Source organism: Zeus faber (genome assembly GCF_960531495.2).
Source record: "Zeus faber genome assembly, chromosome: 7".
Classification (NCBI taxonomy): domain Eukaryota; kingdom Metazoa; phylum Chordata; class Actinopteri; order Zeiformes; family Zeidae; genus Zeus; species Zeus faber.
This window is the reverse complement of record NC_137203.1, coordinates 9,928,463-10,069,815: the sequence shown is the minus strand read 5'-3', so window position 1 is coordinate 10,069,815 and position 141,353 is coordinate 9,928,463. Positions and strand designations below refer to the sequence as shown.

The 141,353-nt window shown below is 43.1% G+C and overlaps 10 protein-coding genes and 1 long non-coding RNA gene across 14 annotated transcripts in view; 8 read left to right on the top strand and 3 right to left on the bottom strand.

Annotated features, from left to right (window-relative positions):
• The window catches only part of LOC307232962 (calsenilin-like), a gene marked incomplete at its 5' end in the record, with an annotated part of 9,282 nt that extends 5,387 nt beyond the window's left edge, over positions 1-3,895 (top strand). The window contains 3 exons of the mRNA XM_080004176.1: positions 2,350-2,454; positions 2,816-2,878; positions 3,419-3,895. Of these exons, the coding sequence (XP_079860302.1) occupies positions 2,350-2,454; positions 2,816-2,878; positions 3,419-3,466 (216 nt within the window). The 3' untranslated portion in view covers positions 3,467-3,895. The remainder of the gene's footprint in view (positions 1-2,349; positions 2,455-2,815; positions 2,879-3,418) is intronic.
• Positions 3,896-20,566: 16,671 nt separating this feature from the next.
• slc23a2 (solute carrier family 23 member 2) lies at positions 20,567-43,694 on the top strand. The gene is made up of 14 exons (XM_080003339.1): positions 20,567-20,697; positions 24,858-24,956; positions 26,604-26,720; positions 27,359-27,516; positions 33,690-33,778; positions 36,001-36,068; positions 38,176-38,357; positions 39,726-39,846; positions 40,830-40,986; positions 41,348-41,495; positions 41,625-41,730; positions 41,842-42,109; positions 42,193-42,288; positions 42,481-43,694. The coding sequence occupies exons 1-14, from the start codon at positions 20,593-20,595 to the stop codon at positions 42,741-42,743; spliced, it is 1,977 nt and encodes a 658-aa protein (XP_079859465.1). The 5' UTR covers positions 20,567-20,592; the 3' UTR covers positions 42,744-43,694.
• Positions 43,695-50,126: 6,432 nt separating this feature from the next.
• Positions 50,127-65,256, top strand: LOC307232364 (ras association domain-containing protein 2-like). The gene is made up of 10 exons (XM_080003352.1): positions 50,127-50,335; positions 55,362-55,435; positions 56,259-56,334; positions 56,951-57,102; positions 59,684-59,802; positions 60,735-60,877; positions 61,485-61,638; positions 62,541-62,662; positions 63,149-63,246; positions 63,490-65,256. The coding sequence occupies exons 2-10, from the start codon at positions 55,383-55,385 to the stop codon at positions 63,554-63,556; spliced, it is 984 nt and encodes a 327-aa protein (XP_079859478.1). The 5' UTR covers positions 50,127-50,335; positions 55,362-55,382; the 3' UTR covers positions 63,557-65,256.
• A 272-nt stretch (positions 65,257-65,528) lies between these two features.
• On the top strand, positions 65,529-67,337 carry prnpa (prion protein a (Kanno blood group)). The gene has a single exon (XM_080003888.1). The coding sequence runs from the start codon at positions 66,805-66,807 to the stop codon at positions 67,327-67,329; it is 525 nt and encodes a 174-aa protein (XP_079860014.1). The 5' UTR covers positions 65,529-66,804; the 3' UTR covers positions 67,330-67,337.
• Positions 67,338-69,509: 2,172 nt separating this feature from the next.
• prnpb (prion protein b) lies at positions 69,510-75,233 on the bottom strand. 2 transcript variants are annotated; one of them, XM_080003886.1, is made up of 2 exons: positions 75,146-75,233; positions 69,510-74,063 (listed from the first exon to the last, which is right to left on the bottom strand). In XM_080003886.1, exon 2 carries the CDS (start codon positions 74,044-74,046, stop codon positions 72,454-72,456), a length of 1,593 nt encoding a protein of 530 aa, XP_079860012.1. In that variant the 5' UTR covers positions 74,047-74,063; positions 75,146-75,233; the 3' UTR covers positions 69,510-72,453. The 2 variants fall into 2 exon arrangements, with proteins under 2 accessions (XP_079860012.1, XP_079860013.1); XM_080003887.1 differs by having other exon boundaries at positions 69,510-74,059; positions 75,146-75,226.
• On the top strand, positions 74,957-76,507 carry LOC307232746. Its single transcript, XR_013844247.1, has 3 exons — positions 74,957-75,042; positions 75,159-75,348; positions 75,926-76,507. It is a non-coding gene; the product is annotated as an uncharacterized lncRNA (long non-coding RNA).
• Positions 76,508-80,280: 3,773 nt separating this feature from the next.
• On the bottom strand, positions 80,281-90,849 carry letm2 (leucine zipper-EF-hand containing transmembrane protein 2). Its single transcript, XM_080003151.1, is given in 11 exon segments — positions 80,281-82,275; positions 83,352-83,420; positions 83,537-83,626; positions 84,010-84,129; positions 84,279-84,398; positions 84,711-84,914; positions 85,212-85,349; positions 86,745-86,891; positions 88,355-88,916; positions 89,828-89,897; positions 90,728-90,849. Coding segments are annotated over 10 exon segments (1,554 nt in total). The 5' UTR covers positions 89,875-89,897; positions 90,728-90,849; the 3' UTR covers positions 80,281-82,218.
• A 3,110-nt stretch (positions 90,850-93,959) lies between these two features.
• Positions 93,960-109,714, top strand: nsd3 (nuclear receptor binding SET domain protein 3; the record flags this gene model as incomplete). The annotated part of the gene is given in 25 exon segments (XM_080004175.1): positions 93,960-94,766; positions 94,880-95,128; positions 95,720-95,882; positions 96,116-96,270; positions 96,367-96,987; positions 97,074-97,239; positions 97,358-97,458; positions 97,587-97,632; positions 97,747-97,877; positions 97,973-98,098; positions 98,293-98,419; positions 98,577-98,595; positions 98,597-98,766; positions 99,358-99,537; positions 102,065-102,211; positions 103,798-103,954; positions 104,364-104,566; positions 106,040-106,152; positions 106,319-106,465; positions 106,614-106,736; positions 106,945-107,061; positions 107,172-107,313; positions 107,635-107,741; positions 108,607-108,811; positions 109,449-109,714. Coding segments are annotated over 25 exon segments (4,788 nt in total).
• Positions 109,715-114,909: 5,195 nt separating this feature from the next.
• On the top strand, positions 114,910-121,290 carry plpp5 (phospholipid phosphatase 5). Of its 3 annotated transcripts, none has more exons than XM_080004590.1 (8): positions 114,910-114,929; positions 115,578-115,703; positions 115,829-115,937; positions 116,165-116,255; positions 116,431-116,494; positions 116,596-116,720; positions 116,959-117,129; positions 119,457-121,290. In XM_080004590.1, exons 2-8 carry the CDS (start codon positions 115,633-115,635, stop codon positions 119,624-119,626), a joined length of 801 nt encoding a protein of 266 aa, XP_079860716.1. In that variant the 5' UTR covers positions 114,910-114,929; positions 115,578-115,632; the 3' UTR covers positions 119,627-121,290. The 3 variants fall into 3 exon arrangements, with proteins under 3 accessions (XP_079860716.1, XP_079860717.1, XP_079860715.1); XM_080004591.1 differs by lacking the exon at positions 114,910-114,929 and adding an exon at positions 114,959-115,185 and having other exon boundaries at positions 116,165-116,231; XM_080004589.1 differs by lacking the exon at positions 114,910-114,929 and adding an exon at positions 114,959-115,185.
• Positions 121,291-121,859: 569 nt separating this feature from the next.
• cdc45 (CDC45 cell division cycle 45 homolog) lies at positions 121,860-127,374 on the top strand. Its single transcript, XM_080003564.1, has 18 exons — positions 121,860-122,006; positions 122,165-122,224; positions 122,441-122,533; positions 122,653-122,790; positions 123,088-123,246; positions 123,498-123,556; positions 123,649-123,697; positions 123,798-123,859; positions 124,000-124,050; positions 124,265-124,384; positions 124,578-124,709; positions 124,850-124,948; positions 125,027-125,194; positions 125,319-125,457; positions 125,543-125,626; positions 125,914-126,032; positions 126,274-126,350; positions 126,944-127,374. Exons 1-18 carry the CDS (start codon positions 121,956-121,958, stop codon positions 127,006-127,008), a joined length of 1,725 nt encoding a protein of 574 aa, XP_079859690.1. The 5' UTR covers positions 121,860-121,955; the 3' UTR covers positions 127,009-127,374.
• A 9,426-nt stretch (positions 127,375-136,800) lies between these two features.
• cldn5a (claudin 5a) lies at positions 136,801-138,430 on the bottom strand. The gene has a single exon (XM_080004064.1). It carries the CDS (start codon positions 138,176-138,178, stop codon positions 137,528-137,530), a length of 651 nt encoding a protein of 216 aa, XP_079860190.1. The 5' UTR covers positions 138,179-138,430; the 3' UTR covers positions 136,801-137,527.
• Positions 138,431-141,353: the final 2,923 nt, after the last annotated feature.

Below are 141,353 nucleotides of genomic sequence, written 5' to 3'. Positions count from 1 at the left end.
ATAGTTATCGAACCACTGTCAGCGGCCATAGGGTCCAGGAAGGAAATATGAGGAATAACCACAGGGCAGGGATGGACCGCTTTGATGATAGAGAGGGCCGCAAAAATGTCGTCCTCACTACCGGAGGGCCAGATTGTGAGCGTGCAGTTCCACCATACTCTCAATGAACCAATTATAGCTACTAATTTACAAAAAGAAGAAAATAAATATTGTTAATCAAGAGATTCAAGATTCAAGAGGTTTATTCGTCATTTCATACATATATGCAGTGAAATATCCTTGCGTCGCACCCGGAGATGATGCACAATAGTTACTAAACCGAACATAATAGCTAACCTAATTCCTACCTAGCAACTAACTGAAACTAACTGATTCCTAAAACGTTAAGTAGTTAGTGAATATAATTATATAAATAAAATAATATTAAAATAAAAGAATGCTCTAAAAGATAATACAAGTGGGGGTACCAAATAGAAGGGATGGAATATATGTAATATATTCCACCCATTCCATTTTCCATTGTGATTTATGTAATCAAAGTATATTATACCAACATTTCTATTTTTGATATTCAAGTTATTTGAATATTCAACGTTCAACCATCCCCTCTGGCACGTGGACTTTATACTTCTGTACCTGTCCAAACCAGACTCCTCAATAAGTGCGGCACTGAACGTCTCGTCAGAGTTTGGCAAACTGTCAGGATATGAGATCAATCTAGGAAAATCAGTGGCCCCGCCTCTAAACGTCCCTAATGAAAGCGATTTGGACTCGACCCTCTTCCTTTCGGATGAAAAAGACGAGCTTTAAATACTTGGGGATAACCTCATCTGAAAGACTTGATTTTCCTCTCATTATGTTGCCCCCTGGAGGATCTGGAGCTCTTCCAGACTCCTTTGTATGAATATTCTTCCTCGGTTCAATTACTTTTTTCAAAAGTGGTATGTCTAATTATATATCACGATATCTAAGAATGTTTGGAAAAAACAAAAAAAGAAATTAAAAAAACACGGTGAAGTCTTCCACATTGATGAAGCCCAAAGACAGCTATATTGCTGGTCTGCACAGATAAAGCAAATGATAAGTTGGCGTTCGAATGGACAAAATTCATTGTGGGTTGAGGCCTTGTTGTGCCACCCGAGAATGTTCAACCACTTTTTGTTTGTTCACAATATCGAAAATGTTCAGGGACTTTCTAAATATTATGTTCCTTATCATACACTCACGGTTTGGTGAAGATGTGAAAAAATACTTGGAGATTCCTAAACCCAGGTAAGTGTGTTCTCCCACTGTGCACCACCCAGATTTCGGATATTAGTAAATATAGGACTTTGTGACTGGAAATTGAAGGGAATTGTTCCTTTGACGTATCTCTACACCCGGGACATTTTAAAATAATTTAAACAATTAAAAGATGAATTTAATATCTCTTATAAGGATTTCCTCAAGTATCTTCAACTCCGACATTTTTAGAGCGTCAGAAAAAAGAATGGAAAATTGCGCTTTAAAATCACAGAAGTGGAAAAGTTATTTATTAGTCCAGGAAGGGTCTTATGATGAATGTGTTTCTTCTTGTGACTCGTTGAGGGGGAATGGACTTCTATTTGTAATAATATTCATCTTATCACAAATATAATAGCCATGTATTATATATAATATTTATTCATATAATAGCCACAAACTTCACACCCCCCTTCATCTTTATGGAATGCCCCCATATTCCTCAAAATTTTATTTCGAGTGGCATTTCAAGGAAATAGGTATTATTATGCATGTCTCCTGGCAATGTGAGCGAATTCAATCATTCTGGGATACGGTCCACTTTCACAATCAGAAAGTATTGGGGAGGGATTTGCACCTAGGTTATATTTACTGTTCCATGATACCAATGTTGTTCTTGACTCTGACTCTGCTCGCCTGTTGGACACTAAGAGGAACTTTTTACACAAGTTATATATATATATATATATATATATATATGTGTGTGTGTGTGTGTGTGTGTGTGTGTGTATCACCGGACTTGTATTCCTATGTAGACATGTCTTTTCTGATGTGTTGTTTATGTCTAAGTGCTTAGTGTTTTTTCATTGCTATGCTTTTATGATGGCCATAGGAACACAATTCCTCTATTGAGGACAATAAAATCGGAATCTGAACTGTCACTATAGCATAATATATAGTCCTTTATCGTAGTAGTGATATCAAAAGGGCGTGTTTACAAGGCAATTGGACGTTTCCCCCCGAGCTCTATGGTATCGGGTCGTTTTATGTGGCCTCAGCATCTTTGTACCCACGGTATTTCTCAATGTATTTGTTTTGCTAAATCAAACAAACCCTCCTCTCTCCCAGGAGATGCTGGCCATCATGAAGTCCATCTACGACATGATGGGGAGGTACACGTACCCCTGCGTGCGCGATGAGGCTCCTTCCGAGCACGTCGACAAGTTCTTCCAGGTTTGTCCATCCCCGCAAACAGAAGCACGCACAAATGCACTTACGTCCTTTTTCGGAATTTTATTTTACACATGCGAGGAATTTGACCCTATGGATTGTTGCCGCAGGTAGTTGTACATACTCAGAGAAATTCTGCATCGGAGGAGGTATTCAACTTTTGCACCCTATTGGAAAAGCATAAAGAGAAGCGTACATACATTTGCCATAAAGCATATTCCACACCATTCTCCACTACTTTCTATTGAATTCACCTTTAATTCATGTCACCCTTTGGAAAAGCTGCCATTATGTGTTTGGGCACACGGAGGAGCCCTGAAGGTGTCCGTCCTCATGCACGCCGCTTCTTTTTCATTCCCCACAGAAGATGGACAGAAACAGAGACGGTGTGGTGACGATTGAAGAGTTTATCGAGACCTGCCAGAAGGTAATATTTCTGCACGCTACAGTACACGTGGCCTCAGAGAATTACAATAACACATGGGCATTCAGAAGCCATTGTTGGGACAAGCGCCTCCCTCACTGTATTGTCACATAAAAAAACATCTCGGGGCGAAATTACAACTCTAAAACGGGATTCTGTGACCTTCGGCACCACTCCCTTAATAAGATGTTAAGTAATAACAATAAGGGAGTAGTCTCACTTCCTTAATAATAATATAATAATTATTATTATTATAATAAACGGTTCTCTCCGGCTCACAGGTAGGAATTGAGAACTGCATTATTGGAGTTTATTCATTGGTCATATAATGTCACAGTAACTGTCATAGAAACACAAGGATATTAAAATACTGACGACATGCGGCCATTTTAAAACACAACTCACACATTTTCAACATTATTAGAATTATGGCCATCTAATGAAGATATTGCGTTCCCCCATTATCGTCATACAGTAAAATGTTCAAATAGTTTTCTTTTTAATTGTGGTTCAGAATCTCTGTATTTGACTCTATTTTTTCAGGACGAGAACATCATGAACTCCATGCAGCTGTTCGAGAACGTCATCTAGAATAATTCTCAGCGACCCTCCGAGCATAATCGACACAGTCTAGTAGGTTAGCCGACGCTAGGATGAAGGGACGGGAGGCGAACACTCGAGGGACTCCCCCACTGCCCTCCTGTAGCTTTATCCTGCCGCCACTGGACCAGAAAAAAAAATAAAAATAAAAAAAAGGATTTCTACTCCACAGACAAAAGAAAATCTTCTTGGATCCTCGAATTCCTTGGCTTAACCTCCAATCTTTTACAGCTGAGAAAAATGAGAAAAACACGGAAGCCAGTGTATTTCGCTAGTGTTATCGAGTGTTGTTATCATTCGTCTAAAAAGGCAGAAATTACTAATGGGAAAGTGGGTGGGGTTGTGATGTTCATCATAATCCACATACCTGAGCACAATACTAGCTTTAACACACCCCCACACTGATATCCTCCACCACACCACACTTTATTTTATTTCTGTATTTTTTTTATTCTATTCTTTATTCTTATTTTTAATTTAAATTTAAAAAAAAACATTTTTTTTTTAAATTTTTAGATTGTTTTAAATTAAAAATGTTCTTATGCCCCACTCTCTGGTTTACATTTTGTTCAATTGTGGTTTTTTTTATGGTACCTGTAGCATACCTGTAAAGCACTTTGTAACAGTATGTTTTAAAAAGTGCTATACAAATAAATTTACTTTACACACACACACACACACACACACACACACACACACACACACACACACACACACACACACACACACACACACACTCAAACACACACACACGTAAATGACACAAAGAAAGGACAAAGAACAAGTTAACTCCTCTCGGAACAGGAAATGCATTCCTCTTACAAAGCATTTTTAAAGCACTTGGCAGCGCGATCCAACCAACAGTGAAGTGTGTCGGTACCAAAAGAAATCACACAGCACAAAAAAAAAAAAAAGAAAAATTTAACTGAAGCATGTTTGTCGGTATTGATGTGAATTAGCTTGCACTGAAATTTGACTATAAAGTATAATATGCAACTGAAATAAAGGCACTGTAGATACCTTGAGCCGATCCGCCACCGAGGAAAGCCAGTGTGTTATGTATATATGTATAGATAATTATACATTTCCTAAGTTGTAACGGTTTCATTTGTACTGCGCTGAGTTGTGGTGCACGACTGGAAATGTTCAGCTGAATATTTTTTATTGCACACTATGTGTTTATCACCTAAACCGCTTTCATGTCAGTATTTCAAGAGATTTTAAATGGGTTCTACAATTACTGTTTTCGTAATTGTTTTTGGTTTTTCTGTAGACTTTCTGAGAATCTTTCCAAATTGAGACGCGTCGGGTGTCAATATGGTACGGTTAGAGAACAACAGTGGACTTTACTAAGTGTGTTCATTGGCTAAATTTAGTCATCGCATTGATTGTCGGTATCAATGAGCATGCTGACTGTCGACGTTACAGTATAATATACAGTAAAATAGGACCTTTGTGATCTGGGATAATAAAGATAATGTCTACCGCTTAAGTATCTCCTTCATCTGTGTGACGTGCAGCCCCAACTGTGGTTATAGGTCGAATGTTAAAGGGTAGGTTCGCCATTTCTCAACCCAGGCCTCATTCAGTTGTCGCTTCCCATCATTTTCTAACAGTTCATAGCACAACCTCGCTCAACGCTTCGCTGTCGAGCAACTTGCCGCTTTGCCGCGGCTTCTCGCCTGGTTTGAACGCCGTCCAGTAAGCTCCGTAAGCTCTAAAAATACTAAAAATACCAAAATGTGCGTAATCGACACGAGGCGCTCGCACGGGCGGCCGCAAGGGGCGGCGCCACAATCAATTCACGACGGTGGTAGGATGGAGTTAACCTTTAAATGTCGCCCTTTTTTAATAGTTGATCCAGCTTTTCTTCATTATTTAAGATTCCCCTGCGGATCAGATTCCACCCAACTTTCCTAATATTTCTATTATGAGGTTATTGAGTGAGTCATAAAGCTTTTTTTTTTTTTTATGCGTTTCTTTTATTTTTACATTCCACGTCTACCATTAGGCTTATTTAGTTCAGTGTACTTCTGCGCTATCTTACTTTTCCCGAGGACCCCCTGCGACGCCTTCGGACCCCAATTTGCTAACCCCCCCCCCCCCCCCCCCCCCCCCCTCGTTCTGCCACGCGCATGCGCAGCAGTGAAATCGGGTCATTAAGTAACCGCTGTACCGCCGAGTCACCTGCGGAGGGCAGTGCGTCCGGGTCGGGCGCGGGGTGTTGCGGGGGGGAGGGGGGGACACACACGCTCTGTTCGATTTTGTTTTTGTCTGCTCTTGTGCGGCGAGAGAAAAGACGAAGTGAAACGAGGCCGACGCTCATGTGACCGACGGACACGTTCCCAAAACCTCCCTGTCAGGTCGTCCAAGCTCGGCTCGCGAGGCAACGGAGCGACGTCACGCCGCGCGACGCCTCTGGTTGGTCGAGACGCGGGTCCAGGGGGCGGGGGCAGGGTAGACGTCTGACGTCAAAGGAGTGTTTGCGCATGCGTGGTGGTCGCCCCGTGCCTTTATGAAAGGCGTCCAGCATCCATGTAATCATCCGTTTCGTCGAGAGGAAAGAGCCGACGCACGGTTGTTCAGACGTCCTCGCACCTCGGGCTGTCGTGGTCGCTTCGCCGGTCGAGCCGGTGCCTCTCACCGCCCCCACCCCCCCCCCCCCCCCCCGCACTCCCCTCCACCAGCTTACGAAGCTCAGGCAGCCAAGCACCGGGACGCTTCGACGTAACGAGGGGAAGCGGCTGCCGTCTACTCTCACACACTCGGGCAGGTGAGTTCGGAATGGCGTAGTTAAAGAGCACATCATTACATGTTCCCGAACATAGCATCGTGCGACGCGTTTACCCTGCCACCCCTCCCCCCCGGAGATAGTTTCCGAAAAGTCGGAAGACTTAGGAGGCGTAAAGCTGTCCGGTAGCACTAAAGGAATTAGTGGGTGATGCGCTGTGAAACGGGGCCAGACCGGAAATGTGTGTGTGTGTGTGTGTGTGTGTGTGTGTGTGTGTGTGTGTGTGTGTGTGTGTGTGTGTGTGTGTGTGTGTGTGTGTGTGTGTGTGTGTGTGTGTGTGTGTGTGTGTGTGTGTGTGTGTGTGTGTTCAATTACTGATAATATCGATAAGTGTTAAATACAGATGGCATCTGGTTATACCTTCAAGAGAGCCTGGTTTCAGACTGGGCGCTCAATTTATATTATTTATTATTATGGTTATTATGGCCTCTATTTATACAGGTAAAGTCCCATTGAGATCAGGATTTGTTTTGTAGTGGAGACATGTTCACAGTACATACATACATGCGTACAGTACTTACTTACATGCATACCACACATACAGTACATACATACAAAGAAGACAATGTCAACTTTATTATGAAAGAAAGGCATGATCCAAAGACTTTCCCCGCATATTTGCTAATAGGGCCCGAATTGCTTAGATGTAACCGTTCAGATAACATAAGATGGTGAGACTTTAGAATTTAGCTTTAGAATTGCCCTCTCCTGGGGGCCCTATCGTTTAATTTGTAAATTGGTTGTTGAGCAGAGCTCGCCTTAAGTATTCCTTAAGTATTGAAGAGTATGTGACACATACAGTTACAACAGCCAAGACGTATGTATAGATTAGATCTCTATGTAAGTACCTGCTTGTTCCTTTAATGGTATGTCATTGCTGCTGGGATCCGCAAAAAGACGCTTTTGAGCAAAAATACCTTGTCTCCGATTCATTTTGCACCTACATGCATGTTACAGTCGAACAGGTGCAACGGCCTGGAAGCACAGTTTGCCGGTCAGCAGAAGGGCATCGCAAAATGCCCTTCTGCTGACCTTCTTTTTGCATATCCATTTTAAGGCAAGGTTAGGAGATGTGGTTGATGATGCAATAGGTTGGATTAACTAATGTGGTAATTTCTTTGAAAAGCAGGTGCAAATCAGTGCAGGCATATTTAAAGACGGCTGTGGTTTGGAGGAGTTTCTTTGACAATTGCAACCGAAATTGGAGCCACCCTCAATGCCATGCTTCCACATCTGCTCTCAGTCTGTGTCAGATTCCTCTCCTGTAGGGGCCCGGCACTTGATAGGGTGGCTTGTATTTTCTTAAAACATTTACTTTTTTACATCTCGTCTTTTCTTTTTAAATTATGAGGAGTTCACTTTGAGTCCTAATGCTTTTATTTTATGAGCAATATCAAAACAATAGTCTCTCAGTTGAATTTGCACGACATGTCTCCAAAATGCTGTGTTGTTCCGTTCATTAATCAATATTTTTTTCCGCATCACTGAATTAGCCTTTCTTTTAATTCCCAAGCTGGTTCAGGGCTCCACGATGCACAATTTCCACCCCATTTAACTGCACCTTTTCAGCTCTGCTTTACACAAAATAATGTGGCTAGAAAGCCATCCCATTTCCTGATTGCATGATCAGCATGTACAGTGGAAAGTCTTTATGATGCATGTATTTGAAATACATATTTGAAATACAAAATATAATGTTGGGATTTGCATTTGATCAGTGGCAGTAGGCTGAAGTTATTATTTCAATACTGGATCAATTAAAATAATTCTGATGCAAATCACTTGTATGGAAGCCTATCCCCTATAGGCTTCAATACACTGCCCCACCATACACTATATTAAAATGTAATTCCACAATAGCATTATTATTTTCCACATATGTATGTGTAAAAATGAAAATGCAAAAATCCAATTAGCATTTTCACATTTAATTTTTTAAACGGAAAAGCTGTTTGACATTAAGTTTTTTCTTAAAGCCGTACCCTGCTGTACAGTGGACAGTAATGTTTTCAAATTGGAAAATTAAAATGCAATATAAACAATCCAACCATATTTTCAATTTATGTAAGCAATATTTAGGTCAGAATTAAAATGTACTTTCCTTACAATTTGAAAATGGCATTTGACATTTCATTTTCAGAGACTTTATCTGCTGTGCAAAAGACAACATTCAAATGCAATAAGCGAAACAGCTCCCCCAGTGTATTGCATTTGCACTCACATGTGACAACGTTCTTTTACGTACAAAATTAGGGTGAACATGCAATCTGTCAGTCCTCTCATCAAGGCGGGTCGTCAGTCATTCTCTGTAGGGCTATGGGCTACCTAGCGAACTAGACTCGACCCCGTGCTTTCGGGTGGGACCCTTTTTATTTACAGAGACATAATAATAAAAAAAAAATATGCATGGAAGAAGATTTTGGATGGTAGTTGGAATCCCTGGTGAGGTTTATTGGATGGTAGTTGGAATCCCTGGTGAGGTTTATAATATGATGCATTGAAGTGAAAATGTGAAAGTCCAAGTTCGATCCCTGTTGAAGTTAAGTTCTCGTGGAGACTGTCCCTTTACTTCCATAGTTTAATTCAAAACATTTTCCATGTACATTATGATGTCGTAAAGCACAAATCACATGGTCAGAAAGCTTGGGAATATTTTTGAGAATTTAATCTGGCAGATAAAAATATAAATATAACATAATACATATAATAAATATATTATTTATAACATATACAGTATATGATACATATATAATGTGTATAATACATATATTTTAGACTACGGTATGTTTATTTACACACTCGCATACATTCTCAAAGTGAGAAACAGAAGTTTGCAATGTTTTGTTATTGTATTTTTTATCATTAGTCGAAGAGTTGTGCGAGGTCACTGTGTGGTGAAGCGTCCCAGACCCGTCATAGAGAGAGGAGGAATATTGGAAACAACGATTTAAATTTTACCACACAGTCTGATAAGTAATTTCCCCCTGGGATTATTAAAGTATTTCTGATTCTGATAATACTGTGAAGCATGGCGGGGTTGACCAGACAGACATACATCTGTAGAGCTGAAGCCGCATTTATTGCCTGCTGCGGGGCTTACAACTACCCCAGAGTTGAGGTGTCCAAACGGAAAAGAACAACCTGGGATGACCGTGTCCCTTTTTATAACAGAACCTTCTTCAGACACTCTCTCGCTCTCCTTCCACCCGCACCCAGAGCTCTCCTATCTGCCCTCTCGCCTTTCCTTCAACACTCCTCTCCTTCCACACTATCCTGCTCGCCTCCCCTCCAATCAGATGAACTTATGCACATTATAACAACCCACAATGACCTTGAATCCCCCCACAGTCATGCACACACAGTCACAGCTTGTTTGTTCTTTGCCTTGATCATTACGCAAATCTGACAGCAGCTCTTAGGTCTCTGGTACAATGTAGACTCATATAAAACACATTTAATTTGATTTCACTCTTTATAAAAACATTTCAGCTTAGTTTTATCCCCTGTTTTTTATTGAAAATGCTTGCATAGCAACATGCAGTTGAAAAGAAGAATTGAGTAATGGGTGGCCGGTGGATGCCAGCAGTGCTTTAACATGGATTTAATAGGAACTTGCAGGAACTGCACTTACAGAATGCTGCCCCGTGCCTGTACCAACGTGCCTTTGTGTCCGGTGGACTTTCTACCGCTAGGGACACCTACATTAGGGAGAGGAAGGAACAGGAGTGGTGGGTAATGTTACATATGTTAATATATGTTAGATTTTTTTATCGACAAATATAAATCAATATAAAAAACAACCTTGTCACTTAGCGACAGCTCTTTTGAGCATACAGAAATGATAAAATTGCTTCTGGTGTGAGCGTACGGTAAATGTTGAAGGGGACCTACTATGCTTTTCCTTATTTTGTGTCATATATATATATATTATGTTACAATATCGGATGTTCATATTAGACATGGCCAAAGTGTCAAATAATAATAATAACAATAGTCCCTAGAAAAATTAATGATAATTTCATGTGATGTTTGCCCACTGTGTTTTGATGCACTAATGATTTCAGATGAACTGACAACCAGCCTTTCCCCCACGCGTAGAGCAGTGACAAAACAATGAATACTTACTAACTAAACCATGGTAATATCCTGATCTGTTGGCATGTTTTGTGGCCTTACTTTGTCTGCCATACTGGTTTTGTGTGTCTGGCAGTTGGCAGGGCGTTGTCAATAGAATAATAAAAGCTTGGTGCCTTCCTCAAAGTCCTGAGCGCTGTTTTCACAGAAAAGAGATTTGACTGACAGGAGTTGTAAAGAAGTTAGTTGGACGTGATTCTAATTCATGGTTAAATGTATTGAGGCCTTCATGCAATGCAAATTTGGATTCAACACAGTATAACCATTTCACCTGCTGACGGGGGAATTGTCCAATAGTAAAATTATCTAAATATTGCCTCATAAGACCTAATCATTAAAGTGAGGAAAGTTCAACTAATCTACCAAGGCTTCACCCACAGGCAGTCAGTACTGATCCATGAAGGTGTTCAGCAGTTGGTTTTGCAGCTAGGGAAACCTGTCAGAGGGCTCAGGTCAGACTGAGCTCAGTCCGAACAGAGGCGCACCGAACTGGGTCATAAAAATGGAATCCTGGCCCCCTTTGTCAAAGGCAGCATGTGACTAAGATTACAATACACAGTTAGGTCAAAATGTGCTGTATTGTAGTGCGTGAGAGCATGTACCTGTTTGGCTTTCCCAGCAAAACCTTAAAGTGTGAAAAGTGATTACAGGCTACAATTGAGGCTAGAAATGAGCAATTTGCTCGAGCACTGTCATAAATGTGTAATTTTAGTTGACAGTTAATTGTCATTCAAATGATTGCGATTATATATTGAATTATCTTTCTTGTTAAATTTATGCCATATCATACTATGAGCTTATAATAGTTTTCATAATACCTGCCTATTGCAGAAGATATATCTATTGACATTCAACATTTGAACTTAAACATTTGGGTAGACACTCAATTTACCTTAACCCAACTGATAGAAGTGCACCAAATTCACATTTTATTCGGTCCAATATTCTCACATTCGCTTGAGAATACTTTGACATTTGGATGAATACATATAATTGTGGACTGATTTAGCAATGAATTAATCAGCTCTAATAATTGTGACAGCCCTACACCAAGCAGATGTCAGTCTATAGCCCCTTTCCCACATGGAATCCCTAACATTGCTGGATAAGAAATATCTGGAAAAGGCAGTAGGTAGTCATTCTCACATTGGCCTCCTTTTACGGCAAAGTTCCGTATGTAGTCTGTTCCTACATAGATGACTGTTATGGATAAATTACGTAATGCTCATGTGAGAGGTGTCTAATACCCCTTTCCCACTGTACCAAAAACCCGGTAACACCCGCTAACATCCGGCATTTGTCACCAGTGGGAAAGGAAAAACCCGGTTCAAATGACCTAGCAATAGACCCCGGATTCCATCATTTCATATCCCATTAAGAATCAAAATCAGAAGTTATTGACTTTTTTCCACATGGGGGACTGGGAAATGTTGTGAGTGTGGGGATTGCACCATGGGAACCACAGTGGAAAACCTCCATGCTCCCCGCCGCCGAAGGAACGGTGCGGCAGCATGGAGTATCCCTTCTTGTTTCTTGCTCCTTGCTGCTTCTACTCTAGTGTTGGGTCATTCATAAACGAATTGATTCTTGTGAACATCTCAAAATACCTTTTTTTTAAAATTCATCATCATTTGTTGTCTCCTCTACTGATTTGTTCCCAATCATACTGGAACCATGAAACGGCGTATTCGTCACATCAAACGTGACACACCAGAAAAAATATGCCTTTCTACCGGCAATGGGAAAAGGCGTCAATTGCCTATTTTTAGCGGGTTGAACCGGGTTTTTTCAAATGGAAAAAAAGAAAAAGAAAATGGTATATCAGGTGAGACCAGGATGGACTCCCGGATGGACTCCTGTTCCCTCCACTGACCAAGCAACCGTCCCCAGACGCAATAACCCTAACCCAAAGTTATTAAATCAGTGTGATCATTTTCAAGCTGTCCTATACTCTCTGCCGCGGGAGAAGGAACTTTCTCCTCCCCTTCTACCTCTTCCCGTTCCCTCGCTCCCTCCAACTCCGCTCCACTCTGCGCTGCGGTGCGGCCGGCGTGCAAGCGTTTGTGCCCGATACACCCCCAACTCCAAAAAGAACGTCTAGTGTCTGAGAGGCATTTTTAAGAAGATAAATTATCAAATTTAAGTATATCTACCTATCTCTGTAGAGACTGGACATGTTTCAGTTTCTTGTCTTTGCAGCCGAGCTCCATGGTTTGGATTGCACCTTTTAACATGCCTGCTGGGCTTGATGGAAAATGCCCGAAGTAGTAGGTGGTGGATCGCATTCACTATTTTTCTTGATGTTTTTATTTTTATTTTTTCTCTCTTCCCGAAAACAAACAACTTTTGAAATATTTGCACGAAATAAGTATTATATTTTTATATATTTATATGATATACTTTTATCTATTAAAACCCACTATTTGTGCTTTATTTGAATTTGGCTGCAACCATATCTATATAGGCGTACAAGGTCTTTGTCCGTGAGGCCATTTTTGACTACATCGAACCACAATGGTTAACCCAGCCTTTAATATACCTGCTGGGCTTGATGGAAAATGCCTGAAGCAGTAGGTGGTGGATCTGCCAAGCGCCCTGTATCACTTTCATGTTCATTTTCTTAGAACAAGAGCAGTGTTTTATGTTTCTAACCTTTGCTGCCCATTCGTTGCTGTTGGTTGCATGCTGTGTGGGTGTAGGTGTTGCTTTGGGAAAGAGGAATAATGCTATAATTACAGTGGAAGGCTCATCCTCTCTGTTGCCTGGATCTAAGTGAACTGTGGAGATGAAAGTCCTGCTAAATATCCTGTTCCACGGTCTCCTGGCGTCTGATAAACCATACTGTATTAAAGAAAGCAGGAGGGCATGGCTGTGGACCAGCTACACTATTATTAAAAAAAAAAAAAGATGTTCACAATGCCCGTACTATATCCAACTTAAAGTTCATGAATTTGGCCACGCTGTGATAAAAACATTTATCGTGTCTATAAAACCTAGCCATTTGCTTGCATATATGACTTTATTTCCATTTCATTATGCACATTAGTCATTCTCAGACTCATCTCCCAAAAGGTGTTTGGCTGCATAACCAACCATCTAATTTTAGACTTTTATTTTTACTTTTTGTACCATTGGTGACCCTGATTGACATACAGTAGGTTGTAACTAAGGATATGAGGATTTTTAGGTACTTGCTCCAAGTGCCTCAGAGTTTCAGCTAAAACAAATTGGTGTCCTGGCAGATTTCCCGGTCAAATGGGAGAGATTCCGGTCAAATATAACTTGTGTTTATTGAGCTTAAAAACAATTGATAGGCATTCTTAATAAAGAATGAAACTCAAGCCTGGCGGGCAATACACTTGGCAAAACCCTGACATAATGCATTTCATAAACATTGAAGACTCAAGGTATGTTCCATAAAATATAAATAAATGAATGCAATTAAGAGTCAAAATGCATGTTAAGATAAGCAGCACACACAGATGTTCGATAAATCCCAGACAGAAGGGAAATACTTTGTCTACTTTTTAGAAGAGATGACAGTCCCCATACATTCCAAGTGGTCAAGAGGTTTATTCCACCAGCAGGAGTTGTTGTAAAAGCAACTTCACCAAAAATTGGGGATGATTCTTTTTTATGCTATAGGCCAGCATCAGGTATCAAATGAGGCTGGTATCTTTCACTCTTTGTTCCTGGAACCCAGCAGGCAGGTGTAGGAGAAATTAATAATGAACTGTGTTTTTCATAGCACCACATGGGATGGCCCTGGGTGGGCAAAAGGCCACTACACTAGTGAAAACTTGAGCTATACAGTTCACACAAGAATGTTCTGGTTGGCAGGTGAACGGTTGTTTTATGAATCAACAAGTACATTTAGTTTCTATCTCACTGGGAGGGGGGGGTGTTCTTGTGCATAGCTCTTTTGGAAGCTCAAAGCTTTGCTGCTCAGAAAACTGTGAAGTTACAAAATACCACATAGCACAGCTGCCACCCCTCCACCCACGACCTTGCTTGATGTTCTCCTCCCTAGCTGTGCCCTCTACTGCCAAAGCCGCTGACCTCTTGACACTTGCCCTTCATTGTTTTCTAGAAAATGGAAAGCGCAGGGAGTAAGCCTGTCACGATAATTACTATATCAACTTATTGTACCATATAGGGACATGACCCTGATAATTTTTCTGACCTCAATAATTGCCCGTTGTATTTACATGCGTGTTTGTTGACAAAAGAATGTCATCGCACATTGGGAACATGGTGTCTGACTTATCTTTTTTTGTGTTTGTACTCCATGTATTTGGATGTATCTGTATTATTAACAAAAGAGTGGAAAGGAATATAAAGGAAACTGGAAAGGAGTACCAAGCAGCATGCGCTCCGTGCACAAAGATCCGCATGGAGGTAAATGACTGACACATGAAAGACGTCATCAACACACGACACACCCACTCGCTTACTGTGAAATGCTCCGGACAATCACCTACTTTGTTCACACATACCACTCAATCGGACATTACACAGTCCGGCTAATGTCCGGTCCAACTGATTCAGACATTTTTCGTTCATACAGCAAAGTCAGTCACATACAGCTCTCCCTCGGGTTATGTCCAGATAATTTCAGGGTAGCAGTGCATGTCTGAAACAGTAAAAAAAACCACACTGTTTTTAGTTTTTTTTTTTTCTTTGGAGGAACGGGGCAGTGCTCTCCGTGTGCCACGTTTCACACATATAAAAATATATTCAGGATTCCCCTTATTTATAATTCCTCATAATGAAATGTTATGTCATTTTTGTATTCTTCTATTTGTTTTATCCTGTTATTGTAATGCACACTGACTGATAGGAAAAAAAATAAAAATGGGGACAGCCCTAATTTTATTTTATTTTTTGACGTTAACATGAAACGTTGTCTCCTACAAGCTTGGAGAACAGCAATGAAAGTCAGAACAACCTAGAACAAACCTGCACAGGTCTTTTAAAAGAAAGTAATACCAACTGACTGCGTCAAAACTACAGATGAGGGAAATGTAAGTATTTGCTGTGCGTGTCCACGTTAGGTTACTGTAGGCTGTGGCACGAGATCCACTCCGTGTTTCTCCAAACAAAACCGTAGATGTATTTATTTTACGACATTTCCGTAATTGAATGAAACTCTGTCTGTCTGACACAAAAGGGGTTGGATATACTGTATTAGGCAGCAAGTGAACAGTCAGTTCTTGAAGTTGACGTGTTGGAAGCAGGAAAGAAGGGCAAGCGTAAGACTGAGAGACTTTGACAAGGGCCAAATTGTGATGGTTAGACAACAGGGTCAGCATCTCCAAAACATCTACAAACCCCTTCTGGTAGGTACTAACCAGGTCGTGTGGGGTGGGAACACCCCACAAGACCTGGTTAAGTGGTCAAAGTAAGGACAACCGGTGAACCGGCGACAGGGTCATGGGCGCCCATAGGCTGGTCCGATCCCACAGAAGACTGTAGCACAATAGCTGAAAAAGTTAGTAGAGGGGGATAAAGATGGAGAGGAGGCTCTCCCCCTCTCCGCACAGAGCTGTTGAGTAACCACTGGTGATACAATCTCACTTCCCCACTCTACAGTACCGTGCAGAGACTTTAAGAGGGGGAAGTGCTCAAAAAAAATCTCTCTCTCCTGGATTTGGACCGGGAAAATCTGTCCAACATATGTAAATCTCCCTGGTCATAATGTCAGGTGAAAATAATTCCCTCTAAGCACAATTTGAATTATTGCTAGGCAATAATATAATAACGAAAATTATCGTAATATTATTTTTTCTCAATGTCGAAATAAAATACACTATAAGAACAATCAATTTCCGCGTTTGGCAAGTTGCAGCAGAAAGCCAATTAGTTTGAACAATCTAAAGGAGATGTTTCACCTCTAACCTTTCACATTTGTAGATATAGAAATAAGCCCGCCTGCAGCCCCGCCCACGGGTTGCCCTGCCCACAGTACACACGGAGTGGCGACAGAGCGGCAGCGTACAGAACTATGAGGGGAAGCATAAAGATGATGTATCGTTGACAGCAGGGACACATACATCCATAGTTTGGCTTTTAAAAAAAAAAAATATATATATATATATATTTTTTTTTTATATTAAAGTTCCGACCCAAAGCAGACGGTAAATATCTATTATGTTGTAAATTATGTCAACGGGACATTCCAACGAAGATGGGCAGCACCACAACTATTATTTAGACCTACTTGCCATATTTATTTTGGTCTTGATTTTATTGAAGTGAAATGTTAATTAAAGAAGCTGCACTTTTTACTTATTCATGAACGGAAATTATCTGATTTCAAGTAATATTTATGATATTTATTTTTAAAATATCTTAACTGATGGGACTTTTATTTGGAATACTCAATTAAAAATATTATAAATCTACATGCCTTTATGATTTGATTTCATTCTTTATATGTTGGGCAATGCCTTAAAAAGCTTAATGTGAAGCCCTAAGTAATGTAGGAGCCCTGCCCAACTCTATACAGTATATCACTGTATAAACCTGTTTATTAACATCCTCTTGCAGCTGATCACGAAATAAGCTAGGAGCAAACCATGGATTCTGAACTGAAATGACCTCCAATGTCCTTTTAACTGTGAAAGTACAGACGAGACAAATCTTAACATCGCGGTTACCTTAAGTCTATCTTACGCAATAACCTCAATGACTTCATCTCTGACTGACAATAAAAGAAATACAACTCTGATGTACAGTGCTGCAAAATCCTTTCCCCTTCTTGGTTTCTTTTCACGACACAGGTCGAGACCTGCTTTTTTCCACGTATGTACTTGCACATTTCTTTATTAACAACAGAAAGGTGAGCTGACAGTGGACCATGTAGTCTGTGATATAGGCCAGGTAGTTCCCAGGGTGTAATCTTTTCCAGTCTTTTTCTGACTGAGATGCAAAGCAACATCTGGAGAGGGGATGAGGACGTGCACACACTTTGGCACTGGTGCCAGGGCCACACACACACACATTTGTCGCAAGAACCACTTCCTCAAGTGGAATCACACACAGTGCCAAGATCTGTAGATCGGGTTTCCATAGTTATTATCAGATGGGTTAAAATGTTCTTTGGGTCTGTCTTGAACTTTTATTTTTTTCCTGTCACCTATTTCCTCTTCCTTATTTTTTTTACTCTCACATTGATTTAGCATACTGGACGTTCTCTTGCTTGCATGAGGTTTCTCTCCTTTATGAAACTGCAGAATCCCACAGGTTACATAATAATAGATAACATATACACACACATGAACAACACATTCTCTTATCTTTCTCAACCAATCTCTCCACTGACCTCAACAGATCTGTGGTGTCTTCCAAGTTCACCCACATCAACAGGAAGTGGATAATAGATTTGCCAAGGCAGCATTCCTCTGGCTCTGGGGCTGCTTGCAGGAGTGGCTCCAGCAACCGTCACGCTGTGGATCTGAGGGTGTTAGCACTTACCTCAGCAGCACCACATCCCCCAAGGGCTGATGAGATGCGCTTTGTCATACTCCACAGCTGATTCACTCGCCGCTACCGGCTGAGAAGGCCCAGGTGCAAAATGGCTGGTTGGTTTTCAGTCTCAACTGCCCTGCCTAGCCCAGGTCACAGCATTCACACAGCAGAAAGTCAACTATAAATTTGTGGATTGAGATTGGCACCAACATGCACAAAAGGCATTACTGTCAGATTGGTTCTTTGTCAATTGTCATTGGATTGGTGAATACAAGCAGAATAAAATGTTTGGCTGCATTGATCGGTGATCTGTTCAACTGATTAATAATTTAGTAATTTAGAGTAAAGGTGTTCCATGGCATCGGATAAAATGCATTTATAAAATTTACTTCCGGTGCTGACTCGCTGGCTGCCTGTCCCAACAGCTCCGTACTTCTTTTGTGCTTTTTCTTGTGGTGATGTGATCTGCTGGGACATTAAGATTTCCCTTTGGGATGAATATAGTATTTCCCAATGTCGGTCTCCATCTATCTCATTACAAAATGACATGATATCATGATCCCTACGGCAAAACAATGTGGCAAACTTAAGAATTTATTTCAATAACTGAAATAATTGCCCAAGTTCACAAAACTTATTTTCACTTATTCCATTACATTTAGCAGACGCTTTTATCCAAAGCGATTTACAATTATTCATCAGGAGCAATTTGGGGTTAAGTGTCTTGCTCAAGGACACTACAGCATGCTAGCAGGAGGAGCCTGGGATCGAACCAGCAACCTTAAGAATACTAGATGACCAGCTCTACCTCCTGAGCTACCATTCCCTATATTTTTCCAACAACAGCTTGAAATCAACAAACAAAAATAAAACTTGACTTTTATTTGTGTGCTGGGGAGCTTACTTTCTGCTACGTCAGCAATGTATTTTTATGGATTCATATGGTGCATCACCCAAGACAACTAAAATAAGTATATTTTTTATCCTTGCAGCACACCTAATAATTTTAAAATATTATTTTAAATTGTTAGACTAGATCTGCGTAATTGAACACTGTAGAATTGAATGCAGGCTTTCATGAAAGTGAAAATGCGTCATAATGAGGTTGGGCAGTGAATGATGCATAATTGCTTTTAATGGATCAGTCACGTTGCAAATCAGCCATGTTTCTGATGTACTCATGACTAAATGCTAACTGTCGAAATAACTCTTGTCTCACCCTCCTCCCTACCCTTACCTCTAACCCTACTGCCTTCCCTCTTTTCCCCTCCCAACCCCTTATTCTCCTTTCTTTCTTTATTTCTCTTTCGCTGTCCCTTCTTTCTCTATCTTTTTTTTTTTGTTTTCTCTGTCATTTTCTTTTCTTTCCCTCCTCTCTCTCTCTCCCTCTCTCTCTGTCGCACCTTCTGTGTTATCCTCTTCCCTCTGTTGCCCCTCCCACACAGATGCTCCCAGCCGCCCACCTCGAGAGGAGCGATGGGATGTATCAACTAGGTATTGCACCTATCCAACACCTAACACTGTAGCAGGCAGCAGGGACTGGCGTAGGGCTTAGTGCAGAAGTGGCACCTCTTCAGTTTATTATGTGATGAACTAAAGATGCGAGGTGGCACGACGGAGAACTCCTAGCCAGTTTTTTGTTTTTTTTTTGTTTTTTTTTCTTTTGTTCTTGTCATCCTATCCGAGTTACTTAAGAATTACTTGTTTACTTAAAGGTTTGATTTTATCATTGTACGAAGACAACAATGATGAGGCTTACAAGAAAAATCCATGGCAGACAGTAGTCAAGGCAGTATCCATAGTTATTCACAACACAGAAACCAACGTTTGTAAATGCCTCTTTGTCCCTGCCTAATATGTGGAATCTTTTTCGAGGAATGTTTTCAAGAGGACAATAACTCGTCGTACTCGGCATGTAGAGTTCTGTACGCGGGTCAAGACGTGGCATTTTAATAAGAACTGCTGCCAGTGAGCAGCTCTCAATAAGAAATGGAATTCAAAATCCCTTCTGATTGACGGTCAAACACACTGGACAAACTTTCCTTCTGTCTTACCCCTCTCCTCCATCACACTCCCCCCCCCCCCCCCCCCCTTATTTTAGCTGACTCCTTCCATACTGTCTCTCTTTACGTTCGGCCTTTTCCCTCTCACCTCCTCCTCGTTCTCACTCCCAGCATCCCTCTTCTGCGTAGTTGGATGTAAAGTAAATGCTCTCGAATTTCAGATGATGGACAAAAAAGACGATAAATGTAATTATTTGTATGACAATCGTCAACTAAAATGTTGTGATCGTGAAAGCCCTAACCACACCGCCTTTTCTCCCTCCTAATACACCCTCAATTGATTCCCCTTTCTTCTGGTCAAAATGGTGCCTGTTAAATTGGCCTGGTGAAGTGTTCAGTAGGTTGCCTTACATGGTACATGCCATTGGGGAGAGTCTCCGGCTGCTAAACCCAGGGCCTGGTCAGGTCCAATCCATCACAGTGAAGTTGAGATGTTCAAGTTATTCATTTATTTATTTATTTGCCTCCAGACGGTAATCTCTCCGCCCTATTTCTCCCCGTCCTTGTTTGTTCCCCTCCCAGTAGACGACACGTCCTTGGACGGTGTAATTGGGGTGAAGGAGACGCCGGCCACGGTCATAGACAAAGACGTGACGCCGAGAGGCGGCAGCGGAGAGCAGAGCGGAGCGGAAGAAGAGGACTACAAAGGACGCAGGAGGATGGGCGTAGGCAAGAACACAACCTCCAAGTCGACAGAGGGAACGGGAGACGGAAGCAAATATGAAGAGGAGAGCAAACACGGCGCTGATTTCTACCCCATTCCCGTAGGAGTCTAGTATTTGTCTAATGTTCCTATCGGTTTATTCCTCCTTCCATTTTCTTTCCCTGGGTAGGTTCAGGCACATCCTAAAAACAAACACATACAAACACATTGGAGTGGATTGCAATGCCCGGTCTTAGACTCTTTTGAATTTTAAATCCGTTAAGGTTTGAGTAAGATACGATCGTCCAGATTAGTTTGTTTTTCTCTTTTCTCTTAATCCAGTGTTTATGTTAGAAAAAAATTGGTGCCGGTCCACGTGGCCTGGAAGATTTCAGTGTCCCGGCCAAATTCCGGTCAAATCCGGGGAGATTCCGGTCAAATATTATCTGTGTTTATTGAGCTTAAAAACAATTGATAGGCATGCTATATAAAGAATGAGATAATGAAGGCATGTAGATTCATAATTTTTCTTTTATTGAATATTCAAAATAAAATAAGTCCCGTCAGTTAACGGCGCATAAATATTACGAATATTAATACTTAATAACAATCAAAGAATTTCCACCAAGACGAACAAGAAGTAACAATCGAGCTGCTTTAATTAACATTTCACTCAAATAAAATTTTGGTCAAAATAAAAAAACAAAATAAATCTGGCAAGAAGGTCTCAATAAATAATAGTTTGTGGTGCTGTCCGTCTTCATCGTCGCATCGACATATTTTACAATTCAATTAACATCTTTTTTACGATACATCATCTTTCTGCTCCTCAGAGGTTTTGATGCTGCCGCTCTGTCTCCGCTCCGTGTCTACTGTGCTCACAACATAACCTGCGGGCAGACATGTTTCCATATCGACGAATGTGATTGGTTAGAGGTGAAAGGTCAGCTTTAGATCGATCCAAACTGATTGGCTTTCCGTTGCCACTTGCCGAACGCGGAAATGAACAGATCTGCAGATTTTTTAATTTTTTTATTTAGACATCGAGGAAAAAAATATGCTGATAATGATCGTTTTCTCGCACAGCGCTAATTCAAATTGTGCTTGGAGGGAATCATTTTCACCGGACAGACTTAAATATGTCGGACTTAGACGGATTTTCCCAGTCAAAAACCGGCAATTACCGGGTAGCGGAAACACTGTTTCAATCACAGTCTGTCTTTGACGTTCCCAGGCTATGGTTTCTCGCTGGCTCAGGGACAGAACAGTACACTGCACCAAATCTATTCTGGACGTTTTGGCATTTATACCAATTATTATATAATGAAGAACACGCACCAAAAGTTCTATCATTCTCTCCGAAGATTCTTTTCCCCCAGTTATTCAATTTCAAACCCGCTGCAGATTCACTCTTTGAAGCTGGTGCACAAGCACATGTAAGGAGAAACCACACACGAACTCTATCCAGTGACATTTAATAGAACGTCATTTGAGGATGATTGGTTTTGCAAGCTTCCATCCATCTCTGCATCTTGTCCTGGAGGCACCAAAAAAAACTAACAAATGGCTCTTCGTGATCATTGGCATTTAATGTTTCCGCCATTTGGACTGCCCTTCTAAACTGTATACAAACCTTTCGGGAGGAATTGATAAATAGGAGAAAAATGACCACCAAGAAAACAAACGCTAAGACATCACATCACACACACACACATGAGTTTTTACATAACAAAACACACACTTCTTGGGGACAAGCACGGGAAAGAGTTATGTTTGACAAGTATCGACTAGTTCTTTCTACTTCCCTCTATCTCACCAATAATGAACAGAACAAGGTCATTTTAACAACCGCCCAAGGTTATGAGTAAATCTCACCTTTCTGCCACACTGCCAAAAACAAAAAATTATTATTGATTTAACTGATCTGAGCCACAGAAGAGAATTCTGCCTTCTGCTTTGCTTCTGACAACAGCACGGAAATGGATATATGCTTTTCTTTATCGCAATTAATTGCAAAGTGGCGGTAATTAATCGTGATTAATCTCACATTCAATAGCAGCGGTCACATGAAAAAAAAAAAAATGGAATTAAAGTTTGTGTGTTAATGCTACAGAACACAAGAGTAAACGTTGCCATGGGGATTGGGAGGGTGGCTAGCTGCCAGCTCCCGACAATGACTACGTCAGCTATGCTACAAATATACTTTGTGGGGGGGGGGGGAAATCACTTGTCTGGTACATTGAGTTTGGCAGCAATCCTTCCTTGTGGCCAGGCTTCTTTTGGTCAAGAGTCTTTAAGTCGTTCAGATATTTCTTATACTGCACTGTGTTCGACCCTGTTTAAATGAGTAGACACTCGCAGTCCATTCCTCGGCGATTACTCTTTAAATGAATGCATGTGTCAACCCTAGCAGTCCTTTTTTTTTTTTCCCCCTAATATATAAAACTTCTGTGACTGCTATCCCATTTCCAGCACAATGTCGTACGTCCAAATAAGAGATTAAAAGCCACTAAGCAGGCCTGCGATAGCTGAATGGATGGAGAGATAAAAGTCAAGACACGTGTGGTAGCCAGTCCTTCAGTTTGAAGCAAATGTTTTAGGGTTGCTTGTATATTCTGAAAGGTTTATAGGCAAGGCTTGCAGCACCTGATCTTTTGTAAACAAATCTATTGGTTTATAGTGGACATTTTTTAAATCATTAACAGCGGTGCTATTTGCTTTAGGCTAAAGCCTAGTTAACCTAGTCAAACCTGGTGTAATCCAAACATGACTAAAAATAATTTCAAGCGTTGGGATAGAGTCTTGCATATCACATAGCACATTAAGAGCTAATGATACTGAGCCTCCCACAACAAATGTCATGTTGCCTTTGGAGAAAAAGCTTATACGTTTTCCCTTCTTTTATTTGTTCTTCACTTATACACATGTATGTTTTCTAAAGGAAAATGGTTGATGCACTAAACTCCATATCAGCCACCAATTTGGTTGAAGCGGCGTGCATGTTCGAGGACGACTCTGTTTTTGCATTCTATACTCAACTTATGACCCAGCTGTGCCATCCAATCCTATACGGGGAATCAACAAATAAGGCTACAGTACATAACAAAATTAAATTAACAATTGAAAATAAACATAGATTGATATCTGGCCAAATGATGAGTAGACCTCCTCTTGGTCCCATGCTGATAATTAAAAAAATAATAATACATACATACATACATACATACATACATACATACATACATACATACATACTCCTCACTTAACAACCTACCTATTTAACGGCCGTTAGGACTTACGACCAGCTCTCTGACAAGTCTTTGGTGTGCGCGCTACATGTGCGGCGTATCATCGTTCTCAGTCTCGTTCCCGCAGTCTGTCAGTATTCACTACACTAGCGTTCCCGATGGCCACGCCCCCTTACCATGAAATAACACGGGTCCTCGCGTATCGACCAATTCGCTTAACGACCTGGTCCTAGGAACGGAACTCAGTCATACACTCACACTCAAACACACACATTAAAAACTACTAATATTGTGACGTAGGCTTGGGCGATCATTCAAAATTCCAATCGGCGATCGCTGGGTGGGAAACATTCTATACGTGCGCGCATAGAATGTAATGTAATGTGGCAAATGCGCTCTCCCCTTTCCAGAAGTAGCATTACAGTAAGTAAGTATTTACACAAAATCTTTGGAATGGAAAGACACACAGGTTTAGACTGAACCTAATAGTCCCTTAACTCAGTTGTGTTTAAAGATTTTTGTGTCATACATGTAGGAAAATAAATAAATAGATCTAAAATAAAAAGAACAGGCACGGTATGCCGCTCCAGTGCTCTTAAGTTAAGTTCACGGTTTTCATTTTCTTTACAAGTAAGGTGTGTGTGTGTGTGTGTGTGTGTGTGTGTGTGTGTGTGTGTGTGTGTGTGTGTGTGTGTGTGTGTGTGTGTGTGTGTGTGTGTGTGTGTGTGTGTGTGTGTGTGTGTGTGTGTGTGTGTGTGTGTGTGTGTGTGTGTGTCCCACACAAACCTATATTTTTTAAGACTTTCAGAAATCAGTTGTTATACCTGTTAGAGGAAAAAGCAAATTACGTTTTTCACATATCATAGGCAGGTAATTTGACCATCTGGATATATAGATGTATAACCCATGCTCTTATCTCACCCCAATCCCCCTTCACAGTACACCCCCAGCCTCTTCCACACCGGGAGGTATGGCGTCTTCTCCATGATGTATACATAACAAATGTATACACACTCTGTGGTTGTGTGTGCAGGTGGTGGTAAACGGAGTGGGTCAGGCCACTGTAGACCAGGACGCAGAGGACACAGAGCTGATGGCCATCTACACTAAAGATAATCAAGGAGTCGAGAAGGTAGGTTGACAGGGCAACGAAGCAGCAAAGTACAATCCTCCTTGCTTTTTTCTTTTGTTTGTTTGTTTGTTTGTTTGTTTTCTTCCCTTCTCTTCATTCAGGCCAGTGTGCAAGCCGGTCTATGACTAGGCCAATAATCAAAGTTCCCACAAGGACTGGTTCTTTGTTAGTCTTTCTTTGACATGTTTACTAATCCAGTCATTCAGTTTGGTCCGTTATCACACAGCCATTTTGGAACGCATGCATTTTAATGGGAACGTGGAGACAAAAAAACTGTTATACTAACGCATGCAACAGAGAGGACACTCATTGGATGTAATTTAATCTATCTTTGGATCTGAAGCTAGTCCCACACCCTAAAGCCTGGTTCTGTCTCATTCCCTCATACTTACTGGTATCCCCCCCCCCCCCCCCCTCTCTCATCGTCACAGTGACTCAGCAATCTCTCTTTCCACACATTGGGGGTGTGGGTGTGGGCTGGCTTTTTTATCTTGATGTTGTTTTATTTCTCTTAATTTCTTTTCTTCCTCGACGACACAATGAAATCCTCTGTCAACAGGTCAGTGACAATTTTGGAGCTGGAACGGCACTTACAAGCCTACTGTGTCAACTAAGGCTGCCAATATTCCTCTATAGTCCCATTCTAATATGTATGCTTTGCTTATGTGCTTATTTTTTATACAAGAATGTATTCAAAATTGTAATGCTCAAATTAAGTATGGGGGGGGGGGTGAAAACTAGTTCTATTTAGTTTACTCCGTTTCCTGCTGCTGCAGAGCAGATCGCTTGTGGAAAATAAAAAATCCTGCCCGCATTATCACGGTCCAGTGTTAAATTCCCCGCAAGCCAGCGGTTGGGAACTTCTGCACCAGAGGACATTCTGTCTGTGATGGGAGGGTTTTTTTCCCACCTTCAACCTCATATCTGTGGAATTACTGGATATTGTGGTCAAAGGCACGTTTCCTTGTACACACAGTGAAACGCCAGAGCAGAGGGAGACAAGCCGGTGCGCTTGCGCTTGTGCGTCTCCGCCGACGCAGACTTCGCACATGGTTACAAGGAATATTTCTCCCTAACGTGCATTCACTGTGCAACAAACAAACTGGATTAAGTTGTATTTAACTTTATTGCTCATCACATTTCAAGTGATTCCATGACATTAGCTAAAACATTTATAATAAATTCTTTATTTATAAAAATGACTACACGATCGAAATTGCAATTACAGCGTTCAAATGAGAGTTGGATATTTTTTTAAAATTCAAATTTTATTCGAATTTCAAATTGTTCCTGCAGCCCAGGTGTCAACACTGCACTGACAGAGAAGTTTGTGAAAGGTGTGGCGTTCATTATGTACTAGAAAGCTTCCATATACTTAACTCTCTCTCTCTCTCTCTCTCTCTCTCTCTCTCTCTCTCCTCTCTCTCTCTCTCTCTCTCTCTCTCCTCTCTCTCTCTCTCTCTCTCTCTCTCTCTCTCTCTCTCTCTCTCTCTCTCTCTCTCTCTCTCTCTCTCTCTCTCTCCTCTCTCTCTCTCTCTCTCTCTCTCTCTCTCTCTCTCTCTCTCTCTCTCTCTCTCTCTCTCTCTCTCTCTCTCTCTCTCTCTCTCTCTCTCTCTCTTTGTTTGTCCTGTGTGGGCATGTATGCAGAGTTCGATGTCTGAAACTTTGGACAGCATGGAGAGTGTTGATGCCAGGAGGATGGACATGATCTACACCATCGAAGACACCCCACCCTGGTATCTGTGCGTGTTCTTAGGCTTACAGGTACATCTAACCACATTTAAATACAGCTTCCCAAAGCTTTGCCTTCTGGGGAAAAAACCTCCATGAGCCTCATGTGTCACTGAGAGCTATAAATTTAAACCATTACTGATTATAGACTTCGAGGTTTAGTTTAGGGTCATGAGAACATATTGACGGATAAAGTATATGCAATATTTTTTTCAAGAGAAACGTACTGTATTTCCACTGCGTGGATCGAAAAGGCAGAAAGTCATGTTTGTTGTCTTTTGTATTCTATCTTTTTATTGGGGGTTATTTCTCTGATACAGGATCTTATCTTAGCCTGGTAATAGTCTCTCATCATATAAATGAATTAATGTTTTAATTATAGTGGCCATTCCCAAACATAAGAATGCCGCGGCCCAATTTGAAATCTGAAAATGTTCTGCGGCCCACCCAAATCCTCAATGACAAGATATACGATCTGGATCAAAATTAGGTCTGATAAATGAAGAGTAACATGTAATTTAAATCCCATGGCCTTGTTTTATTAGTTGTGATTACTTTTTAAAATGTACATATTAAATCATAAATATTTAACGGTAATTTTGAATGAAAATGAAAAACCCTAACCCACTTTGGGAAACACTAGTAATAACGCTTTTCTTGTGTCTCTCCAGCACTACCTGACATGTTTCAGCGGCACCATCGCCGTCCCCTTCCTCCTCGCTGAGGCCATGTGTGTGGGCTTTGACCAGTGGGCCACCAGCCAGCTCATAGGGACCATCTTCTTCTGTGTGGGGATCACCACCCTGCTCCAGACTACAATAGGCTGCAGGTACTTGCTCGCTGCGACGTGCACATCTTACTTGTGCCTATACCGCTGCTTATATCCAAATACACACACGTGGTATCCACACAGCGATATGGGGAGGAAAAAAGCTTTTTTTTACATTGATTAAACGCGCTTAGGCTGATACATGCATGCATACATACAGTATGTGACCCACCGCAGAAAAACCCGCATTGTCGCACATTTCTAAAATCGCCACGAGCCACCAAATAAGTTGAAAAAACCTTTCTCGAAGGAAAATTCGATTTTTATTTTAATTTTATTTTTTTCCAGATTTGTGTTCCTTCGTGATTTTTTTTTTTTTTTTTTTTTTTTTTTTTTTTAAATCTCTATACGTATTTTCAAAGCCAAGTTTGATTTATAAATATTAGATAAATGTTAAACGGTGGAGTTAAATGTTCCCGTGAGATGACATGGGGAACAGTTCACTTACCGAGATGCTGAACAGCGCTGAACAATGCCGATTGATGGTTTCCTTTAAAGCGACCGTCCAGGTGACGATAATTCCTCCATATTCAATTGGGTGTGAAGTCACAATGTGAAACCATTTTGATAGAGTTCAACCTTTAAATCGTATGTGTTTTATACACACACCTGGATTCATTGTTGTGCAGGCGGCATGACTCGCAAAGAAGAAAAGCTGACATCACTTCCGTAAACAAGCCGCGGAGCCTTCGGAAAACTTTAAGGGTGATTATCTCAGAAACACAGTTTTCCGCACCCTCGTCATTAACAAGTCATAGCTTGACAAACATTTGCTTGATTCGCACAAGTGACACCTTGTTTTGAAGCTCTGATTCTCCACTATCAAATTACGTGGGGAAAAAAAAGTGAAATGGCACCAAAAGTACCTAAAGTCTGCGGTGGGTCACATATCCAAAACGGCACACTCGGCCTAAACGATAACTGAAAAAAATATTTAATATGTCAAATTATGTCATTTTTATTACATAATTAAGATATACTTTGTACATACAGTATATTAAAGTATTATGTTATGCTATCTTATCTAAATATTGTGCTTTTGTTGGACGCTTTGAACAGTATTTTATTGATTTCCTTCTTTGTGCTTCCAGTCTTTTTATAGGTTGTACATTTTCTTCAGTCAGGCCTTCGCCTCCCCCTCTCCTCTACCTCCCTCTCACCTCCCTCCTCTCTTTCTCTCCTTCTCTCTTTCTCTTTGTTTTTCTCAGTGGTGTTGTGGAAGATCCTCTTCCCCATTCTCTTGGTTGAATGAGTGTGTGCACATAGGGGTAGCGGTTTCAGAGTTTTTTTATTAACAGAAGAATATCTTATAAGTCAGTAAAAAGCACATGCTGACTATTAATCTCAATATTTATTAAGCATATTCATAAACTAATTCTTATTACCCGCAACACTTTTCGATTGCCTGAAGGGGCCGTTTCTATTTTCTTCCGAAATGACTTTTTTTGTTTTTTTCCTGTAGCATAGTCAGTTTTAAACACCAGTTCTTTGTTCCCTTTTTTCAAGATGTGCAGAATGTCCACTTCCCAGATATTGTTATTGTGTTGCTGTTGGGCTCGGACATAGCTTTAGCATAGACCCAGAAAAGAGCAGCTTGGGATTTGTGGCGTAAGCCCGCAGGGGTAGACGGCATTAGGGAGCAGGATCAGAATAACCATTGCATCACTTCTGGAGTGCTTGTTAAAGCCACAATCAGTGAGACCACAGTTTCATCATTGTCAGTCAAATGACAGATTGAAGAACTTTTGAAACGATTTTTTTTGGGGACCAGGAAATATCCAAATGGAACCAATTTCACAAATACCTTCCTCCTGTGGAGAAGGTCTTGGAGTTCCTTATAACCGTGAACAAAGTTCTTGTTTCCTGCAGTGCAAGAGCCCCTTATTATTCACACACAAGTGTTCCTAGTCGTTCTCTTGATCCTAGTCATTCTCCTCTCTCCTGTCTAGTGACCTTATTGACCCATCCTGGATGATACACTTAACTGTGTGTTGACGTTGCATCATGGGTGACTGACCTGATTTAGCCGAGATAACACATTGATCCCGCCATGCTTAGAAGAGATAGCCACAGCTGTGGGTATTGTCGTGCATATTCGATCCCCCACCTCCACTACCCAACATTCTGTGTCATGATCAATAAAAGGACAACCAGATGGTATGTTCTTCGCTTTTATTTGCCATCTTTCTCCATTCCCTTTCTATATTTCATCATTCTGCACAAGGCTCCGTTACTGTGAGTAAAGGGCAGTTACAGTGCTGGCCACGAAGAGTGACACACACACACACACACACACACACACTCTCAGTGATGCAAGCCCCATAGCCTTGACTTATGTCTCAGTAAATATAGTGAACATACTGTATGCTACCTTATCTGGTGCCTGGTTCCAACATTCGGCATGCAAACTTGAGAAACTATTCTCCAAAGAGACCAGAGCCCCCACACACACAAAAGCCTAGAAGTGAGTTATCCATGCGGACTTGACGTTTACGCTGACTCTCTTTCTCTCTCGCACAAAGTGAGCGAGAGAGTCTGTTCTTCAGGCTCCATCTTTATTGCGTCTCTGGGTAGTAATGTTTGAATGCGCCTCCTATATGTTTGAATGTGGAGTATTCCCACTTGCATATTTAGATGGAGCACTGAATTGTAAACAACACAGGGTACTACATTTTGTTCCTAAGGATGCAGTTGTTACAGGGGAAAAAAAAAATGCTTATACGAATGAGTTGTGAAGCGTTCTGAAAAATCATTTTGACATTCAAGACAAACAAGCGTGAGTGGTGGGTTGTTTTTGTGTGATTTGAACACAAAGGCGTGAGGATTGGCCATTGTGCGCTCTGGTGTTTCCAATTTAAAGCCAATATCTCTGCACACACACCTTAACACTGGAGGGAGAGAATGCTTGCCTTGGGACATGTGACTTGTGCGGTAAATGGGGCAATTTCTATTGAGCCATTTTCAGTGTCTCAGCCTCATTACCAACATAGTTCTAGTAGGTTTACATCTTAAACCGCTTCCTTCCTCCTTCCTAATTATGTTTTGTACCTTTTCGGAAAACTTTAGGACAAGGCAAATGGAAGCAAATCGCAGGCGCTGAAACTTGCACAAGACACGGCATGGCTCTCTGTCCAGCCCCAGCCCCCCCCCCCCCCCCCCCCCTCTGTCTGCTCATGCAGTGTCATATGTAAAGACACAGCACGTGCAGGTCGTCTGGCGTCAATCGTGACGCGCGGCCTCTCACTAATGACTGTCCTTCCTGTTACACCAGCCAGCCCGAGATGCGGGGTCCAGAGGGCCTGGTGGAAAATTAGAAATTGATGGATGGTGTGTGTGTGTGTGTGTGTGTGTGTGTGTGTGTGTGTGTGTGTGTGTGTGTGGTTTGAATAAATGGCAAGGAAGAGGGTCATATGTATCACTGTCTCCTAGGAGACAGAGGATGGGGGAAAATAGTGGATAAGGGAGAGAGACGCACAGGATGACAAGCAGATTCTGTCGCCTGGGCAACCCGTGGAATGACAGCCTATTGATTTGTTAAACAAAAGTGGAGTGGTGGTGGGGGGGTATGAAAGATGTTTAAAAAATCTAACCGATGGAGAACATTGATTGTAACAAATGGTATTTGAGAAAAGGGTAGGATGACAATGGTGAACAAGAGGATGGAGAGACAGATCGAGAGAGTGAGAAAACAGAATTGAGAGTGAAAATGGGAGGTAAGATTTGATGAGTCAAAGTGGCAAATGAGGTCAGAGCATAGTTATTATTTCCAGGAAGGTGTGTGGGTGTGTGTGTGGGTGTTATTGTGCGTTCCTGTTTGGGTTCTCAGTGTGTACACAGCTGTGGCTGCAGTCATGGCAGAACACCCTTGAAACCACCTGAAAACGGTTACTTAGTTAAAATGGTGCATGCAATCTAATAATCACTCATTCAACCAGTGTGAATGGAGCAAAGTTCTCATTCTGCTGTCTTTCGTCTCTGCTAGTGGGGAAAAGAACGAAAGTAGGGAATTGTCTGAGGAGGTTAGGCAGAAGATGTTAGCAAGCAAAGCATAGACATCTCAAGTCCATCCAGAGACTTTGATGTTCCTGTGTGCACAGTGTCACTGAAGATTAAAGTGGACCTATCGTGCTCCTTTCCAACAAGTTAATAAAAGTTAATAAGTCTCTGAGGTCCCAAAACAGTTTGTTTATTTATTTATTTATGCTAATAATACCACTCAGATTATCCATTCTAGCCCTTCTAACATGCCTCTAAACCATCGCGCTCCAGGACACTCTGTTTTTGTGGGTGGCGCTTCCCTCCTGAGGGCCCCTAGTCCTGTATGCCAATGGGGTTTGTTGCCGACACACTGCACCGGGACACGCCGCATGCCAGGATTTTTTGTTTCATGTAAATGTCGGAAAATAAATGCATCTGCAATTAAAACACATTGTTTTATTGGTTTTGTTTGGAGAAAAGCACAGCGGATTGTGCACCGCAGCCTGCAGTTTATCTAGAATTTTTTTTTTTAAATACTTACATTTCCACCGTGCTGGTCTGTGAAACGAACAGAGCGGTTCCCACCGCCACTTGTTATTCTCCAGCCATGGGTGGAGTTACTCAGGTAGTGGGGGGCGGTTCTAATTTAATGTATAATCTGACATATGAAGGGGTTGCACATCTGAATGGGTTGTTTCACCACATGTTATCAGAAATAGACAGATCTCGAAAAACTGACTGGGTTGTCTTATTTCACAGTGTGTGTGTTAGTAGGCCCATCAGAGACCCAATTGTATGTGCATAAGCACTGAAAAAGTGAGTTTTTCATAATAGGTCCCCTTTAAGGCCCATGGCAGTGTAGCCAACCTCCCTGGGTGTGGCCGGGACTAAATTACAGCTTTTTGTTAAATCACATCAAGTGTGTTTCTTTTGTGGGGGGGGGTGTTGCTTTGCTGCCTCTGGTACTGGGTGACTTCATTCTGTACATGGTGTCATGAAATTAGGAGATTACCAAGGTATTGGAGCACTACTATCTATTATAGCCAGTGTCAGATTGGCTGAACTGCCAGTAAAGAGGTGTGGGAATCTCATTAATGTCGATAGGAATTGCTTGATTGTAGTCATTTTTCACATAGGCTGTGCTACCAAATATTAAATCTAGTGTGTCAATGCTATTTATTTTAACATTTAATGTTAAGTTTACTGTTAATCTTATGTATATGTTAAGTTTTGTACTTATCAGTGAAAGATAATACTTGTGGAGACCATTACCTTGATCAATTTCCACTTCATTTTTTTTGTCAAGCTGCACATATGTTTTAGTTTACTTTTTAGGCACAATTTCTTTCTTGTCTAGCCGATAGATATTTAACCTGCTCAAAGTCATGTATGTTGTAAGCCCCAGCTTAAATGTGGTCTTCAAATTGGCGTGTGGCTTGCAATGTGGTCATTATTTCTTGGGAGAAGACAAAGGTTTTTTGCAAGACAAAGTATTTCTTTTTTTTCTCGATTTGTCCACCCCGTGTCCCCTTAGGACTCAGTATGTAATGTGTGTAGATAATCCACGTCGCCCATGCCAAAGGTTTTTTGTTTTTGTGTTTTTTAATTATTTTTTTCTTAACTGTGCCAGAAATATGTATAATTAATACAACACAAACAATTAATTATAGAACCCAGAATTGCGATTGTCGCGCCACCCCTTATGGCCCCCTGCGCAAGCACCTCGTGCCGACTAGCACATTTTAGTATTTTTAGAGCTTAAAGAGCTTATTGTGCGTAATCACCGGGTGTCATGACATTTCACTGCATATATGTAAGACTATATGTATATGTTTGTGACAAATAATCTCTTGAACTTGAATATTTACATAAATATACAAAAAACACAATGAAATTGATAAAGGAGACCTATCACCATGCTGCTTATCTATACAGTCGGATGTTTATCACTGGGCCTCTTTTCCAGCTCAGATAGCATCTGGTTCTTTGGTTGCAGGTGCGCAAAATATTTTATTTTTTATTTTGGTTGGCAGTATTTTCATTATTGTCTATTCCTCATTCTACAAAGAATGGGTTTCTTTGCAGTATGACTTTTATATAACGTCATTGCTGTCCGTAGATGTAGAGTTATCCGTTAAGTCCTTTTTAAGAACAACACTTTAAAATATCTCCTTTCTGCTTTGGTCTATGTCCAGGCTGCCTCTGTTCCAGGCCAGCGCCTTTGCTTTCCTCGCCCCAGCACGGGCCATCCTGTCCCTGGACAAATGGAAGTGTAACAATACAGGTAATATACACTCACGGAGCACTTTATTAGGAAGACTTGTACACCTACTTATTCATGCAATTATCTATTCAGCCAATCAGTGTGGCAGCAGTGCAATGGTTAGAAAATCATGCGGATACGGGTCAGCAGCTTCAGTTAATGTTCACATCAATCATCAGAATGGGAAACAAAAATGTGATCTCAGTATTTTCAACTCAGCATGATTGTTGGTGCCAGACGGGCTGGTTTGAGTATTTCTGTAACTGCTGATCTCCTGGGATTTTGACGCACAACAGTCTCTAGTTTACTCAGAATGGTGCGAAGAACAAAAAACATCCAGTGAGCGGCAATTCTGCAGATGGGAACGCGTTGTTAATGAGACAGATCAACAGAAAATGGCCAGACTGGTTCGAGCTGACAGAAAGGCTACGGTAATTCAGATAACCACTCTGTACAACTGTGGTGAGCAGGGGAAAAAAAAATCTTGGACCGGTCAGATCTTGAGGCGGGCAACTACAGCAGAGGACCACATTGTCTTCCGCTTCTGTCCGCCAAGAAGAGAAAGCTGAGGCTGCAGTGGGCACAGGCTTACCAAAACTGGACTGTTGAAGACTGGAAAAACGTAGCCTGGCCTGATGAATCTTGATTTCTGCCGAGGCACACGGATGGTAGGGTCAGAATTTGGCACCAACAGCATGAATCCCTGGACCCAACCTGCCTTGTGTCAACAGTCCAGGCTGGTGGCGATGGTGTAATGGTGTGGGAAATATTTTTTTCTTGGCACACTTTGAGCCTGTTAATACCAACCAATCATGGCTTGAATGCCACAGCCTGTTTGAGTGTTGTTGCTGACTATGTGCATCCCTTCATGGCCACAATTGACCATCTTCTAACGGCTACTTCCAGCATGATAATGCACCATGTCACAAAGCAAAAGTCAAACTTTTTTCATGAACATGACTGAGTTCAATGTTTTCCGGTGGCCTTCCAGTCACCAGATCTGAATTCAATAGAACACCTTTAGGATGTGATAGAACGGGAGATTCGTAGCATGACTGTGCCGCTGACAAGGAATTGAGTGACGCAATCATGTCAACATGGACCAAAGGAACGTTTCCAACATTCCATGCCAAAAAGAACTGAGGCTGTTTTGAGAGCAAAGAAAGGCCTTACGCAGTATTAGTATAGTGTTCCTAGTAGGGATGTTAAAATGTGTCGACTAATTGACCAACTGTCGAAGGCTTCTTTTTATTTTTTCAAAACGTTCTAAAACTTTATAAAACGTTCAAAACAAAAAAAAACAAAAAAAAAAAACAATGATAATGTTTTCCAAACGTGAGAGGGAGCAGAGTGTGCAACTGTACATGGGAGGGCCGGGAGTAGAATTTGAGAGTGCATGTGGCAGTGAGCGCGGCAGGAGTATTGCTTTCTCACTTTGGGTGCTTGAAAATGGCAACTTTGCATAAGAGTGTGGTGTGGGACAATTTTTGTCCCACAAAACATTTTTTGTGGGACAAAAAGTGTGGGTCAAACTAGGTGGGGGAAAAAACAGTCCAGTGCAAAATATGCGGCGTAAGAGTAAGCTCCGCAGTTGTGGTGCTGAAAGGACAGCGCAGACACGGTGCTGCGGTGATTAAGTGTGGCAAAAGGAAATCCATATCTGATGGAATGGTTTGAATTACAGGGGGGATTGGGGCGGTTTGATCCCCTAGTTAAGACCCCCCCCCAAAGAGGGGAAAACATGCAGGTTGGGGGGGGGTCTGAACATTGATATATCCTTCTTACTTGTAATAGTAAAAATTAAAATTTTTCCCATATTCATGCCTCGAAGAATCTTGTCATACGATTTCAGACACCCCTAAAATGGACCATACCATTAAACTGAGCATCGTGCTCCGCGTTGGACCCAGGCCAGCTGGAGCAGCTCCACAGTGAAGTGCGCGATCAACAGCTTGTTTTCCAACAAAGCAAATAAAAAGTGTGCTTTTTGTTGTAGATTTATTTATTTTACTTTCTAATTGAATAAAACACCCACCCCCACGACTAATTGTTAAATGCCTCGCAAAAAACTGTCATTAACATACCTAGTTCCTTATAAAGTTCTGAGTGAGTGTCTATTCTTTGAAGCCATGCTCTGCACTCTTTTTGTGAGGTGTGTTTATTTCAAAATGAACTTCTCTGTTATCTTTATCTCTAAATATCTTTTTTCATTGATCTCTCATCCTACCTTCTCCTGTGAACAGTGGTTCCTGTGATGAACGGCACAGAGCTCCTCCACACAGAGCACATCTGGCATCCCAGGATACGAGAGGTGAGCACACGGATACAGGAGAAGAAAAACTGTAGATCACGGAGAGACATTTTGTGTTGAATAGGATCCAAAAGAGTAAAATGATCCCACTTCACAAGATTGAACCAGAAATCTAAAGTGTGTGTGTGTGTGTGTGTGTGTGTGTGTGTGTGTGTGTGTGTGTGTGTGTGTGTGTGTGTGTGTGTGTGTGTGTGTGTGTGTGTGTGTGTGTGTGTGTGTGTGTGTGTGTGTGTGAACTCAGAAGGCAGTAAAACAGTGAGGCTTGATAGCAAAATGCCAAACGTGTGTGTGCCAGTAGAGCTCAGCAGTGGCTTTCAGGAAGTGGAAATTCCATTCATATTTTGATTACTAGCCATAATGTCGTAACCATCCAAGGTAGACCTACCCCGAGGTATGACATTGTGAAACGATGGTGCGTGCTCCTCTTGAAGCCCCAATGCCATATGACATCAACCTTGTTTTAAGAAAAACATGTTTTATGCGTGATGTCATGGAGTGCTACGCTACCCACAGTCCTGGCGGTGACGTTTTGCAACAGCATTACGTCACTGTCGTCTGGTACGTTTTCCGCGACCACTGAACTCTACGGTCGTTTACGTTACGTTTACCACTGAATAACCATGATTTCAACACACTTATTAACAATATAAGCACTATGATAATGACAAAGGCTGGATTCAAGAAGAAGCGCCTCTAAACTATTGTGAGGGTGGAAGTCGTTGCAAAGGTATCATTTGCAATGGTTAATGGGATGAAGTAGTTCCTTCACTCCTAAAATAATTACGTACACAGTCTTGTACCTGCGTTTTTTTCCGTTTTCCAATTTTATTTTAGTTTTTTTGCTTGGAATGAAACTTTTGTTTTATGGTCGCAATCTTGTAGTTGGTTGGCTTGGTTCCAGGCTTAAAACAATTTATACAAGTGTTCTCTGAAACGTCAATGCAGTGAAGGAATGGGGAAATTCACTTCCGCAAACGGAGGCGTTCTAAAAGTGGACCATCGCTGTTGAGCTCTGATGCAACCATTTGAATTGTCTCTTGTAGGCCCATGTTGCCTGGACACCTGATGAGCACATCAGTCAATCAATAAATCATTCAATCAATCAATGAAAGAGCCACGTACAAACCATGTTTCCACTGAGTGGATTTAGGCAGAGTCTACAAGGTTTCTCTATAGCTGCAGGGGATGTTTCCAAAGGGTAATTGCTAATTCAAATTAACCTTTACCCTGGGAAAGGATGTTGGAAGGAATTAACTCTTTTATAATCCTTAAAGTGAGACTAACCCGATCGGACCGAACCCTGCCAAAAACTCAATGTATGACAAAGCCCGGCTACTCCAACCCCCAAGCCTGTGTGTTAACCTGGGAAAAACTCCACATGTATAATATAATCACTAGAGAAAATGTTCTGATATACAAAATAGATTTTAATCTCTTTGGGTGAAATCCATCTGCCTTTTGGGGCAAGTCAATAGTTGATGCTCACATAGCATGTATCCATAACAACAATGGACTTCAGAGCAGCTTTGAATAATCCTGTATCCTTCGCTTGGTTTTCGAGCTACAAGTTTAACTGTTTTAAAGCAACATTTAACCGCGGGGAGGAAGAGAAGGCTCCTTGCTCCTTGTAATCACGCTATTCGCTAACCTTTCAACGGGGAATTTATCGCTTCTCTCCATCTTTGTTTTTGTGATTACCTCAGCTTATAAAAAAATAAAAAAATAAAAAAATAAAAATTAAGAAAAGACGGTTGACACAATGATTTTCCGAAAAGGTTGAGCTGTTTGGAAGCACTCTGCTCTACCAAAAAAGCCGCCAGCAGTACTTTTCAAGGGCTGATACAAGACGTGTGGAAAGCAGCCACTTCCCATAGGCAGGAAGGGGAAAAAAACAAAACAAATAAAAACCGCTAATAGTGAAAGTAGTATGGCTTTGAATATCTCTACGGATATTTTATCAACCAGAGCCGTTATGCACTGTGAAAATGAACATGGCGCTCTCATAGCAGTGAGGTGGGTCAGAAGAACAGGACGGAAGTCGAAGCGTCTTTGTTGAGTGTTGTTGTTGATGCATGTGTGTGATGCTGTGTCGTCTTTGTTTCCTCAGATCCAGGGGGCGATCATCGTGTCATCTATGATCGAGGTGTGTATCGGTGCGCTGGGTCTGCCTGGCGTGCTGCTGAAGTACATCGGACCTCTGACCATCACCCCCACCGTGGCCCTCATCGGCCTGTCCGGCTTTCAAGCGGCGGGCGAAAGAGCTGGAAAACACTGGGGCATCGCTATGTTGTAAGCACCATGTGGGAAAACACACTAGAATTATTATTATAATTATTATTATTAGTAGTAGTAGTATTCGGGTCCATCCCCTATTGTTAGTGTTCAGATTAGTATTATAATTATTCTCCTTGGCACTTTTCGGGCTCGAAGTGTCTGGAATAGGACAACCCCTGCAGCTACAGACACGGTTAGAACCGGGACGTCGCAGACATCTCATGGTTCAAGTTTCATCCAAATCCATCCACATACGGGGCAGGAATGAGTTTAAAACCAATGAAATTTGACCGGAAGTAACCGAACGTTCGTACATCGGTGAACCACCAACGTTTCGAAAACTTCCAGTCGGGTGGTGGAGCGAGACGTGTTTGTGAAGTGAGACGCTTTGTGACATTACTTCCAATTTGCTAAATATGTGCAGGTTGTGGCTACGAGCGTCAATTTGCACCGCGCGAGCTGCGTGGCGTGGGCTCCATCGCGCCGTAGTGGTTCCAAACTGAGCGTGTGTGTATCGTCTTACCTGCTTGACGTCAGCGGGGCGTTTTGTTTGATACTTTATTCTTTTGCCCTTTTTGTAAAAATAAATGCGGTCCGTTCCATCCAACCCGGCCTAACACACCCCGTCCTAACACACAAACTGTAGAAGTCTCTGAGGGACGTGCAGTGTTTCATCCGTTTGAATGGGGCCGCGTGGTTGGGAACTTCCACACGAGTGTTTTCCTTCCGCAGAGACACCGTGAGGCAAGACTCCGTGCACTACAGGTAGTAGGTCCCTACTTAAATGTGTAGGGACCATGTCTTTAAACATTCAGTGACCATCTCGTTTAGCGACTTGGGAGTGCATTTTCTGAAAATGTCCCTTAAAAGTATATTAATAAAGGACTGGGTTCGGAATCGGTTCTTGATAGACACACTCGTCAAGGTTTGCCCTTGAGACCGTAAACAAATGAATTTGGCTCGTTAGAAGCTACTTGTTGTTGAAAGAGGTGAAGAGCAGTTGATGTGTCAGCCAAGCCAAATGGCCTTCCAGGCTGGCGTCCGAAAGGTGATTTGAGCGAGGTCTGATGACTGACTGCTCACACCCTGCCTGCAGGGCGCTCGTCTCTCCCCGCTCTGCCCTCCCCCCGGGGGATGGAGAATATCTGGTGTTAATGACCTCCCATTAGCTCACGCCGCTGCAGTTAAGATAATTGATTGGCGGAGACGCACCTGTGGTCTCTGCTCAATAGGCAAAGAACATAAAGAACCCAGTGGTGTGTAGGGGATGGTAGGGCCTGGTTCCTCTGTGTTCTATTGTTCTACATTGTCTTTTATCCTTTGTTTTGATTTCATCCGCGTTGTGTCTGTCCACTCGACTGATTTGGAGTCTTGTGTTTGTAGGACTATCTTCCTAGTGCTGCTCTTCTCCCAGTACGCCAGAAACGTCCAGTTCCCGCTTCCCATCTACAAAGCCAAGAAGGGCTGGACCTCGTACAGGCTGCAGGTCTTCAAGATGTTTCCTGTAAGTGCGATTTCTCATTAACATGGCTGGACCTCAACTCTCTCTCTCTCTCTTTCTCTCTTTCTCGCTCTCTCTCTCTCTCTCTCTCTCCAATATGTTTACAGTTACGGCTGTCACAACATTTTGGTTGACTATTAATTATCATACAGATAATTATTTTTTTGTTTGTTTTGTGCTCATAGTATAAAACTCTTAGATAAAGAGCCCTTTATTGACATTGAACATTACGACAAATTAGGTCAGGTAAATTAAGTCTCATGATTGCAGTCGGACCATTATGTAATCTCTTTGTCCACAGAGCAACCCACACCCTCCCATAATGAAGCCATAACCTCCCTTCTCAACACCTCATTCAACCCCCCCTAATAATTCAGCTCCTACCGTTCTCCCAACTTTCTTCAACCGTCCAAGGAGCTCTCCCACACGCACCACATCCTTCAGTGTTTAAAGCTGTCTGTTTATGACCCCTGCTGGTGGTGGATGGAATTCCACTGCTCGTCATTTGGAAAGAGGCCAATATCACATTCACCCATTATTCAAAAATGCCATAAATAGCCTTTATTGACATTAGCTTAACAATTAATCGGAGTCTGTGATGACCTCTACCCTTTGCATAATTAAATTCCTGGTATTTGTTAAGATGAACAGTTGCATATGACATCATCTTAACCAGTATCCTGATGATTGTGCATCTTTTGAAACCATCAGATTATGGTTTCATGTCATCGTGAAAAAGGATCACGTGTCTTTTTGAAATTATTATATCATATGATCCTGAATTCAGTAGTTACAGTGGTTGATCGACTTGAAAGTAATTTCCCCTTTCTGGCAGCAAGAGTGTGAGTGTGTGTGTGTGATTTTATTTTTTCTTCAATTTATTGCAGTACTTAAATATGAAGACGTGTGAATCGTTTATCATTTCAAAAGATGTATTCCATTCATCCCAGGTGTGCCTCTAACAAACCGCCCTGTCTCGTTCCCAGATCATCATGGCCATTCTCGTGTCATGGCTGTTGTGTTTCATTTTCACTGTGACGGACGTTTTCCCGCCAGAGAAGGGGAAGTACGGTTATTATGCACGCACTGACGCACGTCAAGGGATCTTAGCGGCTGCACCTTGGTTCAAGGTCCCTTATCCATGTAAGTGTGTCTGGTATTTGTGTCAATTAGATCCACTTTTGTTGTGTACATTTTTATTTTCGTGATTGAAATACTATTTCAACAAAAAAAGTGTTTTCTTTTTAGATTTGTAAGCCGCTTATTTTCTATGACATTTTGATTCATTTTGTTCTAAATTGGTGATTGGTCTTGTTCGGTATAATTAGAATGCCTCTTTTCGCTGTCCGTGATAAAAAAGGAAATGAGGCGTTGCGCTGGTAGAACTGGACCAGGGATAAAGTCTTTGTCATCACGTTTAATTTTGCTCATTATTTTTTTTTTTTAATTGTTTGTTTGTGTTCATTTCTGCTGTGCTGACTAGTGTTGTCTTTGCTCACAACAGTTCAATGGGGCATTCCTACGGTAACCACCGCGGGGGTCATAGGCATGATGAGTGCCGTGGTGGCCAGCATCATCGAGTCCATCGGGGATTACTACGCCTGCGCCCGTCTCTCCTGTGCCCCGCCGCCCCCGATCCATGCAATCAACAGGTAACGCCACCATTTGGACGCTCTGTGCCATGCTTTATTGTCTTTGGATCTTCTTGAAATTCTATTTCCAATAATTAAAAAAAATAAAAAACATCTTCTCCCGTTGTCTCCCATTCCGTGTTTGTTCAGGGGTATATTTGTCGAGGGCATTTCGTGCGTGTTGGACGGCCTGTTTGGGACGGGCAATGGATCCACCTCTTCCAGTCCAAATATCGGCGTGCTTGGAATCACTAAGGTAAAAAAAAACGCAGGTCCACACAAACCATACTCCATCGATCTCAAAGCTGTAAATCAAATCCAGACTCCCTGACACTAATGGTCCGATGGCGTCTGCTCGGTCCTTCAGGTGGGCAGCCGACGCGTGATCCAGTACGGCGCCGCCATGATGCTGCTGCTGGGGCTTGTGGGTAAATTCAGCGCGTTGTTCGCCTCGCTGCCCGACCCCGTGCTGGGCGCGCTGTTCTGCACCTTGTTTGGGATGATCACCGCGGTGGGGCTCTCCAACCTGCAGTTCGTGGACCTCAATTCCTCCAGGAACCTCTTCGTTCTGGGCTTCTCCATCTTCTTCGGCCTGGTGCTGCCCAGCTATCTCAAGCAGAACCCGCTCGTCACCGGTGAGAGTGGTTTTAAAAGACAGACGCTGCCATCTTCATGTGTCGGTGTCAGGCCTTTCCTAACCCGTCTCCTCCTTCCCTAGGCATAGTTGAGGTTGACCAGGTCTTGAACGTGCTTCTGACCACCGCCATGTTCGTGGGAGGCTCAGTCGCTTTTGTTCTGGACAACACTATCCCCGGTAAGGCTTTCGCTGACATCATCATCATCCTTTATCAATGGCTTCAAAATAATCAACGTAGATGTCGTGCAAGTTATTTTCTGCATTTTTTTTTTTTTTTTATCAAGTTTGTAGTTGTATGTCTATGAAAATCAGCTTGTTCCGGGTTCTTCAGAAGCTTTTGTTAAAGTCTGTTTATCTTACTCTCCCCAGGAACCCTTGAGGAGCGAGGCATCAAGAAGCTGAAGCGCGGCAGTGGACCCAGTGCCTCCGAGCTGGAGGGCATGAGATCATACGACTTGCCGTTTGGAATGGACTTCATCCGCAGACACTCCGTCTTCCAGCACATCCCCATCAGTCCCACCTTCGCCGGCTACCCATGGGGCCCGGTGCGGGGCGCCTGCCGGAGCAGGACGGTCTGCGTGGACTCTGGGAAGGGTGATGGTGGCTCGGCTCCGGGAGAGAGCAGGGTATAGCGAACGGCCCGAGTCGGGAATCCACGGCGTGATTAAATGGATGACGGTGTAGAGGACTGGTGAAAAAGAAAGCGGAGGGCCGTGCCGGAGCAATGTGCGTGAACCCCGTCGTGTGACGGTTTTTCTTTTTGTTTGTTTGTTTTTCTTAAGGATGAAGTTCCCCCTAGACTGCGTATGTCTGCCTCAAGTGTCCCGGTGTCATTCTGAGCATTCTTAAGCAAGTCCCAGCATGCTGTGAGGGCATCGGCATTAACACAGACGGTTGGTGCATGTGTGCATGCGGTGCCACGTTGCTGGGTTCTGCATTCCGTCTTGCTTGCACTTTCCAAACCCAAATATAGACGGAACAGTGAGAGAGATGTTGCCTAACACACACACTGCAGAAGTTTAAAAGCAGAAATCAAGTTTTCGGCATGGCCAGTTAATAAGCCCCTTTTTGCAAAGCTGTACTGCTCAAGAAAGCGTAGTATCCCTTTTAAGGGGAGGATTTCCTTATGCAAATTAGAGAATTATAGGCTCACTATGTAGCCACACGTTAATTCCACATAGACACAGATGGATATGCACACGTGTTAAACTAGTGCTACCGTGCACGTAGGGTGTAATGGTAACGCACTGGGTGAGCGTAGCTGGGTAGTGATGGTTGACCAGACGAGGTGTTGTGGTGTTTATTTCGCTCCAGCTGTAGCTCACTCCACCTTTTGGCCTCGGCCACTTGCAAATGCACCAGACTGATCTGAGGCAGAACGCCCTGAGGTGAAGTCCCACTGAAATAGGTTTAAATTTGCCAAATGATCCCACGGCCTCAATATTTATCTTATGCATCATTTACTGACCATCACCAATACCCTTATTCCCCATACCTGCTCCTCATTGGCTCTTTGCTGTGGCACTTAAAAGGCGACAATTTGAATCTATCTTGAATCTATTTTGCTTCGGCGTGGAGCGCGGTGGCAATACGGTTGCTGTACATGTCCAGGCGATTCTAAATTTAGAATCGTAGAGCTTAGAATTACTTTCTACTTCACTGAGGACCTTAATTCTGTGTGTGTGTGTGTGTGTGTGTGTGTGTGTGTGTGTGTGTGTGTGTGTGTGTGTGTGTGTGTGTGTGTGTGTGTGTGTGTGTGTGTGTGTGTGTGTGTGTGTGTGTGTGTGTGTGTGTGTGTGTGTGTGTGTGTTAGTTATAGTGATTTACAATTGTAGTAAGTTACACTTGGAGAAGGTTTGCAAGGGAAAGGCCCCGCAAGAGCGTTTTTGACAACTTTTATAATGGAGCACAGATACAGATGTTTCCGCCCTCTGATGACCGAGGTGAAACAGGGATTCTCATCCGCTCGCTGCCCTGACCATTACAAATGGCCGGTTACCTACCGTCTGTTTTTGTCTTTTTTCCACACATCAAGTGACCATTCTTGATTTAAAGACCTCGTTGGAAGCACTGTAGACAATGAACCGTTAGGGTTTACCGCAACCATTTCAGTGCTCTGGTCAGTTATATTGGGCGGCGTGGATTCAGTGCAGGTCGTCAGGTTAAACGGTAAGGGAAGCAGGATTATGTCATGTTATATCTTTTTTTCTGTGAGGCGTCTTTGGAGATGAGGGGAGCGATGGTAGCGTTGGAGTTTAAAAAAAATAAAATAAATAAAAATCATTTTCATTATTAAATCCCCATGACTTAAAGGCTACAACATCCTGATCATCTGTTCATTGATCTGTGGATCCTTGTGATTGTTCCTCATTTGTTTTGGTTATTTTGGAGCTATTCTACCTAACGCCCAGCCTCTCGTGATCTCCTTTTGCCAGCTTAATCGGCAACCCACTTCATATATAACTTTTTTTTTTTTTCTCTTTTGCATCTGCCCCACATTTTTCAAGTACGTTTTTGATACTTGTGACTCCTCTTGCCCTTTATGTTGTTTTGTGTACATGCAGAAAATGAAAGCTCTATTCACAACTGCACTAAGACATACCATTGCTCTTCGTCATGTCAGTTCTTCGCACAGGAGACTTTGCCGAATTAGCATTTGCACGATCTAGTGGCGATCCTTTGGCTGCGACTGCACAGTGCGACGGCCACACAGTCCAGTTATTGTTGAACAGTATTTTCTATTAAAGCTCATTTAACTTTTAACAGTAGTTCCAAAATTAGGAGATAGAGGATTTTTTCCAAAAAATTAGTGAAACAAAACTGTAAAAAAAGAATTGTAAATACCTAAATGCGAGGTATTTTGTTTACCAAAATTCGACATTATGATGTTTTTATTTTGGCCAGAGTCATACCAAAACCATTTAGCCATTGGCGAGGATGTCATCGGCAGACGAGAAATCCATTTTAAATGGTATCCCTCATTCTCCTTCTACCTGTTTGCTCAACGTATTTATTTATTTATAAGAAAGTTGATGCATCATGAAGACTTTTGCACAATGTTCTAAAATAATATTTATCAAAAGTTCATAGGTTTACTAGTTGAAGCTTTGTAAATCAGGGAGCACTGAGTTCCCCCTGCAGGCGGCGCTGCGGGAGGCTCACCCTCCTCCGGGTCCGGCCAACACCAGGGGAAGCACTTCCTTAAATATCATTTCAAATGACGACAGCGTCTTTAAACATTTATTGTACTTGGGGTTGTATGGGGGGGAAATCTGAAGCATCGGCCTTTTTTAATACAAGTACTGTTTGTAAAAAAATAATAATAAAATAAAATAAAAAAAACCCAGTGTGATCGTTTTTGGTGCCAAGAGCATCAAGGCTCATAGGGAATAATTACTATAGTTTGTTTCACTTGGGCCTAAAGATCGCTGAGAAATCCTACTAGTGTTCAGTGTACAGTCGCCTACCTCTCCTGTCCTCTCAGATAAACTTTTAAAAGGGTTTGCTCTAATGATGTGGCACTTCCTGTGTGGGATGGGGTTCTTCGTAGACATACATGTACAAATCACACATTTATATTATGTTATCATTATTCTTACAACCTCATCCCATGATAATCACTCCCCATCCACCACATCGCCCTCTCCACCTTCCCGCTCTCCCAACCCCTCGTGCAGGTATCAGTGGCGTCTCCTCTTGAGTGAGCCTGTTGCAAGCCAATTTCGAGGTGACCATGTGGGAGTAATCACTTGTCGGCCACCTTATTAAGAGCTACTCCGTCTCTGGCAGACTAAATTAAGTTGCTCATTTAAGGGCAACTCCAGTTTTGTTTTATTTATTTATTTATTTTTTGTGGAAATTCACTTTTTTGTCTTTCTTACCCAAATCAGGATGAGAAGGTCAAGACAAGTTCCATCCTTGTGTGTCCTATATTGAGATTATAACCGGGCTGCATGCTAACTGTGTTAGCTCAATGCATAGCTGCAGAGGGGATCAGCTAGCCTAGCTTCTGTGAAATTCAGGAAACACACCTTCCAGCATCTCAAAGGCTGAGTTACTGAAGCAAACACACACACACTGCGTCGTTATGAGAAGAGAAAATAGATTAAAAAAAAAACAAAAACAGAAAAATCAAACGATACTGAGCCATGAACCATGCATAGACATTCATCCATCCGGGTGCAGTGATCGTTAACTGTCAAGCACTGCTTCAAGCGAGCTGGGGGTTGCTAGGTACGAACCGCAAATGCTTCGCGCCAGAACATTACCGGCGACAAAAGTCAACCGGCTGAACTGGCAACCCTACAGCACCAACGCATGAGTTTCACAAGTGGTGACTCGACGGTTATGTGTAAAAAAATATATATATATATCGATATATTTCAAAACGTAGGTATTAAACAGGTAAGTTGTCTTTCTTATTTTTACTCGCATAGAATAAAGATGTTTCGCTAAAATTAACTCAGTTTTGTTTTTTTTTTCCTTCATTATTTCGGACAATTGGACACGCGGGTATGAAATTGGTATCGACCTCCTCGTCCGAACGGGGGGAAAAAAAACAACAACTGGAGTATCCCTTTAAGATGTTGCTCATGGTTGGTTGGCCACGTTTCTGGTCTGTTACCTTGTGTGGTCTTGCCGGGCGCCTCACGGCCGCTGCTCCTCCGCTTTGCTCTGAAAACCCCTCTTGTGTTGTCGTGTATTCTCTTGGAGAGAGAAAAAAGCAAACTAAAAAAAACACTGTATATCCACAACCCAGCCGCTCCACAACGTGATTGTTACACAGTTAAATCTCCAGAACGTTGCCTTGGCTTTGTAAAACCTTGGATTTTTTTTCCACTTAAAAAAAAAAAAAAAAAAAAAGTATTTTAATTTTTTTAACTCGTCTTGTAAGGAGTAAACGAGCTTGATTGTCAAAGATGGGTCTTAAAAAGGTGGCCATTTGTCATTTAACACAAAGAAATCAAACCCTTTCAGTTATTTTGAAGGGGGCACTATCTGAAGAATATGCTTTTGTCCATCGGAGTGTTTTACCTTTTTAATTGTTATTTCTTTTTTTTTTTTTTTTTTTATACATAATTTTTATGTGTTTACAGACGAATGTTTGTAAGAAATAAATCATACCTTATAATCTAAAAACCATGCTGGAAAACGCACCATTTTATTGCATTTTATTTAAGCAAGTTTTAAAACCCTTTGTTTCCATTTTCAATCTGTGGTTTGATAGAGTACTTTTATTTGCGAGAGCATTTTCATATTAATTTTTCTAACATTACTTTCTCTTCATGTTAACAGTGTCAGTACCAATAAAGAAACAGTTAAATAGTTAAAAATACATGTATATTGAATTGAGCACGATGTGCTTCAATTCTGGACCAGACATTGTGTATATTGGTGGTAGCAACAAAGTGTTATAGTCTTTGTTCTGAAAACTATTTAATAAGATCATGCAAATGAATTCAGTCTGTTGTCTTAATTGTGTGTGTGTGTGTTATTTACATTTTCATTACATCAAAGTTAGATTTTTTTTTTTTTTATTACCGTTCAGAGTTGGCAACTTTTAAAATGAATAGGCATTAATACATCAGCCATTTATTTTTATTTTTATTTATATATATATATATATATATATATATATATATATATATATATATATATATACACACACACACACACACACACAGTGGGGCAAAAAAGTATTTAGTCAGCCACCAATTGTGCAAGTTCTCCCACTTAAAAAAATGAGAGAGGCCTGTAATTTTCATCATAGGTACACTTCGACTATGAGAGACAGAATGGGAGGAAAGAATCCAGGAAGTCACATTGTAGGATTTTTAATGAATTAATTGGTAAATTCCTCTGTAAAATAAATATTTGGTCACCTACAAACAAGCAAGATTTCTGGCTTTCACAGACCTGGAACTTTTTCTTTAAGAGGCTCCTCTGTCCTCCACTCCTTACCTGTATTAATGGCACCTGTTTGAACTCGTTTTCAGTATAAAAGACACCTGTCCACAACCTCAAACAGTCACACTCCAAACTTCACTATGGCCAAGACCAAAGAGCTGTCAAAGGACACCAGAAACGAAATTGTAGACCTGCACCAGGCTGGGAAGACCGACTCTGCAATAGGTAAGCAGCTTGTTGTGAAGAAATCAACTGTGGGGGCAATTATTAGAAAATGGAAGACATACCAGACCACTGATAATCTCCCTCGATCTGGGGCTCCACGCAAGATCTCACCCCGTGGGGTCAAAATGATCACAAGAACGGTGAACAAACATCCCAGAACCACACGGGGAGACCTAGTGAATGACCTGTAGAGAGCTGGGACCAAAGTAACAAAGGCTACCATCAGTAACACACCACGCCGCCAGGGACTCAAATCCTGCAGTGCCAGACGTGTCCCCCTGCTTAAGCCAGTACATGTCCAGGCCCGTCTGAAGTTTGCTAGAGAGCATTTGGATGATCCAGAAGAGGATTGGGAGAATGTCATATGGTCAGATGAAACCAAAATAGAACTTTTTGGTAAAAACCCAACTTGTCGTGTTTGGAGGAGAAAGAAAGCTGAGTTGCATCCAAAGAACACCATACCTACTGTGAAGCATGGGGGTGGAAACATCATGTTTTGGGGCTGTTTTTCTACAAAGGGACCAGGACGACTGATCTGTGTAAAGGAAAGAATGAATGGAGCCATCTATCGTGAGATTTTGAGTGAAAACCTCCTTCCATCAGCAAGGGCATTGAAGATGAAACGTGGCTGGGTCTTTCAGCATGACAATGATCCCAAACACACCGCCCGGGCAACGAAGGAGTGGCTTCGTAAGAAGCATTTCAAGGTCCTGGAGTGGCCTAGCCAGTCTCCAGATCTCAACCCCATAGAAAATCTTTGGAGGGAGTTGAAAGTCTGTGTTGCCCAGCGACAGCCCCAAAACAACACTGCTCTAGAGGAGATCTGCATGGAGGAACGGGACAAAATACCAGCAACAGTGTGTGAAAACCTTGTGAAGACTTACAGAAAACGTTTGACCTCTGTCATTGCAAACAAAGGGTATATAACAAAGTATTGAGATGAACTTTTGTTATTGACCAAATACTTATTTTCCACCATAATTTGCAAATAAATTCTTTAAAAATCAGACAATGTGATTTTCTGGATTTTTTTTTCTCATTTTGTCTCTCATAGTTGAGGTATACCTATGATGAAAATAACAGGCCTCTCTCATCTTTTTAAGTGGGAGAACTTGCACAATTGGTGGCTGACTAAATACTTTTTTGCCCCACTGTGTGTGTGTGTATGTATGTATGTATGTATGTATATATATATGTATGTGTATATATATATATATATATATATATATATATATATATATATATATATATATATATATATATATATATATATATATATATATATATATATATATATATAGAGATAGATAGATAGATAGATAGATATCTCCTTACACTTAGGTTTATTCATTTGGCAGACACTTTTGCTCAAAGCGACTAAATGGCTTTGAACAAAGACTCGGATGAGGGCCTATAGATTACATTGCAGCCCCTCATTTAAGGGCCCGAGCACCCTGTTTCCACACTCCAAAGTCCAAGATAGCGACGAGGCATCCGACATGTTTTTTTTTTTTTCAGGTTCAAACGTGAGACTTACTGACCAAAAAAAAAAACAACAAAAAAAACATGGATTTTTTTTTTTTCTTATTTGATTTGAATCCCATTGTAAACTCACCTGATTACATTTCCGTGTGTGTGTGTGTGTGTGTGTGTGTGTGTGTGTGTGTGTGTGTGTGTGTGTGTGTGTGTGTGTGCTCATTGTCAGCGGGAACAAAAGGGGACCAACCCCGCTCTGATTGGCTCCCCCCGCCGCCCCGCTCTGATTGGCCGCCGCCCCGCTCTGATTGGCTCCCTCGCGGCGCCTCTCCAGCTGGCTCCTCCCCCAACGCCCCCCCTCCTCCTCCGCGCTCCGGTCCTGGCGCCCGCGGTCCCGCACGGTCCCGCGGAGCCGCCGTGATTGTTGTTCGGCGCGGGGAAGCGAGTCGGGGAGGACCCCGAGCAGCCCAACGACGGACGGCGCGACGATACGAGAACTGAATAGAATAAAATACACATTGTGCCCGCCGGGAGGGAAGGACGGAACCCCTAACAACCGCCCCAAAAAAAAAAAAAAAAAAAGAGACGAGGACGAGGAGGAGGAGGAGGAGGAACCGTGAGTCGCTCGTTTGTTTGGATGTGACTTGATGTGCGATCCCACCATCCATGTCTGAGAGAAAAGACTTTTCTAGATGCACAGATGGATGGATTGATAGAGGGATAGATAGAGGGATGGATGGGATAGAGATATATAGAGTGATGGGATAGATAGATAGAGGGATAGATAGATAGAGGGATAGATAGATAGAGGGATAGATAGATAGAGGGATAGATAGATAGAGGGATGGAGAAGTAGAGAGGTGGATAGATAGGCCGATACAAGGACATATACTATAGAGAGTTGTATACATTAATATATTCAAGTATATACTATAGATATGTAGTTATATGGATCGATAGATATAAATGGAGAGATGATATAGATACATAACGATTGATGGACGGGTCAACTGGCAGTAATACGGACAATATTTGGAGCTTGTTTGGAACCGGATCAAACAGCAGTGACGGTCGGCGCAGCGCGCGCGCGCGCGTACCTCGTGGCCGTTCAGCGTGATCGTTGTGCGTCTGGAGCAGCGGTTCCCAACCGGGGGTCCGCGGACCCACCCAGGGGTCCTTCGAGAGCCCTCAGCGGGACCCCCACCCACCCCACTTCAGCAACACGACTAATAGTCATAGAAGTTAATCGTTATTTCAGTCAGCAGACTATAAGACTATTTATACTATTATATATCATTATTCATACTACTAAACTGCTTTCCCACATGAACTCTGGACAATATCCAGATAAGCGGGTCTGGAAATTGTCCCGAGTTGCCCTTTCACACATGTAGAACACAACAGGAGATTGTCCGTCTCAGACGTTTACATCTACTGGAAATACTCAGTTTGGTTTAGACGAGGTGCAGAGCCTGGGACGAGCGTGACGCTGTAGAGTTATCTTTTTTTGCGCTGATACTCCATGTATTTGGACGTACCCACAATATAAACAAAAGCGAGGAAAGGAATACAAAGGGAACCGGAGAGGAGTACGAAGCAGCTACACTCCGTGCCAGAAGATCCGCACGAAGGTAAATGACCCTTCTTCGCCCTCAGCAAGTGGGCGTGTTGATCACCAGTCACATGATAGAGCCGTCATCAACACACGACACGCCGACTCACTGTGAATGCTCTGGACAATTACCTACTCCGTTCACACATAAGCCTCAATCAGACATTACGCAGACCTTGTACTAGGGTGCTGGCCGGGTAAAATCCAGTTTGTGTCCGGTCCAACTAATTCGGACGTTTGCATTCACACAAACAGCACCTCCGGGTAATGTCTGGGTAATATCAGGGTTGCAGCGCCTGTGTGAAAGCGCCTTTAGAGAATGTACAACCAGGACTGTTTGGATTCCAGTTTCACTGTTGCCTCCATAGCTATAGTATTGAGACACTAAATCAGATCTAACAATACAGACCTTCTCAGATCGGGGTCCCAACAGACTTCCCAACAGACTACGTCTTATCAAAAGGGGTCTGTAGCCTCTTGCAATTCCAATTGAGGGTCCTCGATGTGATTAAAGGCTCCAGATCACATGCATAACATATGGAGACGTGTCAAGCGAAGCCCAGTGCTGTTTGCATCCATCTCCAAATGACAAAGCTGAACGGATGCATGCCAGGCATCAGATAGTTAGAATTCCTCCACACCATCACCGTCTGGCTGCTTGTGGACTGTCCCTCCTCCTCCCTCGTCGGCTGCCAAGCGCAGGATCATACTTTCCACTCCGAGGACGCGAAAGAATCCATAATGTATTTGCCTTTTTCTTTTAAATCTTTAATAAGTTATAAAGCCAGCTCCCAGCTCAGGTGCGGTTTCAGCATGACGTCGAGGAAAACAAGATTAAAGGGGTCGAGGTCAAGACGGCCAGGCAAGTCCTTTAAACAAACCCAGCCTCGATTCGGGACCAGAAAGACACACAAACACTTTGTCACCGCCATCCTGGAGCGAGCGGCTGGACCTCAGATGTTTCTACGGTTGCCATGACAATGGATACAATAGCGAGGCTCTAGTACCTTTGAGGGCGATGGTGTGGCCGGCTTGGAAGGAGTCAATGTTTAAACCCATTCATCAGCCAAAGTAGTTGACATGCAACGGGGAGCACAGGGCGGCAATGGGAGAAAACAAGAGTTAATGTGTGAAAGTGAAAGGAGGACTGGAGAGAGTGGTGGCGTGAGTTTTATTAATGTGGAATTATGGGCTACGACAGTCTTTTTCAAACAAGTGGGAGATAGCGACAACATGTCACAGTGAAAACAATAGATTGTGCAGTAGAAACAGTGACGGAGACGGATGAGCAAGAAGGGGCAGAAACTAGTGGGAAAAACAAAGGCTTGGGAATGGGCTGATGGACGGCTCTTTTCCAAGGAGCCTTTTGGGAAGACAGGGCTGTCCCTGGATCGGTTTGGACCATCTATGAGTCATGCTCTCATTTGGGTCAGTCGTGGGTCAGGCCGTCCGTCTTTGCATGCTGTAGTTCTCTTTGGACTCAGCAGACGAACAGATTGCTTCCAAAAACCTTTGGCACCGTTACGCCGTTTCATACAACGCCGCAGCCCAGACCAAATTTGGACTCGTCTGGTTTCAGAGCAAGTTGGTTTATTTATTTATTTTTATATTTTCTGCAACCCTCGCCATGTGCAATCCGTCAATTTCATCGCTTTGATCGTTGCTTTTTTGGGGCAACCACACTTTAAGAGACGTACATTTTCCAATGTATGAATCAGTGACACAGAATTTGAGCCAACCCTGCTACATGTGAGGTCATCACTACACTGTCTGCACGCTGGTCTCCAACCAGGAGTGGAACTCATTAACACAACTTTGAGCACCACTGCCGTTGACCGAGACCCACAGTATTAAAGACTAATGATCCCCATTATGTGTAGGTCAATGGTGAGTGTTTTGGGGTGGGTGGGGAGGGGTTGTGATATAGGTGCTGAAATATTGATAGAGCTCCACCGCATGCCACGCTGATTGGTGATTAATATTTAATTTGCTCACAATAACGTAACACATTTCTGTCAGAGGTCGACGGGGCTGATGTTATCGGATCTGCTCCTTCAAGGATAAGATAAGATAACGCAACACTGTATTTGTCCTTCGGAGGGAAATTCAGATTCAAGTTTTCACTGCACGTTTGATGTTTATTACGGATTCATGCGACCTTGGATGTTTTTTTTGGGGCAGGAATCAAGAATGGATGTGGGGGGTGGAGAGTGTCCACGTCTGGGTCCATCTGTGTGTCTCCCTGTGTTGGCGTGGCGGCTTGTTTGGGGGTCATGCTGCTAATTTGTTTGAATTGAGGAAGTATCAGAGGGTTGCGGAGCGGGGCCTCAGCTTCCTGTGATAATGACTCTGTGAAGGAGGAAGCGACTAGCGGAAGGGTAGCACATCCTGTTTAGCATCTCAGCTCGCTATTTACCAACTAAGACGGGGAAAGACATTCGGGCTGTATCGGGATTCGAGACGGGCGGCTTCAGAATCAGTTTGGAAACCCGTCGCCACCGGGAACGGAGGCTGGAAACTTAAGAGAAGTCTCAGTCTCTCCCTTTCTGTCTTTTTTTTGTCCTTTGTAACCGCTACTGCTTCTCTGTGGTGGTGGCCTCCCGGGATCACAGTCTTCAGCACGGTCAGCCTTTTTATAGTCATATAACACACACACACAAACACACACACACACACACACACACACACACACACACACACACACACACACACATATATTCTTGTACTGGTATTAAAGTGGGGACTGAGAAAATACATTTAGTAAGTGAGGATCCATGTTTCTGGTGCACTTCTACACCAAGGATTAGTCAATTCGGAGACCAGTACTCACAAGTACAGTCAAACATACACACTCCTACACCGAGATTATTCAGAATATCTGTACGGCTCTTAATAGGGAAGGACTTGGGCCACTTTTTCGTGACCGATTACTATTCAGAATCCAAAATATATGTATTGGCTGATAGAGGGTACAGATCTTATCTATTACTTTTACAAAACAGTATAGAACTAGGCTGTAAGTTTGTCGTACATAAATATTTTACCAAAACATTTTTATTCAAATTTTATTTTTTTATGGACCTTTCTGTATTTTTCAAAATAGAGATGAAATCAAGTCTCTTTTGGTTGGGTTGTGACAAGTTATCTGATACCAGTCAGTCTCCTTTGAGTTTGGGAATATCTTTCACATTGTTTTACTGTTATAAGCAATGAGTTTTTTCCCCCGAGTGAGTTTTTCCACCAGTACTATTTAAAGGAGTGTTAAAGCAGTCCAAGATTCTAGTGTGCGCGTGCGTGTGCGCGCGTGGGCGTGTGCACGTGGGCGTGTGTGTGTGTGTGTGTGTGTGTGTGTTATGGAGAAAATGTTTAAGTAGCAGAACTAACTGGGCCCAGTGGGTGGCCCATGTGTCCTGCACCTGTTCTTCTCCTTCTGGAAGCGTCTTTTCCTCCCGCCTCGCTACACACACACACTTCTTTAAAATCGGAAGGAAGTAAAACAGTTAGGCTTGATGGCAAAATGCCATTTTAAACATCTGTGTGTGTGTGTGTGTGTGTGTGTGTGTGTGTGTGTGTGTGTGTGTGTGTGTGTGGAGGAAGTGTAGAAGAAGAGGTGGAGGGCAGCTCTCCTGCTCCATCACACTTTATGTTGAATAGAGGGAGAAAGCAGCGGAGGAAGGAACTGGAGGGATGGACGGATGCCACATTCTCACGGCCAACACTGATAGGGAATCCAAAAACTGTGAGAAGTGACTGATGTTGAGTGTTGATTCAATTAATTACTTTTAAAACATAATTCTTGACGTAAAATCAAATTTTCTCCAGAGACGTGAAACATGCTCCTATAAATAAAACACTATATTCCCTCCTCTCCCAGTCTCTTTCTTCTCCCTCCGCCTGTCCGCTCGGTTTCCATGGTGATGCTCTGGGTTGTATACACACTGGTCATGAGGAGTCATGGGATTTCTTTAGTGGAAAAAAAAAACAAAAAAAAACCCTTTCTCACTTTCTCTGTCACTTCTTTGTTTCTCAGCCCATCCCATGCTGACAGAAAATGGAAGATATACAGGAAGGAGTTCAGATCGGAGAAAACAAGTTTATAAGCAAGTATGGAATATGCACCTGGTTCTTATTTTACTCAGAAATACACATGCAGTAAATACATACACAGACTCTGGTCTTGTCCTTGTGGCTTTGGCCCTGTGTGCCCCATTTGGGCGTTTTCTAACATTTCTTACACTGACGATGACTCACCGTGGCCTGTAGGGGGCAGTAGAGAGTATAGTGACTTAAATTATGTACAAGCAGGTTTCAAGGGTTCAAGCCCTCATATTTGGGTGTTTTAACCCAAGTGAATATTAATTCAGAGCAGCTTCAGATCACAAGTGCAATAGTATTGCATAATTGATATGCACATACACACTCGTATTTATACCCAGTCAATACTATCCTTACTAACTTATATTTTTGTAAGTTGTCTTTATCTGGTGGATAGAACACATTTTGTGCATTCTGTATATATTATATTTCTTGGGGGTTTTTTTAGACCGTAAAGCATTATTTTTCTATGCTTACTGTTTGTCTGCACTACAATGCAGCAACCATACCACGGCAAATTCCTTGAACATGAAGATGTACTGACAAACTGTACAAATTGTGATTCAGACTGTGATATACACACTTTTCAGATCCTCTTATGTGTTTATGTGCAAAAACCTACTCTATGTACGTGCATGGATGTACATACAGTCAACGTGATTCTATATGTTTTCCTTTTTTAAACCACAAATTCTACACAAAAAAGATTGAATGTAATGACCTTGGTAAACCCACTGAAAAGCCAAAGCCAGTGAGAAGCAGAGAAAAGAGCAAGGCAAGAAGCTTCTGCTCGTGTTTGATCTGCTCAGTAACTCAACATCTGTCTCTCCAGGGCAGCGGTGCTTTCACATTTAAAGACGTACAACCTCTACTACGAAGGACAGAATCTGCAGCTCAGACACAGAGAAGTATGTGTGGGTGTGTGGGTGTGTAGATGTGGGTGTGTGTGTGGGGCCGGGTAAAGTGTGTGTGGAAAGTGCTGGGTGTGAACGCTAGTGTTAAAACGTTAGGCCATTGTTCTTTTTTAACTAAAAGCTCTATTCTCTCACATCCTTTCTTCTGCATTTCCTTAAAATCTCACTCAGCTTTGGTTGAATCATTCTGCGCTGTCTCCTCCATAATTCCTTTAAACTTTCAAAGACTTAATAACAGCCCATTGTGTGTGTGCACGCATGACACTCACATAATTGTCTGATCTCTCTCTCTCTCTCTCTCTCTCTCTCTCTAGGAGAATTTTCAACTATTAAATGGAAATTTTATTTGCTTTATTTAATGCTGAAAATTATGTATCCTTCTGCAGTTGTGTTTTGTGTCGTCCATAGCTTCGCTGTACGTCTGAAAGATGCTTTTCTAGCAAAAATCTTAAAATCTTAAAAAGAAAATTCCTCATCTGACTGAGATTCTCTGGTCCAATACAGTTTTGAACGAAAGCAAATATGGATGATTCTATATATCCCAGATGCCGATTCAAAATAATCCTCCGCTGTGCCTCGTATTGATCTCGGGACGTTTTCCCCCGAACAGGAAGAGGGGGAGCTGATCATGGAGGGCTTGCTGAACATCTCGTGGGGCTTGCGGCGGCCAATCAGGCTCCAGATGCAGGACGACCACGAGAGGATCCGACCGCCTCCGTCCTCCACGTCCTGGCACTCGGGCTGCGCACTGGACAGTCAGGGGTAAGACGGAGGGCGGCTCGGGTTACGCCACAGCGACCGGAAACATCCCGGAGATTGACGGAAAGTGTACGGACGGTCGATAGGTTGGATGGGAACTCGGGAACGACAAGAAGGTTTGATAAAGCCGAGGCAGGACTGTTAGGGTTCACCGGGTGTTGCTTTTTGTTTCCACATGTTACCATCTAAGCAGGGTTCCTATGCCTTCCCATCTGCACATCACCAGAACTGTCGATGGGCGTTTCGCTTTTGTCAATAGTCCGTAGTTAAAGGGACGCAATCTTTATCTTTTTAAATCTGCTCTTGTGGCTCAAATTTGGGACTCCCCCTCCCCGAGGCGTCATTGATCCCTCCCCGTCAATAGGCGCGAAGCCCCACTTTCGGCTCCACGAATCCATTAAATATCTGAAGCTATTTGGGGTTCTCATCCGAACCTGATGGACACTGTTTTACTGTTTTGTGTCTTTGAACTCAATATCAGAATCTGTTTATTTGGCCAGTCACATTTGCATATGTGTGACCCACCGCGGCAAAACCCGCATTGTCGTGCATTTCTAAAACCGCCACGAGCCGCCGAATAAGTTGAAAAAAAAACTTTCTGGAGGGAAATTGCGATTTTTCCAGATTCGTCTTCCTTTGTGTTTTGTTTTTTTTGTCTCTCAACATATATTCAAAGCCGCGTTGGATTCATGAATATTAGATAAATGTTAAACCGTGGAGTTAAATGTTCACGTTAGATGACATGGGGAAACACCGTTGACTTACCGAGACGCTGAACAACGCCAATCGATGGTTTCCTTTAAAGCGACCGTCCAGGTGAAGATCATTCCTCCATATTCCATGTGATGTGAAGTCACAATGTGAAATCGTTTTGATAAAGTTCAACCTTTAAATCTAAAGTGTTTTACACACACATCTGGATTTATTGTTGTGTAGACGCCGTAACACGCGAAGAACAAAAACTGACGTCACCTCCGTAAACAAGACGCAAAGCCATCGGAAAACTTTGAGGGTCACAATCTGCCGAGGCCGGCGCTCACGAGGCCGATGAACAAAAAATGTCTGCCGACCAGTGTTGTCAAAAATATCGATTTATGTCCATTCAGAATATTTTAAACTGTTTCAATACACATTTTCCGCACTATGTATTTACAGGTAGCAGCTGCGTTCTCGCTCTCTCATCTCTCGGACTGTCTCCACTAGTCTCATTCGCTCTGGTTTGTTATGGTTTCGGCTCATTAAAGATGGCAAGTGCAGAGCCTCCGCGACTGGTTTTGAAAGAAAACGGCCGGAGAGCTGTTTGGAAACACTTCTTATTGAGGCAACACGTAAACCTGACTCCTAGAATTGGGGCGGATTTTGTTGTTTTTTCTCCTCCAGAGAAGTGTGTGTGTGTTGTTTTTGTCTCCTCCAGACAGCGTTGCACCGTGCGAGCGTTCCCGTTTTCCTGTCTTTCCATTTTTAGATCTATTTATTTTTGTGTGTTTGCTAACTTGTATGAAACCAAATTTTAAACACAACACGGTTCTTTTTAGTTTAGGTTCAATAAGGGAATGATAGCAAGGGGCCACACAGCAGAGCTCAGATCACGGGCTCCCCGATGTGTCCCGGTCGCGGAAGTCCGTCACCTCGACACCCATTCACATCTAAAAAAAAAAAAAGAAAGAAAAACCCCGGTACATTAAAACAGCAGCATGGACATCAAGGGGCAAGTGCACGGGCACCCTCAACGTGCACGGGCACCCTCAACGTGCACGGGCACCCTCAACGTGCACGGGCATCCTCAACCGTGTGTCCCCATTGTCCCGAGCCACATCACACCGTCTCCCCGTTGCTTTCCGTTGCTATGGGACTTAAAACTGGATGTTTTTGTGTAAATGCTTTATTTGTAAATAATAAATCCTGCACTTCTGTAATGGGGGGAGACCCTCTATTTCCCGACCAGACTTTAATAGGACGTTTTTTATTTATTTTTTATTTTTTATAATTATTTTTTTCATTGATAAGTTTTTTTAAATTTTTTTTTTACAAAGTTTCGTTTTTTGATTACCTGTGGACATTTATGTAGTTGATGCATTTTTATCTTATTTTAAATAGGTGCACTGCAGAGACAATACTGACAGTAACCTAAGTGTTAAATGAACGTTAATTTAAGTTCAGCAATTTTGTGTCTCATTTATTATTGTTATTAAATTGTTGCATTTTACCAGATACAAAAACATCGATTGAGAACAGTCTCGACAGCAGTGTCCATCTCGTCGTCATTGTTATTACTCCTCCTCGGTTGCGGGCGGCGCCCAGCTTGACGACAGCATGAGTCCCGCCTGATGCGCTGATTGGCTAATCGTTTGTCGCCCCCCCGATTCGGGGGAGTGGGCCGAGTCAAAGCTCTGGACCCGTGCAAGTGCATTGCTGTACAGACAATTAGCATAAAAAACGTAATAGTATGAAAAAAAAATAATGATAAAAGTACCGCAAAAAATAAAGAACAGAAATAGCCAAATATATAAAATATACAGCCTTGTATTATTCTGTGCACAGCAACCTCAACCCTGACTCCTCTTCCCTGTCGCCTCTTTCCCAGTTCCCAAAATAACAGCGACGCTCAGCCCTCCACGCAACACGCCGCCCCGCCCACAGTGGAAGTCACGGCACCTGAAAACCCCCCGGCGGAAAACACCGAAGAGGAAGACAAGACGGACGGTGGGTTTCATGCTGACGACAAGGTGTCTGTCAGTTCCAAGGCTTAGCGACGGTTTGTTGGCCGAAGTGAGACAAAGAGGCCAACTCTGGGTGGCAAATCCACAAACAACGGACCGGGATGGCTGACGGAACCGTGAATTGTGCATCGGTTGCGCCCGCTGTCTGCGCCGTCTCAGCGTCCCATTCACGAAAGATATGGCGCCGATGCAAACACACCCCTGAAGTTTTGCGTCTGATCGCACTTATCCGTGTGGCAAAGTAAATAATGTGTGTGTCAGCGGGGAAGGGGATCGGGGAACCCCGGGTTTTACTTAGTATTTTTAGGTTTATGTGCAGTGAATATAAAACATCTAAATAGTACGAATAAATACATCATAAATATACGTTACACTTTACTCGTCTTGCTGCTATTACAGGCTATGAGAGAGTTAAAGGTAGATGGGAGAAGCTCCAAAATGATCTCTGGAAATGTTCTACAGAGTGGTTATGCTCTGTCGCTTCACATAGATAAACAGATAGATAGATGGATGGATATTCTGAAAAATTCTATCATGAACTTATAAAAATAGAGAAATATATAATATACACAATATACAATAAATCTCTAAATTATCAATAAACCTCTGTATCAAAAATTCACATTCTGATTAAAGTATGTCTGTAGGATAAAGTATGCAACGTGAATAACTTTAATATTAAATGTAGTGTTGACATGGGGTCTGCTCAGCTTCTTTTGCTTGTTTCATAGCAGCAGTTAAGCCACCTGGACGTTTTAAATACCCAGGTTATTATTTCTGTTGATATTTTTACGACGATAAAGGTTTAAAAAAAAAAAAAAAAACGTTATTTTGTTGGGGGGGGTTTGTGTTATGACCCTGGCCGCGGAGCAACGGGTAGTAAACAACGTGAAACCCTGTGTCCCCATCGCACAGAGGAGTGCGACGGCTCAGCTCAGTTGCTGAGGACCAAGAGCGACGCCGGCGTTCTGCGACGTGGCCAGAGGCGCTCCCCCAGCGACCAGAGGAGGATACGACGACACCGCTTCTCCATCAACGGACACTTCTACAACCACAAGGTCCATTCCACACTCCGAATTGGGAATTTGTGGCGCATTAATTCGTCTCGTTTGTCCGTTCCGAACAGAGCACTCGTCACTCTGAAAGTGACGACCATCAGGAGTGATGGAAGGTTCGACTGATTTTTTGGTATTTGCTCCTTGACGTGTCACTCTGTAAAAAGAGTCATTACATTTTCCGATCTTGGTTCGGTTGGTGTAACTGAGGAAAGAATCATTTAATTCTGTCAAAGCTATTATTTCAGTACGATTCAAAGAGTAAATCTGACACCTTCAGTGTGAATCGTCTCAAATACGGAGACCTTTTTCTGTCTTGGGCCTAGTTTAGTCCTCATCTTGTGAGTCGAAGATTCACTCTTTTGACGCAGTGACTCCAGAATTGTGAGTCATTTAAAACGATGCGTTCGCTGCGGACAAATCATGAGCGAGTCTTGCATCACTATTAGCCGGCCATAATAACAATTAGCCCGGTCATACATGTTTCTGATCTCTTTTACTTGTTAAAAACATAGCGGTGGTATTTTGTTGGGAAGCATGGACACACACTTTGAGAAGGATCCGTGAACTTTGTGAATGAAAGTGAAACGTGCGCTGTGTCCTCCCCCAGACGGCGGTGTTCACGCCGGCCTACGGCTCCGTCACCAACGTGCGGATCAACAGCTGCATGACCACGCCCCAGGTGCTGCGCGTTCTGCTCAACAAGTTCAAGATCGAGAACAGTCCCGACGACTTCGCGCTCTACCTGGTTCACACCAGCGGAGGTGAACTTCTTTTGCTGGAATTTGGTGAAGTTGTTTTCCGTGTACTCCTGGCTGAGCCACCTACTTGTCTAACGGCCTACCTGTCTAACGACCGTTCAGACTTACAACCAGCTCTCTGACCAGTCTGTATTGTACAATACCACTGCGTCTCAGCGTCAAGCATCTCATCACGCATCACCCTTTATATAATATATACACTAGAGAATATATACACTATATATACTATATACACTATATGTACTATATACGCTATACACACTATATGTACTATATATACTATATACACTATATGTACTATATATACTATATACATTATATATACTATATATGCTATATGTACTATATACACTATACACACTATACACATTATATGTACTATATATGCTATATGTACTATATACACTATACACACTATATACATTATATATACTATATATGCTATATGTACTATATACACTATACACACTATACACATTATATGTACTATATATGCTATATACGCTATATGTACTATATACGCTATATACACTGTATACATCTCATCATCGTTCTCAGTCTCGTTCCCACAGTCTGTCAGTATTCACTATACTAGCGTTCTCAATGGCATCGCCCCCTTAGCGTATCGACCAATTCTTTTAACAACCTGGTCCTAGGAACGGAACTCGGTCGTTAAGTGAGGACAACCTGTAGTCAGAGTTTTAGGAAATTTTAATTTCTCTACACCAGTCTCTTTGAGTGTGGTCATTTGATCATGCGGACGCACTAGGAAGTAGTGTGGCATTAACACCCGAGGGGAGAAGATAATGACTTTATGGCTCTATTCATGCATTGTGTTTTGTTACTTTTAACGTGTGTGTGTGTGTGTGTGTGTGTGTGCGTGTGTGTGTGCGTGTGCGTGTCAGAGCGCATGAAGCTGAAGCGCAGCGACTTCCCGCTGGTGCTTCGGGTGCTGCAGGGTCCGTGTGAGCAGGTCTGCAGGGTGTTCCTCATGGAGCAGGACCTGGGAGAGGAGGTCACCTATGATGTAAGAACAGGGCCATATTATGATATGACCACACAGTAAATAATGCACAAATGTTATATACAACCAGAAAAGATCCAGCCAAGTCATCAGATTATTTAATGTGATACCCAAGACTGTGATGGGATATCTGATCACACTGTTGAAGCTTGTAACAATTTAAGCTTATTTATTTTGTAATTTTGACAAATAAACAGCTGAGAATCCTCGTAGTGTCCCCTGTCAACATTCCGTGAACCTTACAATCTTAAAATAGCTTAAAAATTTTTTTTTTTACCAATTAAGTATTAAAAAAAAATGTAAACTATAAGTTAATATGCAGATTATTTTAATTCGATTTATGTATTATATTATAGTAATTGTTATTATATATTATAATTTGTGGATTTATTTTATTCTCATTCAGCTGAGTGATTTTAATATGATTGTAATATGACCAAACACAACCTTTTTGTGCCTCGTCATGATAATTCTCCTTCTTGTCACCAGGTGGCGCAGTACATCAAGTTTGAAATGCCCGTCCTGAGCAGTTTCATCACCAAGCTGAAAGAGGAGGAGGACCGCGAGGTGCAGAAACTGAGGAGGAGGTAGAGAAGCTGATATATCTCAGCCCGCCATAAATTATATATAGACCTCTGTTAAAGTCGCCAGCAGTGGGGAAATATGCCAACGTGCTAATTGGCAAACCCACACGGTCGCCTCAAAAGTCCCGAAAACGGAATTTCGCGTTCCCGACCCGGATTTCCCGCCTCAGAAACGTACTTGTTGTATTACACGCTGGTTATTATTTCCCGTGTTCTTCACACCTCTTCTTCTGCTGTTCTCTACAGGTATACTTACCTGCGATGCGTCATTGAAAAGCAGCTCCGTCGTCTCCCCGAGGGAACCTGCATGTGATCCAGGTGAAACCTTCCATCCGTGACGAGACTTTTAAGCGACACTGTCCAAAATGTGACGAACCGAAACCCGCTTCCCCCCGCCGGAACAATCCTCCACGCAAACGGGTATCTTCCATTTCCTTCGGCGCTCGGCCCGTCTGGCCTCCGGGTCATTCCTCCTCCAACCGGCCGCCGCGCGTCATTTCGTATCGGCCGCAAACATTTCAGCAATAAGACGACGGCGACTCTCGTCGTTCCTGTGGCACTTTTGACAGCGACTCACGAGGAGCGCCCACCCTGCCCTGCTCTTCCCCCGGGCTCTCCCCTCCGCCCGGTCCCCGTGCACTGTATTTACACGCAAGCACAAATTCATTCCCTCCATCTGTTTCTTATCGTCATTTCCACCAGGTTTATTACGTTTCCCTTTTCCTCAAAGCACAAGGCGCGGTCTTGGTAAAGTGCCTGTGACTTTACCGATGTGAATGTTTTTGTCTTTTTAGATATTGCCGTTAAAAACACATTTTTAAACTCGAAGCCACTCGGATGGATGTTTTTCCCAATCCCGAAGCCGCCGGCTTCTCCCACTTAGCAAATCCGATGAGCCCTGAGATCGAAGGGAGCTCAACAATGTGACTTTCACTGATTTCTCATCTCCTCTTATGAAAATGTTTGGTTTCCCTCCGACCTCAAGCTATGAAGCTGCCATCGTCACTCGTGCGGTCGGATCAAAATGTGTTTATTCATGCGGTTGAAAAATGTAAACGGACTGGTTTGTTTTGTTTTTTGTTTTTTGTTTTTTTAAACCATAAATACGGTGCAGGGACAGTTGAACAAATCTGTATTTAAAGCTCTTTGGCTTTTATCAAGTTCCTCTTTGAACACGTGTCTTCATACTCTGTTTTTATCTCCCTTCGAATGTTGAACCCAACTCTGAATTTGGGTTGAATTTAAGAAAATGAAGCAGAAAGCACACGTTGCCGCGCAGTCCTACAAGATTGTGAATAGGGCTGGGGGATATTCAGACAAATACAATATCGTAATATTTTTTTTTGAGAGGAGCTCGATTTAAATAATATGACGCTATTTTGGGGACGACCGTTGGTGCTTTCATGAGATATTCACACACAATAAATAATTGAGAAACAATCATGAGTAATGCGGATATTAAAATATTAACCAAGCAGGTAGAACTGCCTCTGAAGTTCGGAAAAGTGCATTAATTTACTGTAATGCTCCTTAAAGACAACATTGATCTATATCCACATATTTCGATCACATAACTCCCAGAGGATATGGAGTCTCATATTACAATATTTTATGCCAATATTATACCCATATGTCTCCCAGCCCTAACTGTGAATGGATCTTGGAAGCGAATGTGTCATAATGTGAGAATGTCAGCAGTGCAGTGCAGTTTTCCTTAGTGGGTGCAGTGATTTTTGTGCCCATATTTCCAAAATTCTTTTTCAATATTTCCTACATCTTAGATTGTTTTCTCAATGTCAGGTGACATTGTACCTTGTGGCAAAAGAGCACAGCACCTAAAGAGCCTTTATAGGGTTTTTTTAATGTCCTAATAAAATAATGTGTCTTATGTCAGCATCATGTATTCACTATGTCACTCATGCCTTTTTTTTTTTTTCTCAAAATTCCCTAAAATTTCCGCTTTTTGTATTGACGTTTTCGCAAAAACATGGTTCGAATGAATTTCTCAGAGGTGTCGACACATGATGTCATTTGGTAAATGTTTTTTTTTTGTTGTTTGTTTTTTTACAATGATCATTTTTTTGAAAGTAAAAATTATTGTGTCGCCCACTTTCTCCTCCTCTTATCTGTGATCCCCGCGTAAAACCGCCGAAATGTCATTACGCGGCTAATTACGCGTCTTACGTAAGTGTTGTTTGGCAAGTCCCGTCAACGCGGCTCCACCAATGGGAGCGTTGGATGCCGTGATCCGCTCCTCAATCAGGTTGTCTGGGGGTTAAGATAAGATGCTGCCCTTCAGACACCTTTCCAGACGGTCAGAGGAGACGACGCCGGACGCACCTTCACCTCCATCCCTCGCCAAGCCCAAAAACCATCAGCGTTTTGGGGGGAGGAAAAAAAAAAAAAGAAAAAAAGAAAACAACGACAGCGACAAACAGAAGGAAACAACTGGAGTGAAACAGCGTTTTCTTCCAGGACGTCATCAACAGGTGAGTTTAACAGAGATTTGTGAGCATTCTGTGTATATACATTCCGAGTATTCTGTTACTTCTAATACATCCTTTTCTCATTTCAACTCGAATACATTCCACACGTCAATAAGTTATCCATTTGTTGTTTTTTTTGCTGTTGTTGTTGACAACTTTCCCCTAGCGCGTGTGTCATAGTGAATTCCAAATACGTCACGACGGAGAGTCACTGAAGGAACGGGGGACGCGAACGGTTCATTCCGCATTCAAGAGTCCCATAGAAATCCATAAACTTCCTTTTTTTTCCCCCTCTGAACGAGTCCGAGCTCAAAACAGCGGCATTAACCGGCGAGAGCTTTAACCGGATTATTCTGACACCGGATGATTTGGGGTAATCAGAGCTCGGCCGAGACACCGAGAGGACGCGAGACGTCGGCGGAGCCCTGACATCATGCTCCAATCTGGTTGTGTTGCTCAATTTGGGTATATAATGCACACTATTAAGTAATACTGAAGTAGCAATTCAGTTCGACTATTTTGTTAAAGGCACAAACATTGATACAACAAAGTACAACAAAGGTCCGGTAGGGGTTTTGATACCTGCAGTCACAAGTTTTGTTTTTGATCAAATAATCCTCGAAAACATGGACAATCAGTGACTTTGCTGCGGAGGCGCTTTCTCTAATAAGTTGTCTAATAAGTAAACAAAGTGGAATATACCCTGCGTATATTCTGTGACTGCTGGATACCGTGACGTCACACAGCCCCATTGGACAGATCCAGAATCAGAGCACCCTGCGGCAAATCCTCATTATGGGAATTAGCGACGCTGAGCGCTGTCCGATGCGGGGTCAGGGGTCAGGTTCCATTGTGACACTGCAGCCCGTGTGGGACGTGGCTCTGGAAGCTGGATTAAAAGAAGCAGGCAGCCCTGAATATAGCAGCAGTGTAAAAATAGCATATAATCAGTCCCCAAAGATTACAGCCAGGGGAACATCCGTGTGTGTGTGTCTAAGAAAGCTTCTCCGGTGACTGAAACAAACTGTTGAACTTGTCATCGAATCACAATCTCTCCATTTCTACAGTGGAAACCATGCGTGGCCATCAGACACTCTTGGCGGCGGCCTCCTGCCTCCTGCTCCTCGCCACCCTCCTGCCCAGCGGTGAGGCCCGACGCGGGGGAGGCTTCGGTCGCGGAGGCGGCGGATTCGGCCGTGGCGGAGGATACGGCCGGGGCTGGGGCGGAGGCGGGGGCCAGGCCTACAGACCCGCCCCGGTCCAGAGCAGCGGCGCCAGCGCCGGGAAGATGGCCGGAGCCGCCGCGGCGGGCGCCATCGGCGGGGCGATGCTCGGCTCCGCCCTGAGCCGCCCCGGTCACGGGTACGGCTACGGGGGAGGGTACGGGGGGGGTTACGGGGGGTTCGGACACGGTGGCTACGGAGGCGGGTACGGCTACCCACGCTATGGCGGCGGCGGCTACGGCTCCAGGCCCATGGAGCCAGAGGGGTCAGGAGATATGGAATACTTCACCGGGGCGTCCAGCGGGCCCGTCTACAACAGCATCATCGTGGTCATCGGCTCCGTGGCGTCTCTGCTGATCAGTCACTGGATGATGTAGAGTTGGATCCAGACTGAAACCACAGAACACAAACACACGACAACCACCCCAAGCAACCATTTGATATGGGGGGGAAAAATGGAAAAACTTGCACCAGTATTAATATATACAAATGTGACCCACGGAAGCAGACTGTGGATGATAAGACTCCAGGAACCAAGGTCAATTGTTGAAGAATCCGTATCCATATGGAGAAAAACCTTCCCATTCCAACCACTTTACTCTTACATTTCCTCGGCCTTCAACCTCCTAAAAGCACCAAAGAGGGTCTGAGCAATAGAGACCCAGGGATAACCATTTACAATCGATTCCCATTTTTCACAACAGTAGTAATATTTTTGACCCACGTCGCCAGCCCTTGTTATTTTTAACGGTGATGAATTGTGGGATCTGGAGATGAGGATCTATTCAGGAGGTTTTCTGACATTCTGAATTTCTCCTATAAATTATGACACCTTTTTAAGGCAATTACTGTGTTAGTTATGAACATTGTCAGGGATCGAATAAGGTGTAGTGTCAGGTTGTGTCTACCTCAGGGGGAAAAAAAAAAAAAAAGTCAATGTAGATCAAAGTAAAGGCAGCTGATGTAATGACATTCTGTCTACATCTCATATTAGCCATGCAGTGCTAACTTTTTTACAATTTTATAATCTGTATTATACACTCGGTCTGTAGGCTACTATATTTCCAGAACAAGGAATTGCACAATGTTGGTGAGTTGCTTTATGAAGAAAACCCTTGTTTCCCTGTACAATACTGTGTATATAAATAAATACAAAATAAATATTAAATGGTCTTGTGTTTAATATTATGTGTCGTCACAGGAAAAACATTCTGAATACAAAAAGTGCTTTATTTGGCTAAAGCAACCTGCATTGACATAAAATGATTTGAGGCATGATTTGCGGACTGGTATGATCCCCATGTCACACCACTATGCGTGAAGAAGACGACTACCGCGTGAACCACTATGAACATCACAAAACACTGCAAACATGTGTAACTGCTGATCATTATGGTCTACTAAAAGTGATGCAATACTCGCAAACCATTTGTTCATAACAGACAAACCTCTTGACTCAAACGACTCAGGGGTCGGGAGTCACTCCAGCAAGAGAGAGGGTGCCTCGTTGTTCCCCGAGCCTAGGTTGGTGTTCCATATTTACAGCAGCCAAAGATGCAAAACATAATAATAGAAGGACCCGAACACAAGTCCAATATGAAAAAGGTCAAGACCCCACTAACTGAAAATAATCACCGAAGGCAACAAAGAAAAAAAAACAAAAACGTGTCATAATTCATATTGAATGTGACTGATGTCCACCAAAATAACTGACAGAATAAAATGATTGTTCGGGGGAATTCCGTTGATGGCTCAGCCAAAGCTGCAGGCCCTCCCTGCAGGGCGGGGCCTGTGCCAGAGGATCCTTCACGGCGTCCGGCCCTGTTTGGTGTAAGCGTGGAGCTCATTTCGACCCAATTTACTTTTCATGTTGCACTGTCAGTGCGACCGGCGGGCATTTTATTTTTATGTCGGTTCATCGGAGGCGTCATGACATTGTCAGTAGAGTCAGTGGCGTTAATCCTTGTATCACAATTTGTAGCTCACAACGTTTATTATACTTGATACCAAAAACAAACTGTACCTCTCAAGCGTCATTCGTCATAATTATCATATTCCCACAACAGACTTGGCTTTTAAAATCTGGAAATATTTCCTTTGAAAACGGGAACAATTGATCACAGAGTCATTTATGTTAATTTTTCACTTTTGTTTGCCTCTCCGGGAGCTTGATATAATTTATACAAACATCCGTTAGCACCCGGTTCAACCCCAAAATCAAGTGTGTATGCTGAATATCAACTTTAAAAGTGGTAATCCCTGAGATTCTATTTTGTTAAACAATACCATATTTGATCGGAACGTATGTTTTTTGAGAAAATTATTTGACTGAGAGCAAAGACATGGTCAAACCTGGATGTCGGGAGGGTAATTCTGGGATGTGTGGTCTAATCCACCCAACAATCCCCAGGCATTTCCACTGTGAAATATAAAGCCGTTCTATATGAATCCCTGGCGTCTGATACGCTCAATCATCATAATAGGACAACAGAGCAACAGTTTATGTAAGTAAAGTCACACATCAGTAAGGAATATTTGCTTACCAGGGAAAAGTTAGTAGAGGTTCTAGTGTTTAATAAGGAAATGAAACGTACATAGTAAAGGTGCACATCAGTAAAGTTATTTTTATAAGTTAAGCTTAAGGAGGGGTAAGTGCAAGTCAAAACATTATTCGGTAGAGCCTTCAATTTCACCTTCAACAACAAACAAGGTTTCACAAATGGATAGTAGATATGTTGCACAACATACACGGACGAAAAAGGCATCCAGACAAAACAATGGGTGCATTTCCTTTCTCCAATACATTCAAAGCGCAGGACAGTGTGGAAACGCACGTATCAAACAAAGCTGGCTCGACACGGGATCAAATTCAAAGATTAGAAAATTCTTGGAAAACTGTTCAAACCGATCTGTCCGCGCCCCGATCAATCGGAAGTGATGCAAAGCAAAGTCCAAAAAAGGTTTGGAGACGATCGTGGCATCCAGGCTGTTAAAACAATAGCACGAGGGGGTGGGAGCCTTACGTAAGAGCACTTACAGTACAAAATACAATCATTACCCTGGAGGGAGAAGAGCAAGGCAGCGCACTCGCCCACGGGGCAGCGGGGAGATGAGGATGTACAAACATACAAAGCACAGAACACCGTAGCCAGCGCCCGGAGCCCGCACACCGTAGGTTTTTAGAAATGGCGACAAACAAAAAAGGTAAAACCTCAAAAAATCAATAATATAAACAAAATACCAAACATCGATTACACTTTCAGTATTTTCAAAAAGAAAAGCGCACGTGGTTTTTGAGGTTATGGTAAAATAGCCAAAGCTGCGGTATATTGTGGCCATTTTATAATGTTTAGACAAAGGGACACGACAGTAATATCAGTTCTTGTTACATTTGTAGTTCTGGAACATGTTTTCCCGTTTCCATACGTTGCATCACAAATGCACAATTAAGCGTCTGTGTATAGTCTAAATGCATCAGAGTATTGTTGTTATAATAACCATTACAGCGTCTGAAAAAATTATTAGTAGGATTCATTTTGAGAAACCGTCACTTTTCTATTCGACCGCATCCCTCCGCGAGGAGCCTCACCCGTCGCTCTTTCAGAGTCGGCCTCGTTCCCAAAACGTGTGCGTGCGTGAGATTGATGTAATTCAAAGCGCATGGGCGCTTGGGAACATGTGGCGAGGCTGATTCTACTTAGAACGCCTTGTTCCTCATGAAAAATAAAACTGCATTCCTACTACGCCATATCAAAAGAACCTTGCCCAAAGGGATTCACTAAAACATGAGTGACGTTCCTAAGATTGTATTTATCGAGGGGAACAGGCCTGCACGGCCAGTTTCCGAACAGCACCATTATCTGGTACAACTGGTTGCACAAAAGAGAGAAGAAAGCGCGAGCGGGCAGAGCTCGTGCTAACGGACGACGGCGCCGCGCCGCGCCCCGTCTCCTCGGCTCGGCTCCGCCTTCCTCTTTCTATCCCCTGAGGGATTGGGGCTCCTCCGTCGCACCTACGTCCGCTCACGTCTTGTGCGGGGGGACGAGGAGAAGAGGGGGCCTGGACGCCGAGCTAAAATCGTACGTTAAAATAGTTGAAGAGAGGTTCATTTTAAAGTAATTCTAGTGAGTTAAGTGTAGAATTTGAGCACAGTTTTGTGAATGAGGCCCACTACCTTCACTGCCCACGTCTACTATCCATTTTTACCCTTTTTAATAATCTTTGTTAGGAGCCAGCAGTTCTGTTATTTACACAGGTCGTCGCCATGTCTACACGTTTTCCAGTCCCACAGGAAGCCGAGACTCTCGAGGAGCGTTTCCCCTCCGAGAGACAGCGTGTCAAAGTGCCAGGGCCAAGTCATACGAAGGGATCATATTATATATATACAGGAAGGAATAAGGAGAGACACCAATGAAAATGAAACACTCATTCGCAAAATACTCACACGAGTGTTCGGGTTAATTAATGATCATCAAAGAAGGTGCTACTTCGCTTCTAGGGCTACAGTTGTGTGCAATTGCAGTTTAGACATAATTGGTCAATCTTAAAAAAAATAAAAAATACAAACTCCAGTGAGAACCGTGCCCCATCCATTTGATCACTGAGCGTTTTGATCAAGTGACTTTTATAGTCGTTCAATTCTAGGAGCATCGCAGTGCAGAGCATCTGAGCCTTTTCTTGTGAGAAATTGGCATTGAAATGGTTCTAACAAAAAGGTGGCTCCCTGACCTCCACATTCCCTTTATTACTTTATAGTTCAGCAATGCAATGGGTGTCAGCTATTGAGAGACAGTCAAGCACATGCAGGCATTAGAAACACCTTGACACAAGTCAAAATAAATAGAAATACAACAAAACCAAAGTACCCTTCGATAATTTTACCCTTTAATTTGTACCCCTCGATAATTTTCCCTTCGACTCTGAAGAGTCGAAGGGAAAATATACAGCATCTGTTCCTCACTCTCCGTGGTGCTACACTCTGAGTCAGGGGTATAAAACTCATTTTAGGTTGAGGGCCAGATAAAACTAAATATCAAATCACATAGTATTTAATTTAATTACTTCTTTAAGCTGTGGTCGGAGGTCAGTGTGTTCCAATGAAGTTGGAATCAAACAACTATATGCCGCCGTCGTAGTAGCTTGCATTGAGGGGAAAAAAGATTTGGGGAAAAATGTTTTTTCATCTGCCAGTGCCTGACAGTCAACATTAGCGTAGGAAACTACAGCTGTATCCATGTTGGTTTGCTTTTGTAAAAATACAGGAAAAAAAACTGAATATCCCATGGATAGAAAACAACTCGAATTGAAGAGAATTGTAAAAAAAAACAAAAAAAAATTTAAATCAATTTAAATCAAATTCAGATCATCATACCGACCAGATTTGGACACCCCCCCCCCCCTTTTTTTTTTTGTATGTTTGACAACTCTGCATTGAAATGACTGACGACTCCTTTCAAACATAACAGGCAAACGACATCCCGTCTGTTTATGCCTGGTTTTCCTCAGGGCAGCATTAGTATGTTGAGCAGCATCAGAACAGTACCGGTGACCACAGTGAAAAGCTGCTGGAGGCCCTTCCCCAGGCCCTGCACGCCGCCTTTCGGCACACCCCTCGGCACCGCATCCCTCTCGTCCTGCGTCTGTTTCTCCAGGAACTTTTCAGAGTACACCATGTACAGGTCCACACACTTCCTGGCCTTCAGCTGCTCGATCAGGGCGGGGTAGCCAATTTCCATGATGCTCACAGTGTCGTCATCGTTGTCGCCGTTGCCCGTGTCTACTGAGGCGGGTGGCGGAGGGTTGGCTTTGGGCTGCTCGGGGGTCACAACAGATGAAGACTCCTCCCCGGCGGTGCTGTTACCATCTGATGAGCCATTGCCAATACTATTGAGCGGGGCCGTGGAAACCGTAGTAGTTGTAGTGGTGGTGGTGGTGGTGGATGGGGCTGGGATTTTCTTTCCCTTGTTATTCTCTGAAGGGAACAGGTCCGTCCTCTTCATGCAGGACTCCATGTGGCTGTCGAATGTTATTGGGGTAGGTTTGAACTTGTAGTCTCTGCTGTAGTCGTTGTCGTCGGTGGATCTGGAGCCGTATCTATTGTACATATAGTGGTTGTAGTAGTGCTCCTCCTGAGGACTGCGGAAGTTGAAGTGGGGACGGGGGAACCTGCCCAGCCCATAGCCCAGAGCCATCCCTGCCAGAGCCCCACCGCCTGCCGCCATTATAGCACTGCGTCCAAACCCTTTTGATTTCATAGATGGACCCATACCCATTCCCTGAACTGAGCGGGAAAATGGGGAGCCGCCTGCACCTGCATAGCCCCCATAACCATAACTGCCTCCAAAGCCAGGGCTCAGGATTCGATTGTTGGGGTTTTGGTTCATGAATCCACCACCATAACCGCCATATCCATAGCCTGGGTTTGCTGCTCCACCACCACCATATGGATAGCCACCAGCAGGGTATTGGTTAGGGTAGCCTGGTCTTCCTGGCTGATGTGGGTAGAAGCCGCCCTGAGGGTAACCTCCTTGATTAGGGTAACCTCCTTGATTAGGGTAACCCCCTTGGTTAGGATAATTTCCCTGATTAGGATATCCTGGTCTGCCTGGCTGCTGTGGGTGGCCCGCAGCAGGATACCCACCTTGACCAGGGTAGCCTCCCTGGTTGGGGTAGCCTCCCTGGGAGGGATTGCGCCCCGGGTTGGGGTAGCCTCCCTGGTTGGGGTAGCCTCCCTGGTTGGGGTAGCCTCCCTGGGAGGGATTGCGCCCCTGGTTCGGGTAGCCTCCCTGGTTGGGGTAGCCTCCCTGGTTGGGGTAGCCTCCCTGGTTGGGGTAGCCTCCCTGGTTGGGGTAGCCTCCCTGTGGATTTTGGGGCTGCCTCGGGTAGTTTCCAGGCTGAGAGTTGGTGCCCTGGCTAGGTTTGCGGCCTGTGTTGGTGCTGCCACTGCCTCGGGATGTGGAGCCCCCACCACGGTTGGGGGTTTTCCCGAAGCCAAAGCTCGATTTCCCAAATCCTCCCCCCTTTTTTGCCAGAGAGAGATGGGTGTGAACCAGGAGGATAGAAAGACCTAGCAGGGCTACTGGGGTCAGCTTCATATCTGTCCAGCTGCTGCCTTGCATCAAGGAAGGAAATTTAAAAATAAGAGTGAGTCAAAAAGATTCAATAACATGACTGATTAAGATGTTTCAAAATACTAGGGGGAAAAAATAGACAATAAAATATTTTTCAATAAATAGTTGAGATATCTGACAGGTATATACGTCTTATAAATAATAATAACAACAACAACAACAACAACAACAACCTTTACTTGTGCAGCACCTTTCATTCACAACATGCAACGCAAGTGATTTACATGATTTAATAGTAAGAAAAAAACAGATAACAAGCAACATGCACGTAATAAAAATAAGTATTATATATATACACACACACACACACACACACACACACACACACACACACATATATATATATATATATATATATATATATATATATATATATATATATATATTCACAATGATTTGCATCTTTCGCTATTGATGAGGGGTAAACAAGGTTGTGATTCTAAAGGCCTTGTAGACTGGAGGTACGACCTTGGCAGCCTGTGTATCAACAACATAATAACGTTGCTGTATCCGTGTGTGTGTGTATATATATATATATATATAGTGTTGCGCTTTTGCCACAGTCATTTCAGGGCAGAAGCCACTGACGAGCGTGTCGTTGCTGAACACACCCTTTCACCACTGGCACCGGGCCGACCGGGCGCCCGCTTCAAAATGGCGCAGCCCGCTTCACGGGGGCCGCGGCGGTCACAACAACACACAACAAAACAGGCTCTAACGTCGTGTCATGACCGTCCTCCCCCGTCAGCACGCACAGGCGTATCGTTCAAACACCCGACGTGAACACTTCGGGCGTGGCAGGAACACGGGTTCCTGCTCGGGCGCGGCCCCGGGCGCGACGCGCGGCCGACGGAAGGTGACAGGAGCGACGGACATTTATTTGCAAGTCGTCCCGTCGGTAATGACGTCACTCGATAGCTCGCCGGACAAAGCGACCGCCTTCGTTCGGACTCGCCAACGGTACAACCCCAACCCCACCCCAACCCCTTCAAACAAAGAAAATTGTACATTTAAGACAACGTTATTAATTTAGTTGTTTCTCTCTCTCGCTCGCTCTTCTTACCTTATCCACTGAGGCGAATCGCTGCTGTTGCCGTCAGGCTTCCCGACGAGCGGTCCGCAGTGCTGCGCCGTGAAGCGTCGCAGGGAAACGTAAAGGCGGCGGACGGAGCCCTGGGACGGATCCGGGCGGACTCGCTACCGCCCCCCCGCGGCGGTGGGTGTGCGCGTCGCAGGCGCAGTCATCTCGTCGGTGAAGTACAGGTGGTGAGTCGTTGTGACGGTGTCGTGATCGTGTCGCGATTCAGCAGGATCGTCCCCACACAACAAATGCAGAATAAAGAAATTAAAAAATAAAAATTGAAAATGTGGACTTCATTTAAGGGATGTTTTAAATTTCTTTTTTTTTTTTTTTTTTTATACATTTTCTTAGCTTTTTAGAAGTCATGGAAAAGAGAGTTATTTGGTTTTTATTCATTTTCTAGCCCTTTATTTTTGAAGTGATGGAACTAGCTTTTCAATTAAAATATTTCATAGTTGCTTGTTGTTAAAACATGTTTGTGTAAACATGTATTATCCACTATATATATATATATATATAAATTATTTAAAAAAAAATATATATATATATTTTGGTACAGTTGAAACCATTAAATCCGTGCTTCTCTTCCATTATCTACCCGCCTTGCAACAGCCATGCTTTCGACAAACACCAACAGAAAAATCGCATTCTCCTTTTTTCTGGCTTCTAGTCGCTGGCCCCCGGTCAAGGATCGATTTGAAAATCTTCCTCGTCCCATTTACAGCTGTGAATGCTCCTGCCCCCTCCTCTGTGCTGCATTAGAGAGCTTCCGTGGGCGTCCTGTGGGAGCCCCCAGGCCTCACCACGCCAAGCCGCCGGTGCCACTCAAGGAAATGGTCGACTCGAAGTGATGGCGCCCTTCCTGCCAGGGCCTCTCCATAACATCCCATACATACAATAAACATGTAAAAACATTAAAAAAAAACAAAAAAACTTTTTACAATTCCGTTTGGTTACATTGGCATTTTGATCATCTGGCCATTCAGTTCTGATTTTGGTTGTATTGTTTTATCTGTCTACAATTTACCCGTAGTCTCCATAGTATCATTTGCCTTGTGAAAATGTATTTAAGATTGTTTGAACCAGGCTTTTTTTTTTTCCTAGGGGAGACTATTAAACTTCATTATGCAATATATTGCATAATCAAATGAGTGTTGGGGCGGAGTTTCCTGTAACACCATGACATTTTCTATTTTGAGATGGGAAACTGCATCGCAAAAGGAGATGCAGAGATATGGTCTGTTGCTTAAATGGCGAATAAAGTCTCAAAGTGCCTTAGATATTAGGAATGTACTCTGAATGAAACTGTGTCCTGTAGACTTTGCCATCTGCTGGCCATCAATATAAAAGCCACATTGCTTGATAGTGAAATTAAAGAAAACATTTTGTTTTATTTTTTTTAATGAAACAAGGTATACTGACATTAATCATATCCGATAACCTCACCAAGAGAAATGTAGGGTTAGACCTAATCCAGGTTGTATTGTGATAAGTTCGAAGTGACCGTCGGTAGGTAGTGTAACTACCACCATGCTGGGTCATCTGACCTCGGGTCAGGTGATTTAGAAGCGTTCGTATCAAATTAACCCGTATGAGGTCACAGCAGTGTGACATCACAGCAGCATGCCAGCACTGTGGTGGGGTATAACTGCTGCAAAATCACCCTCTTTTTCAGCATACCGGGAAAACCCAAACTAGAGCGCTACGCATCCGGTGACAACGTGTGGTAGGCTCAGGTGGTGATGCGCGGGTGCTCAGCAGGTGTCACTACGGCGCCGTTCCACTGCTGTGATGACGTTGGATACGATGTGAACAGAAAGAAGAGTCTGCAGTCTGGGAAAGTTACTGTTGATATCTTTGGTTATTTTATTTCCGATGGAAACAATGTTTAAGCTGGAGCCGCCCCAGTGTGGCTTAGGGTACACAAAATATGTAAAGTACACGGCCAGTCTACTACGCTGTTTCAGAATGAAGGTTGAATCCACAAAAAGGACAACACATTGTCGTCTGTAATAAAACATATTAAGTGTAATTAGGCTAGTGGGTGGACCTTTCTAGGGGGCGTCTAGTCACCATGCTTAATCACCACTAAACATGATGGTTTAGCACGTATAACAACACGTAGGCCACTGTTGACTGAACAGGATCGAGAGGGAACAAATTATAAGATGAATATATTTGCTTATCAACGCCCTCCGCATCCTGTACCACATCACCGTGGCCAAGTAGGGGCTCTTGAACAATGTGAACCTTTCTGGTACATTTTTGCATTACAGAGACATTTATGGACGGCAGTTTTGGTGACTTAGGTTCAGGAAATAACAGTAAATGCAGCTGTGTGGTCAACATACAAAGTCGGCTTAAATCCACCCGACCCATCGAAGCCAATCGTGTCCATCAACCGTGACCTGTTTTGCGCTGGACACCGCTTAAATCTTGTTTAAATCTTGTTTGTTCATCGTGGCATGAGGCTCATGCTGCCTTGTTGACTACGACTGTCATTTAACATCGGATTGAAAAATTGAGGCTTCTATTATGTATGTGTTTGCATTCCTGTGTGGCTCACTTCCGTAATCGTGTGTCTCACTTCTGGAATCGTGCCCCACTTCCGTGATGTGGTTTTTCCATGTGTGTTTTCTGCAAATGCAGTTTTTTTCTTTTGTTAATGCTGTTGTTTTTGTTAATGCTGTTGTTTTTCCTTAATGCCGTTGTGTTTTTACTTTAATGCCGTTGTGTTTTGTGTAAATGCTATTGTGTTTTTCGTCTTTGCAAAGTGTTTGGGTTAAGCTCTCAGGGAAACCGTAGGTCAATAAACTATAATTGGGCAAGTCCAGGTCATTTTGAACAAAGACAAATTGTTACTGTCCAATAGTTTTGATATACTAGTGTAAATTCATCCTTTCATAAATAAAATACAGGTAAATAATATCATGATATTATGATCATATAATGATTCAATACAATATGATCCAATGCAATCGTTTCTAAGCAAACAACAAATGCAAACAAAAAATTTGAAAATCCTGCATTCATTACAAGTATATTTGTCATTTATCTTACTGAAATAAATTTTAGATTTTTTTAAAGTAACAGGAAAGAAAGTTATTTGGTTCTTATTCATTTTCTAGACCTCCATTTTATAAGTTATGTAAAAGCTTGTTAGTGAAACTATTTCACAAGTGTTTGTTGTTAAAAAAGAAAATGTGCAAAAAATGTATTATCCACTTAACATATATATTAATTTATTTTTTTTTCACTTCGGTAGTTGAAACCATTAAATCCGTGCTTCTCTTCCATTATCTATCCGCCTTGCAACAGCCATGCTTTCGACAAACACCAACAGAAAATCGCATTCTCCTTTTTTCTGGCTTCTAGTCGCTGGCCCCCGGTCAAGGATCGATTTGAAATTCTTCCTCGTCCCATTTACAGCTGTGAATGCTCCTGCCCCCTCCTCTGTGCTGCATTAGAGAGCTTCCTGTGGGAGCCCCCAGGCCTCACCACCCAAGCTGCTGGTGCCACTCAAGGAAATGGTCGACTCGAAGTGATGGCGCCCTTTCTGCCAGGGCTCTCCATAACATCCCATACATACAATAACATATATTTAAAAAAAACAAAAAAAAACAACTCTAACAAACCCATTTGGTTACATCGGCATTTTGATAATCTGGCCATTAAATTCTTATTTTGGTTGTATTGTTTTATCTGTGTACCATTTACCTGTAGTCTCCATAGTATCATTTGCCTTGTGAAAATGTATTTAAGATTGCTTGAACCAGGCTTGACCTCCCCCCTTAAACTTGATTATGCATAATCAAATGAGTGTTGGGGCGGAGTTTCCTGTAACACCATGACATTTTTTTTGTTTGTTTGAAAGATGGGAAACCGCATCCCGAAAGGAGATGCAGAGATATGGTCTGTTGCTTAAACGGTGAATAAGTTTTAAGTCTCAGTCGAGTGCCTTAGATATGTATGTACATGTATGTGACAATCTCTTGAACTTGAGATATTAGGAATGTGCTCTGAATTAAACTGTCCTGTAGACTTTGCCATCTGTTGGCCATCAATATAAAAGTGACATTGCTTGATAGTGAAATTATTAAAGGAAAAAAAAAAGTGTGAATGAAACAAGGTATCCTGCCATTAATCATATCCCATAACTTCATCAAGAAATATGTAGGGTTAGACCTGTAACCCTGGTTCTATTAAGTGATAGTCTATAGGTAGTGACCATACTTGGTCATCTGGCCTCGGTTTAATTTCCTATAAATGCTCCTAAATCACCTGACCGGAGGACAGATGACCAAATACCGCAGTAGGGTCACCGAAATGAAATAGAACAAATGTTTTGCTTTTAGGTATTAACTCTTTTTAATTGAATCATGTTTTGGCATAAAAATTACACAAATGAAGACTTGTTTCACAAATGTAATCATGGGGATAGCCAACTTCCATCACTCGAACACTCATTTGTGGTAAAATGATGCACACAATTTCAATGCAGGGCAATAAGTAATCTGACAAGTTTAGGTAAACGTTTAGGCCCACAAGGGACTGATTCAATCTCCAAAGCAAACATTGGGTGGTTTTAAATATAAAGTTACACCAGAGAATCTGTGTTGAAGGCTGAGCACAGAGTGTTAGAGTTACACCAAAGATAGGTGTTATAATGCTGAATCAATATGAAGATACTACACTTTGCTTCAAACTCAAAAACAATATATACACACGTATATACAGCAATTAGGCGTTTATATTCAATTTTAAAATTGTTCAATTAACTATTATTGGACTATTATTATAAGCCCAGGTCATTTTGAAATATTGTTACTGTTCCATAGGTTTTTTGTTCTACTAGTGTAAATTCTGCACAAATTGAAATTTTGCATTGAGCGTTTACTGACAACCTCACTACTGTGACTGCAAATACAGTATGATTGCACCGATACCAATGTCAGATATGGGCCTGATACCAGGCTGAAATAAGTCTAATTGAACATATTAAGTTTGTTAGATATTTTGACACAAAGGCATGGTCCAATGACAACAAATGGATGACATAAAAATCTGGATTTCTCGACTGATCTCAAACTAGTAGTCTGTTCAGTAAAAGTAAAGGATTGGTACAATACTTTTTATTGGCTGCATTCTCAAAGTTCAGGAATCTATCAGTGGTGAAAGTGTGGCCTCACTACATTATTTTAATAAAAATGGTATACCAGTCACACTTGGGTTAATTTGCACCCAGTTCTTCAGAGGAGCAGCTGTGCAATGACATCTGGAACATTTGGAAAATTTGGCTGCACAAGCGGTGTGTGGGGTTTGATTCTGGGTTCATGTCGTCTCTTGGCGACGAGCATGGAGCAGACCAGACACAGAACTTGCAGACTACCAGTCGGGCCATCATTGACAAACAGACAGCGATTGAGAATGAATTTGGATAAACATTGACAAGTCGAATGAGCTGTAGGAAAAGATTAAAGTGAACCATAGTACGAAGGCGCCTTGGACAGAATCATAGCAGAAACTTCTCAGGTCAAGTACAAAAATACGAGGGTGGGAACGGGAATCCAATTTAGACTGACATAAAAAAATGAAAGCGGTCACATGTCGACAAGCTCCTGGACCTCGGGCTCATATAAAACCAACAAAATAAATGTTTTCAGTCAGTCAAGAGCCTATGTATGAGAAAAGGTCAAAACTGATGTTTTACCCAGGGAGCGAAGGAAGAATTCCAAATATGTAATTCCATCTTTGACTTGATGCTAAAACATTCTACCAAGGGCTAAGGCATCATCAAACACACACACACACAACCATGTCTATACATGACTGTATACAGTATGTTTTGTGGTACATCATAGCATTATCACCTCAATTTAACACTATTAAGCTTAATGAAGTGATATTGCAGGGAATATTGCAATTTATCCTTAAGATTACAAAAAAAATAAAATGATAAACTTTCTCGTTCCGTTCATTCACGCAGCTTCATTTAATGCTACCCGAATAACGTATTTCACTTCTCCTGTATTTTATTTTTAACAATGAGAAGGGCTCATATCTAGAACTCATTGCTGTCAAGTATCTTTCAGAAGAAAAAAAAAAAAAAATAGTAGCATCATAGCGCTTAAAACACAACATATACACTGTATATTCCAAAACAAGTGGCCAATTCTACAGATTGACAGCGCAGGCGAACTGCACATCACTAGTATCTGAGGAGTGAAGGATTGAGTCCCTCTTTAAAATAGGAAATCCACCAGTGTTCATTCATTTTAAGTTACTTTTACATCTAAAAAGGTCTTAAAATGTTCAAAGTAAAGACATTAAACACTGGGACAATTGTTGAACCAAAACACTTTACCATTTGGGGGGAGGAATCTCACCAGCTGGCTTTACATTATTGTCAGAGCTGGGTTGGGATTTTTAAAACAAATTAATTGCAAAGTTCATAGAACTTTTCTTTTTAAAGTTATTTTGAGGGAGCTGGAGTGCAAACTGTACAAAAGCAGCTGCTGCATTGTCAGACTTAGAGCAAAATATACAGGGTATTTACAAATATACATGACGGTGTTGTGAGCCGCAGCGGGCCCGCTTCAATGCGACCAAGTGTCTTGGTCGAGTGAATCCAGGACACGCAAGCCAGTCCAACCGGCCTCAGGTGGCAACTTGTCCAACTGCGTGGGAGAGTAACGGGGCACAGAGTGCCCAGGTCTTCAATCAACCACATGGTGTAAAACAGGGAGGTGACGGAGAGGCAGAGAAGCTTTGAGCCTTTACTCAAAGCGAAAGCCTGGGAGGTGAGTAGAAGGGAAACGCTCCCAATGTGCTGACCGCGTGACCAGAGTAAAACTTGGAAGAAATAAATAAAATTAGATGAGAATAGAATAGGATTCCTCTCTATGTGGTGTGTATAAAATGAAAGTGGGTTTATAAAGGCTGCGAGGAGGGAGGACAGAACAGACTTCTAACGGCGCCCTGGAATCTGACGCTACTTCCCTGTCGACCACAAGTGTGTTTTCTCTTCGCTGCAGCCTGGATCTGCTGCTCCTCCTCTATAAGCCGTTGGCACTCATCTTGCTCTTCTGGGACACATCTGTCGCCGCTTTAGCCTGAGGAGAGAGCACAAGAGAAACTCAGCAACAGTTTGGATAAAACAGTCAATATCATGAATCATGATCTTGACATTTCAGTTTGGTCAAATTGTCTTTTGTTAGAATACATATGATATGTCTAGAGTACGGTAATACACACCCACCTTAGGAAATGTATGCATAATAGAACTAGATATTTTGTTCAGACATTAATTTGCCTCTGCCCAACGGGTGAAAACCTCCGGCCCAAAATTCTAAGATAATTTGGACAAAAACATGATTCTAGAAACTGAGGATTTTTACCAAAAGATTGCAAATTTTTTGGAAAATAGTACCTTTTATCTAGCAAAGTGATTGTTTATACCATTATTTCAGAAGTGTGCTCTCATGAAAAGCTGTTTACATTCCTAAACTTTCTTTGAGGGCAGAGGAAAAAATGTGATGCGATATGTCCACCAATGATTCTATATATATACACACACACACGAGAGAATTCCTCCTCACAAATTTCGGTTACCAGAGCTTGTTTAAGACTTCGAGGCATAAATTATACTTTGAAAAGAATGTATACATTTCTATGACAGATCAAATGCACTGAGCCCTCTCATTGCATGGTGGTTAAACATTTAATCAGCTAATTGTAGGCTGCCAAAAGACTATCACCAAGCAATCTTTAACCCAACTCAGACGTTGGGATTCTGATCATCTTCTTTTGCGTGTCAGTTTATTTCACCTCATCTTTCAAAGAGATGCATTTAATATCGACCCAGCCAGACTGGCAGAGCACATTCTGAAGTTTACCCATGTCAAAAGTCTGCATCCCACACACAGAACTTCAAATGTTGTCTGTGAAACGTTCATTTTCTATGAAAGACAGATTACAAGCTCTTTCAGAGTTGCCCCTCTAACCCTCTCCAGGTAAACAAAGTTAAGCTCTTTTGCCTCCTATTTATATCCTGTGACTGGAGTCTTAGCACGTCATGTCATGTCATGGGAAGGAGATCAATGGATGGATTAGGAAGAACCTTCTAGCCAGGGACACTCCACGGGTTCCTGTCAATACCACGTTGCCATGGCGCCCACGGGTAACTTACCTGAAGGACCTCAGCAGGTGTTAGAGGTTTGTTGGACACCAAAGGAGCTTTGTCGCTCAACTCCTCCACCTTTTTCAGACAGAAGAAAGGCCACGTATTACAATACAGAACAACCTTGAGAGGCGTTTTGTGTTTCAGAAGTTATGTTTATGAGCAATGGGACTCATAAATAATATTTCACTCACCGGTCTGTCTTTGATGACTGGTGCATGGTCGGTCAGCGCGTCTGCTGTGGCTGTTCTCTCAGCGTTCTCCACCAGAAGAGGAGCCGCTTTCTACAAAAAAATAAACATTTAAAACAAAACACCCGTATAAGAGAACAAGCTCTTTACCACATGGAACTATATCGTACATCAGTCAATCTCCTCTCCAAGTTTTCAACAAACAGTTATTTGTTATGCTGATATCATTGAACAAAACTATGAGCATTTAAAGTAGTTCTGGAACACTTTCCACAAAGATCTTAGAGGACCTGCTGAGCCGGAGAGAACACATTTGACATTCAGTTTCCTGGATACAAACCATACACCCAGACCTTAATTTCCACCAATGGATCAATTCAAAATCACTTGGGGTGACGCCCAATGATTTATTAATAACTTAACACTTAAAAAAACACCAGTTTTCCTTTAAAGTGTGTGCAGTGTGTGTGTCTAACCTCTAGTTTAGGTACTGGTGGGATAATAGGAGCTTTGGGCTTCAGGTCTGTCAGGTACATGGCCCTGGACAGCAGAAGCAGGGATGGAGGAACATTCTCCTTCAGGTGCAGGTCCAGCCACTAGTGGGGGGAAATAAACTGAGTCAATGAGCAGACATCAAGTTGTTCATTATTTTTTCCTTCCTTTCCCTCCAGCACACTGCAGTGTTGCAACCTGCTATGCTGAGTACAACTGTGTCAATGCTTGGACTGCTACTTGAATGTCTCACCTGCTGCATCTGCTGACGTAGCTGATCGGTGGTAAGACCCAGAGACCTCATTCCTCGACTACGGCAAGCAGCCTGCAGCTCGGACACGCTCATAGCTGCCACTCCCTCTGTCGCGATCATCTAGTCATGGAGAGGAAAAACAATTAAAACAATACCCATCTAAATTAAATATGAAACTACAATTTCCTCGGACAGTGGTTAATTTACGGGACACTGGTGGCCTAACTATATGACGGCTGTCAAACATGTCTGATAGAGTTATCAATCGATTCATGAAGAGATACAGACTTCCCATTCTCCATCAGAGAAAAGCAAAATACAGGGCGTAGTCTTGATTGCAGCGTAGATGCTATACAGTAACTCAAACGCCCCATCTGCAGGTGAATCTATGAACTTCATGCTACCAAGCCCCCAAAAACATGAATTCGCTACCTCGTCGTCGGCCCTGATTGTCCTCAACTGCATCATGAGCTGGAAACGCAACAAGTTGTTGGTGCCGATGGGTTGCAGCTCCAGCAGTTTACACAGAGCGACCAGTTGGGGACGCTCTAGGTGCTCCAGAGTGAGCTCATCCTCAAATAGCTTGGAGAACTTGACAATGTCCTTTGTGCTAGGCTGCTCTCCTGTGTGTCGCACCTTTATTGATCAAACAAAACATATATAAAAAAAAACAAAACCTTGGAGAAATACAATGTCATGTCTCAATATCTGGAATATGCTATCTTTATCCATGTGTGAATCAGCATCATTTATCTTTTAGGGGTAGCCTGTTTGGTTGGGTAATGAGCAGCAAAGCTTCAGGAGCTGTGATCAGTAGAAAAATGTACATTGCTTGGAATGACACTTGCAAGTAAGTAAGTAAGTATCGACCATGAGTAACAGTAAATTGGGCAACAGCGATAAAGGTAGCATTGTAATATCAGAAAGTTTCACCTTCTGGACATAAGTGGAGAAGCGCTGCGTCTCATCTTCGGTCTGGGCCTTCGCCTTGTTCCTACGGGCCATCTCAGCGATGGTCTCCTGGAGAAACTTAGCCAGCTCCAACTTAGCAGCAAGACCTTTCTTTTGCTTCTCTTCCTAAAGGACAGAAAAAAATGAGGGATCAATTATGGGTCATGAATACCTTGACACTAGGGATGGGTATTTTCTTTTTTTTGTCGACAACCAACAAGAATTTTAATCAATTAGTTGACTAGCCGTGATGTCATCACCCCACCCAATGTATAGACCATTAGCCACACTTAACTACTAGGGATGCAACGGTACACGTAATGTTATCGAACCGTTCAGTAAGCACCCTACGGTTCAATACCCATCCGTGACCCGCCGGTATGACGATAATGATTGATCGGCCACACCTCACCATACGTTGTCGCGGCACCGTAGCAGACGGGCAAATGTTGTCAATAACCCATCCAATGAGTAATTTCCGCCGCGATCCGCCATGTTTGTTTACATTCGCTTCTGTTGTTCGTCTACTTTGACTTTCAGTTGAATACTTTGGTGGCGAAGTTGCCAATGCCTCCGCAAAACACTATTAGTGGTAAGACAGCTTCATTCCACACAACCTGATGTTATTCTACCCAAGATGAGAACAAAGTAGAGTGCAAACGTCTCGCCACCATCATTATCTCATTTACAAGCACTTTTTTCTACGTTAACTTACAGGTAGTTTCTGTCTCCCTGCTCCACCCAACCAGCTGTCCACTGCCGTTATGACGGGATGTGTGTGCTACACTCATTAGAGTCCGTGCGGAAATGTGCTACAGTTATTAGAGTCTAGGCAGAAGGGTTGTGAAAAAATAACATCAAATAAAAATAATCAATAGTCGACATCACTGCCCGAGTTGACTAATCGATTAGTCGACTTATCAGGCCCACCCCTACTTGACACCTTTTATATTATAGAATGACACCCATATCACCATGTGGCAACTCAATTTTGTTTTAACTTTTTTAACAATATAAATAGGTCTCAATTTAAAATTCACAGCAGAAACGTTCACACAAGCCTCCATGCATTTGTCAAAACTATTCAACGCACCTGAAACACACATGCCTTTTTATTCTTTCTTATAGCTCTGTTCTGAAAGGCAAGGCACTTTTGAACTTTTAAACTTGAATTGACAAAATTAAGGGAAGTCCCATCAGAAAATGAGTTCTCCCTTTATTGATGGATTGTTATCACAAAAAATAAATCATACCGTATCATGGTGACATAACATCTCACAGTATCATAGTCGGCAAGGGGTCATTTGCAGGTCAAGTCCCTAACATTGAAAACATTCTGTCTTGAAACATGAGGGTGATTTTAGTAACCCTGGCACTTTCAATGGCCCATCTTAGCTAGTGCCAAACTGTTAAGAACATCAGCGGACATATCCTATGTAACATGAGCGGGGGTATAAACCCAGTGATGGAAGGCATTAATCTCTCTGGTGGGGGAATGAAGAGTGTGCAAATACATGCCTTTTTGGACTCTGTCTCAAAGGTGGAGGGCAACATCTCTGGGAAGAGCTTGAGGAACACAGGAAGCAGAAACTCCATGAAAGGAACAATGATGAATACCGTGAAGGGCACGAGACGAAACAGATCAGCGCACGTCCTCATCAGCTGGAAGGAAAGATGGAAAAAAAAAAAAAAAAAAAAAAAAAGAGGTTGTCAAATGGTTCTGCATGATGTCAAGGACTATTAATACGCAGAGATAAAGTTACAGTACATGTACATGCCCTCTAGAACAAAAATAGCTCCACAAATGCAAGCACCTTCCAAATGAATTTCAAATGTACACCAGCAGATCAGTCTGAGGTGAGGGATATCATTTCCCACCAATAAACTCAATGAAAACTACTTTTAAAAAACATACAAAACTTACATATCCATGTAAGTTACATAAATACATAGATGGCAGCAGCAGAGATTGTAAATGGAGACGTCAGAGACAACAATGCTTGACTTATTTAATTACATAAGACATGAAACCCTTTTCCATTGTGGAGAACGCTGGTCTTCTCTGTTACGCTGTTGAAATCGGAAGCTTTAATTTTCTTTTAAAAGTGGTGGAAATACTGGCCATTTAGCGAGAGCAATATCAAATATGTCGCCATAAAAATATGTTTAAAAACATTTGTTTCCCAAAACATTTAAGAACATATTAAATCTATTAAAAGATTTTTTAGAGTTAACTCACAACTTCATCTAGATAACCATAATAACCTTACAAATTCTCAAAGAAATCTAATTTGTTGGACACATTGGGTGATGTGGGCAATGAGTAGCACTTTTTAATACACAAGTTCATGTCTAAAAATGAGATTTCTATTACAATATGGCAACTCTACAACCTAGCTGGATTTTGTCATATCTCTTACCGTTCTGTAACATATCACAACTTTTAAAAACCAACCAATCAAAAACCCTTAATGTGTCTTGGTACAAGGAGGAAAATGATGAAAGCCTGCACTAAGCGATCAAATGCGGAGGATTTAGTGATATGATATGTCACATTCTGATGTGAATGAACATCAAAACATACTGCCCTTCAGACAAGTGCCAGATGGCTACGTCCAATTTGGGTTTGTTTATGCAACCTTCTTCCTACACCACGTTGACAAAAGCTAGCCTATAATCAAGTTCCCCTAAATTCTGGTCCTCCTACTGGTTTGTCCCCAGACCAGGCGACTCCCTTGCAATTTGAAAGATCGCCTCGCTCAATCCCTAAACCGAACCCCAAGTCATTTGAGACGACGGGGAAGTGCAAAGGTGGAAAAGCAGCATTTGGATGATTTCGAACTTGAAGACCATGTTGTTGTAATACCCTATGCTTTTGGTGGAGGCAGAACTTCACACAATGCTGCTTTAAGACAGAATGAAGGAGAACCAGTTACTTTTTCCACAGCTACTGTATGTCTTTTGACAATTAGTAGAAACCAAAAATTTGAATATAGAAGACTAAATCAGCCAAATATTCTTTTGAAGATTTTGTTTGCAAGGATCACAGATTGAAGTAAGGAAAAAAAAAAGCTTCCTTTTGAGACTTCTCTAAGAGGGAATTTCCTGTGTTTTCAAGTTCTTACCCTTCTCCTCTCCCTGCGTGTGAGCAATTGTCCATGCAGCAAGCTCCACACCATCCTGCCGGCAATCTTGGTGTCAATGCCCAGCAACCGGAAGCCATTGTAATAATGCTTCAGCTCCTCCACAATCCTCTGATACAGAGACTTTTTCACTACTGCCCTCTCCTGCCCTGGAGGGAGAGTTGGGGTGGATGCTGCGGCAGTAGGAGACACTGAAATAGGAGTGGATGGCGGCTGAGATGCGTTTGAAGGGACAGCAGAATCCTTTATTTCCCCTGGAGGGGCATCCTGGACTGGAGGGGCATCCTGGACTGGGGTGACAGATGCCTTGTCGGCCTCCTGCTTCGTGTCCTGGAGCCAAACACTGGAGCTGTGCAGTGACCTGGCTAGCAGGGTAGAGCTGTGGGTACGACAAGACGCATGGGCTCGGGAACAGTGGGGATAGCTGGAGCGGGCGTGCTTCAGGGGGCACAGTAAGGATATGCGGCTGGGGAGGTCTATGTGGAGGTAGGCTTTGGAAGGGAGAGTGGCACAGCTGTGCCTCTTGGATAGCAAATAAGATCCTCTGTAAACAAAAATAAACAAATGGCTCCAGTCAATAGTCAATATACTTTGTGTTTAAAAGTTATGATACTTCATTGTTAAGTAATACTTCACACCTTTCCCATTCAAAAGGTTTTTTTTCCCCCTTTCATGTTTTGAGGTGCAGTATATGTAAGCGCACATTTCAATTATTATTATAATTGTTTTTTTTATCTAAAGTACTCCATTGTATTTCCATAGGGGACACAACATTGCAAGAATGTCAATTTGTCTGTAGGGGTGAAGGGTCATAATAATATTGTGACTACACCAATTTCAAGTACTCAGTATACAAAAGCATGAGATGTGACATTGGCATTTTAAGAACATTTATGCCATGTACCAACACTGGTGTTGACCTCTCAGGCTAAGGAACTCAAATGGACCTGCTTTATACTGTCTTTGTTAGGCTTAGCTCCAGTTTGTACAGGAGCATGGTATCACTTCAAATGATGAAAGATGTTTGTGGTGTTAAGACACTTTTTGGAAATTATATCACCCTCTTTATTGGGACTTGCACTACTTGTGTGGCTTTTTCTCTTATCCCCAGGAGGGATGTGATTACAACAGTACAGGGGCGGGCTACTTCTCATATGAAAAAATAAAATAAAATTGGCAGGTGGGATTAGCATGAGCACATTTGCCTTACCACTTGCACAACACTTAGTAAAGAGAGAAATCTATGATAACTTCCGCTATTAACAAAAACAGTCGAGATCATTTTACTTGGATATTGGTGACGACTGAGAAATGTTGTTTTGTTGCCCAGCAAAACAGAGCAGTTGAAGTTAAATAAAGACAAACCACGAAACAACTTATATATAGACAATCATTCAAGGACATTCCACATTTGTTGAACTAACTTCCTATTGCAGAAAACCCTTTACCACATACCTTGATCTTGTGACAGCAAATAGCACCTGTGAACTAAAGACAGCCATGGCACTGGCAGATCAAGGGTCTCCTGTTAAGTAAAAACAAAACAGGAAAAACCAAATGAGTGAAAGCTTATGTAGTTTGTCGCCGCAAGCATTGGCATGCTGGGTGAAACCACCGGGCTATGAACATGAAAATGGTGATCACTGATCGGGCCAGACTGCAAACGAGCTGGGAGTCAACACAGGTTGCCAGCCCTCGATGAGCCTGCTGCAGAGTCACATGGCCGCTAGCGTAAACACACACGGGGAGGACTTGTTTCCCTAACCGCCGGTAAAAGAAAAAAGCACAAAAAAACACATACTACTACTACTACTGCTACTACACACACTATATAATATTTCATTTCATATCTATGTATGAAAATTTCTACAAATTCCTATTTTGGACAGAGATTTTACTGTTGATACAGAGGTTCGATCCACCATTGTTTTTTTGCGGAGTGGGTTTTTTTTGTATATGGTTATGTTTTCCTGTTAATTTTATTCTTATTACTCCATTATTATTATTGCCTATTGTTTAGATGTGAGCGGCTGTGACATTGCAGTTTCCCAAAACTCTCTATCTAAAATAAATAACCACGAAGGATTCATAGTCTAAGCCAACCTGAAATGAGAGAGGGGCTGTTGGTGAAACTGTTCCGATTTCATTTAACACTTTCAGGAGTGATATAAAGCTATTCTTCGGCCCAGTGTAGCATATTTGGAGATAAATCCCGGACCGCGGCTCGTAATTCATCAACAGAGTTAGACGCTTAGCTGGCTTGGTTCGTTAGCTTGAACTAGCTCGTTTAGCCTAGCCGCTAATCGGGCCGTAGCTAGTGAGTGAAAATGGAGGTCGGGGTGACGACGAGCCTACCTTCAGCATAAATGACCGGGCGTCGTAGGGCTTCTTGGCAAGACTGGATCTAAATAACCTGTTCACCGGCTAAAAGGCGTTTCGGCAGGCGGGACGTGAGACCCATTTACAGGGAAGGGGGGTGGGGGGGGGGCGACATAAACAGCCTGGAGACCCGCAACGCTACGTCGTGAGTCCGTGCAGCGCAGCCACCGCAGCTGCACTGACAGGTCACAGTGCAGCTGCTACGTCACTGGGCGGTATTCACGTACACATCAGGCGACCGTACGTAGGCTCTGGTGAGGCATTCAAGTCGCATTGGAACTAACGAGCTTATTCGCTCGAGTTTGGTTTGACATCGGCCGAACCACTTTTCACGCTAAGATGGAGGTTTTATCGGTAACTTTTTCATATCACTACTAACTATAGCCCAATTTCTGTTTTCTGATATATTTTACGTTTTTTTTTTTACGTTCAGGTTTAAGACATAAAGGAATAACAGAAGCGCTGGATCCAAACAATCGTTCAATGATAGTATAACACTAATATAAAAAAAACTAATACTTTATGCATCATGTAGTGTAGTGACAGTGTAGGCCAACGTATATATTTTTATGTGAAAGATTTTGTATAATATGGAAATATTGAGGGGTTACCTAATCGTTATTTGGTTTCGGATAAATCGGAGTACAAAGTAGAAATTCAAGTTCTATATATATATATATATATATATATATATATATATATATATATATATATATATATGCTGTGCAAGTAGTATTTATGACTTGCAAGTTGACGTGAATGTTTTTTCCAAGTTGGAAGCTCTCAGTGCCCGTTTCTCCCATTGTGACATGAATGCTGCATAAAAGCCAATCTGAATTTGGGCAAAACATGCTGCATTTGGATCACTCTGTGAGGTCATTTTGTTTGTTTAGTTTGTTTATTCCATATTTACCAAATTACCCCCAACAATAATATCCACTCACAAATCCACCGCAACACAAAAATAAATATAAAAAAACAAAAACATTTGTAGTCTTTTTTTTGTGGTGATATCCCATATAGTTCGATTTTGTATTGTACTGTATCAGCTGCTAGAATGTCCCGACCATTTTAATATTTATTATTTATCATTCGACAATTGTATGTGACGTTGCTTTATTATAATACATATCGGAGTGTTCCCTCCCTATATCTAATTTATTAACAACTAGTGTGTCCCTGCCACACACCTGTACATCCATTCATTCACCCAGAGAAAATATTAAATATTTTAGTATATAAATGTATTAATTATTTTCATTTGCGCACTCTAGCCCTTTGGATATGCTGCACGTCGTACATAATGTTAATTATTGCTTATTACAGACGCTACCTAGTGGATGTAAATAGTTTTTCCTCAATTTTGGCTTCACTTTTTTTTCCCTTTTTTTTTTTTTTTTTTTAAACTTCCTTTTATTTGCTACTGTACGTTCTCTACGAAACTGAAACCCGGATTCAAATTCACTGTATGTATGAGCGCTCTTGTGGACCGATGAATCCCGGTTCTGATTCGACATTTTGCGCCGCACCGCACCGCACCGCGAACCTTCCAACCGCCGGAGCCCGGAGCCGAGGTTGCGCTGATCTGATTTGATCCGATCCGATCTGAGAGCGAGCAGGCCCGAAGCAGGGGAGCTTTTGTTAGAGGAACGGGGGGAGCCGGAGATCATGTGCACGGCTGCATAGGGGTGGCTCGTATTCCTCCAGCGGGACTCCACGCAACGCTCCGGGAGGAACCAAACCAAGGGACCGGGACTGGGGCCGGGAAGGAAGCAGCCGTCCACCGTGAACCCCCCCCTCCTCCTCCAGTGGTGTGCAGGAGCCGCGCTAGAACCAAGAGGCCCGCGCTCCCGTCGAGATTTCGCCGTTTTTTCGCCCCGATATTTTTTTTATTGTTTATTCAGATTGTCCAAGGAACCGTAGATACCTGGCGTATGTGTTTAGAATGGGACACGCTGAAGGTATTGACGTGTTATTTTTTTTAATTTTAATTTTTTTTTACTGCATCTCGGCTCTCAGCACCGTACTGTGCTGTGTTCTGGTCTTATTGTAATCATGGTACCGGTGTATCGATGCATTTATCCCGATCTGTGGCTTATTTAGAGGCATGTTAGCTCGAACCAGTGATGGAGGTATGATCACGCCAGACAATTTGATTTAAAGAGGCACGGGCAGCCATATTGGCCACTGTGTGGCAATGCTAGCGCTAGCTTCATTTTCCTCATGTGTTCTCGGTCTTAAGCGCGTCAATAGGAGACGAAACGCCTCGCCTCGTATCGTAGCGTGCCAGCACCAGTACACCGTGTTATACACGTCTCACCGCGTGGAATAATATGGTGTATTTTTGCCAAATAACCACGTCCATGCCCGGTAGCCGTAGGGGCTAGCCAGCAACATCGCAGTATCAAATCTCCCAGTCAAACCTCTGGCATCGCCTGTTTTTTTTCAATTTCAACCGCTCTGTTGTTATAACGCACAGAACCGTTGGTCTCGGGTAAAAAAATAAACAAACAAACAAACAAACAAATAAAAACAACAAGAAAGGCGCATCCATGAAGGTAGTGCACGACAGATGTAACACCTATAGCGTGTTTACGTTCCCGTTATTCGTCGACGGATCGATTCACAAAGTAAATACCCCACACAGACGTGGGTTTTATTTTTTTGGTCAGCCTTTCAATGTGACCGATCGCGGCAGGGATCTCAACAGTCTTTTACGGGACTTTGGAGGTGAATAACAACCGCTCTTTTATTTTGTCAATAATGGATCTATTTTCATCATGTGTTTGACGAACACTGGGATTAAAAAAAGAAAGGAGAAGTCTTTAGGCAGGAATAGAAGCCACTGGGCTGCATAAAGACAGGTCTGTTCTTCTGGCACAACTGAAGCCTCACTCAATTGATTATTATTATTTTTCATTTTTGATCAAGCACGAGGGAGTTCCACCAAGGTGACGGTCGAGATTTTGTTTGACGGGCTCAAGATAACTGGATTTTTGGGACCATTCTGCATCACTTTTATGTGTGTTTGAGTGGTAGTGTGCTGGTTCCATGTAGTTATCGCACCGAATACGTTTTTGTTTGTGAGGGCTCATGACGCAGTGGGGCAAATCCAGGATTTTGGTGTTCTCCACTAATTGAGTTGTTTACCTATACTTTTACAGGTCCAGTCAGAGAAAAAGACAGTTAAGGATGCAGGAGCACAACAATGGATTTCTCCTTTTCTTTCATGCAAGGGATCATGGGAAATACAATTCAGCAACCCCCTCAACTTATTGACTCAGCTAACATCCGACAGGAGGGCACCTACGACACCGGTAGTGATCCGGGTGAGGATGGTGGTCCCTCCTATGATGCTGCCCTGGAAGCAGAGTTTTCATACCCGCCCTCTGCCGGAGAGGACATGCCTCAAGTGTCCAATGGCTACCCCCCTGGGCTGGGCATGTACGAGCCCCCGGCCAAGTTCTCAATGTACTCCCAGTTCCCCAACGGCTCGGCGAACGGCTACGGGGCCTTACGGGGTTATGGGGAACATGTCCTCATGCCGGGAGAGGGAACGGTACTGAGAGGCCCGGGCCTTCAGGAGAGGCCGCTGTCTCCCGTGTCCCCACCCTTACCTTCACATCACCCGCACCTCCAGCACCACTCCCATCACCACCACACGCACCACTTCCACGCAAATCCGCCCCATCTACAAAGTCACCCTCATCCACACGTACACCCTCAAAGCCCTCCACCGCTCCCATCGCAGCATCACCTACCCCAGACCCCTCACATCATGACTCACACACTTCCCCCTCCTCCACCATTACTTCTACCTTCTTCCAGCCCGCCTCCCTCCTTATTGGACAGTGCTCCATCGTGCCAACCCCCTCACACCCCTTCTGCCACTCACAGTGGGGTGCTGAAGAAGACCAACTCTCCAGAGATCAAGCTGAAGATCATTAAGACGTATCAGAATGGCAAAGAGTTGTTTGAGTCTGCTTTGTGTGGTGATTTGCTGCAAGAGTTGCAGGTACGGCATGCATATTTAATTCCTATACATTCATTCATAGATATGAAGGACGAGTAGAAGTAAGTTTACTTTAAGTCTTATGTCTCAGTGTTGCTTTCCTCTGTACCTTTCAGCAGGAGTCTCAGGAGACTAAGACGACACAGATGCAACGCAGGCACGAGAGGAAGAAGGAGAAGAGGAAAAAGAGTGCCAGACTGCAGGTGCACGTCCAGGAACCGATTTTGGACCAGGGCCAGCCACAGGGAAATACCACAGGGCAGATGGAGGAGACCCATGCTCAGCTCCAGCCCAGTGAATCCCCTCTGCCTGAGACAGAAATGCCTCAGAAGACTGTTATCAAAGCTGAGCCAAAGACACCAAAGGCAAGAGCACTTCGACTAACTCTCCAGAGCAGTTTGACAACATCCTAGTTGAGCAAATTCCAACTAAATTTAGTCTGGTGTGTCAATTGTAAGGTAATTTTGTGATTAGAACTCCAAACAATACAATTCAGAGGGGTGCATAGTGTTAGAAAAAACAAGTCTTCCCTGATTCAGGGTCGGTACAAGGAACCTTTAGAGCTAACTGGTCCTCTGGTGCAATTATTGTTATTAGTGTGTTACCCAAATTTTGATAGCAAGGCCTGTGTATATTAATCCAGAGATGCCGTTTTCTTATAAATGTTAAAAATCTGGATGAATCCAACTTTTGCATATCATCCACAATGGTGTGTCAGGCAATTGTCCAAATTAATGAATCAAAAAATTCTATGGTAAGCAACTTCTAGTGGCTTCCGGCTGGCAGGGATAGTATGGGTGTACAGCATATCTCCATTATCAAGTATAGACATTATAGTGGATTCTATATCTTTAATGCTTTTTTTTTTTTTTTTCTTCTGAAACAAGAAAGATACTTTATACTGGTCTACAAAATTGATAATTAGTCTGTGGTTTGTTGTACCGTGTCTCTTTCAGGTTCCAAAGGTCCATCATCCCTCTGTGATCCAAGAGACAGGGTTTTGTAAAGAATTTGTCATAGGGGATCTAGTCTGGTCCAAGGTGGGCACCTATCCCTGGTGGCCCTGCATGATCTCTTCTGATCCCCAGATGAAAGTACACACACGCATCAACACGAGAGGTAAGGGAAAAGACACGTGTGTGTGTGTGTGTGTGTGTGTGTGTGTGTGTGTGTGTGTGTGTGTGTGTGTGTGTGTGTGTGTGTGTGTGTGTGTGTGTGTGTGTGTGTGTGTGTGTGTGTGTGTGTGTGTGAACCCATATTATCATGAGCCTTGTATAGACATACACCCGTGATTAAGCAGGGGATTGAATACTGTATATACAGCATGTTTACGTTCCTCTGGTGCCGTGCAGGTCACCGGGAGTATCACGTACAGTTCTTTGGCAGTGTGGCTGAGCGAGCCTGGATTCATGAAAAGAGAATAGTCATGTATCAGGGGCAGCACCAGTTTGAAGAGCTACAAGCTGAGACCCTCAAAAAAGCTACAAATCCTGCAGAGAAATACAAGGTAACTAAAAAAATCTCCTATCTATACAAAATTCCCTCCTGACATGTGTTATCATTTTGTCAGCCAATTACTTACATCTGGTGACTTCCTTTCCAGCTACTGAAGGCCATCCCACAGAGAGAGCGGGCCCAGTGGGAGGTGGGCGTGGGCCATGCCGAAGATGCCTTTGTGATGACGCGGCAGGAACGAATTGACAACTACACCTTCATCTACGTGGACCCTGACCCCAATGAACCCCTGCCTACCAAGAAGATCAATGTAAGAGCGGAGAAACGTACCCAGCGCTCCAGCAGCTCAACCAGTAAGAAGGACGAACAGGAAGTTGTGTCCCCGGACAGAGAGCAGCAGCCCCGCCGGCTGCTGCCCCGGAGGCAGTGCAGTGTGTCAAACAACAGCGATGGCAGCAACTCCCACACCTCAGATGGGGAGAGGAACAAGAGGGGGGACCTGAGCCAGACTGGCTCCCCCGCCACGGACACTGTCTCGGCACGGCCGGATTCTCCACCCCCAGTCAGGGCCTGGAAAACGGCAGCGGCCAGGAAGCTGCTGCCGCTTTCCATCACCATGAAGAAACTGAATGTGGAGATCACAAAGTGCGACTGGCCTCTCTTGCAGAGGAAAGTGGTCCCCTCGCCCAAAAGGGAAAAGGAAGAGGAGAGGGAGGAGAGAGCGGAGGGAGAGGTCAGGCAGCCCGACCTGGGATACTGTTCACCTGAGGTGGGTGTAAGATTGAGAGGCAAAAAGCTAGTCAGAGGTGGCTGTGTCCACGCTCCGCAGTATGGATGAGTGTTGATGTTGTGTAGCAGGACTGCAGCGCTAAACCCGAGCCCAGCCCGGAGGAGGAGGATGACGGGGATGAAGCTGAGGAGGACAGGGAGGAGAGGAGAGGCTCCCCCGCCAGCCAAAGGAGCGAGGAGGGAGGAATGCAGCAGACCTCTTCTCCCGGCTCTCCCCACAGCAGCCCAGCGGGTATGCGAAACATGTGCCGAGTTAAATGTGTTTTTCCAGGAGGACAACATGATTTGGACTTGAAGGGGCATTTTCTGTTTTTGTTTTTTTTTGTTTCACACAACTTCCTTGTCTCTAGGTTCTCAGGAGAGGAAGCAGCAACGGCGATCGGTCCGGAGCAGGTCTGAGTCTGAAAGAGGAAATGATCCCGTCCCCAAGAAGAAAACCAAAAAGGACCAGGTTAATATTATAGCCTTTTAATTCTCAAAGCTCAACCTGCCACCACGTAAATATGGGAAAAATAAACTTTTAAAATAATTTTCTGAATGAGCACTTTGACTTAAGATCGACATATTTCCTAATCACAGGCTGAGATGGCTCCTGAGACAACATTGAGGACCGGCTCACAGAAAGGTAGAAAAAGTGTGTGTTTGTGTGTGTGCATTATTGACTACTGTGAACATCATTGTTTGGATGTCTGTGGATGACTACAATTTAAATAAACCAATTTTCCTTGTAATTTGAAAGGAGCCAGTGAAATTTCGGACGCCTGCAAGCCGCTGAAGAAGCGAAGCAGAGCCTCTACAGATGTCGAGATTACCTCTTCTCAGTATCGCGACACCTCCGATTCGGACTCGAGAGGCCTTAATGACCCCCAGGTTGGCAAACGTGGCACTTTAAACAGCATGATTCGCCTTTTTCCATTTGTTCTATAAACAAATGACACCTACACACGTCTCTGTTTATCTCCCAGGGCTTGTTTGGCAAAGGCCTTGATAGTCCAGCGGCTGCAGACGCAGATGCTTCAGACACGCAGTCTGTGGACTCCAGCCTGTCTCAGCAGAGCAGCAACACCAGCAGGAAAGACTCTGTGTGCCAGGTAGGCGCTGCATGTTGTTTATTTTGGTTATTTTTTATTTCTCTAATCATGTTTTGAAGCCCATGCGAATGTTAACTGTCTTGGGGTGTGTGTATTGTCTGTCTGTCTGTCTGTCTGTCTGTCTGTCTGTCTGTCTGTCTGTCTGTCTGTCTGTCTGTCTGTCTGTCTGTCTGTCTGTCTGTGTGTGTGTGTAGATCTGTGAGGTGTACGGTGAAGGGTTGGTGGTGTGTGAGGGTGACTGCAACAGATATTTTCACCTGGAGTGTCTGGGAAAAGGCTCTCTACCAGAAAACAAATTCACCTGCTTAGATTGTAGAAACGGTGAGAAATGCCCCCACCCCCTTACTCACCTACTAAACACCTCAAGGTTTACGATAATACAACGCCTGCAGAGCCATCAGTCCACTGATCCCGATCTTTTTGTTCTGTGTTCTCCATCGTCTTCTCCTCCTCTCACAATGTCATGATATCTCTGTAGGCAATCATTGTTGCTTTAGCTGGAAAGGAAGTGACGCGCTGCTCCATGTCGGGGTGCGGCTGTCACTACCACGAGGAATGTGTCCGCAAGCTCCCTGGCACCAGCAGTTGTCCGGACGGAGGCTTCTGCTGCCCGCAGCACTCGTGCTCGACCTGCTGCCTGGAGAGGGACCTGCAGCGGGCCAGCAAAGGTACAGTAGGAATGGCGAACCAGTGTGTATTGCATCGTATTTGTCATGGAACCCTGCAAATGTCACATTGGTATCGTTGGAAAAGCTATATTTTCTATCCTAAGCTGACGCTAATATCCAGAGTGGCTTGCAACGAGAGGAATAATAGAAAATGCTTTTTATTAATAAAGGACCAAAAATTGGTAAACAAAGGGAATTTCACAAGCTACAGGATAGTTCACAATATCTGCTTGTATATTCAATTCCGATGTTAAAGGGTCCAAAGTCAACTTTGGTAACGGGCTAAAACTCAAATTCAGACCTCGCTCTTTTACAGAAAACAAATGAAATTCATCACATTGAACCATTCGTCACTGTAAATGATATCAGACCAAAAACCCCAGTTTTGGTCTTGTCATCATTCATTTAGGCTACAAAACTGCATCATAATATGAGACCTAGATTTCGTGGTTTAATCGCCCAGTCATAATTGGACGTGCCATTTGTTAGGCTGTTTTTAAGTCCCCAGTACCTCTGTAATCGATAACTGTTCATCAAAGTGAGTGGCGTGGAGGTAATGTGATCACCAACCGATGGGCCCCCACTTGGCAGGGCGCATGATGCGGTGTATCCGCTGTCCAGTGGCCTACCACACGGGGGACGGCTGTGTGGCGGCGGGAAGCGTCGTCCTCACGCAGAGCATCATGATCTGCAGCAGCCACGGCAGCACCAAGCGCAACGGCCTCCTCTCCTCGCCCATCAACGTGGGATGGTGCTTCTTCTGTGCCCGAGGTAAGCCCTGTCGCCCAGCCTCAGATTCCAACAGGCTTTTTTTAATGACCCTTATTAGAAGAACTAGAGATCAGATTTACTTTATATTGCCTCTTCCGGCTTCTCGCTGATCTCAGACTAGGGCTGTGACGTAGGAATATTTTCTTACTGCGGTATAAAAGCAAGTATCTTTGCAGTTTACCGACGATGCACAGGGATAACGTTTCAATGAGGAATTATAAATAAGGGAAACCAAAATAAATATAACTCCAAATAAAACAACTAAAAACAGTGTTTGTAGTTGTTTTATTTGGAGGGACGAGGCACGAACGATCATGCCCCGATCCTCAGTGCGCCCTCGAATTCGATTAGACTGACAAAATTCAGAGTCGGGTATGCCCCTAGAAATAACAACTAATAATCGGAAACGCACAAAAGATACCCCCCATATGTTTTATGGACTGTCCATCCACCTTGCACACGGTGTGCAAAGTGACGAGCGGAGCAACTGAAAAGTTTCTCCAGAAGTCCTTGAACATAGGATGGAAGACAAGTCAATAATGATAACTAAATAATGATTACTGTGTTTGTATTTCATTATCCTCCTGTAACTATCACCAGGAAGAAAAATAGGAAATACAAAAAAATATTTATTATTTGTAGTGACGACGGTAATGACGGTCAATAATATGGTTATTGTCACAGCCCTATCTCAGACCTGCTGGCACAACTACTCAATGCAACTCATCTCACTTGTAGATGAAGAAGAAGCTTTGACTCCACTGTTTCAGTGTCCTCTCCTTAAAACAAACTGCAAAAGGCCATTCACAGAATCTGGCAGTTTGATACTGCAGTAACAGTAGCAACACTGCAGCTTTATTATATATATATATATATATATATATATATATATATATATATATATATATATATATATATATATATATATATATATATATATATATATATATATATATATATATAAATATATATATATATAAATATATATATATAAATAAAAGCATTATATGTTATCTGTTACATTGTGGTTCATGACTAGCAGTGATGTGAAATATAAATGTTTGTAATTAGGGCTGGGCGATATGGACCAGTAATCCTATCTCGGTATTTTTAGACTGAGTGGCGATATACAGAATATCTCTGTATTTATTTAAGTGGTCTTTGATGTGATTTAAAATAAAATGAAAAGAAAGGGTTTCCTTCCCTGTTTTGAAAATATACAGCTGCACAATATATCAATGTGTAAATGAAAAATAATATAAAAGAAATAGCCTATATTAAATACAAATAGGTCTATCTCTGAGAATGCTCCTTCAGTTGCTTTGAACAACAACAGACTAATTTATAGTACAGAGTACAATAGCGCATTTTCCTCTCCTGCTTTACAAAATACACACCTGTGCAAATAACAATAAAAATGTAAACAAAAAAAAAAAGCCTTCTTGCTCTGAAAAAGTAGTTAACAAGTGAGAGACAGTTCTTCACCCGATAAAGTATTTCCTCCCATGTAGCCCTGTATATCTCTTACAGGTTTTGTGTAAGGAAAGCTAGAACTAAAATGGTCTATCAAATTTTTGTGCAGTGTTTCAGCAGAAATGTATTTTTGTTTTATAAAAAAAATATATCTCCGTAGTTAGTTATAACAACAGAAACATTTTTTGTAAGCCCAGCTCACATGTCACTGTACCAATATACCTACAAGGCATATTGATATAAAATACGTAATGGAGAGGGAGCAATCTCCGCGTCCCCATTCCCCGTTTTTCCAAACAGTGTGTTTTTATTTTAGATTTGGTTATTTTCCTCTGTTTCCGAATGGAACGTAGATCCCTGTGCGTCCCATGTAACGGGGAGACTTTCTCAGTCACTCTTAGGCTCAGGAAAACCCCACGCCAACATGTGAATAAGGGGAGTACCAGCATATATTTATTTCAACTTCAAGCACTGCGCACTGGGTGACACCAACCCCAGTGACGCCACTGGTAATTAATCATTAATTGGCATTAAAAAAAAAAGACACGTTAAGGTTTCCAGATTAATCGCGTTTAATTTAAACGCAAAATCAAACTATATGGATATAAACCGTATTGTCTCATCCTATATCTCATTTGAAAGAAGATATGCTGATATAAGGTGAAAGGTTGTTATACCGCCCAGCCCTATTTGTAATCCATCATACTACTAATGTTATAGGTGATATACACTGCACTCCATTAAGAAGTCACTAATTCGTCATTCGTCCAGACTGATAAAAGTCCAAAAGTAATACATGTTTTTTCTCTGTCCTTTTCAACAATAAGTCGAGTGCACTGTATAGGCCACAATGAATGTTGAGACAAGCCTTTTTTCGGCATTGTGGTTTTTTTATTTTTATTTATTTATTTTTTCCTCTTGTTTTCTAACAATGAATGTGTGCGTGTTTGTGTTCTCTCTCTCTCTCTCTCTCTCTCTCTCTCTCTCTCTCTTGTGAAATCTTGGGTATCTTAGTTTCGGCTCACTACCGTCTCTTCCTGTGTGTCCTGTGTAGGGCTGTTAGTGCAGGACCTTACTGACAACATATTAAGTTCATATGCCTATAAGTCCCACTACCTTCTGACTGAGTCAAATCGTGCTGAGTTGAAATTACCTATGATTCCCTCTCCTTCGTCAGCTACCAAAAAGAATGTTGGGAAAGGTAACTGAACAGTTTTTCTCTTTTCTCCCTTGCCCCACTGGTATGTGTTTGTGCTTGTGCCTGCTCAATTTTATTTTTTATTTTTTTATTTATTCCTTTATTGCATCTTTCATTTTTCAAAGCCTCGAGGTGCCAAAAATTAATTAACTGTAAGATTTGTCTGATTGTTAATACAGAGTGGTGCAAAACAACTGCTGCAAAATTCCTTTACATTTTAACCTCCCTAATTAAGCTTGAGATCAGCCTAAGCTTAAGGATGCAAGGGAATAAGTTTTATACAACTATTGGGGTTGTGTGGTGCATAATAGACGGCAAGTTGCTCTTTATTAGTTCCTGTGCTGTTCAATTCTACTCATCATAAAAGTAAAGAATGCCCCCTCAGGATTAATATAGGAAATCACTTAGAATGGAGCAAGTTGCTCATCCTAAGGCTAGTTTAATAGTTGGTCCATCTTCCGTCTTCTCTCTCAGAACATAGGATTAAAGCCGTACTGTAGCAGACAGACGCTATGTTATAGCGCCCTGTTTTTGTCATTTAATGAAAAGAAGATAGATCAGGTTATGAAAGGCTCTATTTGTGGTCTGCGTTGCTTATTGCTGCTGGGGGTGTGCTGCTCCTCTGCTTCTCTTGGCTTATGTTCATTTTTAAAGCCCCTTGCCTCAATCACATCTTTAATATGCCGAATTGCAACCAAGTTTTATTTTGGACCGAAAATTACCTGGGAGATATCTGAATCGCCTCCATTTATTTAGCTGTGACCTTCCTTAGGTGGAATCCCCCCCCCCCCCCGATCAGGGCTGGACACAAATAAAACACTCATAGATGTGAAATTTAACTCTTTCTCTATAGTGATGTTACTACTATTCAGTTCTCGAATTAAGGTTTAAAGGCAATTTTGGATTATGGATTCTGTTTGAAATGTGATTCCGTGCAAGTTGGTCTGTGCAGGATGCGTTATGGGAAACATTTGCTTTACTTTCTGGACTGCATGCTAGCTTTTTGCAAACATGTTATGTTGAATAGAACTGATTTATGGTTAACCTGCTGGCAGCTTCATTCCTGTACTATTGCATGTACCGACTTTTAGACAATTGTTGATGCAGTACTCTGAATCCAACTGTCAGACGGCACCTCAATTTCATAGCTGGTTTTACCAAAACACGTTGGAAAGTTACCAGGATATTAATGCTGGAAATAACCTTTGTCACAATTGAACAGTTGACAGTGCTAATATAATATAATTAATAATAAGTAGTTTCTAAAGAACAGAAGCCAAGCTGGTCCGTAAAAGTGCCGTGTCAACCTGCAGGGCCTAGTGTAGACGTTGTCATCCATAGTTTTATTTTATTTTATTTATTTTTTAACAAAATCCTAACTGGTATTATTGCAAGAATGTAAAAGAGATAAAGTAATCCACACTACATTTGTACATTTTGCTTTGCAGCTCTAAAATTGTTGGAACCACTTTTTGGGCTTGTCTGCAAATGAGATTCAGAGTATGGCCAAGTCTTAGTTTTCATTTATTAATCAAGCACTACTCCTTTCTTTGCACGCTAATGTTCCACAAATGCGCACAAATACGCAGGAGGCAAGTTGCTGTGCTGCGACTCCTGTCCGGCCTCTTTCCACCCGGAGTGTCTGGAGATAGAGATGCCGGAGGGAGCGTGGTCCTGCAACGACTGCCGAGCCGGACGGAAACCTCACTACAAACAAATTGTTTGGGTCAAACTCGGCAACTACAGGTCAGATGGAACACATGGTGAATGTATGTGGTATTCAGTGGTTGCGGCGAGTTGTTCTGCAAGCTTGTAACACACATATTACATTACCTCTGACCATTTTGCTGCTGACAACTCACATTTTTAGTTTTAATATTGTCTCAATATGGGGTTTGGAAAATTCTACCTTAAAATCAATCAATTAAACATTCAAATCCACCTTAAATATCTCCTGGTCCCGCTGACACCTGCGGTAATTCATATTTTTGTCAAAGTTATTTCACTTAGCCATTCTTTGTTATTCTTAATTCCTTGTAAAAGCAACGGGACTTCCGCCTTTTCAAATGGAATGAACAAATCCATAATATGGCAAAATGAAGTAACCGCGCCCCTTTTCCTCTAACCGCGTCTCCCTGTCCCGCTGTGTTTGCAGGTGGTGGCCGGCAGAGATCTGCAACCCTCGCTTGGTTCCATCCAACATTCAGAGTCTCCGCCATGACATTGGCGACTTCCCCGTGTTTTTCTTTGGCTCCCACGACTACTACTGGATCAACCAGGGCCGTGTGTTCCCCTACGTGGAGAACGACAAGAACTTTGTCGCAGGCCAGATAAACCCCAACAAAACCTTCAAGAAAGGTATTTCTGAGGGACCGCATTTTAATTGCAGTTCTGAAATTTTACAGGCCAAAGCTGTTGGGACTTGGTCCATACATAGAGCTGTCACGTGTTAAATAATCACTTGATTGTAATTATTTGAGCGGAGTAGTCATTTTGTAGAATTGTTCAATAATTTGCTTTCATCCATATTTAAAGGGGACCTATTCTTAGATTAGATTCAAGTCACTGTCATTGCACAGAATACTGAGGCAACGAAATGCAGTGTGTGCGTGCGTGCACTTTTATATAAAAGGTTACAATGTCGGATGTTCGTATTAGACGTGGCCAAAGTGTCAAATAATGAGGTAAACTAAGAAGCTGTGAACAAAACCCTCAGGCTTCAGACAGCTCGGTTTCCAATGGTTTTTTTCTACTCTCGTCACGGATTTCTTTATATGGTCTTCTCCTCCATCTGATTCGTTATGCTCTTTTCCAAACAAAACCAATAAATATAGTGTGTTTTTTTTTATTATAGATGTATTTATTTTATTTTCCGACATTTACTAATTGAAAGGAGGAAAAATAAAAATAAAAAATCCCCACACGTGGTGTCCTGCACAAGCTCTGAGCACGGCAAGGGGGTGGTAGCTCAGGCGGTAGAGCTGGTGGTCTAGTGATCTAAAGGTTGCTGGTTCGATCCCAGGCTCCTCCAGCTAGCATGCTGTAGTGTCCTTGAGCAAGACAATTAACCCCTAATTGCTCCTGATGGCTGCGTCCGTCGGTGTTTGAACAATTGTAAGTCGCTTTGGATAAAAGCGTCTGCTAAATGACTAAAATGTAAATGTAAATGGCAACGAAAGTCAGAACAAAATTTTAAATTGGACCTTGTAGATCGAATATGAATGAAGATTCAGCAATTGGATTGCTGATTTCTCGCCTCAAATTTGTTTAGAAAAAGATTTTGGTGGGCTAGTAAGGTGGAATAAGTGAAAGTTTACACACTAAATACAACGGAACCCGAAGGTTATGCTCAAACCCCATTTGCTCACCAAACGGGTCCTCAGGAGGGAAGCGCCACCCACTAAAACAGAGCGTTCTGGAGCAGGATGGATCAGAGGCATGTTAGAATGGCTAGAATGCATAATCTGAGTGGTATTTCCAGCAAAAAAAATATAAACATGTTTTGGGGCCCTCAGAGACCTATATTAACTTGTTGAAAAGGAGCATAGTAGGTCCCCTTTAAGTGAAAATTCAGATATCATTTCATCAGTTAACTGTCCACTGAAATATTTACGTTCTGATGCCTCCTACATAAGGTGGATGTATATTATTCAACGATCATCGGCTCATACTATAACAGCGTAAAATTAATCGTATCAAATAAACCTAACAGTAATTCAATTGTTTATTGCATTTTTATGTATGACAAATAATCTTACGTCATTATGATTACAGCCCTTTTTGTTCGGGTCTGTTGTGAACATTGTATTTGAGTTTATTTGTATTTTTTAGCACTGGAAGAAGCAGCACGCCGGTTCCAGGAGCTCAAGGCTCAAAGGGAGAGCAGGGAAGCTCTAGAGCAGGAACGCAACTCTCGCAAACCTCCACCGTACAAATTCATCAAGGTAGAACCCCATTGTATTTCACACCCTGTCCCAATATCAAATTTATGGCAGCCTTCATTCAGAACCATTAAAACTGCATTGCGTGCATTACAGTCACATTTAGTAACGTTCTGACTTTACGACGGTGGTCTGGGATGTTTTCCTAAACATGTCGGTGTTCTCTCAGTCCAACAAGCCGGTGGGGAAAGTGCTGGTGCACGTGGCTGACCTCTGTGAAATCCCTCGATGTAACTGCAAAGCGTCAGATGAGCATCCTTGTAACATGGACTCCCAGTGTCTCAACCGCATGCTGCAGTACGAGTGCCATCCACAGGTGAGTGGACATGTTTGCCATAGTCTGTCAATAGTTCTTACTATAAAATGCACATGACTCAACTTACTGGGAAGTCCTCCAAAAAATGTGAACAAGAAAAGAAAAAGATCTCCTCTCACCCGCTCGTCTTTTCCTTTTCCCACGGCAGGTGTGTCCCACTGGAGAAAACTGTGAAAACCAGGGTTTTACCAAGCGACTCTACGCAGAGACCGAGGTGTTCAAGACGGAGGACCGTGGCTGGGGCCTGCTGAGCAGCCAGGCTCTGAAGAAGGTGAATAAATGAAACCGGTTTAGCTCGGATGAAATGCCCGATTCATATTTAACTCGATCACAGGTGTAGGCCGGCGCTGCGGGACAACTGAGGAGCCCAGACTCTTATTGTAAATGCCTGTGTCCCTGTCTGGCGTCCTCCAGAAAGTAGTTCTCATGAAGCTAGCAGATGTCTTATCCTGTAATGTCAAAATGTCTTCCTCCTCCAGGGAGACTTTGTCACCGAGTACGTGGGAGAGGTGATCGACTCAGAGGAGTGCCAGCAGAGGATAAAACATGCTCACGAAAACCGCGTCAGCAACTTCTACATGCTCACTCTCACCAAGGTAACATCTGACATGGAAAAAATATGCGTCAATATGTGTCTGCGGAGAAGATCCTTCCCAACCCTGCCGTGCGGGGTCTCCGGCTAAAAGTCACGACGTCTCTCCCCCAGGATCGCGTGATTGACGCCGGGCCAAAAGGAAACTCGTCTCGCTTCATGAACCACAGCTGCAGCCCCAACTGTGAGACGCAGAAATGGACAGTCAACGGAGACGTCCGCATTGGCCTCTTCACCCTCTGCGACATCGATGCCGGTGTGTGTGTGTGTGTGTGTGTGTGTGTGTGTGTGTGTGTGTGTGTGTGTGTGTGTGTGTGTGTGTGTGTGTGTGTGTGTGTGTGTGTGTGTGTGTGTGTGTGTGTGTGTGTGTGTGTGTGTGTGTGTGTGCGCGCGCGTGCGCGCGGAAAACAGAGTAACGACCTCCGTCTTGTATAGGTGTGTGCGCGCGGAAAACGGAGTAACGACCTCCGTCTTGTATAGGCGTGCACGCGCTTGATCCCCACCGTTCGCACCCGCCCACGCCTGTTATGTACAAGCCGGTCCTTTTGACGCGGCGCTGTCTCCCATTTCCCCTCAGGCACGGAGCTGACGTTCAACTACAACCTGCACTGCGTGGGCAACAGACGAACCTCATGCAACTGCGGAGCCGACAACTGCTCCGGATTCCTCGGGGTGCAGCCCACGGTGAGAAGGCTTTGGCTGCGAGAACCACAAACCTTCTTCGGTGTCTGTGTGACAAGCCCATTGTGTTGTGGGAGTCCAAACAGGGCGGCTGGGGTGAACGAAAACGAAGCTGCTATTTACAGGTCTTTTAAATAATATAAAATATGGCCGAGGGAGGAGAGGGAGAATATAGATATTTGTGCCAAAGATACCGCATTTAATTGGAAATGTCTTCGTGGCCGGCGAATGCATTCTGTGTTAGGAACAGCAGTGTCAGTCGCAGATTTCACACTCCCGTGTTCCTGTTCACAGAGCTGTATGAGTTTCAGGTCCCGGAAGCTGAATGAGAAGATAGGTGCTCTGACTCTGCATAACGGAGTCATGATGGTTTATTTTGGTTTTTTTAGATACTAGGTTAAAGCGCATCCAGACAAATATTATTAACAGCTTAGTTGTTTAAGAGAGGGGAAAAAAGATGGGTATTGGCAGATATTCAAGCTTGCGGTATCGGACATAAAAAAAAAAAAGTGGTATCCAGCCATCCCTCATGTGTATATGTACTCAAATAATATGAAAAGTACAGGGATGTTACTATATCTGGTGAAATGTCATAAAAAAGACACTGCATACCTGTTGGTAAGTGTATCCCACAATGCATTGTGAGGACAGGAGACCGGTCAGCATCTCTATGCAGTGTCGTTATCAACCCACAACATCCTGAAAGAAGGTTGAATGGCATCCTAAAGGACACCATCATGTACTGTAGTATGTACACCATTTTGGAGGCTTGACCAGCCTCTCAGTCAGAGAGGGAAGAAAAAAAACGCTTGTTGTTTCGCGCACTCCGCTCTTGACCTTTTGTTTTTAAACCCCTTTTTCTCACCAGAGTGCAGTCGTAGTGGAGAAGGAGGAGAAGGCCAGGAACGCCAAGCTGAAGCCCAAAAAGCGAAAGCTGCGGCTGGAGGGCAAACACATGCACGAGTACTTCTGTTTCTGCTGCGGGGACGGAGGGGAGCTGGTGATGTGCGACAAGAAGGACTGTCCCAAAGCGTACCACCTGCTGTGTCTCAACCTCACCAAGCCCCCCTACGGTGAAGCCCTTCACCGCACTTTGTGTTTTTTCGGGATGCATGTTTTTAGATTTTATCGGGCACAATAGCGGTTAACTCAATGCAGCTATGTCGTTGGCGTCAGCGTGAGGTTTAGGTATTTGAGTTTTTCGAAGATTTTTCACTTTGAGTACTGTTAGAGATCCCACACCTGATCCTGGTTTTGATTTCTGTGAATACCTAGCGTGTGCTGATTTTATTTAGGACATAAATATAAACTATTTAAGACTGCTGGATACAGAAGCCAAACCAAGTGTCCTCTGGTTCGATTTTAACCACATTATCCTGTATTTCCGTAATAAGGTAGATAGATACTTAATTTATACCTGGATGGAAATTGTGGTGTCACAACAGCTCACATAAAAAAAGACAGTAGGAATAAAATAGGAATACAATAGAAAAATATGCAACATACAATAACCTGAGGATTAGGTAAAGAAATAGAAATTTGGCAATATACAACACGCCGAAGAAATTATAAAAATAAACCTAATATTACACTTTGAAAAAACAAAAAATCATCAATGAACTGAAGATAATTGGCATTACATGGTAAACCTAGTAAACAATATGAATAACCCCAAAATTTTACCATGACCTCCTTTCTCTCTGTCGGCAGGTCGTTGGGAGTGTCCCTGGCACGACTGCAGTGTCTGCGGCGGCCCGGCCTCGTCGCTCTGCGACTTCTGCCCTCGCTCCTTCTGCCGGGACCACGAGAAAGGAGCCCTCGCCCCCTCGTCCCTGGAGAGCCGGCCATGCTGCTCCAACCACAATCCCCTCAACCCCCTGGGCTCCAGCCCCAGCTCCGCCCAGCCCTCCAACCCCGCGCCGAGCCCCGTGAGGGTCAAGGAGGAGCCCGAGGACAGCCTGCTCGCTGCGGAGTGACAGTGCCACTCCGCCGTACCTCAGTCCCCTTCGGCGCCGCCCGCCCGGCTCCCCCTACACAGTCCATCTCTGATCCGCAGCGCGGCACCAGGCAAGGGAAAGGGCTCCTCTCCGACCAGTTCTCCAGCCGCCACACCGCAGGGAACGCTGCTAGATAAAAGAGGCAGCATGGTGGGCTGTTCGTCTCTCCGGCCAAAAAACACATTTACTGACACTCTTACAGTCACTCCAAGTCCAGCAGATGGTTCAGGCCACCATTTATTTTTTATTTTATTTTTTTTTTTTTTTAAACAGCTGTACAATTTTAAGTGTTACATTGTCAGTTACCGGCACTTTGAACTCTATGATGGAGTAGAGTGTGAGAGAAGAGGGAGGGAGGGAGGAAGGAAGGGAGGTGTGAAGATGAATCTCTCCACCGTGCTGCTCTTCTCTTCGTTTACCTGCTGTGAATCGTGGTCGTTGGGGGCTGGTTTGCCATCAGCGTCACCGGGCAGCGGACCACACAGAGCCAACCTTTACACTCCTCCACAACAATCATCACTCCAGGTGTGATCTATCATTTTGTTTTTGTTTTGTTTTTTCGGTTTATCCCTTCTTTAAAAAAGGAGCAAATGACAGACTTGTGCAATTTTTCAGGACCACACTACATTCCAACCTTCCTTAGACATGGTTTTATTATACTTATGAGTAAAAATGATGACTATAATTATATACAGTATCTATGTTTGTTAATGTTTACAGGCAGATTCTCGCACTCGTTTGAGGCGAGCGGTGTATTATGTTTGTTTGTTTAGGTGTTAAGCATTACGCAGACCTCCTTGTGAAAATAGTCCTACTAAGGTGAAATATAATGGTATTTAGTGTAATGGTATTACATTACAAAAGTACTCGTGATTTTCATATTGCCAGTATCACTCACCATTGTGTACATAATTGGCTCATTATATTGTAAAGTACTTAATACAAGAGGAGCAGCGCGGTGAACTGCCAGCAGCAATCACAGCCTCTCTCCTCTATCATTTCCACAAAGAATAAAATGCTTTTCTTTTTTGTAAACAGGAGTACAAATGCATTTTGGGTATTTTGATGTTGAACAAAGGGCACAAAGGTCCTATTCCACATTTTTTGTTTTCCTCGCAGTAATTGTTCTGATTGACCCAATTAGTATTCTAGACGGAGGGGCCCAGTTTGTGATCACTGGTGCTGTTTAAAGTATTGTGTCGGCCTCGAGGAGTCACCCCCAAAAATGTCTCCGGCTGCAAAAGAACTACTGCGCACACACACACAGCTCACTTGTAGTAATCTCGTGTACTGTGACCGCTAAGGCTTATGCTTTTCCTTTTATTTTTATTTTTTTTTTGGTTTATGTTTTGCCAAACCTTCCTGAAGCACTTTCACTCGGCTTATCGCTACACAATTTGAGTGGGTCACACATCTACAGAAATGTAAATTAAAAAAAAAAAAAACAACAAAAAAAAAAAAAAAACATATGGCAAGTGTAGATGTTTGAAAATGGATACCTCTTCTGTAGTAGTGTTGGAATTTAAACTGTGTCGTTTCTCATCCTCTCGGTCATCATCAGAGTTATTGTAAGCGCCTGACATGGTTTTGGGAAATGTGTCCCCAAATACTATTATTTTTTATTATTTAAAAAAAAAATGTCTCTTCCCCACACAAATTGCAACAACAGCCAAGATAACCACAAGGTGGCACCGGGCAATATAATGTATACCAAGGCGCAGCAGAGTTCCTCCTGCCATCCAGTCGTGGAAGGTATTGCCTGGCCTGTACTACATGTCCTCCAGCGTGTGTTAAGATAATTCATTGTTTGCCTTTGTTTGCCGTTCTTCAAACTCGCTGTCGTCATTGACCTTTATCTTCCGTAAGGTTTTGTGTTGAGTAGAGGACATGGCATCACACAGCACTCCAGTATATAGGACAAATAATGTTTAAAAAAAAAACCTATGTCCGGTGTTTCTAATCACTCACTTTATTTATTACACCTACAACATATGTTATATATTTTCATTTATTTTTCATACTTAACTGGTCTCCCTCTCCAACGGTATTTAGGTGAAATAGACTACAGGGGGGAAATGGGGAAGTTGTAAGTACTTTTTAAATTTAATGTGTTGTCATTGCATACGTTTTGAGTTTTACATTGGTGTGACGATTCCACATCTGGTAACAGCAGCTGCTCGTCGACCCGTTTAGTGATTCACTTCATTTTGGTCTTTTTTTTTTTTTTAAGCAGTGTAAAGTAACTCACACTTGGAATTTGAAGTTTCTATTCTTAGCAGTTTTGACGCAGGTTTAGCATGGACTTGAATATCATGATCGGTGAAAGCTTATTCGTTTGTTGTGCCTGACACTTTGCTTACGTTTCTTCTCTGGTGTGTGACTGTGGGGTTATTTTATTTGTTTTTAATGACTCCCAAACCGGTTCTTTGAAAAGATCATGTGTTTATTCAATGGGGTTTAATTGTGCCATTTCTCCAAAGAGGTGATATAGTCCTTCAATTTCATGCCAATGAAAATCGTATATATTTATATATTTTAAAACAATAATTACAACTCCCAAATTTCAGAATTCCAAGACCAGATGAGCAACAAAATGTTAGGCGGAGGCTCACTGTATATGTCTGGGTATTCCATTCCAGAACTTCAGTTCACATGACACATTTTCCATGTGGGTGCTTTTTTCAGGTACTTTTACAATTTCCAACATTTATTTACATATTGAGTCAATTTTTTTTCTTCTATTTTTACAACTTATTCATGCATTTTGCACGGACTAAGCTGTTAGTAGATATTCGGTTTGTAGAGTTAGCATATCTTTATGAGGTCAAAGGTCACCCTTTATTCGACTGAGGACGAGTAATGCTTCAATACCCTGCCCCCCGGTGTAAGTTCCATGGTTTCAGTTGAGGACCATGTATTCCATTTTTGTGTTACCCATATATGATTCTTCAAAGAAGAATCACCAACTTAAAACTTTTTAATCCGTTTTATAGAATAATTTTAAAAACAAATTGTTTTGTATGTTTAACTTTTTTTTTTTTTTTTTTTTTGCACAGAGATTGAGTAATGAAAAAGCCTTTACTTTTGTACCGCCATACCACTTGAATAATTTTGTGCCAGTCTGACATTGTCTTTGCCCGTATTTTGTTTGGCTAGATGATGTGTTGCAGCATAATTTCATCGACTTAATATCAGAAGTACCTTGATGTTTTGTTATTGTGTCGTGGCCAGATTTCTTTTTTTTCTTTTTTTCGAGAGGACAGCATGTTAGTTCTCACGTAAGGCGCCCCATCAAGCATAACATAGAACGTTTTTCCAGATGTCTGGGATTTTGACTATTATTTCATGCAAATAAAAGTAGAACAGAGCCCCTTTTCCCTAAGGCAGTTGATTGTGATGTCTATATTTTTTTTGTGCAATGTCACTGGTTGTCTTTATGTTCTTTATTGACATGCTGTCTGTCAGAGGAGAAATAGTGTTTGAATAGGAAATCAAAGTTTCATAAGCACTCACCTCCTTTAACATGTAGTAAAGTTGATAACGGTTGTTCTCACTGGGGTCATATCTCACTCTTGGTGTTTCTCGATTAAAACGTGGATGAACACAAATTACCAAGTTGATTACTGTTCAACCTGTGTTATTGCATATTGTTGATGACTTGTAAATACTTTGCATTGAACTTGCATAGGATCATGTTACTGTGGCGTGCTATTGCCTGTACAATTCTGCTTCTAAATGTGTGTGACTGTTGGGACAAAACTCTTTTTGTACATGACCGTCTTTTTATTTGAGACTATTGATTCTGTTTTTCCATTATAGAGTTGGTTTTGAGGAGTTCAGACATGCCTGAAGTTTGACTTTAATAAAGCTGTACTCTGTCTAAGTGAAATTGATTTGCTCATCAGTGCAATTAGAACTTTGCGTGGACACAAACCAGTTCATTATCATTCAGTTTCAAGACAATGAACCTGTTGGTCTAGACTTTTACACATGATACTCCGTTTCATGACATGTTTTTTTTTTTTTAATATACTTACATCGGAGACAAAAAAAAATTATAATTTCGCCGGCAGCAATATAAATGTAATTAAGTCACACGTTCAGTCACACGTCGTCGTCTCCGTCTCCGTCTCCTCCTCCTCCTCCTCCTCCTGACAGGAAGCTCTCCGCTGCCGCCAGCGGCTGGAGGGTGTATCGCAACAACACGTCCAAACAGCGACGACGGTGCGATGCGGCCGGGCCGACACTTTGGACGCTTAAACGACCTTCTCTATCGCGTATTCCGGGCATTTGCGCACAGCCGACATGTTGCGCCTGGGGTGTCACAAACATGTCTGAGGGTGCATCGGGGTGGTTTGTGTTGTGAAGTGCGACGCACTTTGCGGGCTGTTTGGGCTGGAGTGGCGCTCTGCCAGCAACGGGTGTGATTTTGACGGGACCCGATGACCATGAGCCGCGGGACCGTGACGATTAAAAAAAAAAAAAAAAAAAAAAACACATTTGAAAAACATTAAGCAAAATTATTACAAACATCAGCAATGATAAAAACGACACTTTAAAAAAAAGTGAGTAATGATTAAGTGTATAAATGGTTTTATGCCTGTGGGTATGTCATATCAATACATTTAATCGTGATGCTCAATTATTTGACGGGAGCTTCTTTTTTCCCCCCCTATTTATATCGGATAAATGTTTGATAAATGTCTATCACTGGCAGCGTGTGGGAAGCTCGTCTTGGCTTTTTCAGTTTCTGTGCTCCTCTCACACACACACACACACACACACACCCGAGCCGGTCACACATGTATGCAGTGAAACGTCACGACACCCGGAGATTACGCACAATAAGCTCTGTAAGCTCCAAAAATACAAACAAAAATACAAACATGTGCGTAATCGACACGAGGCGCTGGGGGCGCATGGGGCGGCGCCACGATCGCGATTCTGGGTTCTATAATTATATGATAGTATTAATTGTCTGTGTTGTATTAAATATACGTTTGAATCCTCCTCAATGAAACTTGCCTCAACTTACCTCCAGTACTTACCTCACAGGGTGGAAGTCCTGCCATGTCACAAAGCGTAGACATGACCGTATGTATATGCATGTGACGAGCTTGAGCTTGGCGCGAAACCAGGAGCGCCTCTCCGCGGCTCCATCGCGACGGAAATTCCTGGGCTTTTACCGTGAAAGGTATGCATCGGAAGTGCCTCTCCACGGCTCCGCCGCGAGTGGAATGCACGCGCTTTTATTGTCAAAGGTGTGGAGCGGAAGTGCCCCTTCGCGTCTCCATCGTCAGTGAACTCGCCGTTCCTTTGTGGCATCGTCGTTGTCGTCCCTGTCAAGCGCGGTCCGATGCCGGTAGGAGTCGGTCATGTCTTAGCCCGAAACCCCCGATAAAAAAAAAAATAACACGAATGCGTGGAGGAGGCGGACGGCAGACGTTACGGTTGGTACTGACCGCCTCGCATTTGATCAAAGCAGCGGTATCCTCAGGCCAGATGTCCAGCTTCTTGACAGATGTTGCTAGCTTGTTAGCTTAGCTTGCTGTGTTTTACTTGCCAACATAACAGGTACACGTCGGCTGGGCGTTTTGGTTCATGAGATTGGTAAACTTGGCTTTTAAGGCTACAGCCCAGAGGATATATTGTTAGAACTATATAATTCAATATTTAAATGTATTTGTTGTGTCGTATATTAACATTGCACAGTACTGTAAATACCACCCAGGGAAAAATAACAGATTTTCCCACCTTTCCCTTGTTGTATTCAGTCCTTAATGAACGTGACTGTACCAACTGATGATCCATAATTCATAATTTTCATTTTATCCCGTGTTAGGAGAAGTGAATGGACAATGCTGGTGTTGACTGACGTGTAGCAACGAAACAGCAAAATGAAGAGGAGGCTCCTGCGTGGTTTACTGTCTGAGGTTTCCGTCCGAGTCGTGCTTTTGGTTGTGTTTCTGTGAGTTTCCTATCTAAACCACGTACTTCCTTATTCAACGGAGAGGCCTGTCTTCTTAACAAAGGGCGTGTGTGTGTGTGTGTGTGTGTGTCTGTGTCTGTGTCTGTGTTGTTTACTACCCCCAGTATAACAGAGCAGCTTCCTCCTTTCTTCCGTCAAATCCAGGCAGAGGAGATATGGTTGTACAAGTTCCACCATGTGGAACGGGACCATGTACCAACCTCTCTCATGTTTGTGAGTATTTGAATATTCCTAGATTTAATAGTGTTATTTTAGCTTGTGTTCTGTGTGTTGGATTCCCTTTAGTCTTGCAGTATCTTAACCTCTATCTTTTTGAGCACGCTTAACCGAAGAGCTGCTCTCAAATTGTTTCTTATCAATTAATTTTAATTAATTACCACAAAATTGCCTTTACATTCACTCATCAAGTTCCGGTTTGTAATTTTTCTTCTCTGCATTAGAGTGTGGCATGCTTCACTCCGTTGATAGTGGTCTTCCTCTTCACCATCCTGAGGAAGACAGACAGAGGTGATTTGAAGGAGGCCATGTTGGGTAAGGGATGAACAAAGGTTTAAAGAAGTTTCTTCATTGCATTGAGAGATGTTAAATCACGCCACAGTTTATTGGTATTTAAAGGGTTTGTCATAATCAAGCCAGAAATTCAGGGAATCTCGAAACTCCCTAATATTAAAAGGATAAAGCAGATACTTCTTGTCCTCTTCTCCAGCTGTGACTTTGACTTTGGTGCTGAATGGAGTTTTTACCAATGCCATCAAACTAGTCGTTGGCAGGTAGGCTTTTTTTTTTTTGGTGTATGTGTCAACAATATGACTGGATGTGTATCGCATTAAGAAAGATGGGAGTATTCTACATGTGTTTGCTGTCCCTTTAGGCCTCGGCCAGACTTCTTCTATCGCTGCTTCCCCGATGGGCAGATGAACCTGGAGATGCACTGCAGCGGTGACCAGGACACCGTCATTGAAGGCAGGAAGAGCTTCCCCAGCGGACATTCGTCCTGTAAGAACGGTTCCTTTACTGTTTACCAGTGTTCTTTAACATATGGAAGGGAGCCAATGTAGCCAGGACATGCAATCATGGAGATTTCTTCAGTGTATTTTGACTCCAGGGCTTCCATTCTTCAAAGAAACAGAAGGGGGGGGGGGGACTAGTGGTATTTTTTTAAGTGCAGTTGTGTCTTTTGTACTTCATTTTTTATGCAATAAAAACCTTTATCTGACCTTCTTCCTCTCTCCAGTTGCCTTTGCAGGGTTGGGTTTTACGGCGCTGTATGTCGGTGGCAAGCTGCGGTGTTTCAGCGCAGGCGGTCAGGGCCGGGCATGGCGGCTCTGTGCCTTCCTCACCCCGCTCCTCATCGCCGCCCTCATTGCTCTCTCCAGGACATGCGACTACAAACACCACTGGCAAGGTGAGATACAAAACAACGTGATCGGGCTGTGAACAGATTCTCCATCATATAGTTTAAACATGAATAGAAGCCGTGGACGTAAAGGGTCAATGTAGCTGAAATGGTTTTGGTAACTTTCTACATTTACTTTTACCGAGTGATCAAAAACGCAGATTTATGTTTGATTCTAGATGAGAAGGGGCTATCAATAGCTGCTAGATCATTTTTTCCAAGTGTAAAATAGTTTTGTCCTCAAAAGATATGTACATTTTAGGGCTGGAACATATTGACAAAGTAGTAGCAGGGCTCTAGACTAACTATTTACACTAGTAGCACTGGTGCTACCACTGAGCACCACTGAAATCGACATGCAACGCAACACATTCATATTTTTTCCAACTGAGCTTTATTACTGATAAATGCTTTGGTAATAAATAGACAATTTACATAAATAACATTGTACTGTTTTATTTTAAAGGAAAAAAGTCACAAAGTGAAGTAGTGCTTAAACAGAACAAATCATTAAGTTAAATAGTATTTTTTTAAACAGACACCAAATAATAAATTAACAAATGTAAACATGTTGTCAGTACATTACTGTCATTAACAACCATGACGAGAGCCTCAGCTCTGTCTCTCACACACACACACACACACACACACACACACACACACACACACACACACACACACACACACACACACACACACACACACACACACACACACAAACATATTATGGTGCTGACAAAGATGGCTCGATATTCGAATGCTACTCGTATTTTCAAACAAAATGATGTTTGCGTATTAAAAAATTTACTTTTGAAAAAATATGCAGTGTTTTAAGATAAATTTTTTTAGGAGTATTATTTTTATAAAAGTGTCGCGCGCATACGTCCCCATACATCTTCTTTGTGAATGAGCTTTGTCACTCCGCGCTATAAAAGGGACTGTTTTAAGCTCATTAAAAAAGAAAATTGTTTAAAAAAACAAACAAACAGACGCAGTGTTACTATTAATAAGGCAGGTTTTTTGGGGGTGGGGGTTACATTTTTTTGGCACCGCTTTCTAAAATCTCACAACAAAGGATAAAGAGCGGAGGAGCAAAATCAAAGGACCAACTTGTGTAAAACCCCATTGCTGGCGCACACATCTCTGCCAGGCGCATCGTCGGTGCCGTTGTAGAGGGAGACGGGTGCGCAAATTTCGCCCCGATTGCTCCCTCTCCGCGCCCCTCCCACCCTCCTAGTTTTTCACATTATATATGATGATGATTTAAAAAAAAACTGCAATATTTGCAAGTCACGCTGGTGCTCCTAGTTTTAGTAGCACTGCCTCTAAAAATTGGCGCAAAATGCAACTAAATGGTTGCAGTCTGGAGCCCTGAGTAGCATAATACTTTTGATGACCATAAGGGGTGGGAATCACCAGTGATCTCTCGATGCTATCGCAACACTCATGTCCCAATATGACAATATCTTGATTCTTTATGTTTTACAATACACCAAGTATTGCGATACGATACTGTGATGTATTGCAATATATTATTAATTTCTTACTCACCTGAGTGCAGTAAAAAGTTTAAAACGCATCTTTTACCCTAAGTTTTTGTCTTCTTGAAAACGCTGATGTAACGACGTAAACTTGCGCATTCATCAGTGCGGTCAGTACATAGACGTCATATCCGATGCGTGTTGTTTTTACATCCAGGTATCGAAATAAAACCAACCTTTTTTTTTTTTTCCTGATGGTAGAACATGTGTATTGATACATCAACAAACAAACAGTGGGTAGCTGGTAATGAATATGATACTCGCTATACTCGCTCCATTTGTTGTCGTCACCGTAGTTTTTGTTCGGGACTTCCTGGTGCCGATTCCACCCCCCCTCACGCCTAACGAGTAACTCTATGGAAAATTTGAGGATATGTTGGGATGACTATTTGTGATTATATAAATGTGACCCACCGCAGATTTGGTTCTTTTGGTGGCGTTTGACTTTTTTGAGTGATAGAATCACTGCCCCTATCTGATATTAGAACCAAGCAGATAGAGGCAGTGATTCTATCAGTCTATGAATGCCAGAAAGTTGTCTTATAAAGACGACATTTAACTTTATCATGAAATTATGATAATAAAATGTGTGTGTGTGTGTGTGTGTGTGTGTGTCTGTGTGTGTCTGTGTGTGTGTGTGTGTGTGTGTGTGTGTGTGTGTGTGTGTCCTAGTACATTCATGTGACAATTGATTTTTCAAGGATTAGGAATCAGATCTTTGCAATGTTTGGAGTGTCATTTTTCGTAGGCACAATCACCTGAACGTGTCTTTTCTGTGCCCTTTTTTATTTTAAGATGTCCTGGTGGGTTCCTTACTGGGTCTGGCATTTGCCTGGCTGTGCTACAGACAGCACTACCCTCCACTGCAGGACCCCGACAGCCACCGGCCTCTGTGTCACAGAGAGACTGTACCCGCCGCACAGGAACGCAAGCTGGCCAACTCCAACTATTTGCTGCCCTTGTAGAACGTCCACAGCCGTTTCGGAAATTTGTAACGTATTAGTAATTTCAAATGTGCCCCCATCTGCCCCGATGTTGGTCCTACAGCCTATGTACAGTGTATATAGAAACCACCAACCAGCTTAACTTAGCTCCGATAGTTCACTGCCGAAACGGTTCTGGTTATATATCAACTAATCATAAAAGGTAACCAAAAAACAGGGTTTTGACTCTCTACAAGCAACTACTTTGGTTGCCTTCTCGTACTGAACTTGTGGTTTAACGAGAGAACATTACATCCTCGGCTTCTGCGGTTTGCTCGTTCTCCTCCATTTGAAACACCTTAATTCTCTCCGTCTTCCTGAAGCATGTACATCCACTCGACTCATTCCATGTTTTATGTTACGTCCAGTGCACTTCCGATCACAATTCCCGATTAAGTTGTATTTATAACTGTTTGGTACAATAAAACTGGAACGTTGTTTAATGTAACAAATGAATGTAACTGTAACATACTAATGAGATACACGTGCTTCTATATCAAACATCTCACGGCATTGATCTGTTTGCGTGACTACAAACGAGATGTCTCTCCTAACTTAATCAGGTCAAGGTGGTCAGCAGTTAAATCAGAAAAAAAAAAAAAAAGATTAAAAAAATAAAAATAAAAAAAATAAAAATAGATAAGAGCGGGTCGAAGGGAAAAAGCCGATGTAGAAACGAAGCTTCTGCAATTCTGTATGGCGGGGTCTAGGATCCGGCCCCCGCAGGTAACTGGTGCTAGCCTCCCAGTGCTTCTGCTGGTCAGGCTTCCTTTGCTGTTGACAATTCTAACGCTCGTCGTTTCTTCTGGGTGTTTGCTAACTCTTCTGTACTGGTTAAAAAAAAACAAAAAAAACAATGAGCACCAGGGTCTGGTTTAGTCACACTATGCGTTTAAACCGCTCGTAGGGTTTTATTTTCTTTGTTTTTGTTTCTTTTGTTCCCCTTTGGCTGAAAGGCTGGTTTCGCACCAAATTAAAGAAAACTATTATTGTCCTGCTTTGTTTGAAGCCAGCCATGGTTTGGATGTGTCAGCACACCTTCCTCTTGCTTGGACGTGATCCCGAGACAATATTTTGGACCAAAACTAATTTGTGCCTTTGTTTTGTACATTACTTTGTGGTTCACTGTTTATCGCCACATTTCATAATAGTGTGCATGTTCTTTACACTTAACATTCTGTTATAAAAACACCTTGAGTGATCCAAACCCGTGGTTTTAAATGTTTGCCATAGGCACAATTCCAGAAGATGTTAATATATGACACGTTGCCTTTTTAAATTTTATCATTATTATTATTATTATTTGCAATTTAAGGGGAGAGTATTTGGTGGCTACATGTACTTGTTCTTTTTCTGAATGATGAATTGTGTAATATTAACAGGGATGTAGGTCATGATCATCTAGTTGTGAATATGAAATCTGTTACTTTTTACAGACATTTCAGAACAATTATTTTCTTTGTATTTGCTTTAGTCAAGTCAAGTCACACTTGATTTATAATGCGCATTTCATACCAGGGCAACACAATGCGCTTTATACATCTTATTAAGATGACGTGAGAGTCTATTATTCCTTTATTAATTTATGAGGCATGTGGTAGTTTACTTAAATTCCAGATATTCATGTTGTCCTTACATGTGATTTTATAAAGGGAACACCATTTCTCAGTTGTTGGTCTTTTTTTCCCCCCCATGAGATATCTTATTGGTTAGATATTGAAGATAATATCGCTTTGCCACACAACTTCATCCGATTATCCCTTTATTGCCATTCGCAGAGGCTCAACACCATTGGTCTTCTCAACAATACTTTGTGTGATTTGGTTCGGGACATGGAGGTTGCGATGAATCCGCTCGTAAATCCGGGCCAAAAGGGGGTTGTAGTAAAGAGTAGTGGCATGCACACCATCTCTCAGGTCCGGCCTTGGCTTGTAAGGACAGTGGGGGCTGACCCCGTTCACGCAGTACTCACATTGTATTTGACAGTGACGCTTGGTCAGGAGTCCTGTCGGCGGCCAAACGGTCCTCATAATAAACTGCACCAATCCCAGCGCTGTGTCGTTTGTCCCCGCCCCTCCGCCCCCCCGTCCGCTTCGCGCGATTGGTCCATTTCGGACGCGTCACTTCACCGGAAGTGACGCGTCGAATGGGCGCGATATTTCCAACAAGGAACTTTGCGGCGGCGCGAGGCTGTTACGCCGCGAAAGTTCTCGCGGAACGTATTTAATGTCGTTCGTGTGTTTGTTTTCAATTCGGTGAAGAAAGCCAATTTTCTTTTAATGCGCTGAGGCGCCAAAGGGGGGGCTCTACCATGTTTGTCGCGGACATTAGAAAGGAGTTCTACGAAGTCGTCGCCAACCAGGTGAGTGTTTGTTTTTGGCAGTGCTACCGCTAGCGGCGGCTAACACAGACATGGCCCGAACGTCGAGGCATGGCTGCACGTTTCGGATTCAACCCTTTTCCCTCCGCGACTGTGACCCCTGACGCGGGCTCTTTCGTGCGGGCTCTCCCGTCTTTCAGAGGGTTGCCATCCTGGTTGCTCCGGACGTCGATGCCCTCTGCGCTTGTAAGATATTGCAGGTTAGAACACGTATTATTCAACTTGACCTCCATACGGTCTGTTTTCTCCTAATAGTCAAGCCTTATTATCCTGTATAATGTCTTTCGTACAGTAATAATTGCAATAATAATAATATACAATATAAATACATAAGAATATGGACTTAATTTCTTGTAGTAATCATCAATGGAGTCATATAACATAATGTTTGTTTGTTTTTTTTCACTCTTTGCCAGGCTTTGTTCCACTGTGACCAGGTCCAGTACACACTGGTACCAGTGACAGGTTGGCAGGACCTGGGCACTGCCTTTCTGGAGCACAAAGAACAGGTAATGGCACGTTACGTTGTCAAAAGCGCCACTGTCAAAGGACTGAAAACTGCATTAGTGTAGTAACAATAATCTCCAATCGGCGGAGCTTAATTGGTTTTGTGTGCGCTTTCTTTTAGTTTCGTTATTTTGTTCTGGTGAACTGTGGGGCCAATGTCGACCTATTGGAGATGTTGCAGCCGGACGACGACTCTGTCTTCTTCATCTGTGACACCCATCGACCCGTGGACGTGGTCAATGTCTACAATGACACCCAGGTGAGGAGGGGGACGGGGAGGGTAAAGTTGGGATTTACAAAATTTCATGATGAGCACCGAGGGAAAGTGAAATTCAGTCGCTCTAGTTGTTATCGGTTTATTACAATGTTTTCAGTGTCAGTTAAACCCTCGACTATTTTGTCAATTGCTTCACTTTAATGGCTAAATATCCCATCTGAAGTGGATTCCATTGTATGCTTTCCTTTTTGGGTTGTGAATTGAGTCCTTTGATTGAGAGGCCAAAAAAAAAAGCCGGTAAGAACTTGGCTCTGGGGAAAACTGTCCATCCTCCTGCAGGTGAAGCTGCTCATCAAACAGGACGATGACCTGGGTGTCCCTTCCTACGACGATATATTTCGGGACGAAGAAGACGATGAGCAGGAGGGAGGTGGTGACTCTGGAAACGAGAGTGATGGAGGCTCAGAGCCTTCTGGGAAAAGGCGGAGGTTCGATGAGGTACACATTATGCAGGATACTGTGACAAATCGACAGAAACACAATTCTGCTTATCTGAAACCGTCAACAAAACCCCTTAGTTTTCGATGCAGATTTGACAGAACTTATACATGCAGGGTACAGAAAAGTTACAGTAAATTATTACAGTGTTATCGTATGTTCATGTGTTGGTTTGTTTTTTCTTACAGATAAATGCGGTTCTACTGTGATTAGCCCAGACTTAATGTGTTTTTGTCAATGTAACTTTGTAGGGAGCTGTGGAGCGGCGAATCGAAAGACAGCGTGCAAAGAGGGAATGGGAGGCAAGGAGGTGAAGTATTCCAATCTCAAAACATGTCGCGCGGCATCGCTTGGTCTTTCAGAATCTTGGCTGATCCGACACCCACTTTTCTCTCCTAACAGACATGAAATACTGTTTGATTATGAGCAGTATGAATACCACGGCACTTCTGTGAGTGTATAAATCGTCTTCCGATCTTTTAACATTTTGAATCACTCGTCAGTTACAGATAGAATTGACGTGGTTTCTCTGTCGCTTTTTCCTTTTTCAGGCTGCGATGGTGTTTTTTGAGCTGGCCTGGGTCCTGACTAAAGACACCAAAGATATGCTCTGGTAAACCGGTATCTTTTTTAAATTTTTTTTATTGTTATTATTATTTCTTTGACTTGGGAATCTGGTTAATGTCTGCTGAAGACAAAGGTGAGACTGTGTTGTCTTGGTGCTTTGTTGCTCAGATCATCTTATTTTTTCAGGTGGGCTGTAATTGGACTGACAGACCAGTGGGTGCATGATAAAATCACACAGTAAGAAATTCACATTTTGTTACTTATTACCAGGATATCTGGAGAAAAATGTAAATTTGTCTTAATGGTTAAAAAAAAAAAAGTATTTAATTTTACTCTGACACCCTTCATCAGGAAGATGTATGCGTGTTTGGCAGTTTATTTGTTACAAAATGCATAACCATTTAAATTTGACACAAAGACCCAACTCTATCATCTTTGTTCTTGTTTTTAGCATGAAGTATGTCACAGACATCGCGACCATGCAGCGTCATGTCTCGCGCCACAACCACAGAAATGAGGACGAGGACAACTCCCTCTCCATCGACTGCATGAGAATCTCCTTCGAATACGAGTATCCTTTATCCATCTGACATGTCCCCGAACTGGGTGACCTGACAACCGACCGTGTCGATAACTGCAGAAATCAACGGTGGACGCGACTGCGCGGTGCAATTTTTGGACGCGGCATGTATCTGTGTGGTACCTTTCACCCCGTATAAATACTTTGTCCAAATCTTTCTATTCTCCTCAACACTCTGCCCCAGCCTCCGTCTTTCCCTCTACCAGCACTGGTCTCTGTACGAAAGCATCTGTAACTCCTGCTACACCTCCTGCAACTTCAAACTCTGGTCTCTGAACGGCCAAAAGAAGCTCCAGGAGTTTCTGGCTGACATGGGGTGCGTTGATGTGAACGAGCGTCTCACGCCCAGCGGTGGCTGAGCAAGCTAACGGCAGGTTTATTTCAAAGGCATAAAGTGTTGTTGTTGTTTTTTTGTTTGTTTTTTTTTTCCCCTCACTCTGGGTTTTGTCCTCTCAGTCTACCCCTGAAGCAGGTGCGTCAGAAGTTCAACTCCATGGACATGTCGATCAAAGAGAACCTGCGAGAGGTGATAGAGGAGTCCTCGAGCAAATACGGGTAGGAGGCTCGAACGACGTCTTTCCTAAAGTGTGTCGGTCCTTGACCGCGTCGCTGACCCTTCGTAACGCCCTTTAGGATGAAGGACATCCGCATCCAGACGTTCGGCGTTCACTTCGGCTTCAAGAACCACTTCCTGGCCGGTGACGTTGTGCACGCGGCCGCCGCCTTGCTCGAGAGCGCGGAGAAAGACGACGGCGGCGGCAGCGGTGGCAACTTCGTCAACGCCCTGGACTGTCTCTCCAGGTGCGTTTCCAGTCCGTTGTCGTTCGCCGACTGAAAAGCCGCCGATGCCGCTGCCCCCGGCGAACCTTCGCCAAGTTTTACAACGCGGGTTTACTGGAGATTTTGTTTGCGCCGCGTCTCTAAGGAGCCACCTGGAGCGCCTGCACTCGGGCATCGACCTGGCCAAGAGGAAGTTGATGGCCATCCAGCAGACCGTGGCCAGCTGCATCTGCACCAACCTCATTCTGTCCCAGGGGCCGTTCCTCTACTGCTACCTGATGGAGGTACGAGTGTCTCCAGCGGCCGCACAGTCGCAGTGCGGTGTCCTTCCACTTAATGATCCCGTCTCTCTGCTATTGTTTCATAAAGGGGACGCCGGATGTGAAGCTTTTTTCCAAACCGGTCGCCTTGACACTGCTGTGCAAGTACCTTCTCAAGGCTTTCGTCTGTTCTGTGAGTGACACATTCACACCGACTATAGTGGGGGGGGGTGGATGTAGCGTCTCTGACGTTACCTATTGGTTTCTGAAGAGAATTTGAAGCCTTGTGTCATCTTAGTGGGGTCGAGATTTTTCGGAGCTTTATTTCCGAGTTAATTCCCTCACTGGTCTTGAGTGTACTGAAAACCCCGTTCGCCGGTAGTTATTTGTCGTGACGTGCTTTCGTCGTGTGTATCGTACTGCGTTCTCAGGGGTGAGCTAACTCTCCCTTTGACCTATTTTTTGCGCCCTGCGGGACAGACGAGGAACAAGCGCTGCAAGCTGCTCCCGCTGGTCATGGCCGCTCCCATGGATGTGGAGAAAGGCACCGTCATTGTTGTGGGAATCCCACCAGACGCTCACACGTCGGACAAGAAGAAGTAAGATGACGGAATAAGACGTTATATTTATCATACATTACATACACAACACGTTAAAGGTTAGGATGTGTTTGCACACTGACATTCAGATTCCGTTCCACAAGTTGGTGCTACAATGATTGAGTTCTATAACATTGTGCAGCCAACCCCGATGCTGCTTATACCCCCGTCCCTTTTCATGCATGCGTATGAAACGGATGTCATTTGCACGTTGTAAATGCACGTTTCTTGTCTCCTGTAGCTTCTTCGGGCGGGCCTTTGAGAAGGCGGCAGAGAGCACCAGCTCCAGAACACTCCACGACCACTTTGATACTTCAAGTAAGTCACGTGTACTTTTTACTGTCGCACGTGCATTTCATTTGCTTCCACATAGTGGTGTATCAATATTAGAAGGGGCTGTGTGTGTGGCCTCTGTTATTTTTCATCATTCATTGCTTTGTTTTAACAAAATCAGACGGACTGGGACTGAGTTGCGTGCATATTTTTTATTTATTTTATTATTTCTTTATTTTGCAACAATTTTATCTTTTAGTATAGCATACTGTGTAAAGACTGTTTGACTATATAGTGAGCTTCCCGTTTTTGAATAGGAGATTTCATGTTTAAGACTTAAAAGTTTGCCCTAATATCTTTATTACATAACTAGTTATCGCAGCATTCATCGACAGTATCTGCGTCCCCGGTGTCTGCTTGCATTGCACTATTTTGGCCACAAGGTGGTGGCCATGATGTTCTGTTCCTCGTTAACTTTAGAGGCGATCAGAATCTTGACTGTCAGCGTTTAGTTAATTTTAGTTGTCGAATTATATTGGTGTTTGTTTACAGTAAGATGAGTTAATATCTGTTGACACGACTCATCCATACAAGTATGTTTTACCCATAACTTGTTTTGTTTCATTTCTGTGTCACAGTCATTGAACTGAAGATGGAAGATAGAACCAAGTTTCTGGATGCACTTATCACACTTTTGTCATGAGCATTCGGAACGAGGGACGAGAATATAAATTTGAAATATTAACTTCAGGCTCTACTAAGCAATGGCAAGTACAAGGCAGTGTCTTTTTTTTGTTTTGTTTTGTTATGGTGCTGGAGGCTTGGATGACTTTGGTCTGTATAATTCCTCTGTACCTCAGTTCAAAAGCGAGTTTTACCACAAAAATATTTAATGTTGGAGTAGAAATACTTTTATCATATTTTTGTGTGTATATTGTACAGTATTTCCTTTAAATGTAGTCTTCATAATTACGTTTTTATTTTAAGCTGTTAACCCTCTGTATATAGTGCCAAGTTTTAATGGATTTCTCTGTGTGAATGCTGATGTGTTTTTGTTTTATATGTTTAATAAACCCTATTTTAATCACCAATAGGGTCAATGTCCTGGGTTATGAATCTCTGGCACTATTTAAGACAGGGGTCAGGAACCTATGGCTCTTTCGATGACGGTATATGGCACGCAGATAATTGAGGTAAAAATGTTTTATCACAATTAACAAGTAATTAATAATTTTTGTGTCATTTTAAAGTAAAATTCAAAAAATATAAATGTGGCGGACAAAGGAGCGTAGTCAAGCACCGGCTGCGTACCACAGAAAGACTCCAGGGCGCCTTTTTCTCGGCACTCTGCCCCTCCCGGGTCTCTGCTCAGGCACCACTTGTGGGCGTGGGCTGCTTACGAGCCTGTGCGCCGATCCCCTCCGAAGATACACAAACATTATGAAAACTCCCTGCCTCGAGTCGGAGCAATCAGCTAAACACAAGTGAACGGAAATGGGGGGGGGGGGAACTTCAATATGTATGTGACAAATAATCTCTTGAACTCGAACCTGAAGGCCAGCTGATTCTAAAAACTTGGAACGAGCTTCCCGTCACATACCACACAATGCAGCGTGTGAGTATCACCGTATTGACCATGTTTGGCTCTACATATGCATGTGAGCAGTCTTTCTCGCATCTGAGAAACATTAAGAGCAACCGACACTCACGTTGAACTGATTGAAGCCTCATCACCTGCATGAAGCTTAACCTCACTACGTATGAACCAGACCACAAGGCCATCAGCAAAACCATGCAGCACCAGAAGTCGCATTAATGGTAAAAAGTATTTCATTTATTATTGGTTAGCTACAGTATAACAATATTATTAAGAAGAATAAAGAGAATTGTATTATATAAAGCCCTTTTTTAAGTACTTAGATGTGTTATATGTTAATGTATGCCTTACTTGAAAAATGCATGCATTAAGTTGCATTCAATTTTATTAAATATTATATAACTCACAAGGAAATACATTTGGAAATATTTGGCTTTTATGGCTCTCCCAGCCAAACAGGTTCCCAACCCCTGATTTAAGGGCTGAGCTGAATGATCACATCCACAGAGGGTGAAATCAGCTGTGGTGCATTTCTTAAAAATGTCTTAAAGACATGAACTAGTCACTTTCTGTGCCATAATATGAAGAGGAGAAAGGCAACATGTCTCGACCATCAGATAAAGGGAACTTCAACAGATGATCTGTCTCAACAAAACTGTCTCATCAGCAGGACCCATGCAGATGCGTCGCAACATTTCAACGGCTCGTCAGTTTCGCCACTCCAAGAAAACTGTACAACTATCTTGTACAAGATTAAATACTTTAACATAATGTATATGTCTCTTATTTCCTCTAACGATTAGTCTGTCCACAAAGTTTATAACAATTTAACTTTTACACTGTTGGGGACCTGTAGGATGACAAGAGCACAGCTTTTTTGTTATACAGAACCACCACCAACCCCCCTCTTTGGAGAACTATCTTACCATGTTTGGGTTCATCAACAACTCATCACCACTCCAAGAGGGGGGGGGGGGGGGGGGGGGGGGATCGCCACGGGTGAGACAATTAAACATAGAACCAAACAACATGTACACGGAAAAAAAAAAATTGGACGACATGTATCGAAAAAACAGTTATTCAGGTCCAGGAACTGGAACAGCAATTCAGCACGTGGCCTCTTCCTGTCATAGTTGTGTGTGTGTGTGTGTGTGTGTGTGTGTGTGTGTGTGTGTGTCCCCCAATTGGTTCTGGTGTATAAGGTTGGTATTATGTCTTGGCACCTGCAAGCAGCGAAAAGGGCCCCAAAGCCCCCCAAGCTCTGCAGCCGCATAGACACTCCACGGCTGCAGGAAAGCCCCGAGAACCCCGTCCTGCAGCCACAGAAGACACCGTGGCCCCCAGAGAAGCTGGAAGCCCACAGAGCAACCCCACGGCCGGCCCCGAGGAGCAAAACCCAGTCCCGGGGAGCACGAGGAGACCCCGCACACCTGAGGCGCACACATACAACCAACCCCCAAGTGCAGGCACAAGACGCAGGTGCAGAACCTGGGCACGCTGCAGAGAAGCCGCGCAGGAGCAAAGGCTGACAGCCTCCCTCTGCACCCCAGCCCATACTCACAACAGCGAGGGGCCCCGGAAGGCACCCGGCAACGCTCTCCACATCCCCGCCAGGTCACAGCACACCAGAGACCACCAGTCGCAAGCCAGTGGCAGTGGGCCCAGTCAGCCAGTCAACCACGCCCCGGCACCAACCCACCAGCAACCGGCCACCCTGGAAAACCCCAGCGTCAATGTGTCCTGTTGGCAATTCCGGTTAAAATTGCGGAGCGTGGGGGTGCGAGTCCTACAAGCAAGTCGAACCCGAATCACATGCACCCCTCCTGCCCCGCAGACCCTGTTCTGGTGGACTGTTGTTCGAAGTAGGATTTGTGTGGGAGTCTATGTGTTCTGGGCTAATATGAGTGGAAACCCTCAGGCTTCTGATGTAGGGCAAAGGTGAGCACCGTGACCATGGCCCACATACAGTAAGGGAATGCTTGCCAGGACTTCCTGGTGCTGATGTGATCCTGGTCAGTGGAGTACAACTGGAAGGGCGGGATCCTGTGCCTTCTCTGCACTAATTAAGGGCCTTATCGCTCTTCAATCAGGTTTAGGTCTTGTGCAAAGTCTTTTTTTTTTTTTTGTTTTTTTTTTCTCTCTCTCTCTTTAGAAAAGGCGAGAATCTTTCTGCAGTCGTCATCCCCCCCCCCCCTTCTCTTCATAATCCAAATTTTACTGACCGGCAAATTTTAATTTGACGCCCGTTCAATCATGCTCGTTACAAACATCCCATGCTGTGAGATCCACACGAAGGTACATCCAAGATAAATTGCAGGGCCTAAACTAAATAAACACCGTGGAAGATTCTGAGAAATGTGCAGACCCGAGTTTATAAGATGTTGCCAAAGGCTTTTCCCTTATCACCTGCCCTGATAGTACTGTAATGAAATCGGATCTGGCCCCTGATCTATTGGCGCCCCAAACCTGCTGCTACCGATCTCCATTGGTTTTCTCAGCTCTCCGGTCTGCTTCCTCTCCGTCGCTTCACCTTCCATCCACCTGTCCCGCACATGGGGCTCTCCTCCACCCATCAATCACTCCGCTCTCCACCCCTTCCTCCATGCGAAGTGGGGCCACTGCCCTTTCTGCTACTCTGCCTCAGAGGAATGTGGCAAGCGCCGGGCCCTAAATGTACACACACACGCACACACATACACGCACACACGTTTTTGCACACATGCAACACACACTCGCACATAGAGGTGTGTACACGCAGGCAATTATCCACAAAGCCAGGAGCATATGGGCGGTGTGTAGGAGTACAGACTGCGTTTTGAGGTCTCTCTCCAACCCAGTCATGCTGCATTCACCCCCGACGGGTAAGCAGCTTTGTGGTGCCTTTGGTGGGGTGGGGGGTGGTGATGGAGGCGGCGGTGTGCCGGGGGGGGGGGTCACGTCCAAAGTTAGAACATGTATAATATCGCACAAGGTGAGTGGTCGTAACAGCTCAGTTTCTCAAATTCTTGGTCGGGTGATTTCTCTCTCTCCAAACAGGTGTTGAAAGTATAAGCCGCAAAACTCTCCCACTTCTAGTTTTCTGCTAGTGCATACCAGGGCCACCCCGCTCTCCCGGAATAGCCCCGATTGCGAAAGTCCTGCACAACCGCGGGGACGTTGTGTCGTAATACGCAGAGACACAATCCCACAAGTTTAATATGTGGTGTGTGTGTCCGTCCACCCGCCATCGCTTCATCCCGACCTCGGGTCACACCATAATCGTTTTGCCCTCACTTGTGTTGTTGCCATCATGAATCATGAGGTTTAAAAAAAAATGAAAAAATAAATAAAAGTAGACGTTTTGGGATGTCGTCTGTCGATGTAACTATACAGGAAAAGCAACGCTGTATGATACGTTTAAACTCTTGTCGTTCTGTGGACCGGCGAGAGCACATGAAGCGGGAGACTGCGCCCCGGTGGGGGCAGTGATTTGTGTCCCTTTCTGAGGTTTTTTACGGCCGTGTCTGCCGCCGGTCCGACGTGTCGGTAAAACCGTCGTCGCCGCTCTCCTTGAAAAGCCATTTTGGTTGTTTTCATCCCTCGTGTGTCTCCATGTGTCCAACAATCACAGATTCCAGATGGGATTAGCGATACTGAACAGCCAGAGACAAAGAGCCACAGCTGACTCCTGCCCCCCCCGCCCTTTCACCGGTCCTGCTGTGAGTGGGAAGCATGTGCGTGCGTGTGTGCGCGCACACATACACACACACACACACACACACACACACTCTTTTTTTGAAATGCTAAACAAGGAAATAGTTTAGAATTCATAGATTAGTTCATTAAAAGACACCTTCACTACACCCATGCAAAAAACAACTTTCATCCTCAATAGTCGGGAAAGTCAGATATTTCAGCTATATAACTTTGATCACCCTTTATGTTACTACAGTACAGCACTGGTGAGGTGTGACTCTGAATAAGATAAGAAAGTACATTATGGATTCCGGTTGGTGAAATTCCGCCATTGAAGCAGCTCAGTGAACATGAAGTACAGAGTTAGAGAATATACACTCAATATATACATTACAAAACAAAAATAATAATTAATAAACAGCTCAGCAAGTAAAATAAAAAAGTAGTAATAATAACAAACTGCTAAACCGCTGAAGAATATACTATGCAGTTAGTGTCAATGAAATGTAAAAGAATACTATTTAAATTATCAATGTCTACCACTGAGTTTTCCAGTCATTCAAACTGTTGTCATCTTGTGTGCAAAGCTCTTTTTTTCGTGTTTGACTTAAACGCATCATTCGCCAGGAAGAACAACCCGCCGATCAATGTCATCGGCAGTAGAAAGACTCTCATTGCAAATCAAAAATTCCTACGTCGCCGGCATTCGCTCCAGGATCCCGCGGATCGCCCCTTAATGATCCGTGACCCCCCGTGACCCTTCACCTCCGCGACCTCTTACCATCGGGGGTGTCACTCTCGGAGCCCGTCTTTGTTTCACCCTGCTCCCTTGCGAGAGGGAACATGTGAAGTTTGATATCAATTCTAGTAAATTCTGAGTAGTAGTAGAGTCGTGAAAGTCTCTACGTGACTTGATTTAGACTTTTAGACAAATTTTCTTTTTTTTTTTTTTACTTTTTCAACTTTAACTCTTCAAAATAATGACACCAGCAGAATCCAAAGAATCGGGAATGGGATAAGCAATCTGGTAACATTTTCCCATGGTTTGATCCATGTAACTATCTCTCTCGGCCAATTTGTTCATGACACACGGTCTGTACTTGCAATTAAAATGCAATTGGAAGTTTCTTTATTGTTTCAACTTTCAGAAGTAAATGCTTGCAAAGCTGATGAAACACATACACACACACACACATCAGAGCCTCCTCCTGTGGTAGGGAGTGATGATGAGGTTGTCTTTCTTTGATTCTCGGTGGGCGGCGGCTCAGTCATGCAGCACCGTATTGACTGGACGATATGCACGACAACCTTCATTCACTGCGGCCATTTCCAGGGAGACGAACCCAAAAGTCGCAGAGTCGGCTGAAGAAAACGTGACCGTTCTCATGGCGACAGGTGGTTTCAGATCAAAATGCTGCTCAATATTTATGGAGCGATTGCGGTTCAGAGGTTAATGTACGACCGGCTTATGAGAGAGAGAGAGAGAGAGAGAGAGCGAGCGAGAGAGAGAGAGAGAGCGCGAGAGAGAGAGAGATCCCAGACCAATATACAGTAAGTGAGACATCTTTTATCAGTCTGGAATGGAAACTGAAAGGGGGGCAAGTTGGATCAAAACAGGATGTGTCTTGTTTTTTTGGGGGGGGGTTTTTTGTCCTTTGGATTTTTTTTTCTCTGATGAATATTTGTCATCAAAGTAGCACACACACATGTAAGCCCGGGGTAAAAAACAAAGGTCCCTGTGTGTGTGTTCCTTTAATGGACTTTTCATTCAGGCACTGATTGCCACATCCTACATTAATGTGTGTTTCTGCACCTGTTTTCCTTTTTTTTTTCTCTTTTTTTACAAAGTTACAGGAGTCGATTGTCCTAGTGATTGCATTCGTCACCGGCTCGACCCAAAGTGACAACAGGAAAAATGTCCCGTGTCTGAAGCAGGATTATTTTTTGTTTTCTTAGCCTCACTGCTCACCATGGTAAATCAGAAATGTCTCCATGTCAGGGCTCACAGATTTCCTATTCATTATCAGCAGTGGGCCGTCAATCAGGGCTTTTGCGCGCGCACGCGCGCGCGCGTGTCCACCCCCATCTTCAGTAATAAACAGCGGCATGATCATATTCCGTCAGAGAAGTATGAAAGATTGGGAGACTCCTCTAATTTCCACATCCCCCCTCTCATATTTTCCCGGATAAACTCTTCCCCAGACACGCCATGAATCACTCCGTGTTAGGAAAACACTTCAGCGAGAACCCTAAATCTGTGTCGTATTGATGGTAATTTAACGGTTCGTTGCCGTGTCAAAAATCAGCTCATGCAGTCTACGGACCGGGGTTTTGGACTCGCACTTGATTGTCTGGCAGCTCCGACTGAACCACATTTTAGCTGTTCTGTGTGTTAATCTATTCATCTATGAATGTGTGTGTGTGTGTGTGTGTGTGTGTCCATTTGTTCCTGAGTGGGTGTGGGCATGTGCGTGTGCGTGTGCATGGGCGTGTGCGTGTGCGGGTGTGGGTGTGGGCGTGAGCGTGGGCGTGAGTGTGTGTACATCCACCAAAGCTTCATCACATAAAACTCCTTCCTCCAGCCACTCCCCCAAATAATGTATTATTTATTCGCTTTTAAGCTTCTTGTTCCGGAAGACGACAGGAAGCCTGCTTGTGCCACGAGGTTGTGATCAAGCTGTGAGTCACGCCACCGGCTTCTGGACGTTAAGATTTTAGGACTCGGCAAAAGGGGGACTCGGCATCCACCCGGCCTTAGCTTGCACATTGTTGTGGAGACAAATGACACACGGGGTCTTTAGCTCAGTAAACAAAGGCACCTTGCTCCTCCCCGCTTAGCGATCGACTCACACTTGGCTCTCGCACCTCTGAGTAATCCTCATCCACCCGGGGAGGAATGTGGATTGGACCTGCGGTGTCTTCAAGCGACGCCGCACATCGAAATCGAAAGGAGGAACGAGGATCGAAATCCCCGATTCTCAAATATATATATATATACATTTCCCTCCCCACCTCTGTTTTTTTTTTTTGAAGAAGAAGAAGAATCCGCTTTGGAACGGCCAACGGAGCGTCAAAATTGAATAAAAAGCGGACCCCCGCCTCGGTGCCCGCGGTTCCGGACGTTTGGCCGGCGGACCCTCGTGATCCCGACGTACGTACGTGTGTCGAGGGTCCGCTGCTCCGTCATGTCGCGTGTGGTCGGCCGAGCAAAGTCACTTCCGACATGGCTGACCTGAGACCAGAACGGGTTCAAAGGTCAGCCACACGACAACCCCACCCCCGCCCCCGTCGGGTCGTGTGGAGGCTCAGATTCGGGTTCAGCGTGCACGGTGACCAAATCCTGACCTTAACCGCCCCGAGACGGGTCAAGTTTACGGCCCCAAACGCTCGGGCCTCGGAGGTCTTCTGTTTTTCAACGGGAGAATGTTGATCGTATACGAGGATAAAAAAAACTTTTATCGACCAACTTCACTATCAAACCACAGAAAGGGAAAACTGAAACAAGTGTTTCCGCCGCCACGGCCCTTTCCCCTGCAGTCACTGCTAAGTCCCAGGCCGTTTAAAAATCTTTTCTTCATCTGCTTCACTACTCTGTGTGTGTGTGTGTGTGTGTGTGTGTGTGTGTGTGTGTGTGTGTGTGTGTGTGTGTGTGTGTGTGTGTGGGGGTGGGGGTGTGTGTGCGTGTGCGTGTGCTTGTGCCTGTGCGTGCGCGCGAGTGTCCATGTTTGCCGGTATGTCTGCCGGCTGGGCTTTTCATTAGACTCATCCATACCACAACATTATAGGGCCCCGTCGCCAGGCAACTGCAGGTTCGGACCGGTTTCCATGGTGACGTTGCATTGAGTGACGTTGCTGGCACTGCCTCTCCATTCTTTGGAGTGAGAACCCTTTTAAAGGTGCACCCCCAAACCCACACACACCCCCTACACACACCCCCTACACACACACACACACACACACACACACACACACACACACGCACACACACACACACTCTTAACCCCCTGCACACAGTCATCTAAAAGCCCACAGCGCTTCGTCACCCTCTGTGTGGTGACTAGAGTGGAACTAACAATCTCACAAAAACAGCCGTCTCAGAAAGGCCAGACATGGCTGTCCAAATACCATAAAGACCTCAGAGCCTGAAAATTGTGCACTTAGACGTTAGACTTACGTGTCTGAGCTCCCAATCCTATCATCCGGGGAAAATAAAAATACAGGTTATTAATAACTCGGGGGGATTGTGGTGTTTTTCGGACGCGGATGTGTAGAAAAAGTTCTACTGTCGGAATGGTCAAAGCCAACTTTTTTTTTTGTGCGTAATTTAAGCATAGCAGCACCTGACTGTATGCACACTGTCCACATGGTCATATTTTGAACTTTTTAAAGAGAGCATATGACCCACTAAGACTCTTAGGAGGCCGGAGAAGTATGAACAGCCTTTAGCAAATCCAATATAGCTTTAAACAGGGGGGGGGTCACTCACTGTCTGAAACAATGGGTTTGAAACAATGAGTATGTGTTTATATTATAGGTATGTAATCCAACGTGGGAAATATAATGGGCTTTTATAATAATGAATAACTTAAATTTAAAAAAACACGTGATTTCATTAAAATCAATACATTGATTTGCATGAATTGGTTAAAAGGGAGACACTTTTCATCACTTCACTTTTTGTCATTCAATAGGATGACTTGCGGTTCCAGAAAAGTCTCCACATATACTACAGGACTAATTTGAAGGCCTTTCAGCGAGTCTGAAAGGGGGTGGGGGTTGTGCGGGGTATTGTGAGCTGAACAGCGGAGCCCCACACTCTCTGAATGGGCATTGTCATGTGGATTTCTATGGCCAACCAAAATACTTTCTCCCTCCGTGGGGGTTTGTGGATCCACGGTGGGAACGGCATGCGGGCAGGGCGCACCGCCACCGCTCACCGTCCCACTCCTGCTCCCACCACGCCGCCATGACCCCCGCACCCCGGGCTCTGTTTGAAGGGCGTTATCGATTATATTCATTCTGAGGCTGTGTGTGTGTGTGTGTGTGTGTGTGTGTGTGTGTGTGTGTGTGTGTGTGTGTGTGTGTGTGTGTGTGTGTAAGTTTAATCTCGGGTAAAATAAAAAATTTAAAATAAAAATCTCACCTTCAAATACACGAATAACGAATCATTACATCAACCATCCACAAAACATCAAAAAGTTTATTCCAACAATTTATCAGCGAGTTACTTCCGGCACAGTGATAAAAAAAAAGAAGAAGATGCAAAGGTTTTACAGGTGGTCAAACACGGCCGACACGCTTCTTGTTTTTTTTTTGTTTTTGTTTTTTTTTTCTCAAATGATCTATAAAGCATATAGATCCCAAGCTGTATGAAAACCGACGCAGAAAACAATCCCCGGTGTTCCTTCAACAGATCCACTTGAATCCACAGACCGACGTGGGATCTGTGAACGGTCGAGAGCGCAACCATTCGCAGTACGATTAGTGCAGAAACCGCACATTAAGACACAACAACAACAACAACAACAGGTGATAATATTCGATAAAATGAATTATTAAAAAAAAAAAAAGGGGACGAAGATACAACGGCAAACAATTGAAAACGCTAATTATTTTCGTCGCTTATAAAAAAAAAAAAAAAAAAAAAAAAAAGAGAGATCTCAGAAGCAGGTACCGACAGATACTCCTTTTGTCACGATGATATAGTCTCATGATGATGATTTAAAAAAAAAAACAACAACAAAAAAAAAAAAAAAAGTATTTGTCTGGAGAGGAAAATACGTGTGAAATCCCGGTCCGAGGGCCAGAGGTGCTTCTACGATTGAAGTTCGGGTTTAATAAAACTGTAGGTGCAAAAAAATACGTTCATCGAAAAGGTCCATCGCGGGGCGCGGGGCGCGGGTCCCGCATAAGAGAGACTGGGAGGTGGGGGGGGGGGGGGGGGCTACGGCTACACGTAGTTTCTCTTGTCGTAGTCCCCGTTCTGCGTGGCCGCTCGCTTGGTCGGCGCGTATTTCACCGAATATCCAGAGTTCCCGCCGGAGGGACACGAGCAGCAGAGGAGCGCGCCGCCGATCAGCAGCAGCGCCGTGGCCGCCCAGCCGATGTAGAGCGCCGCCCCGATCTCCCTCTTCTTGGACGCGGGCACCTGCGGGTTGTAGAAGTCCGAGATGATGCTGTTGGCCAGCCAGCACAGCGGCACCAGCACGAACAGGCCGCTGAGGATGTAGATCACGCCGCCGGCGTTCACCACCCGCGCCTTGACGTGCTCGGCGTGGATGCAGTTGGTGCACTGCGCGCCGGCGATCACCACCATCAGCCCCAGCACGCCCATCACCGACGAGATGATGGTGAGCGCCCGCGCCGCCTGCAGGTCGTGGCTGAGCGAGAGGACCGAGTCGTGCACCTTGCACTGCATCTGGCCCGTGCTCTGCACCACGCACGACATCCACAGGCCGTCCCAGATGGTCTGCGCCACCACGATGTTGGCCTCGATGAACGCCGTCACCTTCCACATGGGCAGCCCGCACGCAACCATCACCAGCAGCGACCCGACGACGCACAGCGCCAGCCCCATGATTTCCAGACCGGCCGACACCATTTTTTCTTTTTCCGATTTTTCTTTTTTTCAATCTATGGCTTGTCCCAACGTTTGTTTGTTTCTTTTTTTATGTTCTCGTTTCTTTTTCTGATGCCGTTACTCCTCTTGAAGCCCGTGCTTTCCGTTGGCCGCGGTGTGAATGAGCGTCAAATTGTCGCCCGCGACATGGATGGGAATATGAGAGAGACAGAGAGAGAGAGAGAGAGACAGAGAGAGAGAGAGAGAGAGGGGAGACAGCGGCCGCCGGTCACGGTCCTCTTTGTAACCCTGTAAAAACAACTGGAATCGCGGAGTAACTGGACCAACAATATCAGTGCAGCGTGGGGGGCGGGGGCGGGGGCGGGGGCGGGGGGGGGGGCGTGAGGGGGTTCGGAGCTGGAGGAGAAACTTTCCTCCAATCAGACGGGGCCGCATCTCCCGCGCGCCAATGGCGACGCGCGGAAGTTGCGCCGGGGCATAAAGCGCTCCCCGGTGCTTTGTGTGCGGGAGCGGTTACGCGTTACGCGGTTCCGCGGAAGGAGAGGGACGCCCCGCGCGCACCGGGCGAGCAACGCGAGCGGACGCGTGTTGCGCGCGCATTTCCGCGAGCGGCGGAAAAGGAAAATGGAATTGTTCGTGCGTCGCCGAGGTGGGATGATGTGCAAGGCTCCGAGAAAAAAAGTGTGATATAAACTATATAAACAATTTACATGATAGACAACATGGTTTACAATAGTAAGAACAATAGCTATAACAATCACATGGTGAAATTACATATGCATTATTATTATTATTATTATTATTATTATTATTATTAGTAGTAGTAGTAGTAGTAGTAGTATTATTAGTATTATTAGTATTGTCGTTGTACATTTCCTCAAGTGCTTTTGGGGTGGCTGCAGGACGTTGACATAGCAGCATCAATCTCCCCTGATAGATGAAAAAACAAAGTGGTACCTCGACTTACGACTGTAATTCGTTCTACAAGAGCGGTCGTATGTCGAAACAGTCGTATGTCGAAGCATTGTTTCCCACATACACCACGCTCACTTTTTTCTATGATTTACTTAGTTTCAATGGGAGTCATTGCCTTTTTCTTTTTCCCATCATCTCCTTCTCAGGACTCCTCATGAAGGGTGAAAATAAACAAAATACACAGCACAAACACAGTCAATATGAAAAAATATCGATAAGCCACGAACAACGTGCACACACGAGGTAGGTCGCCTGCTGACTGGCTGCTGACTGACTGGCTGCTGACTGGCTGCTGACTGACTGGCTGCTGACTGACTGATGACTGGTCGCCAACGCGCCAACTGCAAATTTCCACGGTCGTATCTTGGAGCATTCAGTCGCAAGTCGATACAAATTTTCGCGACTATCGCTACTTGTATCTTGGCTTAGTCGTAAGTAGATGCAGTCGTAAGTCGAGGTACCAACGACTTACAAAGTTATGTTCTTGGACACATTTTACCACAAATGTCCCGTCATTAAAGCAATAAGAGAAACTATCATAATTACAACAATATAAAAACAACAACAACCACGTCAATTTACTGTAGCCGCAGCTTCTATTTAAATCACTGAGGTAAAATAAAATATAAAAGTAATGTTAAAATACTTACGTTCTCCTCCAACCACGGCTGCAGTGGCTTCCCAGGCCCTTTCTCGTCGTGCAGTGTCTCAGCGACTCAGCGAACTTAGTTCATATGGCTCTTTTCGTTTTTCCACCTCAATAATAAATCTCTTAACGTCCATATCTGCAGTTCCACTCATGTGCATTTGATTGGATGGTACTGGAAGCATGCGGAGGTGAATAGGCTAGTACGAGCATTCGGATTGGTATTGATGCTTTGATCACGCTTTATTTATTTATGCGGGACAGTAATCAACATGTTCAAAATATTTAATTATAGCAGAATTAGCGGCTATTTTTGATTATGTAGTACCTTAAATCGATAAAGTTATATCAGTATAATAAAAACCGAAGTAAGCACAGTCTTAATTAATTGGAAAAAAAATAAAAATAAAATAAATAAATATATATATATATATATATATATATATATATATATATATATATATATATATTCACACACACCATAATAAAGAAAAATCATCGTTATATGTAATGTACTTGATTTGACCTCATTCATATCCCAATGGTGATTGTCTCTGTTCCCTTTTTCATCAGGGCCTATATTAAAATAAAATATGTATTAAAATAATTAATAACAATCGAACGCGAGCCGTCCGCCCGCCAGCCAGCCGTGCGCGCGCGGCCGGTATGAACCGCGGCATTCGTTAATATGGGAGCGAAGCGCAGCAGTGCGTGTGAGAGCGTGTGGCGGGGGCATGGGGGAGGATAGTGCCGTACGTTGGTGAGGCGCGCAACCTCAAGTCCCTGTGGTAGCTTCATAATATTGACAACAAACAACAGAGACACCAAAATATACCGAATATAGACTGATCAGATAGATAGATGGATAGATGGATGGATAGATGGTTAAATAATTGGATAGATAGATAACAATAATAAAAAATATACAGTGAACAGAATTTACAATAACCGGGGAAATTAACAATTAACTTCTGTATCAAAAATTCACACTGTCAAAAAAGGTTTGCATATACAGTGTGTGTGTGTGTATATATATATATATATATATATATATATATATATATATATATATATATATATATATATATACACACACACAAACACAAACATACTGTATGTACCAGTGTGGAGAACAAAATTGGTACAACAATAATACAGTATTGCAAAATATGATGTATAATAATTTGTGTTTTTCACAACTTTGGAAAATGCATTCAGAAATGCGCAGCTTGATTTTTTTAAGTTTTAAAAACTTTCCTAACTTACTCACAAATGTTCTATTTAACAATCCTACTGTCTAACTATGAACAATATTTCCAACCTTATAAAACAGACCGGACACACCCTGTTTATTTATAATAGAAGCTAAAGTACGCTCTCGGTCTTAGAATGGGTTATTAAGCAACAAACCCTCGTCCTCTTTCGGATACCGACACTTGCCAATGAAAACATCCTAATTGCACTTGGCGTAATTTAAAGTGCGGACTTTGTTCCTCCATTTCCGACGCGAGCAATTTATCGCAAGAGAAAAACATGGACGTTTTGTCGCCGGAGTCTGCGCTTGAGGGAAACTGC

Excerpts from the sequence above, each read along its gene's own strand:
- prnpb (XM_080003886.1), bottom strand. The coding sequence starts at position 74,046 with ATGAAGCTGACCCCAGTAGCCCTGCTAGGTCTTTCTATCCTCCTGGTT.
- slc23a2 (XM_080003339.1), top strand. The coding sequence starts at position 20,593 with ATGGGCGTAGGCAAGAACACAACCTCCAAGTCGACAGAGGGAACGGGA. Across the intron at positions 38,358-39,725 it reads CACTGGGGCATCGCTATGTT|GACTATCTTCCTAGTGCTGC; the intron begins GTAAGCACCATG and ends TTGTGTTTGTAG. Across the intron at positions 42,110-42,192 it reads GCAGAACCCGCTCGTCACCG|GCATAGTTGAGGTTGACCAG; the intron begins GTGAGAGTGGTT and ends CTCCTTCCCTAG.
- LOC307232364 (XM_080003352.1), top strand. The coding sequence starts at position 55,383 with ATGGAAGATATACAGGAAGGAGTTCAGATCGGAGAAAACAAGTTTATA. Across the intron at positions 61,639-62,540 it reads CCTGGTTCACACCAGCGGAG|AGCGCATGAAGCTGAAGCGC; the intron begins GTGAACTTCTTT and ends TGTGCGTGTCAG. Across the intron at positions 63,247-63,489 it reads GTGCAGAAACTGAGGAGGAG|GTATACTTACCTGCGATGCG; the intron begins GTAGAGAAGCTG and ends TGTTCTCTACAG.
- cdc45 (XM_080003564.1), top strand. The coding sequence starts at position 121,956 with ATGTTTGTCGCGGACATTAGAAAGGAGTTCTACGAAGTCGTCGCCAAC. Across the intron at positions 122,225-122,440 it reads GCGCTTGTAAGATATTGCAG|GCTTTGTTCCACTGTGACCA; the intron begins GTTAGAACACGT and ends ACTCTTTGCCAG. Across the intron at positions 122,791-123,087 it reads ATGTCTACAATGACACCCAG|GTGAAGCTGCTCATCAAACA; the intron begins GTGAGGAGGGGG and ends ATCCTCCTGCAG.
- plpp5 (XM_080004590.1), top strand. The coding sequence starts at position 115,633 with ATGAAGAGGAGGCTCCTGCGTGGTTTACTGTCTGAGGTTTCCGTCCGA. Across the intron at positions 115,704-115,828 it reads GTGCTTTTGGTTGTGTTTCT|TATAACAGAGCAGCTTCCTC; the intron begins GTGAGTTTCCTA and ends TACTACCCCCAG. Across the intron at positions 115,938-116,164 it reads TACCAACCTCTCTCATGTTT|AGTGTGGCATGCTTCACTCC; the intron begins GTGAGTATTTGA and ends TCTCTGCATTAG.
- prnpa (XM_080003888.1), top strand. The coding sequence starts at position 66,805 with ATGCGTGGCCATCAGACACTCTTGGCGGCGGCCTCCTGCCTCCTGCTC.
- cldn5a (XM_080004064.1), bottom strand. The coding sequence starts at position 138,178 with ATGGTGTCGGCCGGTCTGGAAATCATGGGGCTGGCGCTGTGCGTCGTC.